This window comes from Octopus bimaculoides, chromosome 14 (genome assembly GCF_046866305.1).
Source record: "Octopus bimaculoides isolate indiv1 chromosome 14, ASM4686630v1, whole genome shotgun sequence".
Classification (NCBI taxonomy): domain Eukaryota; kingdom Metazoa; phylum Mollusca; class Cephalopoda; order Octopoda; family Octopodidae; genus Octopus; species Octopus bimaculoides.
The window spans coordinates 48558916-48667363 of record NC_142941.1 but is presented as its reverse complement, the minus strand read 5'-3'; the positions used below and the strand labels follow the sequence as shown (position 1 = coordinate 48667363).

Sequence of the window (108448 nt, the reverse complement as noted above, 5' to 3'; positions counted from 1 at the left end):
ACTCCCTATATCTTTCTTTTCTGCTCCTCTCTCTCTCTCTCTCTCTCTCTCTCTCTCATTCTAGATCCTGTTCTACTCTTCCCCATTTCTTTTCCTATTTTTCTCCTCTTCTCTCCATCTTCCCCTCTCTCACTCTCGATCCCTCTGTCTTTTCCTGGTTTTCCTATCTTTCTTCCCTCTTTATTTCTTACTCTTTCACTCGCTTTCTCTTTTCCCTTCCTTCCTAGATTTCCTTATATCTTCTCTCTTTCTCTCATTTTCAGTGCCGATCCCGCAGCCTTCACCCATTTTCCTTCTCTTTCTCACATTTTCACTCTATCTTCTTGTCCCTTTCTCTCTCTCTCCTATATAACCTTCTTTACCTCTAACTCTCTCCCTTCCTCCTCTCTCACATTTACTTTCGATCCCACTATGTCTTCCCCATTTTTCTTTACGTCCTCGCTCAATCCTCTTTTACTTTGTTTTCCACTCTGTCACTATGTCTATCTCAATCTCCTTCATCTTTCTCTCTCTCTCTCTCTCTATTTTGATCCTACTGTTTTCTTCGCTTTCTCTCTCTTTCCTTTCTCGGTCTTCTCTTATCTCTCTCTCTCTATTATTTCCTACCTTTCTCCCCTCTCTTTCCCCTCATTCCCTCCTGCTACTTAAAACGTTTCACTATTTCTCTTCTACTTGGGTTTCGTTTTCTCTATTTCACCTTACTCTCTCTCTCTCTCTCTCCCTCTCTCTCTTTCTCTTTCCAGTTCTATTCCTGTCTCCGTTCCTTCTCGACCTCGTTATGTCCCACCTCCCAGGTTCCACTTCTTCCGTGTCTCTGTTCCTTCTCGACCTCATTCTCTCGCTTTCTCCTCTCTCCCTCTCTCTATTCCATCCGTTACTTCTCTTATTCATCCTCTTTCTTCCACATTTCTAATTCTCGCTATCAATCCTTCTCCCTTACCTATTTATTTCTTTACTTCCTCCATCTTTTGCCCAGTTTCTTGCATCTCGCTCCTCTTTTATTTTCCTATCACCTCCACAGCCTTCTTAATCTCTCCCTCTCCATCCTACCAGCTTCTTCCCACAACCCTTCACCTCTCTCTCCCTCTCTCTCGATCCCTCAGTCTTTCTACCTTCAATCGTTCCTTCTTCACTCCCTCCACTCACTACTCCCCCCACCTCTACCTTACTCCCTCTCTATTTTCCCCTCCCTCCCTGCTGCAATCTTCCTCTTCCTACTCCTACCTTCTATTACTCTCTATACTTCGCTACCTCCACGCAGGAACCTTCCTCATTTTCATACCCTTTACATTACACAATTCACACCCCACCCTCACACACACATATATATTATATTATATATGTTATACAGTTATACAAACACACTCACACTCACAGAAATAGGGAGAACCCTCTCTCTCTCCCTCCCTCCCTCCCTCCCTCCCTACACCTTTCACACGTTCTCCCTCTGCATTCCTTTTAGTCGTTCCTTCTCTCTCTCTCACTCACCCTCCATAACCTTCACTCACATCTTCAATCTGCATCTTCTTATTTCTATCTATAACCTTTACTCAATCCTTTAGTTTTTTTTTCTCTCTAGTCCCGTCGTTCTCTCTCTCAGCCTTTCGTTTCTCCTACTCTTCTTCTCCTCTTTCTCTCTCATTTACCTTATACACATCCTTACTCTCTCTCTCTCTCTCTGCACCTCCTCTTTTATCCTTCTCTACCACTCTCTTTTTCTCCACTGCTCTTTCATTATCTTTTCTTCCCTCTTTTCTTCTCCCTTTCCTATTCCATCCTACTTTATCGAGCAACAACTTGTTCCTCTCCACATTCAAATTTGTTCTCTTTAAGTCTTCCTATCACTTCCATCTCTGTTTTCTTCTCTCATTCACTCACTCCTTCTCACCTTAACTCTTTTCTCCTACCATAATATTCTCTCTCTCTCTCTCTCTTTCACTATATTTTATCACAATTTCTCTCGACTACCACTTTTACCCCTTATGTATTATCTTCTCTCACTCTTATCTCTCCTTCTCATCTCTTTCTCTCTCTCTCTCTCTCTGCTGTTTTTCTACCTTATCTCTTTATTTCCTCTCCCCACGCACTATTTCAAGTCCTAGCTATCTTCGTCTACCTTCTCTTTCTCTATAAACCCTTCTTTCTTTCTCGCTCTCTCTCTCTCTTTCTTCCCTCACACTAACCAACAACAACCACGTCACAGTTCCCCCCTCTTCGTTTCTCTCTCTCACTTTCTTAATCTATCTAAAAGATTGCCCCACTTTCTATTCTGCCCTCTTTAAGGTTATCTTTTATGTTGCAGTCACTTCACTCCGTCTCTCACGAAATTATTCCCTTTCTACACTTCATCCACCTCTCTCTCTCCTTTCTCTTTTCTCTCTCTCTCTTCTCTTTCTCTCTCAATCCATCGCTCTCTATGCTTATACGTATGTCCTAGTCACGTTTCCTCCCCTCTTTACTCCACTTACAAGTAGCATTCTCTTTTTCAAGCACTTCTCTCTTCGCTGGCGTCCCTCCATTTTCCAGTGTGTATACAATATACACTTGCTTCATGTATGTTTAGAGGTATGAACGCCCAAAATATACATAAGTACTTATATATATAGGTACACATATCCACACACGCATATATATACATGCCTTTTGTCGACTTTGTTTCCTCATAACTTTAAAACAAATGGATGCTTTCTGTTGAAATTTTCTACTCAGTTGGTGTAGATTCCGAATATATTGGAATTTAATGCAAAAAAGAAAAATTAATGGGCGCTCACACATACATACTGACATGCACCACACACATACACTCAGACACACACATACACACATATATACCAAATGCCACTTGAAATTTTGGTAAAATGTGATGTGTGACAATATGTATGTGTACGCGCCCATTATTTTTCTTCCTTTTTTTGACATTAAATTGCGATATAATTGGAATCTACACCACATGAAAGGTATTCGTAGAAAATTTCATTAAAAATATCCATTTTCCTGAAAGTTATGAGGAAACAAAGCCGATAGGAGTCCACGTGTAGGTGCCCCTATATATATATATTTCGTGTTTTGCTTAAAACAATGCACGGTACCAGAATTTTCGACTCAAGCCAAATACAAAAAAAAAAAAAACTACTCCGAATCTTGTTAGAGAATCCGCATAAATGAAGTCAGGACAGGCTATTTTGTACTTATATGAAGTCGTATACTTTGTAATAATGACGTCAAACCAAATAATATTTTTATAAAATTTAATACGTACGTTTCAGATTTTGCGTAATATATAATAGAAAGTACATCCCCTTACGCAAGATTTTCTTCAGTTAATATATTACAAAATATGACGGAAATAGTTCTATGTGTGTGTGTGTGTGCAATTAGGCTAGTAAAGTCGGTTACTAAGAGGATGTATTTCCTATTATGTACTGTGTAAGATCTGAAGCGTGCGCATTAAATGCTTTCAAATTATAAAAAGGCGACGAGCTGGCATTATCGTGTGCGCGCCGGACAAAACGCTTAGAGGCATTTTGTCCGTCTTTACGTTCTGAGATCAAATTCTGCTGAAGTTGACTTCAGTCGATAAAAATAAGAACCAGTCAATTACTGGGATCGATGGAATCAACTTCCCCTCCTCTCAAAAGCTGCTGACTTTGTGTCGTGTATATGTATGTATGTATGTATGTATGTATGTGTGTGTTTGTGTATGTGTGTGTGTGTGTGTGTGTGGTGCATGTGTTTGTGTGTGTGTACTGTGTCAGGTCGCTCTTGAGTGCTCCTGGTAACATGTAATCCAGTACAACCTGTTGCATGGTCGGGTCGTCGGCTTGTTTAGTAAGGGAGGGTTGGACACCCTGCAGAATGAAAAATAAGACCACGGGGGAACTCATGAGCAGTCAACAAATGATCCTGGACAAGATCTGAAACTGCATCTGATGACAATGGGCTTTGTTTTGAGGAAAGTGGAGCTACCTTTTAATTTGTCATTGCTCCCAGGTCCGCCTTGGTCCGGAGCGGTAGCACCTGTTAAGACTAGGAGAAGGACAACTCCGGGTCCTAAATGTCGTATCACCAGCGGCATTTCCTCCCAGCAGCAGTCTAAGACGGTTTCTGGAAATTCGAAATTCCTGGTGTTGATTTTTCTTCTCGAGAAATAAAAGTTCCACTGGGCCTGAGGTTCCAATGCAGTTTCTTCAATGTCGAATACTTCGTTCTAAGGTAAAAAAAAATAAAAAAAAACCCTTCAGCTATCATTTCCTTCAGCTGCTCAGGATATTTAGTAACAGCCATTGTGTCGGTACTAATGGCTTCACCAATCATTTTTACGTTGCACAAATTCAAGCGCTTCTTAAACCTTTCAAACTAACCTTTATTGGTTAGAAAAGATTTTGCATTAGAAGTTTCACCCTTCTTTTTTTTCTGCAAACCACCCTACAAACTTTAGGCCTTGTTTTAAAATTACCATCGTGCTTACCAGTGCAATACGTCCAGTCTGATTCTTCATCCGCAAACTCAAGAACCGTTTCATTTTATGCATCACTGTTTTTTTCTTTAAACAAATAACGTCAGCGCAGTTGACGGTGTAATTCCTCGAGCATTTGACTTCATTTTCTTTCTATTGTCACATATTTCTCCACCGTAGACGTTACAAGTTTTAATGTTTTGGCAATGAGACTAATTTTCTTTCTCTTCTGCTTCATGTCCTTAAGTTTAAAATCCAGTGCCATCCATTTACGCTCATCCATTCGACTTGATGCCTTATCTCCGGACATCCTGAATTGCAGGTAAATCCAACTGCAATGGCGATCAACAATTATCCACAACAAATTTGTAGTAAAAACAAATGACACCGGAAAAGAACTGTTTTTGTAATAGAAAAAGACTGTTGTCCTATTTCTAAGAAAGTTAGAATGTATGTGAGAAGATAAAAGGGAGGAAGCATTGAGGTAGAAGGAATTACTGTATGATTACCGTTAGTTGAAGGCATCGGGCTGGTTAGATGGGTCTTAGATAGTATGAAGCTTAGCTGCGTGCTGTCCCACAATAAAACTATGGTTTAATTAACATTTATTTTTACAGGAGTATATCACAATATTTACATAATTATAGAGTGACTTGCCAAAGGTGTATTGTGGTGTGCTACAAGCAAATGTAGAAATAGAAAAGAACGGCTTCGTGTGTGATGAAGTGAAGATATTGTGTTCGTTGTACGTGCTTGGAGAAGTGTATTGTAGACAAAGAGTTTATTTTGAACACAGGTCTAGCACGGACCAAGAATCCTGTGTTCGTCTATCTTCTCAAGCATCTGCGCTGATACGGGCGCGCTTTCGCTTTAATAACCTCCATTTAGAACATTCGATAATATGAAGTGATCTCCCTGCAAGCTGATTGGTTACTATTCGGGGCACGTCGCCATATGTAAGTGTGGTCTGACCTTAGTTACTAAAGCTGTAATTCTTTGGTTTTCGGCTTCGCTACAAAGGATATGGGCACTTCACACCTTGCTTCTCTGAGTTGATCCACAAAACCTCACAACTCTACTAACACACGCGCGTGCACGTGTATACACCGTTGTGTTGACATAAAACATACGTGGCTACAGACATAGTTATCATGCTGGTACTATTATTATCATTGCTAGTCGGTTATTCAAAATTTCGTTGACCAAGACTTTGTGAGTGAACTTGTCAGGCGGAAACTTTGCAGAAGACCGCTGGATACACACTATGTCCGCGTATTAAAATTTGTTATGTATTCTGTGACTTTCAATAGCTATGCCAGGTTTTAACAAATGTATATCATGTGCATCCATTTAGTTTTTCTTTCTTACTGTGATATGATCCAGGAAAATCAGTTCCAGAAGTTATCATTTTTTTAGTCTTTCAATCCGTCGTTTGAAAGAGCGAAATAACGAGTGTGGTGGAAAGCTAAATGTCAAAATATTCACTGAAAACTGTCAAATATTTTTTGTTGAAATTATCCACATCTGTTTTGTCACAAGTTGTTCGAGTTATGTCAATGTAAATCTCATAATATGTTGCCTTTATATATAATATAAACTAGATATACTTATCCTGGAAATTTAACGATGTATTTCATGTATTATTATATGAGCGTGTTTAAAAAAAAACAAGTAAATGGTATCTTATGATTTTCACATTTTCTCGAGTAACAAAAGAAGTAAAACCTATACAATTATATAACTTTTTCTTCTTTCTTTTTCTATATTTTTCTTCATTTTCTACTAATTCCAGTTTGTCAGACACTTGAAATTACTGTTCTGGAAACTGGAAAAAATATTTCTTTAAGACTTTGGTGGTGGTGGTGGTGGTGGGGTGGGGATTAAGGGTTCCACTGTTACTTTTAGCCCATCTACTGGCTCTGATGATAATTTTACAAGAAAAAGAAAAATATTTCTATCCCCACTCCTTTAGTAGAGTCCCAATCAGTCTCCATCTCCATAAGGTACCTCTTCATCTGCCGTGACCATGTGGCTGACCAACACCAGCCGCCAACCCAGCCGGATTCCTCAGTGAATAGTCCAACTCGGAAAATCGAGCAACATGGCCGAACAGTAGGATAAGACTAAAATTTTTCATTCCATGCTTTTGGTCATTATACAAGTTGAGTTTTTATTTCTATAAATTATATATATATCATAAATGATCGTTTTTGTAGTGGTTGTATTCAGGGCCGGCCCTAGGGTTGCTGGTAAGCTGAACTTTGGTGTGTCGTGGAAATTTCCTTCTCTTTGTCACGCCCTCCTAGCACATGTCGCCCCGGGCGACTGCCCGAGTTGCCGGTGCCTTGAGCCGGCCCTGGTTGTATTTATTGGGACCCCGGTGCATTGCTTTGCCATGGGACTTATAAGACTACTAAGACAAGTGTGCAGGAATCGTTATTTTTTATTACTAATGAATGTCTTATTTTCAGCGATGCTGCCTTAATAAGTCAATGATGCCGTTGAAAAATAAAATGAAATCTATGATAATAACCTACTTTTATGCACGAACTTTTTAGTTTCGCTCACTCGGGGTAACCACGTTATTTTGGTACCATTCCCCATTATTGTTGTTTTTTTTTTATTGATATTTCACTTATATGTATCTAAAGCGAAAGGTTGCCCCAGTTTTTTCGATGTATTAGAATTTGTTGTTGATTTTTAAAAAAAATATTTTAAATAGTTTGTCATTTTTATTTTCGTGTTGTTGATTAAAAGGAAATATAAATTAGTCCAATGTTGTTGTTTACCATACCATTTCCATTTATACAAAATATTTCACTGATGTCAGTGATTTACTACCTGTCACAATTCTGTAACTTTAGCTCTGTTTCGCCGATTCTTATCTTTCAGCTATCTGTCAAACATTACTTGATATTTCACCGAATGAGTCGAAAAAAATCTTAAGGATCGTCTCTAACAAAAACACATCTTAATTACAATCCCAAATACCGGCTTCTCTCACGAAACGATTCGAGAGGTAACATTTGCAGACGCCATTTTGATTTTAAAAAGTGAAAGTAGAATTGTAAGCTCAAATATCGTCATAAGATCGTTCGAAGTTTAGAGAAATCCATGAAATTCATAATTCCTTTTAAAATTATTATTTTTCTTAAGCGTTTGTGGTGATTCTTCGTTTTCTGGGCGGCCCCAAGAAAGTGAACCATATTTTGAAGAGAAGTAATTTAATGGAAACGAAATCCTTAATCTATAATGCTTGGTTTACTGTTAATCGCTAGAACTCTTTTCTTTTAGCATTTGATTGACTTTGGCTTCAGGCTTCTTTATCTGACCCAGACGTAGGAGTAACACGTTTACATGCAAGCTGCCCGGCTTTGTATGCCTCTGGCTGGATTGAACAAAGTGAGTCAATATGGCGGTTATCATTTACTGTCTTCTTTTATTTTTGAGATTATATTCTCCTACAAAATATTCAGTATGCCGTGGAGAATTAAGCGGTCTGGTGCTCAGAAGAGGAAAATTTCTAATGAAAGAAGTGAAAAAAAAAACAAAAAAACCCAACAAAACAAAACGAAAACGCTACCGTGTTGGCGAAAATACATCGTCTGACAGAAACAAAATCTCAAAAGCTAATGAAGAATCAGTAACAGATGCCCCATCTGAGGAGCTAGCGGCATTTCCAGGTGAAACATCTGCAGAAAATTGGAGGAACGTATCAACTGAAAATATTCAAGATGAAGAATCGCCACATCTTACCGACATGGATAGTGATTCTCTATCATGGAATCTAGACCCAGTCATGTAGTTTTCTAACCGTGTTCTTTCGGTCAGAATTGCTACATGTCGATATATATATGCTTCCGACTCCATCTCAGAATTGACGCTGCTATTAATCAGGTGAATGCAAACTGGATGGCCATTGTTATTTTAAAAATTCAATGGTTTATACTATTCATGTCTGTCTAAATTAGTAACCATTATTAAAAGTAATTTTGAAGGAAGTGCCTAAAGAAGATACCGATCGACTTCAGTTCTTGTCTGGAACTTATTTTGTGAACCTCGAAAGGATGAAAAACTAAGTTTCCCCTCAGCAGGGTTTGAACTCAGAATATAGAGCTTCAACATATAACGCAAGGCATTTTTTTCTCACACTCTACCGATTCTGTCAATCTATCAGCCAATTTTCGTCTTTTAAAAATAAAAGAAAAGAAATATTCTGTGTTTTACCTCAATAATTTCTATCGCTTTACTTGATGAGGTCGTTTGACTTGTTAGAAATAACAGGCAAATCTCCTTTAAATCATAGAAAGCTGCTCCTACGTGGTCGCCCGACCATCTACAAATACACACTAACTCTCCCAAAATTCTTTAAAAAGAGGATATATTGGACAATGTATTCCTAGCTACCCTTAAAAAGACAGGATGATCCAGAGTGGAATGTCTTTCACCATAAGTCTATTTGATCAGAGTTAACCTGGGGCTAAACACACACACACAAACACCTAAAAGAACACACTCGATCGCACCAATGGCCTCTACATCATACAGCAACTTCCAAATGAGATAAAAATATAACTCGATTTGCCTTGCACACTCACTCAACAAAGCGAAGTTGTAGCCAAGAGAATCGGGAATAAAATTATCGAAACCGACCAAGATTTATCTTCTTTCTGTTAACGAGAGTTACCGGCCTTGAGTTGGATTTACCTCGTTATTTCGTGAAAGCACGTGCACGCAGGTATGTGCATGCATGCATACATACATACATACATACATACATAAACGCACATATACATACGTTACATACATACATAGACACACACACATACATACGTTACATAAATACATAGATACACAGATACATACACACATACATACGTAGACACACACACACACACACACATACATGCAAACAAACAAACAAAAGAGACAGTGAAGTCGTTGAAGCTACAAGATGCAATCGAAAATGTGGATTCAGTCCTATTTCTGTGGAAGACATTAAAACATGGGCTCAGCAGCTGCTGAAAAATGTCAAGGTACAACCTCCCTATGCAATACGATGCTGTTGCAAAAACAATATACAATGCTATCCCCTCACCCCACCTCCAAAGGATTGTACTGGGATAAATATAGAGATCCCCCCCCCCCTCTGCTATTATTGAATACTTACACAAACATCAACACAACAAGTTTTGGTGGAACATTCCCATCAAAACTTCTAGCAAGTGCAAACGTAAGAGATCGTTGTTTGGGCCGGACAAGTAACAGGTATGTATAGTCATAGAGGTCAGCTATTTGTATACCCGCTTTTGGTCTGGCCACAAACGTAATGAAGACGAAGATTCTTGCACGGGGATCGCCCAGTCAACCTCCCTCTGACACCAGTGACACAAGACTACGTGTACTATATATATACATGATGTTTAGCTTTTCCTTTAGCTATTTGATATATTTCTTTGCTGTCCCCTATACCTGAAGTGTTTCTAAACAGGTCTCTTAGTTCTTTTTAAACCTGAAAAACTAGTTTTAAATTTGAACTCTCAGTGAACAAAATGGAAGTGCAATTATTCTGCACAATTGACAGCATAAAAGAATTAAGAAAGCATTTGAATTGGGTGATTCGTGATATTATTATCGAAAGTAGTTGCTTGTTAGAAGATTTTTAATTTTTGTCTGCAAATTACAATTCCATCTGCTCCACATGCTTTGTTATTGGCATGTGGAATTAAACATCCCTGTATTTCCAAAGATTTTTTTTTTCTATTCTGTGTACATCAGTAGAGTTCTTCCTTCAAAGTTGATAATTGTCCTCATTTATAATTTATCAATTATTTTCTCCTTAACTATTTAAAGCCCCATGGCTTTTTAGATTTCTTGCAATTCCACAAATCCAAATAACAAAACGCTGTTTACCCTTTTGTCCATTTATATGACATTTGGGAACAATTGCTTCCCCCTGCTTCAATTGAAAACAAATTTCACTCAAATAAATGCTATAAAGATAATTTTGTTCACTTAAGAATATAATTTTTTTTAAAGTTGTCTATTTTATGCATAACAGTGTGAATCAGAACTAAAATCTGAATACCACAAATGCCTCAGTTAAATGAAAATGCAAACACATTCTCTCTGGACGGCTGATGTGCATAGAGGAGAGGAGAGAGACTTCTTCATGGGTTGTTAACCACTCCTCGCAAGATGGAACTAGTTTCTTTCCCCTGTCAATAGGATACATAGACCATTGAGCAGTTGTAAATTAAACTAGTACATTTGTGGATAGCCTAATTTGCATATTTGTACGTTTTGCAGTTCATCGTTAATTAAACAATATTTGTCTATGCACAACACAGTGAAAATCTAGAAATAAATTTAAATATCATAGAACTTTACAGTGAGTTAAATAAGAATGTAAATACATACTTTCTACAGTATTAATTTTTTGGTACAAAGGAATAGTATAGTGTGATTACAGAATTATTTAACCCATAATGAGGTTTTATAATATTTATTTCAATTCTTCTGAATCAGTGTTGCATAATATGGACATTGTTTAATTAATGTCAAGCTGTGACAAAGCACAAATATGGAAATTAGGCTATCCACAACTGTACTAACTTAATTTATGACTGCTTACTATAGAGGCTGACCTATGCTATTGACTGGAGAAAGAAACTGTGTCTTCTTTGAGGAGCAGTCAACAAACCACGAAATGGTCAGTCAGAATACTCTCTCTCTCTTCTTTTTTTTTTTCTGCACATCAGTAGTGTAGTATACATTTACACTTTTATTAGATCTACAGTGAAGCCTCATAATATTTCAATTAATTTTTATCTCTTATACTTTGTTTTTCATAAAAATGAATGCAAGCCACAAATACTGAACTAAAACAAAAAAAGATTAGAATATGAATACAAACAACAAAGAAGGAATTAAAATCTTTATATACTAAAATTGTACACCAAAGTTTTATGAAATATCAAATGTTAAATGTCTTTTAGATTTGTCAACAGAAGAAATCTCCCTGGCAACTAATAAAATAAAATTTTATATAAGATGGATACAATTCAAAGAAGTGAAGTGATTGGTTGCTCTTGCATGAGTTATGAGGCTGCTACAATAGTTTATTAATGAAGAGATATTTTGCAATTAGGGTTTAACGAGTTCTGACCAAAATTCATTATATATGCTTTTACCAGGAGTGTCTTAACAAGTGCATTTTTGATGGGCAATAACTGACCAAACTGTTTGGGATTTCATCAAATTGAATCCCTTTTACAGAAGTTCGGCCTTTCCTGATCTGTTGAATCTTTGGGTTTTAATATTTGGAGGTAAACTTATATTTCTGTTGTTTGCTTCTGGCATTCAGCTCCAATTACTAAACATGGCATCTCGAGACTGTTACACTGCAATATCGAACCCCTCATACTCTGACTGACAATAGTCTCTCTTCGTTTCCACGATGAGTACTCAGTAACCCAATCAACTGAGTTACTGAATACTCATTGATGTGCAAGTGGCTGAGTACTCCACAGACATGTACTCTCATCACAATTGTCAATTGGATCATTACATTACACACACAATCCCACCTCATTTGTTTCCAGTTTCCATTCAAAAAGCTACAGTTGTGGCACAAGTCATTGCCCAGGATTGCCAAGTAGAGAGCTTGAACTGGATATCTCATGATTTGCAAAGCAAACTTCTTAATCATTTAGCCATCCAGTATTACAAGACCATGGGGACAGGCAATTCCTAGATTAGACTGAAACAAGTATTTCAGAGATTCCAGTGACTATCCTGTCCACAGCTGTTTGACAATATTGCATCTTATTAGAAATTTAAAGATCTTCCAAATTGTTCTTTTCAACTGGGAATATTTGTTGTTTAATGGCAACGACATCACCATTGTAACAGCACCGAGTTTTCAACACGAGTTGAAGCAAGAGCCTCCTATAAGAGACAGCCTCCTTCTCCTATTTAGATAATCAAATAGGAAGCACATAAAATTCTTGCAACATCAAAGCAAACCAGGGCTCAAGAAGTACCAACAGCTCAACTGTCCACAGGTGAGGTTAAACGAGTGCAAAGTTATGGGACTACAAAGTAGGTGTGATGGCAAGAGGATTTGCAATAATTAAGTGAAGCTGATTAACGAGGATCACTTGGAGAATAATAATGATAATGATGGTTTCAGATTTTGCTACAAGGGCAGCAATTTTGGGGAAGGGGATGAGTCAATTACATCGACCCCAGTGGTTCACTGGTACTTAATTTATCAACCCTGAAAGAATGAAAGGTAAAGTCGACCCCGTTGGAATTTGAACTCAGAACATGCAGATGGACAAAACACCATTAAGCATTTCGCCCAGCGTGCTATAATAATAATAATAATAATAATAATAATTCTTTCTGGCACAAGGCTTGAAATTTTGTGTGGGGAGGGAGGGGAAGAGTCGATTACATTGACCCCAGGACTTTACTGGCTCTTATTTTATCAATCCCAAAAGATGAAAGGCTAAGTCAACCTCGACAGAATTTTAACTCAGAGAATACAGTAACGGATGAAATGCCTCTAAGCATTTTGCCAAGTGTGCTAATGATTCTGCCAGCTCTCAGCCTTCCAAATAATAATAATAATAATAATCTGGCTTACAAAAATATGCAAATTTGAACATTTTAAGAAGAAGATTAAAAAGAAAAAGTATGCACAAAAGTAAAATATTTTATTCCCTTTTACTTCATTAATGAAAAAGAAAAACCTTGTATTCTTGGTGAGACGATCGCCTCCCTCATCAAAAACTGAAAAACTGTGAATCTCCAAAATGTGCAACAATAGTTTTGAATGCATGAATGGATGAGGAAATCACTGGCCAAACCTCTCTACACAGGAGGATGTGTAGGAAAAACATCACAGGAAATGGAATCAAATGTTTCTGACAGCTGAACAAAGATACATTTGTAATTGCATTAAAATAACAAACTACATTAAGTTATATTGACAGGAAGGACAAATTGTTCTGAATAATATTTCAACTGATATGTAAATCACAAATTTAGTTTACTGCTACCACTCTCTCTCACTACTAATAAACAATGGATGATACTGATTTCCTCCAAATGCTTTCATTATGTACCTTCCCTGTCCATCTTTCACTTGTAAAATTAATAATTTAATCCATTGAAATTAGACTCAATATTCCTCACTGCATTGAACTGATGAAATCCAACTAGATTGAAATAGCATTTATAAATGAATGCTAAGAACTTTATGATTAAAAGAAAAATGAAAGGAAAGGCAATTTAATCAAATAACTATATTTTCATCGTTTCATTTTACTAAGCAAACCTATTTCTGTTCTCAGCTTGCTTCAGTTACATTTCCATCCTCAGTGTTTGGTGAGAATAAAGTCTGTAATGTATCAGATAGTTGGGGCTCCACTAAAGGTAAATCTTAGCCCCTCAAAGCAGATGCGAAACAGAATGAATACATTGTTATCAAAATGTATGGTTCAAATGGAAAGTATAACTACAGTTTGGTAAAAGGGACTGATAGGATAAGTACCAGGTTTAAAAGGAAAAAAAAAATACTGGGGTTGAGTCATTTGACAAAAATTCTTCAAGGCAGTGCCCCAGCATGGCCACAGTCCAATGACTGAAACAAGTAAAAAGGTAAAAGAGAAGTTGCTGACATACCTGGATTATATTTGAGGCTAATTCATAATAAATACCTGGATTATATTTGAGGCTAATTCATGATAAATTCCTCTGCAAATCACATCACGAGGCTCTTCTATCTCTTTGGTTTTTGAGAGTTGTAATAATCTTTAAATTCTCATTTATTTTTAAATGTATATCACTGCTTTATATGCTAACAATTTCTGACCCTTTTCACACCTTTGTCCATCATACAAAACCAGTTCGCTATTCCCTATTTTTTGTTTCACAAAAATGGAAATTTAACCGCAAACAATCTTGGGTTTATAATCCCCAAGCGTCTTATAACGGAATTTATATGATTTCAATTTAGTTGGATATCATCAGTTTCAGTGAAGAGAGACCACACACCTCTCTTGGTTAAATCATTTATTTGGAACTGATCAAATGTATCTAGAGCCAACAACAAATGCGTTTTGCAAGCCTACACCACCAGATGAGCAGTTTGTCTATTTACTAATCTAAGATAACAAACTCTAACTACTCTGCTATGTGCTTCATGGTAGGTCATATTTCTTGCACACATCCAAACACACTTATTAACAGATCAATCTAGCCGGTCACATGTGAAATTTGAAAAACTTTCATAAAAACTATCAAAGTACATTTAATAATTGTGAGTAGATTGTCAAATGTTAGTAATACGATTGCTTTTGAGAACCGTCCTTAGAATGGGTGAATTGTTACATTAAAATCTTTCAATATGTTGATGCTTTTAGGAAAGAAGAACGGCCAGAACAGATTTGAAGGGCTGCAGGAAATGACTGTATAAGAATTATTCAGCAAAGAAGTTTGGCATGGGAAACGGTAAGGGTAAAGAGAGAAAAGAAATGCTAGTTCAGAAGAACAGAAAGAGGAAAATAGTTGTAAGCCTGGGTAAATGTCCATTTTTGAAGTGTGGTCACAGAACCGCCCTCAATATGTGGACAGTACCCTTGAGTGGGTAATTTTTTAGTTTTGTCAAGTGTCAGTCAATGACCAGGGCCGAAGTATTTCCTGATCCCATATAGGAATCCCAATCTTCAAAATATAATTTTGACAAATGCTATAAATGGAGAGAAACCAAGAGAGATCCTCTCTGAAGGCTTAAAATCTGCAGCATTTGAGGACTTTTGCTGGGTTACTGAGGACAAGAACGTGCTTCTTTGATATGTTTAGTGATTGCTGCTCAGTGTCAGTCAAGAAGGAATACAGCTGCAGGCATGACAGAGTCGAAGCTTATGTACATTAGCAGCTATTTTGAAATAACAACAGAAAAGAGTTTGCAATAGGGAAGGTCTGCGAGGATGATAAAGAGATCATACTCTGGGGTATGTCGTGTAACACAGCAAGGGAGATCAATAATAAAAAGCCAGATGTTGTTGTCAAGGACGACTAGGAAACGAGGTAACCGAAGTATCCTTTCCAAGAGTTGATAAAATATCTCTCAAAGAAATTAACCAAATATAAAGACCTGAAAACAGAGAAATGTGGAGAGTGGAAACAAACAATCCTATGATAGGTGTTTTAGGAATGATTAAAAAAACAAGCAGACAAATACATAAACCCAAATGCCAGGACTTGTGTACGCATAAAGTAGATATATTGTATCAGAAACTGTAAAGTCAAAATACAAATCTGTGCTTTGCAATGCAGAGAAAACAAATAATAAAAGGTGACAAACCCAGCAATGATTATTTTTCTTAACAGGGGAGGCACAAAGGGGAATATTTCATGTATTATGTAAACCCTATCACTTCATTAGTATTTTATTCTGTTGACACAAAAAGTGTGAAAGGCAAATCTTGATGCTGGCAGGATCTGAACTCACAATGTAAAGGTTAACAGCTAAATAACATAAAACATTCCTTTCTGCCATTCTCCCAATTCTGAAATCCATGGCTTTCAAGACTGAATAATATTCGTTACTAACCTAGATGCAAGGCCACATTTTGTATGTGAGTGAGAAAACATTGGCGGTGAAGCTGGGCAACTAAATACAATTGTGCATGGCAGTTTCTCAAGAACTCTTTTACCAATTCTACACCATCCTCAAAACAATAAAAAATAAAACAGGCAATTGAAATTTCAGAAAAACCCTTTCGAAAACATATTTGAAAGGTATGTGAAAAGAAAAGAAAATATATTTTAGCGAGAGGAGAGGTGGTTTTCAGGTGAATGTAACTTCATGTTCTTAACATCATTTCACCTATACGTTAACACAAATGCATGTGTGTATATATCTATACACACACACACACACACACACATACAAATGTGCATTTGTGTCTGCATATTTAGTTCCATATACTAGGTACATGTATGTCCATGTGAGTGAGTCTTATACACCCTCCTAAACACAGTGTGTTTAAGCAGTGAGTAGCCAGGCATTTGATGGTTCTGCAGACAAGTGTAGTACATGCCTACATCCAGACCCTTCTCTTTCAGCCACATTGGATTTGCTCGATTCCAGGATTCCACAGTTCCCTCTCCCCCTTCCCCCTCAAAACTTGTCTCTGTCATTGGTGCTATGGAAGTTTGATGCCTGTAACAACAGTTATGGAAGTGGTCTTGCAGTGTGATGTCAGCAGTAAGGTTTGGTCATGTATCAGCAGCAATACCAAAGGCCCTATGGAATCAGGAGTGGTATTGGAGTGCAGTGACAGCAGTATGTATTATCAGGAGTGGTATTGGAGTGTGGTGTGTCGGCAGCAGTGGCAAGGTGCTTTTCTGTCTGCAGCGATTATTGTTTAACCCCAGTTTCTAGATGCTGGTCAATGGAGTGTCAGAACAGGGGTCGCTGTTATTGCTATGGCAATGCTGTACTGTAGTATGTCTAGATACAATGGTGGTGGTGGCTGCTTCAACACTGCATAGTTTGTGGTTTTGGCAAAGTGGCTGCTTCGCTGCAGTGTGACAGGACAGGTATTGCAGACCTACGCTCAAGTGATAACATCTATGCCTCACCTGTTGAACAATGTTCGTTATTGTTTAGCAACAAGTCCTTCCTCATTCAGCAGACCAATAATTTAAAGACATTCCAACTGTGACTATCTAGTTTATATATCTATCTATCGAAGACCATATTCTTGAGTGTGACTTGTGGGATATTTCGCTGCTCTTTCTAGCAGGCTGAGCAACCTTGTTGGCTGACGTGTGTCAAGTGAAATGGTAAATGATAAACAATGATGAAATTTCATCTTCCTTTTTACTATTTTCTCATGCATTTTACCATTCTATCATAGACTGGAGCAATTTCCTCTTCTTGTCACTGACCAAGTTCTGTGTAATGGAACCAGTTTCATGTCCATCCACTCTAAACACCGCACAAAGAACAAGTGACCGCTTGACCATGGAAATTGCTTTGTTGTCTTTTACTCTATTAAAATGAGCTTTAAATTGTTTGTTTAGAGATTCGCCAAAGAGTAAGGGGTGTATAGAGAGAGAGCAGAGGTGAGTGTGTATACAAGGAGAGACACAACAGATTGGGATGGGTGTATAGCAAGATCACAGGCTAGGATTTTCTTTCTCAATTGCCAGGGACTGACCACCCACCCATACACACCACCCACATGAAAATAGAAGTGATGGTTAAGGGATTATTAGGAAAGTGACATTTGAATGGGTTGGTGTTTAAATCTACTCTAGTATAAACAGATTTATTCCTCAATGGTTAGATCCAGTTATGAAATGATATCCATCACCATCACATCGATGCACACAATACAACCATCCTCTCAACAACACAACCCCAAACCTTACATCATCATTTAGTTTTTAAAAATACATTTTATACTTTTATTATCATTTTATTTATTTCTTTTATACAATTTGCCATAAAAAAAAACAACACACACACAGAGACTTGTAGCCAGGCACACAACACACACACACACAGACTTGTAGCCAGGCACACAACACACACACACACAGACTTGTAGCCAGGCACACAACACACACATACATGCAGTGAGACATAAAGACCTACAGCTTAGTCTCATACATCTCTTTCAACTTCCAAATGAAATGCTTGTGCAGTTCTCTCTCTCTCTCTCTCTCTCTCACACACACAGATAATCCTCAGTCACAAACATCCAGAGACACAGTATTCAACTGAGATGGAAGAAGAGAGAGTAAAAAAAAAACAATAACCAACAAAAAACAATGTTTTCAATAGAATTTCTTGGCTTGTGCTTCCTTGCTTTGCCTGGAATTAGAAAAAAAAACAGAAGAATATGATAAACAGATAAGAACACACACACATATCACCACCTCCATCACTACCACCACCATCATCATGCATGCATACACACACACACACACACACACACACACACACACGATGGATCTTGTTCAGTCATTTATCTTGTCTTGAACTCTCCACTCCCTGGATTTTAGGTGAGTCCTCAATAAACATAATTCTCAAGGGGAATCAGCAAGGCCCAGCGATGAGGGACAATCTAACTCATGGGCTTCCATGTAATTTCTATCGATCCAATTTCACTCACAAAAATTTGGATCAACTTGAGGCCAAGGTAGAAGATACTTGTCCATGGTTCCAGTCAGTGGGATTGAACTGGAGAACATCATGATCACAAAGCAAACACACATAATCACACCACCTTAGTTCTTCAAAAGGCCAACACGAGTAAAAACAAACAAACAATAATTTAAAGCTCATAAAGTTACCTGAGGGTTTTAAATGAGATTGATGAATAGTTAAATACTCACTTGTACATGGCATAGATGAAAAGAGCAGCAATCTGTACAGATAAACCAATGAAAAACACTTTCGGAGATATGCAGTTGATGTTAGGGCATGATGTGGTTGATCCCTGAAAAAATAACACCACAAATAGAGAAAAATGGGGCCAGTGAGACAGATGGAATAGTTAAAGTAATATTAGGAGAATCTGCTAGGCATGTGTATAGACTACACAGTATAGAGACATTTGGTAAATAAACCATAGTAGAGTGACACCTGTTCTATGCCCAGACCAGTCATTGGGTGAGCTTTAAGGATTCTTTATATTTAGGTAACAATATTATTGTATCAAAGCAATTTTAAGGTTTTGGTAGTTAATGAGACAACAGAGCAGTGAGACGTTCTTGGTGTCAATATGATAATATTCCCACAGAACAAACTGTAAAATGGTTGGCAAACAAACAGAGACGATACAGAGTAAAGGAGAGCTTTTACTCTTGCCAAGGGCATGTCAACCTCCCTAACACTAGTTCAATGATAAAATGCATTTAGTTCACACTGTTAAGGGCTTGATGTTAAGAAGGGCATCAAACCATAGAAACTATATGAAAGGTAGAACATGTGAATGAGATGGGAGATGTTACGGAACCTGTTTGAGAGGATAAGAACTCCGAAGAAGAAATGCTTGGACTGTGCCAACAACCCAGTCAACCCATGTCAGTTTGGAAAACAAATGTAAAATAAAGATGTTACAAAATTGATATTTAAATCAATTCATATATATAAATGTCATCCTTGTCATTTTCACATCCACTTTCCATGTTATCATAGTCTTTGACAGGAACCAGTTGGATAGAGGAATACAACTGGCTTGAGTGTCTCTGTTTTAGCATGGTTTCTTTGGCTAAATGCCCTTCCTAGTGCCAACCATTTTACAGTGTACTGGGTGCTTTTCTAGGAGAAACCAAGGAGGGAGACTCGGTTGTTAATTTGAATATATTTGTTAATTATCCTTATTTCTTAATAACAAACAACATATTGGACAATGTAATCCCTGGTAAAGACAGGGTGGCCAGAACTGGAATAACCTGGTCATAGGTTTGCTTGATTGGAGTTAAGCAACAACCTATACATAAAGGTGTGGTTCATTGACCAATATTTTAGACTGTTATTTACGTAACCCTCTGGTAAAACCCTAAAATCCCAAATCCCATAACAGAACCAACCCTTAAACATTCTCAACCCACAAGGAGCAACTCCTGTAAGGGTCAGTCGAATGGATTCCCTACCTGAGATGTGTTTAAGATGTTCGCTGTGTCAGTGCGCACTTGTTTGATGGTGTCTTTCACTTCATGTAGCGCCATTTGCAATTGTATGTTAGACGCAGATCCACCACTTGGTGCATCACCGCCACTAGTTGCACCAACACCGGCAAAATGGTCAGCTTTCTCTTTGATTAAACCAATCAGTTGCCTGTAGAATAGAATTAGAAACAGACGAAGATATATTCACATGCAGCAGCCAACACAGATGCTCAACAACACACACCATCATCATCATCATTTATATGTTTGTGATCGTGTGTGTATGTGTAGAGGGAGGGGATTAAGGCAACCATTGGTTTATTTTTTAAATTATCTCTACAGATATTCTATAGAATTTAGAGCCAGCACTGCAAGTTAAGGTACTTTGTATACGAATACATCAATGTAAACAATGTGATTGAAGATAGAACAAAATAGGCAATAGGTGTATATGTATATTTGAAAAGTTCTAGCTCCTTCTTTGGCACTACATCTGACCTGTTAACCATCCACAAACACACAGTCTTGTGTAACTGGCATGTAAAAAGCACCCTTTGAATATTGGGTGATATGCTGTACCTGAGAAGAGCTGTCAAGCCTAACTGAAGCCAGTGCCGTCTGACTGGCACCACTGGCTGCTTTCATTCCACCACTGGCACACAAGTCATCTACCTCTGCCTCCTCCTCCTCTCATGAACAATGCTGTGTCTAATACCAACAAGCACTGCACCAAGCACTATGCATTGTCCTTCATTATCAGCAAACTCCTTTAAGCCTGAGCAGGACACACCAGACCACTTGTAATCACTCCAAATATAATGGCTCGTGAACACTGAGACGTCTGATAGAGAATGCAAGGCAGCACATCTTTAACATAGCTAAGATTGGATTTGGGGAGGCACATCTTTCCTACAATCATTGATTTACACCAGTCCAAGAGCCATATTAACAGAATCAATCTGATGCTGTTGCTGGTGGGCCTGCAAAGGCTATGGGCTTGGACTGCTTCATTCAGTTCCTAATTATTTCATCAAGAAAGAAAAAAAAAAGTAATTCAATAACTGAACTCTTGTTACCTTATGTCTTTCATCTGTGCTCGGAAATCATTTTGATTGTTAATCACCATATCAACTTCATGTCTCCTAATTGTGTCCACTGGAACTCCTGTGCCCTAAAATAATGGTAAAACATGAATAGACAATAATACATTAGTCTGTTTCCTATCAGAAGAAATATATTGTTTATTCATTCCACCGCAAAACAAAGAGATATCTACTGTTTCTATTTTCCATTTCTCTTTCAAGGGAAAAAGACATTTCATGGAACATTTTCAATTTAACTTATAGCAACAATAACAAAAGCAACAATATTAGTCACTGACTTTGTTCAGTAATACATGAGTATACATCATATATAAATATATATATATATATATATATATATATATATATATATATATATATATATAAATTATAAATATCATTACAATACAATAGTATTATTTTCCAGTTAAATAAAGCCCCATAAAGGTAAAATAATAAAAAGAAATTAGTGGTACAACAAGGCAGCAATGTTTGCTGGAAATAGCAGTTGATAACCATAAGCAATATAAGAAGAGAGGGAGTTAGTTACCTGTGCATGCTGCATTGGTGGCTGTCCTGCCACAGGTGCCTGGATGGATGTGACTTTTGACAGAATCAACTCCTGGCGTCCAGATAACTCGTCCAGCCTCTTGTTCAACTCTCGGAGTGTTGCATATATGTTATTTTGACCTTCAAAGATCTGTTTCAGTTCCCTCTCACCTTGACTCTCAAACTGTAAATGAATCATAAGTACAATGACACCAATCTTTATAGCATGATAGCCACTACATCACACCTATACAACTCATATCTACCATTACTACACAAGGTAACATGACTCAAAAGTGCACCATCGCACTGCGATCAACCTCAGAAATATAGAAATGGGAGCGGTCACCCAGACATTAAACCCCTATCATTGTGTGAAGGATGGGTGCGGGAGGTATTGGACGTGAATATTGCATTTGGTTGTTCAACCAGCCATGTACACAATATATAGGTCATCCGTTTAATTAGGATGTCCAGAGTTACACATCAACCAGCACATGCCACTACTTCCATGACCACCACCACATCACCATACTCACCCATTTATCCACATCAATGTCATATTTGTCCTTTGCCTTGTCTGGATTTTCTTTTTTAAAACTGAAACAAGAAAAGAGAGAGAGAGATGTAAATTTATGGCAGCGTGTGGGGTGGATGTTATGTTGCATGGGGTGGATGCTGTCGCGTGGGGTGCATGTTATGTTGCGTGGGGCGGATGCTGTGTTGTGTGGGGTGGATGTTGAATGGATTGGACAGGGGGAAAAAAGACCAGGTAGTCATGGATGGAATGTTTTAGGTCAACTAAATAAATGAAGACCTTGGGCTTAACATCGGATACACACAAAACAGAGTCTCTAACCCAGTGTTTCTCAATCCTTTTTTTTGATCCATGGACCCCTTTCATTCCCATTTTACTCTCAAGGACCCTCATAATCATTCAATGTTTAAAAATTACTCTTATTATATTATTAGGAATTGTATAAAAGAAAATTGTTGAAATATCACCATTTTTTTAATTGTAAGCTTTAATAACAAAACATTATGTGGACCCTAGTCAAGAACCACTCATCAAATCAATTGCTTGAGGTGGTAGAAATAGCAACTAAATATCCTTCAAGTGACATCCTGTTATCTTCAGGAAAGATACAGTGAATAATGTACGTCAGTTCAATGAAGGTTGCTCTACCTCAGAGGGAGCTTTTACATGCTTTACTTGACTTGCTAAAGACAGCAGTATATTCCTTAAAATCACACCCACTGCTCTGAAACAGGAATGACACATTAAGCACTATAGTCAAAGTAGTCAAAGTTATCGGAATGGAGTATCTTTGATCAGAGTTTGGCTCAATGAAGGCTGAGCTGGTGCTTGACCAACAACACCAGCAGCACATCTGCAGTCTTACTACTGCCCTCAACAATACTCACTCTTCTTTGGCCTGTTCAAGTTTCTTGTAATACTCTTTGAATTCTTCATCAAGTTTCTTTTTCTCGTCTTCTGACACTTTTGTGCCTGTGTCCAGCTGAAACAAGATAAAATGACAGCCAAATACTCATTGAGTTGAGAAGAAAAACTAAGGAAACTTACAAATAGCAAAAATACAAACCTAAATTAAGTGCACAGATACATCACGGGTTAAAAATATATCATAAAAAATTTATGATTTACTATTATAGAATTCTAAATCTACTGTTGAAATCAGTTACAAGATTATTTTTGAGAGACTTTTACTTGTTTCAGTCATTTTGACTGCAGCCATACTGGAGCATCACTTCCAGTCAAACAAATCGACCCCAGGACTTATTCTTTGTAAGCCTGGTACTTATTCTATCATTCTCTTTGGCTGAACCGTTAAGTTACAGGGACATAAACACACCAACATTGGTTGTCAAGTGATGGTAGGGGGACAAACACAGACACACAAATGTAAAAGGTTTAGATTAGAACGAAAAAGGGTGTCACATACCTGGTCAGCTGGAGCATGCATGGAATGAGTCAAGAACGCCATTACATCGTGGTCATCTGAAGAAATTATTAAATAGAAGACCTTCGTTAATGACAATAGATGTCATTGAATGGACTACACACACACACAACATTTATATTACGTTATGCACATTAATACAGACTAAAATATGTATTCATATATACATACACACCTAAGTAAAATACATAACACAGAACTGACAGACATGCACACTAAACTGAACGCACACGCACTCACACACACAACATTACATCTACAAACGAATGGTGCACACAGAACCACATGCCAAACCAGATATACAAACCTCCACACAAATACAGATTTAGACAAGAAGACACACACAACACACAACCGGATATATCATTTAAACACACAAAAACTAAGCACAACACAAACACAGTTAAGATAGCAGAGTAAACTGTAACCTCACCTGCCAATCCGCCTGTTGCAGCCGTCACCCCAAAGAATCCGTTCTTGGGAAGGTGGATGCCCTCTGCACGCAGACACAGTTCATATTCATTTTGGTTACTGGACATCCCATTGTGAATAAACACCTGTAGTTAATGAAACACAATAAATAATGAATTTATTGACATTAGAAGAAGACCAAATAGGGCAAAGGAGGGCGTGGGGTCCCTACCAGGTAGAGACATTAGATAACAACAGGTATCTGCTGACAGCTGTGTAAATTTTATATCACTGGGTATCAGTGGCAACAAACACTTACAACATGAGAGTGGACCCATCCCAAAATTCTACTTGTTCTATGTTCAACCAAGCACGATGTGGCCTCTTACACCTACCCTGCAATGTCGTAATAAAAACAATCATATAATCAAAATCCTGACGAGATAATGTATGATTAATTTAAAACAATGAGAATAATCTGAATACCAAAGGGTTAAACAGAAGGAACTACTGTTTGCTATCATGTCCTGTATACCTAGTATTATAAGATAACATACCACAACAATAAACCACAGATCTGAATTAAGTATATACTTGCATCAATCTCACATACAAATGACATGAAACTGGTTATCTGGTGTTTATACGTGCATATACTTCTTTATGCATTATCATCATCGTTTAACGTCCGTTTCCTATTTGGTTGAGGATGCATTTTCCTGTGTGTAGGTCTTCTTAGTACAAGCAACGTGTATATGCACATACGTGTGTGTGTGTATGTGTGCGCGTGTGGCAAATTCTTATTTAACTTGACTTTCTTGCCATCAAGGCTTACCTCCCTTGAACAAGATAGTTAACAGGTATTCCTTCCCTTGAGTCGCGCCGTCTGCTTTGGTAATGCAAGTCTTATTCCCCTTGGCAAAGGCTAATCGGATTTTCCTCACACAAGTCCTCAGTTCCCAGACCCTTGTGCATACACATCAAAAACTTAAGTACACACACACGCACAAGGCTAAATGCAGACAAACATACACACACACACACGCCAAACAGACACACATAACCATAAACACATATATTGGTCCTCGTACATACACTACTTCACTAGCATCTGTGAAATACTTACTGTGAGGGAGTTTTTATAATATTCCACTCTGGCCTTTAGCGGAAAAGGTTTGTTGCGGAAATCTCTAAGACATCCACCCAGTTGTTGGTCGTGTCCATCACTGCAGGGAGAGAGAGAGAGAAAGAGAGAGAGAGTTGTTAATCAACCTACATCACTGCTATAGGTTATGATGATGATGATCAACACTTTGGAAATATTGCAGAGAAAAAAAGAATTATGAAACTCATCAATTCCATCAGTCATGATAATTATTGATGCCTATCCAATTATTACTCATGAAGATAAAGAGGTGGAGAGCATGGTTGGTGCCCAGAAGGGGTTAGGGGGAGGAGAAGATAAAGCTCCCATGCCGGTGGCACGTAAAAAGCACCAACCGATCGTGGCCGATGCCAGTACCTCCTGACTGGCTCCTGTGCTGGTGGCACGTAAAAAGCACCCACTACACTCTCAGAGTGGTTGGCGTTAGGAAGGGCATCCAGCTGTAGAAACATTGCCAGATCAGATGGAACCTGGTGCAGCTGCTGGCTCTCCAGACCTCAGTCAAATCGTCCAACCCATGCCAGCATGGAAAACGGACGTTAAACGATGATGATGATGATAATTTGATCACTAATCTAGCAAGAATGGAGAAGTTGCTGAGAGAATATATTCAGACCAAAACAATTCTCTGGACACTTGTACACTTTGCAAAATGGTTGGCAATAGGAAAGGTATCTTACCATAGAAACATTCCAATAATAGAATGCGAGACGTGCTTCCTGAGCTATCTCCAAGAGCAATAACTGAATATGAATGGATTTAGTCTGTGGTGATACCCAATCCAAGCCAGTAGAGGAAAGTGAAAGTAAAAACAATGTAAAGATCACACACACACAAAAAGAGAATAAGTTGAGACTTACTTCATGTGGCCATACTCCCTCGTACCATTGTTTAGCATTACAAGAATGTAGGGATTATTTCGCTGATGAAAAAAGACAAAAAAGAGAAAGTGGAAATAAGCAGACAGTAATTAAAAAGTTCAATAAAACCTGCACTCTCCTCCTCCTACAAAAGACAAAAGAAGGATTATTTCTAGAATCTTCAATGATTTATATTTAATGCATTCAAGAGAGAAATTTGAAAATATGGAATTGCAAGTGTTTTAAACATTTTGGGTGTAGAAAATAAATATTTTTAAATCTCACAATGAGAGATATTCAGCAACAGTAGTTTGGAGTAAAGATTATTTACCAACATAACATGGCAGTCCTGGTTTAGGACAAATGTTGCTGTAATTTAGCCCCAGGGGACATCATCTCCAGCTGGCTATACGACACGTTATATTTTCGAACAAGGGAATCAAAACTCTGCAAAAATCCGGTACTCACAGGAGGTTTGTGCAGGGCAACCAGCTGAAGGCCAACAGTTTGACAGAAAGTGATACGATGGTGGACCAGTGTTGTAGATAGGATTGGAGAAAATAATGGACAAGCAGGAGCAACATGAAAGCAGAAGTAAACTGAAGGACTGATGATTATATGGTGGTGGTGTGTATGTGATACAGTGGTTGGGCATCCAGACACCAAAAATCATGATGGAAAAGAAATGTGTTTTCTGCATGAAGCCTTTGGATCAACCACAGCTTTATGAGAGAAATTTGGTAGACAGAAACAGTGGTGAATGCCATCAGGCAAATTGTTTCCCTTCCTGACTGGTAGAGTCATCACCTGGCATTGTAGGACTCAAGAAGAGTCACTTTGCAACAAGGATTTGAGCTAGGTCACCAGTCTGATGAGAACTTGCTTCCTTTCACAGTCTTGGAGGCCCCGGAAAAGGTCACGGTACCAGTTTATTCCTCTGATCAAATCAAAATAATAATAATAATAATAATAATAATAATAATAATAATAATAGTTTTGTAGAATAATGAAGTTAGAGGGAATTCCTAGTAAAAAGACATTTCCCTAATTCCAAAAGAAAACAATCTAACATGAACTGTAAAACTTACCTGCCCATCATTGTCAAATGAGTCAAAGAAAAGCCCCATTCCATTCCATTTGTCCATATTACCAAAAACAGGACCTTCGATTGCTTTATCCAGCGTGTACCAGATGGCCTGACAGTTAGAAGACAGAATGGTATTAGTTGTGTGCATGTGTGCGTGTGCACGTGTGTGTGTGTGTGCATGTGTGTGTGTGTGTGTGCTTGCGTGTGTGTGTGTGCGCTCTGGTGCTGCAATGCATTATAATTAAGCAGATAAGAAAGAAACTTCTTCCTGGACAGGTGTGATTCCCTCTGCACAGGTAATGCAGAATATGATGATCTGATAAGAAACACAACCAAATATAATTGATGGATTTGAACTGACACCTTGAGCAAGTAAAGCAACATCTTAATAACTGTAATGCGAGGTAGAAATAGTGATGTAAAACAAATAATGAAAAGAGAGAGAGAGAGAGAGAATAAGAGAGACGTATAAATAGAGAGAAGAACATAGAAAGGGATAACAATAGAAAAGGATTTACCAAGCCATCAGCTCCGACCCTTCCACGGCCTGTGACCCGGAAGGTCACTTCAATGACCCAATTGTCATGTGGGACAGGATTTTTGGTCCACACCCAACCTGCAACAGACATTGTACAACATTTTATATGTCACTTCAGCCTCATTAGTGTGTGCATGTTCATGCATATGATGGTGCACATGGAGTGTGTGTGTGTGTGTGTGTGTGTGTGCACATAAATATACAGAAGATGTAGCTGCTACTTTGTAGGTGCTGCAGAGAGTATGCGTGTGTGTGTGCGTGTGTGTTACATTGTGTGTCAATGTGTGCTTGTGTAGATACCTAACGGTTTACATGTAGTATGTATGCGTGTTCCATTGTCATGTGTAACTTTATGTATATGTATATGTATGTGCCAGAGCACTGCCTAATATATATGTGTAGGTGTCACACAGTGTACAAGTCAGTGTCAATGAATGTGTGTGTGCGTACAGATGTCATGGTACAGATGCGTACAGATGTCATGGTATGTGTAAGGGACTGCAGTATACATCTGTGTATTTAAGGGCTGACTTGTGTGTGTGTGTGTGTGTGTGTGCGTGCGTGCAGTAAGGAATAGAAACAAACAAGATCAGTTCGAACCTTTTTTACTTTTCAAAGATGTCGTCAGTCGAATATTTTCATCACCTGCGATGGCATCTGGAAAATAAGAGATTGTGGTTGATGATGACAACGTTGGTGATGACAATCAATCAATCAATCGTCCTATCTCTCAAGTTATCTGGACATGCACATATTTATTATATAACCATCATCATCATCATTTAGCATCCATATCTCATACTGGCATAGATTGGATGGGTTGACACAATCTGACAAACCTAATGTCTACAGCTAGATGCCCTCCCTAATGCCAATCCTTTTGCAGAGCATATTGTGTGCTTTTCTCATGACTAATGGAATCACTGAGTAAATCACAAGACAAAACCCCTTGAGAGGGTGAGAGTGCAATATTATGGGAGGTAGGTTTGTGCCAGGTAGAGAGAGGTTAAATTAGGGAAAAGAGATGGGCACCTCAGCCAGGAAGAGAGAAAAGGATAACAGAGATTGGATATCAGGTTATATCCTCAAGGTACAAGAAGGTGAATAGCGAGAGAATAGGGGTAGAGAATTGAGGATGGCTAATTGGGTAGATATGTTTGCAAGGGTGTGAAAGGAGTGACAGATATGAGAGCATTGAAGGGTGAACATGGATAGAAGTGTGGGTAATGGTGAGTCTCAGTTTGGGGGAATGTAAGGAAAATAAGAGTGGGGCAGAGACATGCTGGGGCACCACCTTGAAGAATTTTAGTCAAACAGGTCAACCCCAGTACCTTTTTTTTTTAGTTCTCTTTTGATGAACCACTAAGTTATGGAGATGTAAACACACCAAAACCAGTTGTCAAACAGTGGTGGGGGACAAACACAAACACACACGATGAATTTCTTTCAGTTTCTGTCTACCAAATTCACCCACAAGGCTTTAATTAGTTCAAAACTATAGCAGAAGACACTTGCCCAAGTTGCCACACAGTAGGACTGAACCCAGAACCATGTGGTTGGGAAGCAAGTATCTTACCACGCAGCCATGCCTGCACCTATAGATGTCAACGGACAACAAAGTTGTGAAGTCAGGTTGACGAACCTGGTAGAGGAGATTCCTCCCACCTGTATGGAAGATCCTGTCATAGGTGATGGGCATGGCCTTCCCTCTGGACTAAAAGATAAAAACTAACATACATAGGCAGAAAGAAAGTGAAGAGAAGGGATAATGGACAGATAGATGGGGGTATAGACATGTAACTGTGTAGACAGCAAGATAAATAAGCATGGAGACAGGTATATAGGCAGGTGGATAGGTCGGTAGACATATATCTCATCCCCCTTCCCTCTCTTTGCCCCAACTTTTTACCTACAAGTATGAACCTTAGAAATTTAAACAGAATATGAACTCAACCCTCCTCATCAATCTGGAATGACCAGCAACCACCCACCCCACACACACACACACACAGGTATCTCTGAACATTAAGGGATTTGAGGAGAGTGATTCAGAAATAAAAAAAACTGACTCAGATCATGACAACCTGTCCAACCCACACCAGCTTGGAAAGTGGAGGGAGAGGAGGGAGGGAGAGAGGAGAGGAGAGAGTAGAAGACCTCACCACATTTGTACCCAACCACATATAGCCATCTCCTCCCTCTCCCTCTCTATTTCTTAATGTGATACTCCCTTCCAAGTCTGCTTGGTTGTTTGTTGAGCTGTCTACCAGAATGTGTGTGTGAGCGTGTTTGACTATCCATCCATCTACTTTACTATATAAATATATCTTTTATCTTTTTTTTCTTTTATTCTTTTACTTGCTTCAATCTTCAGGCTGTGGTCATGCTGGGGTACTGCCTTCAAGAATTTCTTGTCACATGAATCAACCCCAGCACTTGTTTTCTCTTTTAAGCCTGATACTTATTCTATCAGTCACTTTGGCAAACTGCTAAGTTACAGGGACATAAACACAGACACACAAATGGCAGGCTTCTTTCGGTTTCCGTCTACCAAATCCATTCACTAGGCTTTGGTCAGTCTGAGGGTATAGTAGAAGACACTTGCCTAAGGTGTCACGCAGTGAGGCTGAACCAGGAACCTTGTGGTTGGGAAGCAAGCTTCTTGCCACACAGCCACGCCTGCAGTTATGTACATGTGTGTGTGTGTGTGTGTGTTACTGGCCAGTTTCTTTCGTATTTCTTAGTCTTAATCCCACTTACTACAACAAATAACACTATTTGTTGTAACAAATTCGATGTGCATACACACACACACACATACACACACACACACACATACACACACACACACACAGCCATTTATGGGTGGGGGCGATGGTGTGACACCCATGCCTTGTTCAAAACAGTAAAGATATAGCTAAAAGAATCCAAATTATTAGATGTGCACATCATCCAATTCCTATTCCCTCCCTCTCTGTAACCACCTGGCTATCTACCTGGCTGTAGCTACCTATGTCCCTGTATCTTGGCGAATGTGTTTATATTAGTCTGTCACTTCAAACGGGTAACAGCAGGGCAAACCAACAACTCACTGACTGACCTTGCTTATAGTAACAGCAACAAACACCATATCAGAAGAATGCAGTTTGTCCTTGGGGAAGACAAAGCGAGGGGGGGGGGAAGGGAAGAAAGCTGAAGAGTCAGATCAGGGAGCTATAAATAACGAGGATCTGGCAAAGTGACAGCTCCCTCTTTATAAAAGCTGTCAGGTTTTGGAAGTCAAACTCAGCTGATACTTATTTAAGAGGTTTATAATAAAGATGATTTCTTTTTTTCTTTTTCTCAACCATTCACTGATTTACTTGTAACTGTTTATTCACATCATAAACCTGAAGTCTATTGAATAATACGATTACACATACAGAGAAATATGTGATGGTTATTGTTGGTGGTTAGAGCCCCAGGTCAACACTAATACAGTGAACCTATGATCAAAACTTTACACTAGTAACCAAATGTCGACCCATCTTTATGCAAATAGGAGACAGAAAACTTCAATATCCAGTATTTTATTTTGAACAAGCAAGGTATGATGTGAGATTCTGCTTCCATTTTTGTAAGCAAAAATTCATCTGAAACAAAGGAAGTAAAAGCCATGAAAAATGGGAACATAGAGAACATCAATAGAGAAAAGTTGAAAGCAGTGTCACCCATGGGAAAATGCTAAGATTTTACACATGCATGTGCACCCACCCACCCACACACATACAAACACACACACACCCTCAAACACATTATTTCCGACAACCAAATTTTACTTACAATGATTTTGTTGACCCAAGGTTACAGGTCAACAAAACAATTGTTTTTGAGAAAAACTTCCAGCTCAACACGGACAGAATGAAGGCCCAAAATATTTTCCAAAGAAATCTGAAACTGGTAGTTTCTGCTTCCATCCTGAATATTTTACTATTTTCTGAATTACTAATGCACCAATTTATAGACTGCTCTATATTGTTTTCAATTCTCAACCTACGATCACTTGATTCGTAGATAATATACCAAAAAGCCCTTGACTAGATTTGTGATATGTAAATATATAAAATCTGAACACTTTACACAGTTATAAAAATGAAACAGATCTAACAGCATGGATCAATACAACCTGAACTGCTGAACAGGAGAAATCCTGACAACCATCAAATGAGCTTAAAACATCAGAAAATTACTAAAGAAGATAACGAACCACATTAAACAGATGAGAAGAAAGGCTTGCTTCCATGATTTTCTACAACAGGTTTACTGCTACTGACCATTGTGACAGGAGATCAAAAAAACTTCCAACATGAAAGAAAGACCTTAGAGACTGCATGATGCCTGTGTATAAATAACTATGCTACATGGCAGTGAAACATGGGCTGTGATTGCAGGGGACATGCAACGGCTTGAAAGAAATGAAGGTGGCATGCTCTGCTGGATGTACAATGTCAGTGTGCGTGTATGACAAAGTGTAAATGTTTTAAGAGAAAAATTGGTTGTAGTGTTTGAGCAATCCACAGACATTTGGATTGTTAATGGTAATTCTTAGGCAGACTCAATGTGACATGGTGGCTTGGGTGGTTGATGACCTTGCTCAAGGAGATCATAATTGAAAAGCAAACTTCTGAACCATTTCACCATGCTTCTGCCCATGATCACCACCACATAAAAAGTAACATTCACACACAACACTTAACACACAACCGACAATAATTCACACACACGCACACACACATATTCACAAAGAAAGAAATAATATATTCCACGCACTTAACATAAACAATGGAAAATAACAAAAAGCTTAGATATCATGTGTGTGTGTGTATGAATCATTTTTAATGCTGAAATTTGAAGGAGATAATAGCTGTTGGATGGTTGCCTTTAAATTTTATTTCATCAAAGGCTGGTGGTGGGATATCTCCAAAATATCTTCAAAAGAAGCCCATCATGTTTGTCCCCCCACTGTTACTTCACAACCATTGTTGGTGTGTTCACATTGCCGCAACTTAGCAGTTCGGCATATGGAACTGATAGAATAAATACCAGACTTAAAAATATTAAAAAAAGAGGTAAAGGGGCTGATTTATTCAGCTAAAAATTCTTTAAGGCAGTGCCCCAGCATGGCCACAGTCCAATGACTGAAACAGGTAAAAGCTAAAAGATAAATGGTATGGAGAGAGAGGGGGGGAGAGAGAGAGAGGGGGGGAGAGAGAGAGAGAGAGAGAGAGAGAGAGAGAGAAGGAGATTGATGGATGTGTGTGTGTGTGTGTGTGAATCAGTGAAGGCCATATTCTGAACGAAATGAAGTTGAAGATCACAGCCATAGAGCTGTTGAACCAGTGACAGCCATAGAGTGAAGAACACGTCAGCACAGGCAGCAGGCTTGGAGGTGGAGGCGGTGGTGGTGGAGTGGCACAGGTGGTGGTAATTGTAATGCTGGTGGTAATAATCAGAGTGGTGGTGGTGGTGGTAGGGGGGAAGTTGCATGGAGAGAAGAACAGGCAGAAGAGGAAAAGAATAGCCAGGAGAGAGAAGAGAGGGGGTACTCATAATACAATAACTAGAAGAGGATCCAGACTTGAAGAATTTGCTGGGAAAAGACACCCTTCAAACCCATACTAGCATGGAAAGAGTGAATGAATGAATATCCATTGCATGCCATTCCAGGCCATGGAAACTGTAGGCAAACGACGACACGCATTACAATAGAAGCAAGCAAAACCAAGCTTATTGAGAGCAAGGTACCTTTTGCAAAGTCACCTGATGAGACACATTTGCACTGAAGGATGAGCCACCACCAGTTGTACAGCATTTCATTCACAAGAGGGACCGATACAAGATGGGCGGAAACAATCTTTGTCATTAATAAAGAATCTTGTGAATGCCATTTTCTATTTCTCTCATTTGTCACGTGTGTGTGTGTGTGTGTGTGTGTGTATCAGGTATGTGCTCTCAGTAATTACTCAGGGTAGGCAGCTGGTGACCTTTATATAGTAAAACACACAGAAAATAAGCGAAACACAGGCGCGTGACTGAGTTGAAGGCAGATTTACTTCTGCCTTGATAGCACACACAGAAAACGGTGTTGTAGGAGTGTATGCAGCATGTGTACTACAGCAGTTCAATGCATAGTTTAAATACTGAGATTGAAAAGCAGGGGCAAATTATACCTGCCTAATCTACAAAACAATAAAATATGTTGTATTTTATGCATAGTATTCAGATTAACCTTCATAATTTTATTGAATTAGGTGCATATCTTGCCATAAAAAGAAAATGTTGCTATTAATCTATTTTATTCAAGGATCATTGTTTAACGTCCATTTTCAATGCTGGCATGGGTTGGATGGTTTCACAGGAGCAGGCCAAACCAGGGAGCTGTGCAGATTCCAAACGGTCTGTTTTGGCATGGTTTCTACAGCTGGATGCCCATCCTAATGCCAACCACTTTACAGAGTGTGTTGGGTGCTTTTCATGTATGCGTGCATTTATGCAGCACTGGCAAAGGACAAACTCGTGTGTAGGGATGATGATTTACTTGGCTTAAACAGGAATTTGGAAAGTTTCTTTGGTATTATTTATTCATCATTCTACATGTTTCATTTGTTTATAGACATTACAAAGTTGTAGATGTTGGTTAAACATGTCAGATATTAGAAATTCTTCAGACAGAGAATAAAATAATACAAAATTTGCATTTGGCTGAAGCATTTTTATATAGTTAGTTATTAATCAGGTGGAATATAGGGAGTTGAGAAAGAGAATAAAAAAACAAATCTAGTTGTATAGAAAGGAGAGAGACAGAGATTGGGGTAGTAAGCATGTATATGCATATGCACATATATCAATGTACATACATACACCTCATACACACACACAGACATACCCAAACACATACATATGCACACACATGATATATATATATATATATATATATATATATATATATATACATACATACACACACATACAGACAGACAGACAGTTATATTCCCATTTACATACATATGCAATCAAACACGCACACATTATCACATGCTTAGATAGACACAAAATTTTAGATGCAGATTATGATAATGCTACATATAGTTTTAAACATACATATGTACATATATAAAGACAATCTATCTATCCATCTATGTGTGTGTGTGTGTGTGTGTGTGTGTGTGTGTGTGTGTGTGTGTGTGTGTGTGTGTTTATGTAAAAAAATAAAAGAATTTTGGAGATGCACTTGCATAGCAAGTGACCTGATCTGAGATCGTGTGCTGGAACGAAAACAATTGCAGCGTGGAAGGTGTTTATAAGCCATTTAAAATAACACACAAAATCCGTTAGATTCACTTCAACATTTAAATTTAATTTGTCTTTATTGGGGTAAAACAGACAGATACATAGGATTCAACATGAATGCTGTTCTACACTTTATATAAACTGGTTTCTTCTCACATAATTTAAACAAAAACAGTAGTTATACATCTGTACAGACAGACATTCATACACATACATATACATACACATATACACATGCGGTTCAACAAGCTTAACAAGTAGTAGACCACTCACTCAAGTGAGTGAAGATATTAATAAAAACCACACAACACCATGTGAAATTCCTCGGCCCAGAGTTTCCTGGCTGGAATATTAAATTTCTTTCATCATTTCTCAAGCTGATAATGTCAACATGGTGGGTTAACAACTACATATGAGTTAAGTGAGGATTCAATGAGAATACCTGGTGGTGGTGGTGGTGGGGTGGGGGGGAGACAGATTGATTAAAGGGAGATAATTCACTGAACAGCAAACCAAGCCAAGCTCTTATGATGGTAAGAATTTTGTAAGCCATTGAGAAGCTCAAAAGAAAAACAGTGAGAAGATAGAAGTCGAGATATAGAAGGGTTATCAGTGTTTAGATGTTTGTGCATTCAGACGGTGTATAAACAGTTAGGTGAGGTCAATGGACATATCGCTACATACATGATGGTATGGGGGGAATGTATTTACTGATTAGAGATCAAAAGAATCACAGCCAATTAATGGGTTAAACCTTGTGTGGACATGATGAGAAAATTTCGCTCTTAGGGTTTATACAGTCCCTGGAGGTTCACAGATTCTTCAAAAGATAAAGTTTTTCAAGTGATATCCTGTATGCTCACTTGACAAACTTAATCTTTTGAAGAACCTGTTTCCAGGGAAGCTTGTACGCAGGCATGTGTAGTTAGGAGGTTTGCTTCCCAACTAAATGATTTCATGTTCAGTCTCACTGTGTGGCACTTTGGACAAGTGTCTTCTGCTAGAGCCCCAGGCTGACAAAAACCTTGTGAGTGGATTTGACAGACAGAAGCTGAAAGAAGCCTGATGCATATACATGTGTGTGTGTGTGTGTGTGTGTGTGTATGGCATTCATCAACCTGGAGAAGGCTTTCAACAGAGTACCCCTGGAGGAATCTAAGGGAAGTTAGGAGTAGTGGAAAGGCTTGTTGGAGGCATACAAGCCATGTACAAGAGTGGTGTCAGTAGTGTGAGTTAGCAGCCATCAGGAGAACAATGAATTTGGTGTACAAATAGGAGTGCACCAGGGCTCAGTATTGAATCCCTTCCTATTTATCACAATCCTTCAGGCCATTAAAAGAATTTGGGACTGGCCACCCTTGGGAACTACTACATGCTGATGACCTTGCTCTTATAGCAAAATCTGTAGCAGAATTAGAAAAGAAATTACAGGTGTGGAGGCAAAATCTGGAGTGAAAGGACCTTAAAGTTAACCTAGTAAAAACTGAAGTTGTGAGCAAGAAATGGATAAAACTCTTTTCACTAGGTAAGTGGCCCTGCTTAGTAGGTAGAAAAAGTATTGGAAGGAATTCCATATGGGGTACCCAGTGCCAGCCATGGACTCATATGAGGTGCAGTGAAGTCATAGGAAGGTTAACAGAGAAAATAGTCTTTGTATGTAGTAGATGCACAGGAGTGACCAATACTAAGGACACACAGGAATTAAGACTCTCTCAAATGCCCAGGAGGTTCCCTAGAGTTAGTAGACAGTTTCTGTTACCTAGGCAACCTAATCAGGAGTGGAGGAGAAAGTCTGAAAGCATAGTTGAAACGAAAGGCTTCTCTTCAGAAAGAAAAACAGATTGTATGCTGCTTGTGTGTGAATGGTTGTACTCCTTGGTCGTGAGAGATGGGTTTTGAATGCAGATAACAAGAGAGGAATGAAGCTCATATGCTCCAATGGATATGCAACATCAGTGAACCTGTACAACAACATGCAAATGTGTTGCATACACTCAAGAGGCATTAAAAGCATCATATTAGATTGAGGAAAAGAACATAGTCCAAGTATTTAACAGATTAACTTCTTAAGTACTTGATTTAATTTTCTCTCTATTGTCACATATTGTTCTCACTTTGGCAATTAGCAGATATTTTCTCCCGGAAGCCTTTTTAAAACACCAAGATTAATATTTACATAACCCCTTTAAGGCTCCTTTTCACACTGCTGCCTTTTAGCCCTGCTTGATTACTTGTTTCCAGACATCTTGAATCAGAGGTAAATTCAACAGCAGTGGCAATCAACACAACAAATATGGAGTAGAATCAAATAACAGCAGGAAAGAACTGTTTTCTGACAGCAAAAGATTGTTACCTTGTCCTTGTAGTTGTAAGAATGGATACAAGAGGATGTAAGCCTGAAGGGGTGGAGAAGTACAATATGATTACAGCTATTGAAGTGTAATCAGGTTCATAAGATCTACACCCTTTGCATCTCTGACTTGAGCCATAAAATTTTCACACTCTTCTCTCTCTCACACACACACTGTTGTACTGACATAAAAGCTATGTAGCTACAGACAATACTACCATGCTAAAACCATTCACAAATGTTGGTGAGGTTGGTAATTGTAGTGTTGTTGATTGTATTGGTTTTCATGTAAGTGACAGTGAAGATCATATTACTTTTGTTCATTGTATTGTTGTTGCTGTTTGGTGTCAGGTTAATCCTTACTAACCCAAGATCAAAGACATTTCATGCAACTTTTAAAATACAATAGGAAACTACATTATCTTGTGTTTCTGGGTTTTTTTATATTTTACACAGAGTTGTTTATCTTGTTTGAAATATTGTTGCCAGTCATGAAGAAGTTAGCAGGTTGGTATTGATGATAGGCAGTGGTAGTGATAGGGAAGGTCAATAAGTTGATATTCATTGAGACTCAAGAGACTACACACACACACACACACACACACACTATGATTATAGTTTTACAATTTGTTAAAATTTATCCAATTTTCCATAAGGGCAAAATTACAGAATGTATCCTGAAATTACAATACCTGTAAGTGCAATATCCCATAAGTTGAGGTAGCAATAATGCATACATAAATACTTACAGGCTTTCATTGATTTAGAGACAGTTTTTGATGGATGCCATGCTCAGTAAAGAAACTAGGTTTGGATGAATGGCTTGTGAGAGCTGTACAAGCTACATACAAGGATGTAGTGATTGAAGAGAGATTCAGCAATGATTTCAGTGAGGAATTCAATATTAAGGTAAGAGTCCGTTAAGGTTCAGCCCTCAGTTGCCTCTAGGGAGTTACTACCACAGCTGACGACAAAGGTCTTTTCTTTTAGAACGAAGGACAGATTGTATGATGCTTGTATTAGAACTGCAATGCTGCATGGTGTTAAGATATAGACTTTGAATGCAGAAGACTTGAGAAGACTGGAAAGAAATGAAGCAAACAAGCGCTGTTGGATGCACAATACAGGTGTGCATGAATGGTGTATTATAAATGTGCTGAGAGAAAAACTGGGCAGAAGAGGAATCAGATGTTGTGAGCAAGGAAGAAGGCTGTGCTGGTGTGGGTGTTTGACGTGCATGGATAAGGATAGCTGTATAATGAAGATCCAATCACTAAAAGTAAATGGAACTTGAAAAAGTGGGAGACCCAGGAAGACAAGGGATGAGATGGTCAAGACTAATCTCAGGATGACAAAGGGTCAGGATGACTGACAATATGAGGTTCTTGAGAAAACTCATCCACATCAGCAAAACTGAGCTTCTGTAGAGCTAAGAGAGGGAGGGGGAGAGAGGTGATGGAGGGAGGGGGAGGGAGAGAGAGAGTATGTGTGTGCGCGCGCGTGCACTTACAACTAGGCCCTCCACCCAATTCCCTTCCTTCTTAAGACACACCACCCATCACCTCCCCAACTGCAGTTCCTCCTCCTATCTTTTGCTTGTTTCAGTCATTGGACAGTGGCCATGCTGGGGCACTGTCTTCAAAAATTTTAATCAAACAAATTGACCTCAATACTTATTCTACTAGTCTCTTTTACCAAGCTGCTAAGCTAGAGAGATGTAAACACACCAACTGGTTGTCAAGTGGTGGTGAGGAACAAACACAAGAACACACATGTATGTCTATCTACATACAATGGGCTTCTTTCAGTTTCCATCGATCATATCCACCCAGAGAGCTTTGGTTGGCCCCAAGGCTATGGTAGGAAACACTTGTCCAAAGTGCCACGCAATGAGACTGAACCCAGAACCATGTGGTTGGGCAGCAAACTTCTTGGCCACTTTTCTTATGACCCAAAACCACTTCTGATCCCCACCCATACTTTCATTAAGCACCCACCCACCGTCCTACCAAATTACCTCTCCTCCAGCCCCACCACACATCCCACCTTCTTCACGCTGCACCTGCCCCTCTCTTCCCATCCATCCCTGCACCCTACCCAACAGCTCTTTTCCATCCCCTTATTTACTGTATCATCATTTCTATTCTACTGCCCCCCCCACACTATTAGACAACCGCCACCCCACCCACTCACTTCTGGCACCTCTGCTTTTCTTATCCCTTCAACGTTCACCCTGACATCTCATCACCGATTTCTAGTTTCCACACCATCTTTTCTTCTAACATCTGAGTAGTCATGTAGCTTTTATTCAGCAAGAAACCTGTTCTGCGTTGGCCCCTTTTTCTCTCATACTCCCCCCCACTCTCAACTCTTTATGCTCCTGACATAAAGTCCCCACCTCTACTTGAGGTTTTGTAGCCTTGCAAGCTGTATGATGACCTTACTACCTCACTAGTGTTGGCGGCACGAGAAAAACCACTTATATAACACACTGTAGATGGGTTGGCATTCGGAAGGGTTGGTATCCGGCCTTAGAAATCATGCCACACATACTGGAGCACGATGCACATACGCGCGCGCGCACACACACACATCTACAAGAAGCCATATGTTCGATTCAGAACGAAATTGCCCATTTTCATTGTTGTAGATGTTCCAGAGATTAAGTGTTACTATTTAAACTCGCCGACCAATCACATGTTTACACACAGGCGTCTGGCTGGCCAACCTGTCATGAACCTTTTCAAGAACGATATTTAACAAGTTCCTACTGGTGTACACGCCATAAACTATAGATTAAGTGAGTAGCATCTCACGGCCTTGTTTCTTCCTAAATTTCGAAAAACATACTTTCAATATAATTTTAGAGAGATACGTTTCTGATAGTGTACGTTACTGTTCTGTTGATAGCATTAAAAAAATTTGGGTGTGGAGTTTCAAATCCTTCCCATTCCGATATTGTGTCAGAAAAATGTTTTGTTTTGTTTTTTTAAACATTTCATTATTTAAGCGTATATATTGGGTAAGACTAACGTTTCAAACATAGGAATCTAAGAAAGAAAGGGGGAAAATTTTATGGAAATCGGTGATGGCAAACCCATGGGTAACAGAGAGAGAGAGAGAGAGAGAGAGAGAGAGAGAGAGAGAGAGAGAGAGAGAGATAGAGAGAGAGAGAGGAAATGATCGGTAATTCTTCACCTCACAAAAAATTATGTAAATCTTATCAATGTAATCGTAAGGTGGACAGCCTTAGTAAACGTATGTGTGGAAGAAACGGGAATGGGCTGAAAACATTTATACGCTTAGCATACGGCGATGAATAACGGTGTTTTTCAATAAGTATCGGTATCTTGTTACGGACTGGTAGAGTTTCGGGTTGGTGAGTATGCGTGGGTGGGTGTGTGCACGCATAAATAGATATAGCTGGCTATTAATATATTATAAGGAGTCTAGTTCATACGCAAGACACACACATACACACAAACATACATCGCCATACATACATTATACACACACACAGACGTGTGTTTGTGTGTGTGTGTGTGTGTGAGATAGAGATAGAGAGAAAGAGAGAGAGAGAGAGAGAGAGAGAGAGAGAGAGAGAGAAAGAGAGAGAGATGTCAGTATAATAGCTGGTATGTGTCACCGTGAGAATGTGGTAGCGGTGAACGGACAACAGGACAAGACAAAATTAGATCTACACGTGTACAACAGAGACAGGCTACAAAGAAGCATCTGCATGACCAGCACCAATCAGCCTCCATATGGTCATTCGAATTGCTAGAAATAGCAATAAAATTTTTCTCAGATTAATTTCGCCGTAATAGAAATATGCACATTAGCTATAGAAGAGATGATCACATGTGGAAAGCCTTTTATCGAAGGTCTGCTCGATCAGGGGTGACCAGGGGCTAAATTACAAAACGAGTCTCGACCTCACCACTTCCACTAAGCAAAGAATTAGCTACAATCGATTACCGCCCCCCACCCCACCACCAGTGATACACCCCTGCAGTAACACCACCACCATACGGGGGACGCAATCGGGAATCGAAGCTCAACGGTAACCTCACAAAACGTAGACCCCACAACCATCAGAGTAGAATTTGATCAGTCTGTTATTGTCGATCATTCCTCAGAAATGATGTAGTGCCATGTTCTTTAAATCACAGCTTCATCTAATTATAGAGTAAATATCACAAGTGAACTTAATTATAGATTTATTATAAGACTGCATACACCTATATATATATATATATATATATATATATATATATATATAACCGATTTCATTCGGGTCTACTCGGGCCATATTTTAAAGATGAGGAATTTTGCCCTAGAGGCCACACCTTTCAATTGAGCAAACTCAAAGATGCCATGCAAACTCCCCACCACTTTTAACATAGGTGTGTAAATTTTCAGGTCAATCCAACCACATTTACTAACACCTTTGCCTGCACAACTGCTTGTGGGACAACGTCTGCCCTTTTCCCAAATATATAGTAGATTTATATATATATATATATATATATATATATATATATATATATATATATATATATATATATATATATATATGTATGTATATAGTAGATTTATATGTATATATATATGTATGTATGTATATAGTAGATTTATATGTATATATATATAAAATAGTACTTTATAAGTAATCTACCCAATGAAGTGACGGCACACAGCTGTTGCTGGATCGTATGTAATTATAGAATAATTTTATTTAAGAATGAAACCTTGGCAACTTACAGCTGTTGTCATTGCACACAAACAAATGTTGTAATTTATAATTAAAACCTGTTTATTCCATCATCTTCTTGTCTAAATTTTTATATAAATTCTATGCACTAATGGAGTGTCATATGTTTATCCAGCTCAAGAACATCCCTGCTGTATGATGGCATATGGTAGCCAATAACAGTATAGGAGCTTTGAAGTGCACATTGAGGTTATTACCCAGATAATATTGTGTGTGTGTGTAAAACAAATATAGGTACATCAAATACCATACAGCATAAATTCATGGTTTATTAAAAGTGTCTCTGCTTCTAGGGAATGTCATAATTACCAAATGGCAGGTATATGAGCGTATACGTATACAATTATGTGCTTTTCCTACAGCATTAGAGCATTTTAGCTCTTATTTCTAGCAATGTAGGAATCCTGACAATTATATTTTTCCTTTATGGTAACACATTGCACATGGCTGTTTATACTAATTTTGATACCAGAAAAATGCAGTGTCTACAGAGACATGGATTTACCGATGAGAAGATAGACTGAGGTTGGTAAATCAAACTAACTGGAGTTTTCTATACACTCACAGAGGTTGGCCGGCATTAATAACCAGTAAAAGCGACTACAGTATCCACTTGGATTCTATATATCCTTACCAACCATAATCTGGAAACACACCCACACACACCTGTCAAGCCATGCCAGCATGGAAAGTGAATGTTCAATGATGATGATCCATTCACTTTCCATGCTGGCATGGGTTGGATGGCTTGACAGGAGCTGGCCAGGCCAGAGAACTCCACCAAGCTCCTTTGGTATGGTTTGGTACAACAGGATGCTCTTCATAAGTGCAAACCACTTTAGAGAGTGTGCTGTATGTCCTTTATGCAGCGCCAGCACCAGTGAGGTCACCAAGTACCTTGCAAGTGAAGAGCCACTTCAAGGAGTGGGGATTAGTGTTGCAAGACATGGATTTGTGCCAGGTGACGAGCAGCAGGTGTTGTAGTAGAGGAGGTACAGAGCTACGAGAGGAAGGGAAGGAGAGAGAAGATGGTGAAGATGTATTGGGGAATACTTTCAAGTTAGAGGGTGTGAAGGGGTAGAGAGGATTGGACAGGGTGAGTGGGAGATGGAGGAGAGGTGAATGCAGTTTTGTGGACACATGGAGGGAGGGGGGTACCGTTTTAACATCTACTTATCCATTCTGGCCTTGGTCCAATGAATATATACCGTGGAAGGATTATTCCTGCCACCAATCCCACCTGTAGGCAAGGAATGTAATAATCACTCAGCCAATTAAATCAACCAGGAAATGAACAACTTTTCATAAGGGTTTGCAAGCAAACAACTTTGCCAAGAAGTCATTGATTATTACAAATCAGTGAACAAGAGGGAAATACACAAAACACACAAGAAGATATACAAAAACGATTACAATACAAGAAGAAATCATGCTAGAATTAACCTCGCCTGTGCTAGTGCCACTTGAAAAGCACTGAGTCCACTCTTCAGAGTGGTTGGTGTTAGGAAGGGCATCCAGGTGTAAAATCCCAGCCAAAACAGACTCAGTAGCCTAGGGTAGTTTTTCTACCTGGCCGGCTCCTGTCAACTGTCCTACCCATGCATGGGTAGGATAGTTGACATCAATGATGGTGATGATGAAGAAGGAATGAACAGGCTTTAATCCAAATCACAACAATTGTTTCTGTGCAACAGCTGTTAGTTGCTGAATGTTTCACATTCATACATATTATTTTATAAATATAATCCAGGAATAGCTATGTACTTGCACATCACCTGGCGAGTGATATACCATATAGCAATCAGAATAAAAAGTAAAGATAAGGTTGTTACATAACTTTGTTTGAGATTCCAATTGTGTCAGATGACTAGAGGATCTGTCCCCACGAAACAGCCCTCAACCATTCTTCCTACACCCTAAAGTTATCATGATAAATTTTGAGAGTTTTCAACAAACATATACACTGTCGGAGGTGCTGTTGTTACTTAGTATAGGAGTTACAAACAACAAGAATTTTCCATCCAAATGATTCAGTAAATGGAGATTGTAGATGAAAGACATATCAATGTGATTTAGTTAAATTTGCCAAAACCACAGCCGCTGATAGATCCAGGTGTCATCAAGTTTAAAAGCAAGCTAGGACAGTGAAAAGAGAGAAATGAGAATTGCTACAATATCCCCACTATTCTAATCATTGGAAAGGAAGAAAGCATATAAGTTAAAACAGAGGAAATTTGAAAGTAACTAAATAAAGAGCAGAGTGGGGGGGGGGGGAGATTTCTACTGGGCATATGATAAATGCATATAGAAATTATGAATTAAATACCCACCTCTATAATCCATTCAAGAAATATTAGGTTTACTACATTTAAATTAAATTAAATAGCCATCATCATTTAACATCTATTTTCCAAATTAGCATGGGTTGGACAGCTTGACAGGAGCTGCACCAGGTTCCATTGTCTGTTTTGGCACAATTTCTACAACTGGATGCCCTTCCTAATGCCAACCACTTTACAGAAAATAATGGGTACTTTTTATGTGGCATCAACACCAGTACTTTTCATGAGGAACTAGTACCAGTGTCACCTTACTGGAACATGTGCCGGTCGTTGGCAGTGTCACCGGACTGGCTCCCGTGCAGGTGGCACGTAAAAACACCTTTGAGCGTGGTCGTTGCCAGTACCGCCTGACTAGCCCTCATGCCGGTGGCACATAAAAGCACCCACTACACTCTCAGAGTGGTTGGTGTTAGATTAGATTGGAGCCTGGTGCAGCCTTCTGGATTGCCAGTCCTCAGTCAAACCGTTCAACCCATGCCAGCATGGAAAGCAGACATTAAACGATGATGAGGATATATAGATTAGAGACAGATATTCTCTGTATAGAGTCCATTTTGTAGTGCTCAAGAGATTCGAACTTGAGCAGGTAAAGGAATAAATGTAAGGTCAAGCAAGTTAGGAAGTCAATATACAAAACATTAAATACATTTAATACAAAAAATGTACAACATATGTATGCATTTAAGAAAAAGTTCAACTTCCAGAATATAAATGATATCATTTATATTCTGGAAGTCAGACTTTGCTGATATGCATACGTATGTACATTGTTTTGTATTAAGTGTATTTAATATTTTTTGTATATCGACTTGCCTCACTTGCTTGTCTTTACAGTTGTTCCTATAGATATGAGAACAAAATGATTAAAAAATCCAGGTAAATATCAATAAAGCACTCAGTTTTAAATGAATTTGGTTAACAAGAACATTTCACCTTCCTTGCCATGCATACTTTCTAACTTGTACCAATTGAATAAGAAAGAAATACATACATACGTATGTATGTACAGAAATATATTTTTATCAGTTATGTGTTCCAGTCTTTTAGATTGCAGCCATGTTGGGGAACTGCCTTGAAGAATTTTAGTGGAACGAATCGACCTTGAGAGCTTATTCTTACTTTTAAGCCTGGCACTTACACTATCAGCATCTCTTGCCAAACCACTAAGCTATAGGAATGTAAACACACCAACACCGGTTGTCAAGCAATGATGGAGAACAAACACAGACACACATATATGGTGGGCTTCTTTCAGTTTCCATCTACCAAATAAACTCAGAAGGCTTTGGTTGGCCCAAGGTTATTATAGAAAATACTTGCCCAAGGTGCCACAGAGTGGGACTGAACCCAGAATCATATAGTTAAGAAACAAACTTCTTACCACACAGGCACCTGTGCCCCTAGATGTTTTGCAAACAAGTTGCACATGCAAGTGCTACCAGTCAAGAACTCCACATACCGGAACCCAGTAAGTGTATGGGGTCATCAGGAGAGAATGTGTGTGTGCCATTTCGGGGCCTACATCTTGATGGCATCAATGCGCACCCCCCCCCCCCCCACTCACTGATATGAGGTCCTGCTTGCTAGATCAACTGGTTATTAAAAACAAAGCTCAATATTTCTCTAGCCATCGCTCATCGTCTCTTTTTAACCAAATCCAGTGGCTAGCCTTTTCCACTGTATTTTAGATATCGGTCATGGTGGTATTTACTTCACGATCAGTTAGGCCTAACAATAACAGCAGTCGTCTCACACTGTGTCCTACAGATCCTCTACATCCGACTTTGATTGGAAAATGCTCAGCTTTCCAGCTACATGGTTATGAAACTTGAGCTGTTACAGAAATGAAAGTAGCATCCTCCACTGGATGTGAAATGTCAGTTTGCATGTTCACCAAAGTACAAATGTACTGAAAGGGAAAAATGGGCAAAAGAAGCATCAGATGTGCAAGAGGGAAGATTGCATTAGTAGGGTCAGTGATGTATATGAATGAAGAAGACAGCTGTATGAAGAAGTACTGGTCACTAAGAAGCCTGTGGAGAAAGCGAGACTGAAGAAGACACAGGATGAAGTGGGGGAAACTGACCTCAAGATATTAAGTCTCTTGTGCTGGTGCCACAAAAAAAAAAAAAAAAGCACCCAGCACACTCCGTGAAGTGGTTGGCATCAGGAAGGGCATACAGTTGAAGAAATGGAGCCAAAACAGACATTAGAGCTTAGAGCAGCCCCTTCGCTTGTCTGTTTGTGTCAAACCATCCAACCCACACCAGCATGGAAAAAGGGATGATAGATGACAGAGGACCCAAGATATGTGGTGCACTGCAATACTCAAGAAGACCTGCCCACCACAACAGAATTGGGATCCTAAAACCAGACTGTCACATGAAAAGCATTGGTGTGGGTGCTGGCACCATGTGAAAAGTACTCAGTACACTCTGTGAAGTGGTTAGCATTAGGAAGGGCATCCAGCCATAGAAACCCTGTCAAAACAGACTATTGGAACCCAAGCAGTACAGCATTTTGTTTCCAAATTTCTGGCAGAGTGAATTGCATCATGGTGCTGTTTTTTCTCACAGACAGTGCCCAACTGACCCTACCATACTGTGTAGTTGACAAAATCAAAAACAAACAATGTGCATGCGTGAAATTAAGAATATAAAATGGCAACAATTTACCCATTGCACCAGTATTTATACACACACACATACATCATCATATATATATATATATAGATATTCATTTATTCTTTTACTTGTTTCAATCATTTGACTGTGGCCATGCTGGAGCACCGCATTTAGTCGAACAAATCGACCCCAGGACTTATTCTTTGTAAGCCTAGTACTTATTCTATTGGTCCCTTTTGCTGAACCGTTAAGTTACGGGGACATAAACAAACCAACACCAGTTGTCAAGTGATGGTGGGGGACGAACACAGACACACAAATACATACATTTATATATGTGTGTGTGTGTGTGTGTGTGTGTGTGTGTGTGTGTATATATATATATATAAATTAACAGAATGAGATAAAAATCCAAGGCTGTGAAAGATTTCAGAACATTTATAAAGAGAAGGTCTTACAGCTGTTTCTGGAATGTTTTATATATCCCTTCATTGGAGTCAGTGCGAGAAAATGTGTGTGTGTGTGTGTGTGTGTACATCTACAGATGTAAAGCTTGAACACATCACTAGTGTTGTATCCTGGACTTACAAGATGCTTTGGGTCTGAAAACAAACACCCTCATCCAGGCAACCCAACCTAAGTTGACAAAGCCTAGGCCTGTGTGTCCAAATAGCATTTTACTGGCCCTATTGGTCACCTCCTTTCACCCCAGCCCATCTAGACATTTCCTCAGCAGCCTCTACACTTTGCTTGATTGCTCTTCTGCTTGCTCATATAATGCCTTAAGTCCCATAAGCCTTACTCACAGTGTAACCTGCAAACTCTCAACTACCAGCCTCCATTGCCAAACACCTCATTCCCGACCATCACAAAAGCCTAGCATTACATTCTCTAAATGTCTTGCATCTTCTCAAGGCCACACTTAATTCCAACAGGATTAGCTGTCCTGTTGATTTGGAAACCAAGATATCTGGTTTCACCAAAGTCTTGATGATGTCTACTGGAAATTCCAGATCAACTTATACAAGCCAGTCCAGTGCTGTGCAAAGTAATTTCTTGGGGTTGTTCTTGGGGCTATGCATAAACACACACACACACACATGGGGGCAGGCATGGCTGTGTAGTAAGAAGTTCATGTCCCAACCACAAGGTTCTAGGTTCAATCCCACTGTATGGCACCTTGGGCAAGTGTCTTCTACTTTGGACCAACAAAAGCCTCTTGAGTGGATTGATAGAAGGAAACTGAAAGAATCCTGTTGTGTGTGTGTGTGTGTATATATAAATTTTTGAAATTGTCTCAGCTTTAAAGCTGTGGTCATGCTGGGGCACCACTGTTGTGTATCTTTGTGTATGTGTTTGTCTGCTGCCACCATTTGACAGCTGGTGGTGGTATGTTTATGCCCCTGTAACTTAGCAGTTCGGCAAAAGAGACAGACAGAATAAGAAATAACAAGTACTAGGGTTGATTCCTCATTCAGCAATGGCCGCAGTGCAATGACTGAAAGATACATACCAGGCATTGGTTGTGTGGTTGAGATACTTGCTTTATAATGACATGGTTTTGGATTCGATTCCACTGCACGGTACCCTGGGGAAATGGCCTCGGCCCCAGGCCAATCAAGGTCTTGTGAGTGAATTTCGTAGATGGAAACTGTGCGAAAGCCTATTCTCTCTCTTTATATATATATATATATATATATATACGTGTGTGTGTGTGTGTGTGTGTGTGTGTGTGTGTACGTGTGTGTACGTCTTTGTGTCTATGTTTGTTACCCATACTGATAGTTTGTTTACGTCCCTGTAACTTGGTGGTTTGGCAAAAGAGATTGATAGATGAAGTACCAGACTTTAAAAAACAAAAAAAAAACATAAGCACTGGATCAATTTGTTCGGACTAAAACCAACCAAAGCAGGATCCCAGCGTCGCCACAGTTTTATGACTGAAACAAGGAAAGGAATAAAAGATACATACATACAGATACACGCACATGCACTATATATATATATATATACACACACACACACACACACACAGACATAACACACACGCATATCGATAATGGAGAGAGAGAGAGAGAGAGAGAGAGAAATGGATGGACAGATAGATATGAAAACAAATAAAACTCGCAAAGGAGGTGCGGTCCATGACCTTTACCTCCGTCGATAGATGAATATATATATATATATATATATATATATATATATATATGAGAGGGGGGAAGTAGAGAGAGAGAGACAGAGATGCTGTCCAGAGTAACATGCTAACGGAGAAAGTTAAATACTGTCCTATTTAAGAGACACCTGAAATTAATACAAACATATGTTTATGTTAGAGAGTGCAATGGACGAAACTCTCGGTGCTCGAGTTACAATGGCCAGTTTCTGCCGATGGAAAATAATAATAATAAGGTGTATAAACACATGTATTGAGTTCTATCCCACACTTTATTAGCATGTGTGTATGTTTGGTATTCTTCTGAGAGTCCGAAATACTCTTAGTATGCGATAAACTGTAATGTCTTAGGAATCAATATGCTACGGAAATCGTAGGTTTAAAAAAATCAGTGGGAAAAAAAACTGCTACATCGGGCTTTGATTGGAAACATTCGATCACACACATAGGCAGGAGTGTTTCAAATCACGGCTCGGCGGATTAGAGGAAAATACAAATTTGAAAAGTCTGTTCCTTTGGTGCGAAAAGAAAAAGAAGGTAATTTAGGTAAATAAACGGTTAATTACTATATATATATATATATATTACACACACACACACACACATTAGATAGATAGATAGATATAACAGAGCGTAAAGGATGAGGTACATTATGATAAACAAATGAGAGAAACCTCTTCTTTTCCATGATATTGACACATGCACATTGTAAATGGATCTCTGTCTGTATCAACGATGAGCATTCTAATTATTAAGGTGATGCACAGGCAGACAGTATGAAACTATGTAGCAAGGACGGATTTTTGCGTTACAGGAATAATCCGATGAACAGGCTTCCTCACAGTTTCCGTCCACCCAATTTTATCAAGGCTTGGGTCAACTTGAGGATATGGTCACCAAGTGGGATGGGAAATGATGACAAGTGATTGCAAAAAGAACTTCCTCACCACTTGGTCTGATTCACACACACACACACACACACACACATATATATACACACACATATAAACATATATACACACACACACACACAGACAGAGGTGAAATGCAATTCTTACCTCCGCCGTATTCCCAGAACGGTATACTTTTGTCCTTTTGTATGAGATGTGGTCCTTTAAAACTGAGTTTATATTCGAACCTGAGGCGAGGAACGGACGCAGAAACCATTGGAGCGGTGGAGGAGAGGACAAGGATGAGCGTTAAGGAAGTGAGGACTATTAGAGTATGGAGTGTGTGTCGACACGAACACATTGCTGTTACTGTGATGGGTGATGGTGCCGTGTTTCTGTTGAACATCTTCGGTGTTTGGCAGCAGCAGCAGGTGGACGACGAGGACGAGGACGAAGACGGCAATGTGGCTTGAAATGGTTCACTGTGTTGTCGGGGAAATGGTGTGGATTTGCTGACATCTGGCGGACACCGGCAGAGTTAACGGTGGTTTCTGTCAATCGATACAATAGGGGGAGGGAAAGACACAACATACACACACCCACTCATATATATACATACGCATACAAATACACATACGCACAAATACGTATACGCACACACTGACGCATACATACACGTACGTGCACACACACGCTTGCGCGCGCGCCCTCATGCCTAAGGGGAGATAATTGCTAGATATTCGACATTAGACGCTGCGACAAACAACAAAATCCTTCGTTCGTCGACGACAAATGTTTTAAATTTTCTTTATAAATTCAGAAAATAATGTATCATGACAAATTTTTATGGGAAATGGGAAAAAAATTGTTTGCATCTTGTCCACTAAACGGTTTTACTGTATAGAGGGGACGTAACTCTATATACCGTTTTCTCACCCTCTTTCTTCCCTCTCTGTCTCTTTCTTTCTCTCTCTCTCTCTCTCACCGTGTGTAGGTGTGTATGTAACGGTGTGTGTGTACGTGCATGTTTGTATAATCATGTATATGTGTATACGCATATATACATGTATAGAAACACATACGTATTGAAATAGAGTCTGAAATTATTTACTGCGCCAAATCCGTAATTTCTTTAAAACTTTACGCATCGTAGATTACGAATCTCAAAATCCCCAAAACAAAAATAAAAACATTTGTTTTCGAAGAGGATGAGGTGATGATCGGAATTTTAACCCCTCCTTTCAATAAATCCAGAGTTATGACGTTTTCGAATATATATATATATATATATATTAATTTATGTTACGCATAATTTTGAAGAAACATATTTTCAGATGTTTTAAATCAAAAAGAAAGCCAGACCTGAAAAATTACAAATGTTGCCCACGTCCGCCTTTTTATTTATACGTTGACATCTACGATGCTTAAAATATGCTGATCCGAAATTCTGGTTTTTGGGCGGACTAGATTATTTCTGATTTTTTTTTTTTTTTTTCAATAGAAACTTCCCACAGATTACTTTATAGAAGATAACAAACGTTAATCGAATAAAGATTCCAAGCGTGAAGTAAAGTTAAATATATTTCTGAAGGTGACAAAAAGTTCAAAGTTTGTAAAATCTTGTTTTTCTAACTATTCGGATTTTGAAAAGTCTGTTTTGGAGAAACTTCCAAGTTATTGTCACCTTTTAAAATTCACACGCGCGCACGCGCGTGTGTGTGAATTTTAAAAGGTGGCGATAGCTTGGAAGTTATATCTCATTCAGAGGTTTTAAAACTAGCAGTTTTGCTTCTATATATCATCATTATCATTATTATTTAACTGTTTTCCATACTGCCATGGGATGATTATTTGATAAGAGTTGACAAGCTAGAGAGCTGCACCAATTGTCTGTTTTGGCAATGTTTCTACAGCTGAATGCCCTTCCTAATGCCAACCACTTTACAAAGTATATTGAGTGCTTTTAATATGGCACCGGCTCTAATAAGGTCACTAAGTAACTTACAAGAGAAAATCTCTGAGCTGAAGAGAATAGCAGTATTGAGGGGTGTGGCTTTATGTTAGGTGATGAAAAGTTAAAATGTGACACAGGAATAGAAGCAGGTGTCTTGCCATGGGGGGGGGGGGGCAGATGGCTTCCCCAGTTGGAAAAGCGGCAGGGAAGAGAGACAGACAGACATGAGATAGTGGTGAAGATGTGTTAAGTTACGAGATGAATGTAAGTGTATTAGTCTTGTAGACTTATTACGCATCCAGTGAAGTGTGCTTGCTTAATTTCTCCACAGCCTTCCCACACTATGCCACATGTTCAGTGCTGTGCCCATATTTCACTACCATGAAACACTATAATGCATACACAATTATTTTTACAGACCCTCTTTGACTTGTTGGAAGAAACCCTTTGATGTCAATTGAAATAATAATTCTCCAAACATTTTCACCTCATCCATCCTCTGTCTATTGTACTTTCACAACATCCATCTCCATCACTGACGAGGTTACTCAGGTAGCAGAAATATTTTAATTAATAAAAGCTTTCACAACAAACAACACCTCAACATCTGTCAATATGTTTCACTACTATTGTATAAAATTGTATCTTTACATTCACACCTGCATAAACCTATTATTTCTGAATCAATCCCCACTTGTTTACACTTACACCTGTGCATATATACACAGCTGTCCTCACCTTTTACAAAATACCTGCATCTGTTCACTTGTATACACATCCACATAGTGGCTTCTGTGTGTGTGTGTGTTTGTACTTAGATACCACCAGCATAGTCAATCTGTCACAGTTCTTCAAGCCTCCGTCTGTCTGGATTTCACACATTTAAGATATAACTGGAATTTACAGAGCCATGTCTTCTGGAGCCAACCCTCTTCCTGTATCCATGTCATTGTAGTCTTTATATGCAGAATGGCTGCCTGGTGCAAAATGGGAATTTTGTATTTAACAAATGATTGTGTAATATGCAAACACACACACATAATTCCATTTAATAGTCGTTATTAGATTGACTTGATAAGCACTAGTTTAGTAGTAGTATGGAGGCATGCATTGTAACGGCATGTTGCTGCATCCACTATTTCTTGGTGATTCCCTGCTATTCCTGGTAAATGATGCCTCCATACCACACAGGTGACAACACTCCAACCCATGGGTCTGTTTTGGGTGGTGGTTGCTACAGAGAGTTTTATGAGGTCAGAGTGAAAACCCTACTTCAATCCCTTTTAGTTGCCCTTTATGACATGCTGAAGAAATGCTGGGTCTAGCTTTTGACTCACCAGTCCCAACAAAGCATTTGAGCAACACAAAAAATGAAGTGTTTTACTCAGCAATGCAACACGTCACCCAGTCCAGGAATTGAACCCACAATCTGATGATCATGAGTGTAACACCCAAACCACTAGACCACATACTATTGCTATTAATGCTCATTTATTCCTTTTTAATTCAATTTTATGTATTGAAGTGAACTTTAGGTTCCAATTATTTCTGTTCATAATTGATTACATGAGCTTGACACTTTACACTGGGTTTGGAAAGACATAAGTATTGTCTTACACATTTTGGAATCTATTTTGTCCACGCATGCATATTTGTGGTTTTTTACAATATGACTAAGATTTCTCAAGTAGTGTTTCAAAATATATCTTTTTGGTGTTGAAACTGCAATGATTTCCAAAAGAATGGCTGATGATGGGATGTTTATACTTATTTAGGAAATATTGGTCGTTTTTGTGATGTAATTGTCAGTGGGTTCTGGATTTTGTTTCTTCTTTTCTGTAATTTTATGTCCTTCAGCATTCATCCAATGCCTGTTATGGGTATAGGTCTAGTTTTAATTGTTTTTGTCATTTATTTAGTTTTCTGTTTAAGGTTTGCAATAACACTCTCTGAAAGAACACGTTTCAGTGGCTGGAAACATGTTGGCCTTTGTAAAACATTTGAAAAAGAAACTTAGCTGTTTCTTGCAGTAAAATACAAATGAAAGCAAAATTTATTCATGGGTCCTTAAAATACTACTGTATTACTACTTTACTACTTTGCTAGCATGGACTCCCACAAAATCCCAGGGGTCATATATACTCCAGTTGAGAACCACAGCTCAGAGCTATCAAATTATGAATATAAAATAAAGATTCTTAGCACAATTTATTCGGAATAAAATCATATTCAGTGAGATGCAGTTCACATTAATGCTAGGCTGGGGTCTAACTGACAATTGTTTCCTGGTGAGACAGAAAAGCTTTGAGATTGGATTGGAAAAATCTTTTTTCTCTGCTAAGCATTTGTTCATCTGGGGAAGGAATTTTTATTGTTTGGTGGTCTTTAAGAAAACAAGAAGATGAATGGCTTGTAAGAATAGTGCAACCCATGCAGAGTGAGGTGGTCAGTAGCAGCTGTTGATCTTTTTTCTTTCCATCATCAAAATATTACAAAACATTCAAGACATCGTCCTTTAGAAACCCATCAACTCACCTGTGTTATAGCCAAATGAACCCATTTCCCCCGCTAGAAATGGCAGCCAAATATTTCTCAAATCATACCCTACAAGATGGAAGGTCATATTAGATAATGTAATTTCAAGATGTGCTACATCTAAAACTAATTCATGACTAGAAAGTTCAAATTTGATAAGCTTGCTGGATCAGGGCTGACCTAGGGTTAAACAATATGGGAATTAGTAGTCATACAGGGAAGAAAAACTGAAAGGAAATAAACCCTTAAAAACCTCATTCTCCTGACACTCAGGTCCAAGCAGGAGCCCAGCTGCCAGGACAGAGAGAGGGGCAACAGTGTCTACAATTAGGGTTACTGTTGCTAGTCCAAGATCAGTCCTAATCCAAGCAGGTCTATGATCAAAGATGCTCCAGATTATCTTTGATTCAGGCATAGTGTATCTTGGACTGCATTATTCAATAAGTTCCTCCTTTTCATGATGGCAGGATTGTAACTTAAGATATATATGGCTGTTGTTTCTAGCAGAGGCTACCTTGTTATCATGGAACTCTGGAAATTGTTGCTGCTGCTGTTTAGCCTGAGTCAGCTATCAATGGGAAGATGTAGGATTAAAGGCAATCCAAAGATGACCATCTCATTTATTTTGTTTTGTTTGTTTATTTAGAATAACATTGGCCAATGTGTCCTTCAATTTCTAAGTGGTAAAGAACTGGTTTTTAATTCAAACAGTTTTTCTACAAACCATCACCTGTTCATAACATCGTTTTCCTTTCTGAAAATGAATTTTAAAAAGAAAAAAAAAAAAAAAAAGGTAGTGTTTGGCTGTTTTTTAATTAAAATCTTTAGTTCTCTCTCCTTATTTTTCAGTCTTTTTTTTTTTGGTCAGAATGGTTTTTCTTTTGTATTCTTCAGTCATTCAAAAGAAAGTCATCAACCAGACAGACACCATCACAGATTATCTCTAATCCATGACTGTAGATAATGTAGGATGATAATGTGATTGCTAAAGTTGTGAAACCCCGTTTCATTCCAACCACAACAATTTGCTCCTCCTCCTCCAAAGTCAAGTTACGAAACCTGTCTCAACCAACAACAACACAAACATTTACACAATCTCAGTCTCACCCTCACTACTAGTTGCTGTAAGCTAACCCTAACCCTAACCCTAACCCCTTGCTAATTCTAGGCCATTTTACTTGTGACACCCATCTGCTTCTTCTATCATTTCCAATCAATTATATTCCCCTCACCTTCAAATTACACTTCAGCATTTCAAAGACCCATTTCCCCTCTACACTTCCTGTCCCTTTCTCTTTCTATTCATCTAAACATCAAAATACTGGGCCTTGAAATAAAATAATAGAATAAAGGATTTTTCTAGCCATTCTGTGGTCAACACAAACATGAAATAAAAAATAGTTGAATAGGGAGACAGATCAGAATCTCTTATTCAAAAAACCGAGGATGTTGGGCCTCGCAGGGAAACATTAGGTTTTCTTTCAACTCCTCTCCAGTGAAACCCACACACCTAACAAATGACAATTTTGAGTGATGGCAGAGCCAGTACAATTTGGGGCTTTGATTCAGAGCTTTGCACTGTAACAAAATTCAAACCTTGCAGTGGTTCGATTTTTGTGTGGAAGGAGGGGTGGGGGAATAGTTCGGTCATACTGTTATTGATGAGGTTGCTCTGATCAGTGCACCCCGGGCACAGACATTCGTAAGTGGATGAAAGTTTTAATCCTCCTGATTGAGGAATGTTGTCCTGGATTTAGGATTTGAATAAGTTTGCTGCTTTTAAAGATAGTAGGGAGCAGCTATGCTGAATTGTTTTGGCCCCTATTTAAAAGCTAGCATCAGGAAGTTTGCTATTAAGCAAGTCAAGACACTACAAAGAAACTTCCTGTCTCATGTGGTCCTAACATTTTAAAGAGAGCAGGGAACTTGACTGCTACATTGACCAGGTCAAGACATTACAAAGAAACTCCCTCTTCACTTGTAAGTTGCCTCAAGTTTAAAGATGGCAAAGAGCAGAAGTCTGTGGCACAGGAAAAAGTATTGAGTACCTTGTCATTTTGAAGATTGGACAATGCATGGCATTTGTGTATGGTGGGCGGCAGTCTGATTAGAAAGACTAACCAAAAGGGGCCACAGTTATTACACTAACAACGAGTGCAGTGAGCAGACAAATAAGGGCAGAATGAAGGACAGCAACAAAAACTGCAGGAACATGTCCTCAACGAGGGCATGGGGGGGGGGGGGGGGTTGACATCTTTCACTTTATATGCAGTTTTAAAAAATACAACTAAAAGTGGAACATACATGATGGGGAGGTGGTGGTGATGGCATCAGTGTGGCAGGGGTGTGTTATAGTGTGGTGGTGGTGGTGGTGGTATGTGAAAGTAATTTCGTGGTAGGAGTGGTAAGAGTGTATATGAGGTAAGTGGTGGTGCTGTGGTCTGGCGTAGCAACATAATGGTGGTGGAGCTGGTGTCAGTCTACATGTAGGGAGTCTACTCGATTCAGTCCCCAGATTATCTCTCCCCATCATTAAACCCCTATTTTCCAAGTTCTTAGCTCCAAACCCTTATAACCATCCCCAACCACCACTACCACCACCACCATGGAAATAACCCCTGAACCACTGCTGCTCATCCCTACACCATTCCACCTAACCTCTCTCTCTCTCTCTCTCTCTCTCTCTCTCTCACGCACTCCTTCCTTCTCTCCCATACATGGAATCAGTCATCTTTATCAGGATGTGGGCAAGTGAAACATTTTGCGAGACAGGTAAACACGCAGTTTGTGAGGCAGTGGTAAAGTTGATACAAGCTTCATGTAGTCCTGTGAGGAATTATTTGCACACAGAGTCTGTTGGATGACCTTACGGCACAAGTTGCAGAGGGAGTGCGGTGACCGTATGCTGGTGGTGTACCACTCAAAGAACGCTTCGTCACCCTTGTCAGACAGCAGCTCAGGTGGGATGCCGGGACCTTTCCATTTCAGCCAGTCAACAAGATTGAGCATGTCACAGCCAGCACAATACAACACCTTGATGCACGGCACTTGGTATTTCAGGTCTTCCTTGTAGAGGCCGGTGCTCAATGAGCTGACACACACATAGAGCGGGGTGTGGCCCCGTTTATCAGTCATGTTTACATCACTGTGCGCGGTCAGTAGGATACTTATCATGTCCTTTAACTTCCAGTGGGCAGCCACATTCAGTGGGGACTTGCCAGAATTGTCACATCTGCAATATACAAACAGGGAGGTTAATAAGAGAGAGAGAGAGAAATACATAGATCAGAGTGTAGTTCACAGAGTAACGAGTTCGTATAGACATGTATGCAGGAGAATATTAATAGAGAAAGACAGAACAATTTCAACAGGAAGAGAGGTTTGTGTGTTGTGGGTGTGTGTGTATATATATATATATATATATATATAAATCCCGAAAAACGAAGAACAAACACAAAAAAAAAAAATAATGCGAGGATGTGGCACATGTAAAGTATTAGCAGACGCTCAGGGAAGAATAGAAAGATGGTTTTACATTTCGAGCAAAGCTCTTCTTTGAAAACAGGAGACAGAAGAAAGTTCAATAGAAAAGGAAGAGTTATAATGCAAGCTGTGTCATCGTGAAGTATATCTGCATAATTCTCAGTCTGATGAATTAGTGATAGGAGACGTCTGACATGTTTTCCTACATGTGTACCTATTTAATTCTTATTGTTAATGAAACATGTGTAATACAGAATAAATAACACCAAAAATCCTCCAGTTTTCTGTTTTATATATATATATATATATACATAGAGAGAGAGAGAGTGAGAGGTAGGAAGAGAAACAGAGAGATAATGTTGACCATGAAAGTCAAGTACTCACTTATCAAGAGAGGCACCGGCAGTGAGTAGCTTCTGTACAGTAGCAAAGCTGGAATGCACAATAGCATTCTGTACACAGATATAGAGGGGTGTCTGTCCATCTTTATCAGCACGATTAATATCAGCACCAGCCTGAACTAGGATATCTACCAAGTGAGGACGACCATGATAGGCTGCCTTGTAGAGAGGTGTACAGTCATTACGGTCTGCTAGATTCACATTGGCACCAGCATTTAGAAGGATCTGGAACGGAATGGTAATTTGAAGTTAGTGTTGGTGGCACAGGTGGTAGTGTTGTGTTGGTGGTAGCAGTGTGGTGGTGGTGGTATGGATACCATTTCAGCAGTGACTATATTGGGTCATGGTTGTTTGTTTAAGGATGGAGACAAACAAAGAGCAATTTAGGGAGAGATAAAAGAAAGTGTTTACTTAAGCTTTTGTGTGTGTGTGTGTGTGATGTGTTACACAACTATTGGACATCATCAACCAAATCTAGCTCCCCTATAACCAATAATATCAGATAACAGTAACAGAACCAACAAACACACACACTGAAGAGAAAGCTCTTAGAAGTTACAAACAGCCTCCCCCCACCACCACATAAAAGACGACCCAGTAAGAACAAAACAAGACATATTATTTCTTCCACTCAATCCCATAGACACAAAACTAGCCCCATCATTAGGGTATGTGTACCTTGAGCACTGTTCTGGGGTACACACACCACCAAGAACACAAAAGAGCAATAACTATGACATCATGGCTAAATCTACCTTGTCCACTCTCACAGGTAACATCACCAATTCTCCTGCTAACAAGGGACTACAATATAGTCAACTTGTTGGCAGGAGTTCACTCAGCTTGTTAACAACAAATAGCAGCCAAATCTCCCTCAAATCATAACCTACCATCTTAAATAAAAAAAAAAGAACACATTGGATAATAGTCTTATGTAATCTTAAATAAATGATGAGGAGGTCATGGCTGGATTATCTTCTATAAGTCTGCCAGATCAAGGCTGACGGGGGCTACTCAACAACATTCAGCCGACATCATCATCATCATCATCCTCAACAACAACAGCATTATTAATACTCACCATAGTAATATCAACATGATTCAATGAGACAGCAGCCAAAAGAGGTGTGGTGCTGTCCTTCACACTGGGAACTGTAGGATTGCTCCAAGGGTAGTTTATGTCTGCACCTTCCAGAATAAGGTTGCGCACAGTCTCCCGTTCATTGCCCATCACAGCAAGGTGCAGCCGGCGCTCACGCTGTGGCATTCCAAGTACTGCTGCTTCGTTCTTACTCCACTTTGAGTTCCCCATGGCCTGCAGCAGAGAGAGACACAGAGAGAGAGATGGTAGCATGATAAGAGGGACATGGAATACAGAGTATATATATATCTGTGTGTACAAAAACAAGTGCGTGTGTGTGTGCTCTCCATGTTGTTATACATTGGACAGGTTATGCTGGTTTCAACCAGAATTACCTATTCAGAGTTACTCCCCCTCTTAGACGGCTTGGGGCAATGCTTCTCAAACTATCTGATGTGGCGTACCGGCAGTTTTTTTTCTCCCCCAATGTGCCAGGGACCGGTAATATTTCTTAGTAATATTAATTTATACCGGAAACAATATATATAATGGATATAATAAAAGTTGATAATTTTTTAAATCTTATATTTATTTTGTAAACAAATAATACAATATTACATAAGCATTTTATAATGTTTCTTTCTTTTCTGGAAACTCGCCATGCTGGAGCACCACATTAAAGGGTTTCAGTTGAAGAAATCAACCCCAGGACTTATTTTTTAAAAAGCCTGGTATTTATTCTATTGGTCTCTTTTGCTAAACTGCTAAGTTATGGAGACATAAACACACTAGCATCGGTTGTCAAGCGATGGTGGGGGGGGGGGGGAACAAACACAGACACATAAATATATATCTATACATATATATACATACACAAACACACACACATATAGTCAATTCAAACAAGAACAAGCAAGAAAAACAACAACAACGCAAGGACGTGGAACAAGTACTGTGTTATTCGATGCTCAGGAAAGGAAAGAAAAGAAAGAGAATTGCATGTTTTGAGCGGAGCTCCTCATCAGAAATATAGAAAAAGTCTACACACACACACACAGAACAGGCTTCTTTCAGTTTCCACCTACCAAATCCACTCACAAGGCTTTGGTCAGCCTGAAGCTGTAGTAGAAATCACTTGCCCAAGGTGGCATGCAGTGGGACTGAACCCGGAATCATGTGGTTGGAAAGCAAGCTTCTTACCACACTCATATCTATATGTGTGTATGTGTGTGTGATTGTTTGTCAGATTTGATGATGACCTTGGAACTACTGGAAGAAATTTGACAACAGAATAGAAGAAAGAAAGAAAGAAAGTAATAAGGAGAAGAAGAAGATGTTGTAATTAGCATCTCATACAGCAGCGTTTCTCAACCAGGATTCCCCGAAACCCTAGAGTTCTGCAAAAGGTTCCTAAGGGTTCCGCAAGAAAGAGTGAGATAAGCTAATGATAATTTCATGATCGTAATATTACTTTACATGCACAAAATATCATTGGTTATTGTAATATAGACATCTGAGTGGTTGGCGTTAGGAAGGGCATCCAGCTGTAGAAACTCTGCCAAATCAGACTGGAGCCTGGTGTTGCCATCCGGTTTCACCAGTCCTCAGTCAAATCGTCCAACCCATGCTAGCATGGAAAGCGGACGTTAAACGATGATGATGATGATGATGATGACATCATCCTCTCTAACCCATTATGTTATCAAAAAAATATAACCACACACACAGACATATGATATGATATTTACCTCATGAACTATGATGAAAAAAGGTATGAGAAAGATATGGTGTATAATTTATTTTGTACAGGGGTTCTTTGAGACATGGAATTTATTTTAAAGGGTTACACAAGGGTAAAAAGGTCAAGAAACACTGCACAAGAGTACTGCAGATGGTCAACCACTGGTCTAAAATATATGCTTTGTAAAAGAGAAAAATCATTCCTTTGGGTGCAGTTGTGACAATGATATTGATAGAGGTGGCCATGGAAGCTCATTGTTGATTGCAATACCAAGTATTTGTTTGAGAGATTTCAATGTGGGTTGGTCATTTGGAGCAGTTGAAGGGAACATGGCTTACAATAAGTTTTCTAATGAAATGAAACAAGAGCTCTTGATGAGATGAGGAATATTAAAAAAGGCCAGAGAAGAATAGCTTTCTATGGGTGTCAGTGGAGGAAAGATAAAATGTATTGGACGGGAGTGCTTTGCCATTAATCAGTAGGTATTTGGAAATGTATTTACAGTAATGTACTAAACAAAGGGTCAAGGATACACACACGCACATACATAGATGGTTACATATACATACAGACATTTCCTACCTTCAAAAAGTGAAACAACAGTTTGTGACACTCCAAAAGACAGTCAAATTGTTTGTGATGTTTAACTTGCTTAGAATTGCCCATTGCTGCAGTTATTATCTATCCAAGACACAGTGAGGCCTTATTGAGGTGTGTGTAGTCCTAAATGAGTGAAGGTACAGTGTGACTTCACTGAGACAGATGATGTCCCAGCTGAGTAAAGCAGAACAGGGACTGACAACACTTGAGTGTGTCACAGTTTCTAAAGAAATAAACTGAGAGAGAGAGAGAGAGAGAGAGAGAGAGAGAGAGAGAGAAAGAGAGAGAGAGAGAGAGAGAGAGAGAGAGAGAGAGAGAGAGAGAGATTAGACTATGAGTAGGACAGGGTCAGGTGAGGAAAAATTTCATTAATCCTAACCTTCAACCAATGATGGTGCAGAGATTAATAAGGTTCATTTGGGGGCTGGATTATAATCAAGTTATAATACTCAGATACACACACACATCTCTCTCTTTCTTTCTCACTATACACACACACACACCTAATCATAAACAGATTTATATATATATATATATATATATATATATATATATATATATATTAATATATATATATAACACTCTCCTTTGAAAATATATTTACACCTTTTTATCTACAGCAGGAAATTTTCTCCACAACAAAACACAATGGATGGCTTTCTTATGAATTCGAATATGCCTCAAGCATATTTGAAATGGTAACAGGTTTATATTAATAACTAAGTACATCAATATGTATGAGGTGGGTGAGCTGAGAAGTTTCTGGCTTTAAGGGTATGATGAAAGGCCTGGTTGGAGACCCAAACCTTCCAAGTTCTTTCACAGGGCTTAGAAAAACTGGATTGCTGCAATAAATGAGTGAATCTGAGGGGAGGGGAATATGTTGAATAAAATCATAATTAACTGATCTTCCTGTTTTTCTTTTATCCAAATCTACCTCATACTTATTAACACAAAAGAAATAAGTTTTTTTTTAACACATGTAGAATTATAAAGAGAAGAAAAAACGCTTAAAATGCGCTTGGAGACTCTAAAAAAAACCATTTATTAACAAATACTTAACTGATTCCACAATTTCATGGCTTTCAAAAAGATGAAGCCAACTGGAGCAATGACATGTCTGTCTCCATGACGACTGGAGTCTGAAAATTTGCTCCTTTTTTTTTCAGAGATTATTACTCAAATTGCCATCAGTTAAAATAAAATTTGGCTGGTAATTGTTAGCTTTTTCATAATAGGTGGTGGTGTCTTCTAGAAAGAACATGGTGCTTTTGTAGTACTCAATACATCAATAACGACAACATCATATCTCTTAACTGCTTCTTTGATGATGTCATTATTTTTGTGTTCATGGAAAAGACTCCAAGAAATAAATTAAATACTACTTGGAAGATACTACGCAATAAGGTTAACTGATAACGGATGGGTCAAAGCAATAGACATTAAAGAACTAAGAAGGACAAAAATAATTCAAATAAAACAAATATTCTATTCTACAGTACCATACACAAGCATTCCACCCCACTCCCACCACACACAAGCATTCCACCCCAACACACAAACACACGAAATATGGTAACATACAATATTATTCATCAAAACATTCCAGTATTGAAGCAAAACTGAAGAATGGAAAAAAAAACCCCCAAAACACTTGAAATATACAAAATATGAAACCCCAACAAGGCAGAAATGCATCCAGCATTTGAACTTGCCACTGCAGGGGAAGGTTTTCATCTCCCTTCAATATATTATCTCCAAATGAATACAGCAATAAAGTTGCTTTTCTTTTTGCAATGTATTTACATTAAGTATGATACATATGTGGCTATTTTAATCTAATACAATGGATATAATGGACATTGTATAGATATATATTTAAATACAGAAACACATGTACATACATATAATACATGTGTGTATGTGTTGAAAATATCAAAGATATGTGATAAAACTGTAGAGTTAGTAAAACTGCTTCAAACAGCAGCTGGATAAAGAAGATTAGTAAAACAGTGAAAAAGCAGGACAATATGATGATTATCAGGGGTTAAAGATGAGAAACAGAGCAAGGAAAATAGTTCAGTGTGTGTGTGTGTGTGTGTGTATTACTTGGTTTCTTTATCTTTTATAGGATTACCTATATCCTATGATGTGAGATGCAGATGAGAGAAAAGAAAAGGATCCAGACCAAATTTTGAGTCATTTTCTATCACACACACACACACAATGACAGTAATAATCTGGTTTCTTTTCATTAAACTTTGCCTGCGTCTTGCAGTGTAGACTTAGTAATGATAGGTAATCTTGTAAAACATAAAAACAGCAACTAACACATACACACACATTCATAGGTGTATACATACACTATATATGTGTGTGTGTGTGTGTGTGTGTGTGTGTGTGTGTCTCATCAATATCATTGTTTTTATGTCCATTTTTCCACGCTTGTATGGGTTGGACAGAGTTTGTTGTGGCAGATTTTCTACGGCCAGATGCCCTTCCTGTTGCTAACCCCCACCAATTTTCAAGCACAGCAGTATTTCCCAAAGACCAGACATGTTCCTGCAGAATATTGGCAATGAATGCCAATGTTTGTATGACAGTGACAATCATTTACAACTGTTACATGATATCAAAACAAGAAGATACCCTCTTTCTCTCACACCCACACACATAATGGGCTTCCCTTAGTTTCCATCCACTAAACTCACTCAGAAAGGTTTGGTCAGCCTGAGGCCAGAAGATACTTACTCAAGGTGCCACACAATATCTCCCTTCCAGCTTCTCCCACTCATCCTTTTATAATGTGGGATAGCCATGGATCTCCTCTGTAGCAAGACACATGTATTTGTTCCCCTAGCATATTCTAGCCTTCAACACCTAGCATAACCTGCCAAACCCTTCTAAATATACTCCCACTTAGTCAAGGGGAGGGCTGTCCCCTTTTCTTTTCCTTTCTTCACTTTTTCTTGCAAGTTACTTGGCGACCTCACTGGCAACACTGTCACAAAAATAGCAGCCTACACACTACAAAGAGGTTGGTGTTAGGAAGGACATCCCAAAGCTAAAATTAGGGCCTCCCACTGCTCTGCAACTTGTTGGATCCTTTCAAGCCAACTAACCCATATCAGCTTGGAAAACAGATGTTAATTGATATGTGTGTGTATATGCACACATACATTGAAGTATATATACAAATATTTATCCACACACAGACACCCACACACTGAAATATAAATGTCATCCCTCTGATGGTAACAGTTATTACAAGGGAGGTAATCATCTTGCCTTTGTGTGAAGCAGGATTAGAAAGTTGTAATGAAAGTTAAGGTATTGCAAGGAAAAAATGACACAGAATTTAAGGCGGTGCTTCAGCATGGCCACAGTCAAATGACTGAAACAAGTAAAAGAGTAAAAGACTTAATGCAATATATATATATATATATATATATATATATATATATATATATTGCATTAAGTAAACAAAAAAACTTTAATATGTAAATTCTGTGTCCTTTTTTATACATATACTATACACACACACACACATATATATACATATATATATATATGTATAGTTTACTGTACTGTTTAAGGTAGGGTCAACAAAAGCAAAGAACTTCATCCAGTGAGGGATAAATATCATTTAAATATCATGAAATGATACATACATCTATCTCATTCTCTCCCCTCCCTCCCTCCTTCCCTCTCTCTCTCTCCATATATACATATGTATAAATGCTAATCCTGTTTTGAACTGTGATGAGATAATTACTGCCCACGTAATAGCTGTAACAAAGAGAGGGATCACATGCTTGAAAATTTTCAGTTGTGATTTGGGAAAACCACTTGAAACTGTTTCTGACGGTCAAGGCTTTTGTATTTGTGAATAGATAAAGTCTGTTCTACTGTACACAAGGGAACATCACTACAAAATAACAACTTGAGACTTGTGTTGTCTACGCTTTAAAGAAAACATTAGAAAGAACGTGTGATGTTGTTTGTAGCTAAAACTAAAAGTATTGCCTGAGACATTCTCACAAGGGAAACTGTTATTACTCTGCATTTTAACACCAACAACTTCCTCTCTGTTCTTTCAATTCCTAATCTTCTGACATTCTTTAAAATAAACAGATGGAAAATTTCATGAATTTCCTTCAAACTAATTATTTCCATCTGAAATAAAATGTCTCTTTTTATAAAACGTTTCAGATTATATTAAGCTGAAGATTTCTAAAAAGAATGAAATAGTGCTCTACATGATTACCAACGACTTCTAAGAACATTTTACTAAGTCAAGAATAAATGTCTATGTGAATTCTATGTACCTTTTCCTTATAATTGCTTAATTTCGACTTCAAATTTCTAATCTTCTTTTATACTGAAATAAAATGATTATCTCTCTTGTAAAAACTGTAACTGTTAGAAGGCTAACACGTGTGTGTGTGTGTGTGTGTGTGTGTATGTGTGTGTATACTAGTAGCTTGGAAGATAAAACCCCTCAACTGAGCAGTATTAAGGGGTGCAGCCTTATGCTAAGTGATAGGAGGTTAAAGTATGACAGAGACAGATATCTTGCTGTAGGGGAGCTACATGGGTAACCATGTTGGAAAAGAGAAAGAGAAGGATGGTGAGGATGTGTGAAGGTGTATCCTTAAGCTCAGGAATGTGAGAAGTGACAGAGAGGATTGGACAGGGGGAGTGGGTAGGGAAGTAGGCTCATGGGAGTGTGAATGAAGATTGGGAGATGTGTGTGTGTGTGTGCACGCACGCATGTACTCTCTCTCACACACACACACACACACATATGTATGCATGTATGTATAGAGTGGATGTGTATATTAGACTTATGGTTGCTGCCACCACACATGTAGTTTATGTTTGCTTTATCAATGAATTGGGGCTACAAACCAGCCCCACATTAGCAGCAGCAGCACCACTACATTGCCACACTCCAACTTCACCACCACCACCACCACCACCACCACAATCACATGCTGCCCTACCAATAGGCAAGCCTTCACCTGGTTATTTGACCTTGTAGAAATAACAGTTGAAAACTCTTTCGAACCACATGTTACCATTTTCAAAAAAGGGGACCATTTGTATAGGATAAGCAGGACAACCTGGAACTTTTTGGGGTCTTTTTTTTTTCAGTGTTAACGAAAAGTGTAAAAGAAAATTTACGCTCATAACAAGAACAAGAACAACAATAATGAATATTAATAATAATTGAAGAATATTCACTTTGGAAATTGTCCATGTGTAGATGCTCCTCAATTGTGAGACACACCGGCAGACAGGGGTCAGAGGACAGCATTTAGAGATGGGGAAACCACACCACATTTTAGTCAAATCCATCACGGTTGCCTCTGTGCTCACTGTTTTCAATGACTTCTGCTGACATGTGTGCGTGTAAGAGAGAGAGAGAGAGAGAGAAAGGGAGAGCAAGAGAGAAAGAGGGAGAAGAGAGAGAGACAGAGAGAGAGAGAGAGAGAGAGAGGTGTGCAAAGTTTGTTGCTGCTGCTGCAGTTGTTGTTGTAGTGTTTACTGCAGCAGAATGTATTAATACATTTAGCTAGGATTACAGAACGATGGCAATAAAGGTGGTGGAGATATAGGTTGGCTGGAAGTAAACACTATTACTACTACTACCACCACCACCACTACTATTTAATAACAATAAAAAAAAAATCAATGATTAAGAACATTAGCAGTAACAGCATTGATACTAACTGCAACATCAACAACATCCTTCCTACCCCCCAATCCCTCCCTCCCACCAGCAAGTGAATGAATCTGTTTGCAGTTTCATTGATCTGCTAGAAATATCAGCCAAATTTACATCAAATAATATCCAAAACTATAAAAAAAAACATCAAAGGACAGCAACGTCTGAATAAAAAATGAGCTGGAACACAGCAGCAGGAACATCGTTGATAATAGGGCTGATGCAACTGGGCTAATCTGCAGTTAAATAACACCAACAACAACAGCAACAGCACAACAACAACAGCAAAAACAGTACAATAACAACAACACTAATGCAAAGAGAATCAGAGCATTAGCGGCACCAATGACAAAAGCAAACAGAAGACAACAACGCTAAGACTTACATACAACACTGCTACATAAGGGGATATATGAAAAAAAGCTGAATAACAGACATACTTCTTAAAGGAGCAATCCTAACTCCCTACATTTGGCCAACAGAAAGAAACAATAATACAAACAATATGTTTGGTCCTTCCTGTAGTATGCCAGTCCTACCTGGGCCCTTAATCTCTCCATTATAAACCACAATAAAATACAAAGGACACAAGACAGTGCATGATGCTTCAACTCACAGGTTGTACACAGATCAGCTCCATAAACCACATCCAAAACACAACAAAAATATGTAAAATGAAAGACAAATTGGACATGAAACGAACACTGCTGTCATAACAAACTTCCCCCTCTCCAGTTCCTGTCACTACATTAAGAAAAAAAAAACACTTCTAAATTTCCAGATATATTCAAATGCCAGACACATTTAATAGCCTAAAGCATGACTACAACACCATCCTACAAACATTATCTCTCTCCCTCTATCTCTTAGTCAACCCTGACAAAGATAGACACAGAAATAATTGTAATAACTGTAATCTCAGTGATCCCTAAAACTGCCCAAAACAAGGGGCACAGGAAGAGCAGTTGTTGCCTTTTGACTGAATCTGTTTTGCCTGTCAACACAGTGGGCACCACTTCCAGAATTGGCAGGAATACAGAAAGTAGACAGATAAAAAGGGGAGAGTGTAGCATGTCCAAAGTGTCTTACTGTACCTCGTATAATTCCTCATTGCATGGCAAAGAGTCTGGTTGGGTCCTTGGCCTGACTCAGATATGCTATAACTCAGAATATAGATCTGTGGGTCATAGCTTGTTGTTTGGCCAACTACTTAGATGCCACAGGACAACACAACACCACCAACAACACCACCATCACCTCCACCATAAACCAACAAGAGAGACTATGTGTGCTTACTGAAACTAGGAGGTACAGCATCCAAACTACACACACTCATCTAAAGAACAAAAGAAACATTGAATAATGCAAGGATTATCAAAGTTGGAGTATCAGTGATGATGGGTCTTCTACTGGATCAGGACTGACTCAGGGTTAAACAACAATAATAAATATCAATATATTCAATCAATTTGCTAGAGATAACAGCCAAGTTGCCCTTAAACCAAGCCCAACCATCTTCGAAACAGACACACTAGATGATGAGGGTCTTGGGTTCACAACACATTGGAAAAATGTGGGATGGGCATGGTTGGAAGGTTTTTGATTAAATGATCAAGGCTAGCCTACAGCCAAAAAGGATTCCAACACCACAAGCAAATCCCAGTTATATGTACAACTTTCAACTTAATGTGACTCGGTGTTTTTTCTTCCATCCTGTCTCTCCATATTAAACTTGCACCACGAATTGTGGTCCGTCCACTCTGCTACAAAGAAGTGGTGTGAGGGAGGTTGGCATGTTCATACTGGCACAATAGCTGCAGTGCTGCCATCTGATGACTATTAAAAGCTAGACACAGCTACATTCGTACACATTCACACCATTACACTCAACCAGTTAACTGTTATATAGATACTCTCTCTCTCTCTCTCTCTCTTTCTCGCGCAGACACACACACACACACATACTAAACTGTACTTACTCTTGTGGTGATAAACATTGGCATACATACACATTCATGTCTGTGTTAGTGTGTGTGTGTGTGTGTGTGTCTATACACACAATCAGAGATACAAACACACCTGCACACTTCAATTGTTTATATACTTAATGCACTAACAAAGACACATGCATATATATATATATATATATATATATACCTTTCTAATAGAACACACACACACACACACACACACAAAGTGAAATGGTATCAGACAATCCAGGCATTTACTTCAGGTACCATTTTTGTGAACGGCAGTTATTTGGATTTGTAGGAAAGAGAAATTCATCAACAGAAAATCTGGAAGGTTATCTTCAGTCACGGAGTATAAATATATATATATATATATATATATATATATATATACATACATAATATATATATATATATATATATATATATATATATATATATATATATATACATACATAATATATATATATATATATATATATATATATATATATATATACATACATAATATATATATATACATATATATATATATATATATATATATATATACATACATAATATATATATATATATATATATATATATATATATATATATATACATACATAATATATATATATACATATATATATATATATATATATATATATATATATATACATACATAATATATATATATATATATATATATATATATATATATATATATATATATACATACATAATATATATATATATATATATATATATATATATATATATATATATATATATATATATATATATATAATATACATATACATATATATACAAACATATATATATATATATATATATATATATATATATATATATAATATACATATACATACATATATATACATACATATATCATCATCATCATCATCATCGTTTAACGTCCGCTTTCCATGCTAGCATGGGTTGGACGATTTGACTGAGGACTGGTGAAACCGGATGGCAACACCATATATATATATATATATATATATATACATACAAATATATATATATATATATACATCAAACTAGACAAAGGTTATGAGAGTTATAAAAAAAGTTATTGCAAAACTGGTTAGGACCAGGATTAGCCTGATGTACAGCTTGGCTCTGTCTCCTGAAAAGACATTACTAATGTATTTGTTGTGAGACAAATACGTGGTTAGGAATAAGCCTCTACACTTAGCATTTTTGATCTGGAGAATGCCTATAAGTGGGCATAGCTCACGGATGACTTTAGTGCACAGTTTGGGGTACATGAGGGATCACTTCTCAGCATCCTTCTATTTATTATAGTTCTCACTACCATAACAAAGGGCCTTATTCTTAACTCATTCTCTCACTGACCCTCGGACACCATCTTCCCCTTCCCTTCTTATTACTCCCTTCCATTTTGTCCTTCCTTCGTCCACCATTTTACTCAGGTAGCACTGTGTCATCTCTTACTCAAGCTGCCTACTCTCTTCCTTAACTTTTCTTAATAAACCTCACATGCTACATTTCCCTTTCCCTCCTGTTACCCCCATTTCTAATACAGTTAGTCCCCTAATGCCCTCTCACAAAAATAAACCTGTGTAACTCCTGATAAAAACTATCTTGTATCCTAATGAACAGTCCAATCAATTTTGGTATGGAAGACAGACTGACCACCAAAGCTCCCTATCCTATCACCACTTTATCTTTCCCATTTCCTTGTTAATTTCTGCCATGACTCTTCTCCTTCCCCTCTTTTATGGCTCTTGCCTCAAAAGATGTACCGAGAGTGATAAAAATCAAGCATCCAGCCAACATCCTGGTGTTTGGAGGGATCACTAGTGATGGCGATGTTATGCCTCCATTCATGTTCCCACACAGAACACGGAGGTCTACATCAAATGCCTGGGGGAGGTAATGCTGCCCTAGGTCAAGAGGGTGGAAGACCCTATGTCTGGCAACAGGACTCTCCACCATGCCACACAAGCAGGAGAACCCAGTCATGGCTGTCCAACAATTTCTGTGACCACATAACCCCTGATACCGAACTCTCCAGACTGCAACCTCCTTGGTGATTATGTGTGGGGCACAGTTGAGCGAGAGACCAGCAAAACTCCTTGTAACACCAAAGATGAACTGAAGGCAAGGATTATGGCAGCATTCACCAACTTAAACAAGGAGACTATCCAGAAGAGTTGCAGAAGATTCCAAAGTTGTCTGGAGGCTGTGGTTGGAACCAATGGCGATTTTATTGAATAAATTTACTCTTTAGTCTTTCAAGATATTTTTATGTAATTTTGGTAAATATGTCTGTTAAAATGAGATGTCAGAGTTATTTTCATTTTTGCATAATTTAGACGACAGTTTATTCACCGCAGCCTGTATATATGTAACACTTAAATAATTACCGGATGTATAAAATGAAGGAAGCCAATAACTGTTACAGATCATCATCATCATCATCATCATCATCATTTAATGTCCACTTTCCCATACTTTCCTGTGTCAGATGGAATTTGCTGAGGCAGATTTTCTACAGCCAGTTGTCCTCCTTGTTTCCAAACAAGGTGAATGTTGGTCATGTATACCCCCAAGATCAGACATGTTGTCAGGGACAATTGGAAATGGAAGACACTGCTCACATGATGCTGGCATACATTTACAAGTATCACATGGAGTCAAGGCAAAAAGACAGTGTAACACACACACACATACAAATATATGACAAGCTTCTTTCAGTTTCCATCTACCAAATCCATTCACAAGGCTTTAGTTAGCCTAGGACTATAGTAGAAGACACTTGCCCAAGGTGCTATGCAGAAGGACTGAACCTAAGGCCATGTGGTTGGGAAGCAAACTTCTTACCACACAGCCACGCCAGTGCCTGTGTGTGGTTGAATCTTTTGTCAGTGCCTTATCAATTCTGACATCAGCTGCCCCCTGATGGTCACAACAATCTACAATACACAGCTTTCTAGTTGACTCATTTCTATTAATAAGGACTTACCTGGAGGTCGTAGTTCAGCAGAAATTCGGAAGATGTCATCATAGGGGTGAGAGTCGTGTCAGTGCCCCGGGGTTCAGGGTTTCCACTATGGTCCTGAGCATCTTCTTTTAAATCAGGGGACTGGACGCAGCTCATCATCTTCATCTGTTGGATGACAGAACATAGGTGAGATAGGGGACAGCAACACACATTTGTGTACACATACACACACACACACATATATGCACATACATACAGAAATATGAGAAGTAACAGATGAGATGTGTTCAGAACCAACACACGTGTGTACAAATGTGAGTAGCCACATATACATACACCTGTATACATATAAACCCATTCTGATGAGACACAGCAAACTATAAACAGTCAAAGGTTACCCATCAAACGATGGAACACCTGTCATGTTTACAGGAGACATGGGTTCAAGTCGCACAGGCAGCCTTCAACTTTTCCTATCTAAAGGGGATTTTTAACCCCCTATTTACATGCTATTATTTATAGCTTCATCTGCTTCAAAATTCGTCATTCTGGAAAAGAATTATCTGTGATATTCCCATGTCTGCAGCATCCACTCCATCCTCTCCTTTGCAATTCCTTCCCTACCATCGCTGGCCTTCACTCCATCACCTCCACCTCCTCAACCAACACCAACAACTCCACCCCCACCTCTATTGATGCTGCTCCCTCCACCAACCTCACCAAACACTGGACATTCCCCCACTGACCATTGCTATGTCATCATCATCACCACCAGCTATACTTTCTCAGCCTCCAGCATTTTAACACCCTATACATCTCCACTTCTCTATGTCCCTGGGAGGATGGAAGGAAGCAATGACTTCCACAGTCACTTCGGGGTTAATCCCTCTTGTATTATGCCAAGCTAATGATAGTCAGGCAGCTTGAAATGCTTTTATCATTCCATCAGGGGGTGCTGTGAAGTGACTTGGTATTTTGACACTTGTCGCTTAATGTGGGAGTTTTTTCTCCATGGCAAACTGCAGTGAAAATGGCTTTTTTACATGCCAAACATTTTTGAACCGATTTAAATGTTTAATATGTACACACACACACACACTTATTTATTTATAATGATTTCAAATTTTGGCACAAGGCCAGCAAGTTAGGGGAGGGGGTAAGTCAATTACATCAATCCCAGTATTCAACTGGTACATATTTTATTGATCCTGAAAGGATGAAAGGCGAAGTCAACCTTGGCAGAATTTGAACTTAGAACATGAAGATGTGTGAAATGCCGCTAAGCATTTCGCCTGATGTGCTAATGATTCTGTCAGCTTGCTGCCTTTCGCATCAGTTCATCATCATCAACATGTAACATCTGTTTTCCATACTGGCATGGGTTGGAATGGTTTGACAGGAGCTGACAAGGCCAGGAACCACACCAGGTTCCACTATCTGTTCTGTCATGATTTCTACAGCTGGATGCCTTTCATAACACCAACCACTCTACAGAGTGTACTGGGTGCTTTTTATGTGGAACCATTACCAATACATTTTATGTGGCGCCAGCACCAGTGCTTTTCATTGATAAATTTGTCATATAAAAGTGAGTATAAATATTATGAAACAGAAAGCAAGGAGAAAAAAAGGTCCATGAGAGTTCTTCACAGATAGGTAGATGTCCAGAGATTTCATACATTAATATCACAGATAAAGGGGAAGAAGAGAATCCAAAGTCATCCTTTACAGCTGTTTCTGAGAGTTGGTGATCAATAAGTGTAGTCGTGGATATTGTGTGCATATATACATGTACTAAACTGGTACATGTACTAAAATGTAAATGGAATAACACAAATTTAAGTTATAATTGTAGTGTCACCAATGCCATCATCAGAAGGAATAAATTTGGCTGTTGAAGATAATATCTATAAACAGAAAGCCTTATTGTGACAGAGGGAAAGAGAGTGGGGATAGAAAGTGGGGGTAGGCAACAAGAAAGGTTTAAAAGTAAGAGCATAATCAAAATAACATTAGAGGTGGGTGTGGGGACAAGAAAAAAGAGAGAGAACAAAGAATGCATAAAGTAGAGGGATGGAGAAGTAGCTACATCATCAGTTAACATTCACTTTCCATGCTGGCATGGGTTAGACCAAGAGGAACAAATTCTGTGAACAATTCCTTTCACATAAATGAAAGAAATCAGCATCGTCTTGACATTGGACTTCCCTTGACACACATTTTGGGAGGTCATGGTGACATTGAATGCTTCCACTGACTTGATCACTGCTTTGTTTCTGGGTCGTAGCCATAGCAACCAGCTTTCCTCACCTGGGATGACCTTCAAAAAAAGGTCTGGATCAACTTCCAGTTCACGACATGCATTCAGTTGTGATTGCTTTTGATCTTCTGTGAAACAAGTGAGGCACCAATTTTGTTGCAACTCGTTTCATTCGCAATTCCTCGCTCAAAATTCGTTGGCAGCAGCTCCAGGACACATCAGTCATATCAACAAGTTCGTCAATTGTTTAGCAAAGGTCCTCCACAATCAGTTCGTGAATTTTCATGATGTTTTCATCCATTTGGAAGGTTGACAGTTGCCCTCAACAAGGTCTTCAAGGGCCAAGTGACCATTCCTAAAGCGTCCTTGTAAGCTGTTTGAAGCCTGACAGTTGTTTCAGCCACTGTTTTCCCCAGTGAAAATCAAAAATTTCATGGAAGCACACTGCTCCTTCATCTCAGCCATCTCAAAAATCGACAAACAAGGGAGAAGCACTGCAAAACAAAGACACACCACGTAGCAGTATGACCTCCCTATATGATGCCGGTCAGCAGACTAATGCCTGAGGGTCACATCAAATGGCTTCTAGTAGAGTAAGTCTGAATTGGCTTGTCCCACAGAGAACACTTCTGGTTACTTCTGGGTACCCCCTTCTATACACACACACATACACAATAGTGAAATGCAGGACGATGTCAAAAGAACACACAAAGGATGTGGATACACCCACCCCTCATCAGTTATTGACCAATCACATTTTCAACACCTGTGCATATATACACATAAACACACATATGCATATATCTTTATACACACATACATATATAAACATACATATACACACATATCTAAACACATACATATACAATTAGATAAGATACAAATAGTATTTCATTAGCATAATCAATATAAATATTACACCACAAGTTTCATTAGAACAATGGATTAAATTAGATTTAAGAAAAATATGAACCTACTTGAATTATTGTAGAAAACAGATGTTAAAGTGAAGTGGTAGGGATTTGTTTGAGGAGAAGTGATTCAGGTTCTGTTGGCCAAAGAAGATGGAGTACTGAAGCCAAAGACCTGTGGATCTGAGGAAACACTAAAACTTGTACAACAGAAAGGGAAGTAGTGAGCCACAGTTTTGAATCTGAGGGAACTCAGCTCATATAAAGGAATTTTCCAATTTGTAAAAGAATCTTGATAGCAAACCAAATGCCACAGACAAGAAAAGAAAACGAAGCAGAACTCTGTGGTCAGTGAAGTTTAAACGATTGAAGAGAAGAATTGCTTGACCAGAAGTATGTTGTCCAGTGAGTTGAGAATGACCAAAGGTGTATTTTTCCAGGCAACAGAGAATTTCAGAAGTCTTTTTTACGTCCGGGGAGCATAGAAAAGTATGTTGTCTTGGCAACTGAGAATGACAAGAAGCTGAAGGAATTTGTTTACCTGGCTGCTAACTTTGAAATTGTTTACAGCATGTGACCTGCAACAACATTTCATAACTGATAATCTTTTTGATTAAAACACATTTTTGGATAATCCAGCTTATTAAGTTTAAGCTTCACTGCTGAGATTAGACAAAAATAAGAAACTTGAACCTCACAGATTCTGTTTCAGGTAAGATATTATGAAGCACGACACCTTAGATTGGTGTTTGGTGCCACTGGATTTCTTTCTGCAACCTTTTTGCTTTTTAGGTAGAGGGGCCTTTGCTTCTTGGTGGTCATATATCTCCGTAGAAAATATTCCTGTGAATCTTTTCCACACCATTGGGAAACAGGTGGTTGGGGGATACTTTCTGACATTTTCCCCCTTTGTTCTTATCTGTAATGTGTGTCCCTTCTCCCTTAACAGAACCAATAAGGAACAAGTCACTGTTGTAAGCATTAGTCCAACATCTCTGCTAACGTGTCTTGGCCACTCATCATGTTCTTATACCAAAATCCTTTTACTTCATCTGGGCCAATATACCATCCAATTAAGTCATTTCTTGATCTGTTTCAAGAGAAGGGCGGAGGGGGGTAATAATCCTGCTCAACTTTTCTCTCTCTCTCTCTACCATATTTGTCTCTTTCTCTTTTTCTTTAATCCATTATGCTTTCTTCTTTTGAGCTTCTCTATTTTTATTATGGTCTGTTATTACTGTTACACCTTTTCGCATCACAAGTTTCTTTTCTCAACCGTATTTTCTTGTTTTGGTTTATAGTTTAGCTGCTTTCTGGTAAGTACAGGGGTGGACTGAAAAGTTCATAGGCTGACTATGAAGGAGTGATGCTAGAGCTGTGAAATCTTGCATGAATTAATTTCAACTCTTCTTATTAATAACTGTATTGTTTCTTTCCAGCTAAACTGACAGCTGACTGCTTAAAGAAGACTTCAAAAGTAACTAATAATGACTTCACTTGAAAATAGATAAAATTTGGTGTCATGGTGTTATCAAGTACCTCTCAGAAAAAAGGGCTTAGCTCCCAAGGACATTCATGCTGACATTGAGAGGTAATAGAGGTCCACCAGAGTGAAATAATAATCCTTATCATCATCTGTGTTTCCATGCTGGCATGTGCTGGATGGTTTGACAGGGGCTGGCTAGGTAGAAGAGTGCACCAGATTTCACTGTCTGTTTTGGCAGAGCTTTTACAGCTGGATGCCCTTCCTAACGCCAACCACTCAGCTGAGTGCTTTTTACGTGGCACCATCATCATCATCATCGTCGTTTAACGTCTGCTTTCCATGCTAGCATGGGTTGGACGATTTGACTGAGGCCTGGTGAAACCAGAAGGCTACACCAGGCTCCAATCTGATTTGGCAGAGTTTCTACAGCTGGATGCCCTTCCTAACGCCAACCACTCCGAGAGTGTAGTGGGTGCTTTTACGTGCCACCGGCACGAAGGCCAGTCAGGCGGTACTGGCAATGGCCACGCTCAAAATGGTGCATTTTATGTGCCACCTGCACAGGAGCCAGTCCAGCGGCACTGGCAACGATCTCGCTCGAATGTCTTTACACATGCCCATAGGTAAAAATCTGTTGAGCACCACTGACTCAGATGCAGGCTTTCTAGAACATTACCAAATCACTACATTTACTAAAACACTAAAGAAGGCTTGTTTATTATTTCTAAAAAACCAGAGAAATCGAGACTGCTTCAATAAATATATTGCACTGTTTAGTAGCATTTTTCAACAGCCTGATTTCAAATTTTGCCATGGTTAACTTTGTCTTACATCTCTCATGGAATCAAAAAAAAAAAAACCCTGAAAACCCTGCCATGTACAAGGGTTGATTTCATTGACTACGTTGTTCCTATTATGACTTTGTTGCCTTCTACGAATGTTTCTTCTTCAACAGTGTTGTTGTAGTTGTTGTCACTGTAGTGAGTGCGCTACAGCCAACTGCTGACGATTTAGGATTAACACAGATTTGAAACCTTCATGGCTTAGATGTAAATAGATAAATCTCAATATTACTTACACTGTTATTAGATTGGGAAATGGATTTTGTTGTTGTTGTTGTTGTGGTGGTGGCAGTAGTAGGGATGGTGAGTGACAGTGTTACAAAACGAGACAGAAACATCTGCCTCAGCCCGCACCTCACTCCTGCTCTTTCACCTCTAAACATTTCCACTCCTTCCTCGTCTACCTCACTTTATTCTCTCTCTCTAATAATCTCTATCAACTTCACGTCACTTCCTTCTCTGCACTGTCACTTTCTATCTATCTATATGTCTTGCTCACTCTCTCTCTCTCATTACTTACCTAATGACAAAGGAGTGTATTTATTTCATTCTTTCTCAATTACCCTCACATTAACAACACACACACACACGTGATCATCATCATCACCTCTTCATGCTGGGATGGGTTGGGTAATTCAAGAACAGCCAACAAATCCAAGGACTGCATTGTGACCCAAGCTTGTCATAGCATGGCTTCCATGGCTCAATGCCTTTCCTAATGCCAACCGTTTTACATAGTCTATTGGGTGCTTTCTCATACCCACCCACCTCCATGGTTAAGGAGTTTGTGCTACATATTCAGGAAGGTCGGTAATTTGTGCTTCCAATTCTGCCTTGAAACCCGGAATAGACCCATTGTGTAGTCGACAAAATCAAAAACAACGCACATGCGCAAAATTAAGAATATGAACTGGCGACAATCTACTCATCGTACCTTCTATGTATGTATTATAGCATCTAATATCAGAGACCTAGGAGTAATTGTTGATAACAATCTCAGCTGGAGTGCCCACGTCAACAGTAAGGTCGATATAACTCGTAGGATGAGCTCCTGGATTTTAAGAACCTCCCCGTCCAGAGAACAAGGTGTCATCAGTCTTCTTGTCTCCTCTTTTCTACGGCCACACCTCGAATACTGCTGCCCCTTGTGGTCTCCACATACAAAATAAAAGAGCTCGAAAATTGAATCACCCCAGAGATCAGACACTAAAAGAATGGCGATCTTTCGATACGAGTCCGAAATATCGGCCTTTTCCGTAAAAAGTGTCTTCGGCGATCTTTACCAAAGATCGGCCGGACTCGTATGGAAAGATCGCCTAGTTCACATATTTAAGTTATATATAGGGTCAGAATAATGAAAGCTTAGAATCCCGAATCTCAAAAAAAAAAAAAAAAAAAATCGTGAGAGATATTGATTTAGTTTTAAAAGGGAGTTTATTTGAGAAGCATAAAAACATTTTTTATGCTACGTTAGATTAAGAAAAGACAAGCGAAATGGTAAGCATATTCACTTACAAACAAAGCTTATAATAAAAGCGTATTGCAAGAACACAGTTTTAAAAACAACAGCGAAAACAAAGAGTTTGTCGATCAAACATTGTCGGTCTTTCAAATCTTCCGTTCCTCAATATTTTCCCTTTTCCCGCCATCTTACATTACAAACATTAAAAGGGACGAATTGTATTGTTTGGGACTCTGCAGTGAAGAGTGAAGGTGAAGGGAGATAAGCAGATGTATGATAATTGCTCGGTTATGTTTTTGGTGAAAGTATTATATTATTAAATGTTTTCGTTTTCCAGACTTTATTCTTAATAAAGAAGTTTCATGTAGCTCTTCCCTTAGCTGACTTGTCTTTAGATGGTTTAGCATGATTTTGAGATATTCATCATTTAATCCCAGTTATACTAATATACAAGGCATGACAATGGAAGTTATTTGAGAAGAAATTAAACGACCATTGGTTGCTGTTTAGCCCACGTTCAGTTCTAATACACACAGACCTATGATGAAAGGTATTCCAGCCGTGGCCATCATGTCTTCTTAGAGTTGCGATTAGGTCCCCATTATCCAATGTGTTCTTTTGTAAACAATACGGAGTAATTTCAGGTAAATTAATTTTAACCAGGTCAGGCGACCACATAGAGGTTTCCCTGTTGGTGGAGGATTTCAAGTGCCTGCAATAGCAATCATAAGCTAATATAGCAGTTGGTAACTGCTATATTAGCTTATTGCATGGAGTTCACAACCTCCAATGAGTGTGGCCAGAAGAGAGCGATGACAATTCCTTTGAAGTCCCGAGAACCAGTGCTTTGGCCTGAATTTCAAATAAATTGTTACTCTTATACCCATCTTTCCAAAAAGCGATCACTGTTTCATGGAGAAAGGAAAAAGCGATGAATTGGGTGGGTGTCTCCTTCTGTGAAAGAATTTTTTGTCCAGAAAATGTAGTTTTTTTTTTTTACATTTCTGCCTCTCCATAATTCCGTACCCTTTTCCTGGTAAATTCATTATATTGTATCCTTCTTACGAAACGGGTGTTGAAGTAAAACAGAATATCTCACTGTTATGTTCAACAGATGATGACTGGTGTTTCACCTATGCTAGGTGATCAGCCAACCTACCTGACAACTGTGGTGTAATTTAGATATCGTAGAAATAGTTTTCAGAAACACATTGAATCCACGGCTTGCGTTCACGAAATTTCACACATTACATTTTTCATCTTCAAGTCCACAATCATTCATTGCATCCCACAATTAGTGTAAACATAAACTAGTGCACACATGTTAACAAGTTCACTTATCAACCATGTGTTTCAGGTTTAATCACGTTGCACAGCACTTTGAGTAAGTGTCTTTCACTGCAAGTGAAATTTAATGATTGAAATGTGTGTAAGGGGGTGTTGATGGGTTTATTCCCGTTCTTGGGTGGCAGATTAAATCAGTTGTCCGGTTTAACACCGCCATATGACACTTAGGTGTCTTTATTCAAGTTCATTCTGCTGTATGCGTTAAGGTTAGATCCCTAATCCGGGGATAATACGCCCAGTGTTCCACTAATTTCGGAAAAAGTCATGTAGACTACACCTCCTCCTACGATTGAATCATTAAAAAGGAAGTTAACATAACCTAATAAGTATCATTAATTTTAGATGGAGACCTCATAGACTCACTTCCTATATTCTTTGTTGAATGGAGACTGGCTCGAGTTGAATTCAGTTGTTAAATTAACAAACAAAATATTCGAGTCCTTTTACTGATATCATGTACTGACTGTAAGCTTAATTCTTCTAACACACGAGAACACTGGCTGGCGAGGGTGACACCTATGAGACCCCTCGACCTCCTAGAAACTGCAGCCGAATCTCCTTACCACCTTAAAAAAGAAGGATCTTTAGGATGGCCGCGAAAAACACGTAGAAGGAAAAGGTGAGATGTGGATAAAAATTTCATCTGGGATGATCTGATACGAAACAATTGTGGAATCACCAAAATTCCAATAAGACACCAGGGGTGGGGTTGAGGATGTAATATATTTCATTATAAGGGAATTCGATGGACGATCGATCCATTCATCTTCAAATGCACGTGTTTAAATCGTCCCGTACGATATCTGACAGCAACATCCTATCCAACCAGGACCTTCCAGGCATAGACAGAAACCTTCCAAACTGGACTTTTGAAATCGACCACAAATAATCCTTCGGGACGTTTAGGAAGGAGACGAATCCTTACAAGAGTCTTCGCAGTGCGTGTGTCTACAGGATTTTAAAAATTTACGAAATCATTGCCAGTAATTTTTTAAAAACAAGAGATTACAATAACGCACGCGTCACACACACACACACACACATATATATATACATAAATATGAGTTGAGCGTGCATTAAATACAAACACATGTGTGAGTGTGTGTGTTTGTATATATATATATATATATATATATATATATATATATATATATATATATACACGTCAACAGCTATATAAACAAAATCTCTTTTTCCCTATATATATATATGTATATATATATATATATATATATATATATATATATATATATATATATATATATATATATATATATATATGCTCGTAATACACATAGAGGGGAGGGCCGAAACATAATAAGGCTATAAAAATACAGATATATGTATAAATATATTTGTGTCTGTGTGTATATATATATATATGTACATATGTGTGTGTGTGTGTGTGTGTGTTATGTACTTTTACCTTTGTAAAGAATTTGATGTTCCACAGCTTAGACTTCCATTGTGTGTCGACGTAAAGAATCCAAACACAAGAAATATCATTTCCTCCAACGAAGATGATCAAAAACAAAACATTCAAAAAAATAATATTGAAAAATTTACAAATCCTAAATTAGAAGAATTGTAAAGAGTTGTAGAAATGTGGCTTTTAAAGCAAATTGGTGGAAAGGTCGCCAGAGAGAGAGGAAGCCAAGTGTTGTTGCCTTTTACATGTTTAGTAAACACCAAGACATCGGATGGGAGGGGAGACAACTCGATCGTAACCGAGTCCTTGAAGAGTAAAGAAACTCTTTTATTTTAGTAATGAGGTGGGAATTAGGCTGCGACCATGCTGGGGCATCGCCTGGCACAATTTTGGTCGAACAAATCGATCTCGATTCGTTTTCTTTTTATGCCTGGTATTTATTTTACCGAACCGCTTGTTTAGGGGAGACGTAAACACGCCAACACCGGTTGACAAGCCGTGGACTCACATACACGCGCAGACACACTCACACACATGTACCAAATCCACTGACAAGGCTTTAGTCGACCCGAGGATATGGTAGAAGAAACTAGCTCAAGGTGCCACGCAGTGGGACTGAACCCAGAACCATGTGTTTGAGAAGCAAACATCTTACTACATAGCCACACCTGCGCCTGTATTTATGTGTGTGTGTGTGTGTGTGTGTGTGTGTGTGTGTGTGTGTTATTAATAATAATCTGCATAATTTAAGGGTTGAGACATTCGTGTATTGGAATTTATCACAGTTTGGTAACACACACACACACGCACGCACGCACACACGCACGCACGCACGCACACACACACGCACACACACACACACACACACACACACAAATGGTTGCACATGCAGTAGGTGCAAGCACCAGAGTTACACTAAAAGGCCACATGTTTAAGATATATACCCAAGAAGGTGCAGCCATCAGTCAGTATCGCTGGTGATGTGGCTAACCTATTTATGGTGGGATATGAAACTCAAAGAGAAATTAGCGGAGGACTCCATAACCCTAACTGTGTAGTTCTGCTGTGTGGATGATATCAACACAGGGGCAAAGTCACCCTCACAAGACAGTGTCTATGAACTAGAAGCTAGCACTAGGGAGAGCATCCAGCCCATAGCTAACTCCATCCACCAGAGTATTAAAGTAACAATAGACTACCCTAGCAAGCACCCTAACTGTAGGCTACCAGTCTCAGATAAAGAACTTTGGCTGGAAACTAAGAATAATAAGGTTCAGACCCTTCATTCCCTCTATGCTAAACCCATGTCCTCTAAATACCTTCTCCACAAGAATGCAGTTATTGCAGACAATGCCAAGTTGAATATCTTATTAGCAGACCTGATAAAAGTGATGAGAAATGTGCTGCACATGTGCGACCCAATGGAATTAGAAAGATACCTACAGCGCTTCACTCACCGCATGTAGTTCTCTGGTTACAGCCAAAGAGACAGAATCAGAATGTGGAAAAGAGCCAGGACTAAGTACAAGACCATCATAGAGAATGATACAGATGAGATCTGTCTGCTGTATGGGAGTAAATCCTGGAATAGAAAGGACCAAGAAGGCAGATGCAGCAAACTCATGGTATGACAATCAAAAATACCAGAGTGTCATGTTCGTTGATGCTACCCTGGCAGAGGAAAGCCCTACCCGAGTAGAAAGGCCAGGAACCCCCATAAAATCCCTGATTTGTAGAACATCTCCATTTGAAAGCCCCCCCCCCCTCTATGTATAGTATGTAGAATGAACCCACAGATTAACTGTAAGATTAGGAATTAATCTATAGCATATGGTGTATTGAGGATCAGTGCAGAAACAGGACAACAGCATACATTGAGGAGAAAGCACATAGCATAAGGAATTGGATAGGTGAACACTGGAGCACAAGGAGGAGAAAAGCTCATCAGTGTTCTATCAACATGCTCAATTAGAACATAGGGGCTCAGTTCATAATATAAATGTTAAGATGCTATCAACACATAGAACAGACACAATACTTAGATTACAGAGGCCACACACAGTAATTGACAACCCAAACCTCAACAGAAAACTTGAATGGAACAGTAACACCCCTTCACCATACTATGCAATATGATGACAAAAGACAGAATGAGAGAAGGCAAAAAAAGACACAGATACAAACAATATAATACATAAACCCATATACACACACACAAGACACACACATACTTAAGACGGAATGATAAAAAAAAAATAAGTAAATAAACTAATAAAAAAAATAAGACATGGGTACAAGCAGTATAGTAAGCAAACCCACATACATGCACACAAAACACAGTTTTAGTTTGCAAGAGAGTGTGTCAGAAAATTGTGACATTGCAGGAGAGAAGTGTGCTCACATGGATGATGGCTTACTTACAGTTAGTGATTTTGTAAAGAAGAAGGCTTGGAAGTACTATTATGAAAAGTTGCTAAATGCAGAGAATGCTTGGAAGAAAGAGAGCCTGTCTAATGTGGACCCAGCAGAAGGGCCAGCTATCTGAATTGACAGTAGCTTAGTAAATGAAGAAAGGGAGATGCACTACATCTATCTCTCAACCCTACCAATCCTGACAGTCATCACCTACTCTTCCTTCAAATATATATTCATCATTTATCAGCACTTCTTCATTTATTATATTCACTCTTCACACATTCTTCATCTCTAACCATCTCCCATTCTCCTCATACCTCTACCCACTCTTACTTCCTATTTTACTGTTCTCTTCAGCTTATCAAACTTTGATATAGGAACAATTTACAACCTTCTACGTCAATAAACCATTATTCCTCCTGAAAGTTGTTTTTTTTATACCTTTTACGGACAGATTGAAACTTACTAACTTCCTACAATTGGACCCTTGGATCTACCTTTGCATATTATACCACACACACACACACACACACACACACACACACACACACACATATATATATATATATATATATATATATATATATATATATATATATATACACACACAAACAAATAATGAGAGAGACACTGACAGAGAAACATTAAATAACTCCAACTGCCACAAACACATTTTTTCTCCACATATGTATAAAGAAAACACACACATACATATGCAAATAGTGTGTGTGTGAGAGAGAGAGAGAGAGAGAAGGAGAGGGAGAGGGAAAGAAGAACTGACGAACAGAGAATATAATCAGTGGAATAGTTAAAATAGAGTTATCTCCCATCACACGATGTGTCGTGGAAGTTTATTATTAATAATAAAATATTCTATAATTTCACTCATTTTCCGAAAAGATAACTTTATTCAGTTCTTCATTTGGTAACTATGAGCAATATTCCTTAGGCATTCGACAACATCCATGTTTGCGAAATTTGTAACAATCGTATATATTCTTGTCTGCATCTCTAAACTTTAAAAATTTTGGTGGTGGGTCATATCCGACTATTTTACGTAGCCCAACTGTTAATGTCCACATTGTAGGATATTACAAACTACCGTATTTTAACGTGCATAAGGAAACCCCTAATTTTGGGGTCTTAAAATTTGGAAAAATGGTTTTGTAAGGGATTATAATACTATCCGTGTATAAGAAACTCTCATTCTTTTAACCTAATTTTTGACAAAAAAAAAAGGGGTAAAAACAGTAAAATACGGTAAGTTCGTATTTTAATTGACGATGGACTGCCTGTGGATAGTTGTTTAAATTTCTTTGTGGTCAGTTGAGAACTTCGCAGAGTGAATGTAACTTAAGTGTGATGGGAAATAATGGGTTTCAAGGAATAACCTCCCTTGGATTTATTTTCCGTTCCTAAGTCTAAACCGAATCAATTCCTTGATTCTTGAGTTTGATAAAAAAAAAAAAAAGAAAAGGAAAGATAAAAGCAAAAGAAAGTTATTTGTCTACGAGACACAGCAGAAATCGATCTCTGTGCGATTTACTTTGAATTTCAAGTGTTCAGAAAAATTTCATATTACATTCTGACGAAGAACATCGAGATCAGAAAATTAGAAGAAAGTTAAAATTTACAACAGAACCAATTTATTAGCGCCAGGAAGAATCATCATCAACATCATCGTCATCGTCATCGTCATCACCATCATCATCATCATCATTCTCATCATTCTCATCATTATCATCGTTGTCATCACTATCATTACCCTCGTCATCATCATCGTCGTCATCATCATCATCGTCATCATCATCATCATCGTCATCATCATCATCATCATCATCTGACATGGGTTGAATGGTTTGACAGGGGCTGGCCAGCCGAAGAGTTGCACCAGGCTCCAGTCGAATGTTTTGGCATGGTTTTCTATGGCTGAATGCCCTTCCTAATGCCAACCACTTTACAGAGTGTATTGGGTGCTTCTTACGAGGCACCAGCACCAGTGCTTTTTATGTGGCACCATCATCACCATCGCCATCATCATTTAGCGTCCATTTACCATGCTGGCATGGGTTAGATGGTTTGACTGGAACTGGTAAGCTAATTGAGAGAAATTGAACAACCTAGAAAATTAATACTATTTGCTTCAGAACCAAGCAGAACACTGAAAGAATGGTACGGGGGATGGGGATGAGGTGGGGGTGGGGCGTGATGAGAGACAATAAATGTAAGTACAATGATACCTCACAGTACGAGGTAACCGCCCCCCCCCAAACAACCAAAAAATAATTTCTTATGGGTTTTAAAACAGAAAAGGTGTAGTTACAAGTAAAATGACAATTATGAAAAAGAGAAAGCAAAAGAAAAATATGTAAACTAGTTTTATTAACTGAATTACCTTAAAGATAGGACGATTTGTGTGCTCGTGCTATGGATTTCTGCTTGTACTTCAAGACAAAAATCCACAGGAGTGTCAGCTTGTACAGCATATTACTTGTACAATGGGGCACTCATATTGCAAGGTTCTACTGTATAAGGCGAGCAGAAGAGAAGTAAAGAGGAAAAAGGAAGAGAAGGGCTAAAGAGATGAGAAGGAAAGAAAGGAAGGAAAAGAATAACTAGAAGAGGGGGAGGCATTCGAGAGAAGGAGGGACAGAGGATGGCTGAAGGTTAGGAAGGGACAGTCATACAAACATCAGTGTTTGTAATTGGGTCACATTACACACAAAAACATCTGCCTCATCTGCTGGTCAGATCCTATCTAGATATTGTGTTTAGATTTGATATAGGTCATTTACTCTGATGGTCAACTTAAATCATTAACATTTGGTCATTTGAACCATCCCACATGGGGAGTGAATTATATTGGAAAAAAATATGAATGAAGAATCAGCAGTAATCATGTTATGATGGGAAGGAAGAGAAAGGTTTGGGAAGAGAAGACATTAAATAGAGGGGGCGGGGAGAAATGTGCGGCCGAAGGAAAAAATAAAAATAAAATAGAGTTATTTTCAAAACCAAATAAAATAAAACCAAATTGAAGGCCAAATGTAATTTTAAAAAATATATATATATATATATATATTTCCTTCCTCGGCTTTCGCCAAGTAACACACGCTACCACTTTGTCTCTCTCGGTTCCGTGCCTCATCGCGTTCATACACACATAATTTTTCTCGTCTGGCCGTAAAGCCTTCTGTTTGTTTTCCTGTCTTGTTTTTCGTCCGCCACTACATTCCTCCATGACTAGATTTAATTTGCGTATACAGATTTAATCTGCGATCCATGGGACGAGCCGTTTTAACGTTGCGTCCTGCCCGAAGCTCGTCGAAACGCCGGTGTTAAAACGTGGGTAGCTGATGAAGTAGAATGTTCTCTATGTGGCTCGTGTGTTCTCGTCTACGTTTGTTTGCAATGTCCTGTACCCAGATATGCACCTATACATACAGGTGGATGTCGGTATGCACATACCTGTACGTATATATGCATATACTCATTTACTTTTGTTTTTATATATATATATATATATATATATATATAGAGAGAGAGAGAGAGAGAGAGAGTTTAATTTCAGTTTTGAACCTATTAACTTACTTATAACCTACTTATAGAATCTTACTCTTTCAATCACTGATGCATTAAGACAACAAGCTAGTGTCTACAGGCTCACTTGATTTGCTAGAAAGAGCATCCAAATGACCTTCTAATTGTGCTCTATTATCTTAAAAACAAAGCCAAAAAGAGAAGAGAAATTGGATAATGTAATTCTAGATATGCTGTGTGAGAGAAAATATGGGATGGTCATGGCCTGAATGATCTCAGTTACAGATCTGCTTGATTAAGGTTGATGAACAGAGGTTAAATAACAAAACACATTGGCATAAATACTTGATGTGCATTTCAAACTAAGTCTTTGACATTCCTTCGATATCTCCTCCAATGTGATTCAGGTAGTTATTCAAACATGTCAACATCTGCTCTCGTTATCTGTTCTCTTATGAAAGAAACAAAGCAATGGCTGCTAACTGGTTGCACATCCAGTGGAAATAACAGCCAAGTTTTTCACTTCACAGCTTGTCTAAAGAATGGCAACATTAGATAATAAAACGATGGATTGGTCATAGGTGGAAAGCCTTTAATGATTAACTGGCTCATTTCTTCGGTTCTTTTCCCCATCTTTTTTGCTTTTTGTTTTTTTGAGGCAGGGGTATGATTTTAATCATCATTGTTTTTAAATTGGTTTTCTTTGCTGGCATGGAATGAAAAGTTTATGGGGGGTCAGTACTCCAGTTCCTGTTTCAATATGGTTTCTACAGCTGGCTGTCCTCCCTAATGCCAACTGGGTGCTTTTTTTTTTGTTGCACAAGCCCTGGTGAGGTCACCATGCAAGCATGCAAGACCGAGATCCCTTTCAACTGAGTGGGGTAAGCAGAGTGGGAGGGGACTTTATGCTAGAATATGAGAGGCTAAGGTATGAAGGAAGGGACCAGAACAGAACATGTTGCTTGCTGAAGAGCATGTATGGGGTGTAGATTATGTATGGGGTGTATATTTATTAAAATCCAATTAACATTCACCTTGGATTATCCACACTTTAATTTAATTTAATGGAATTGTAATTGTTGGTACGGAACATGCATTGAAGCCTGAAACACTTGATGTGGTACCGACAGATTCTGCTGCATTGTTTGCCTTTACGTATTGGTTCTTTGTCTTTGTAAAGTGTATCTCTGAAAGTCTTAGTGAATTAGGTTTCACCAGAAAAATAAAACAGACATATTAATGATGATGATGATGATGATGATGATGATGATGATGATGATGATGATGATGATGATGATGATAAAGCCACCACTAATGGCAGTATTTATTGCCTGGGTCTCAATGGCTGCAATTCAGTTTGTTTGAAATTGTTAGACAATATATTCATTAAATAAGACTCATAAATTAAAAAGTAATAAAACCGTTTTGATATTTTATGGAACTGAGAACTGATAAATTCAGGTTGTAAACTATCGGTTAATTTTTATCTTCTCCAAAAGTACAGAAAATACCTGTCACAGGATATGAACAGTTATTAATCACCACTTAATCACTAATACCTCATCTTTGACAGGTTATTATCAATCACCTTTACTCCTTCCATATCTCCTTCCTTTCTCGACTCAATCAATATATTTTCTTGTTTCTAGCGCCACTTCCTTATCTCTGCATCAAGCATTATACAAATAGAATTTATTGAATATGTCATCACCAACCAATTTAAACAACCCAAGTTTACGTTCTGGTCAAAACTCACCATAAGTAGTTGATTTTCAAATAAAACATGTTTTTTTTTCTTTCTTTTCTCTTCAATATTTGTTTTGTTCCGTATCAGAACAGCCATGCTGTGTGTTTATTTAACTTGTCCTGACAGCCATTTTATGTCTTGGTGACACACCCACATTATGTCTGTGTTACACCTTTTTTTTTATGGTCAATATAGTAAGAAAGGACAAAGCTGCAAAGGATTAGAATCATTCGTATGCCACCAGACAAAATACTTGACAACATTTCATCCATTTTATGTTCTGAGTTCAAATTCTGCTGAGGTTGACTTCACTTTTCATCCTTTTGGGGTCAATAATATAAGTACAGGTTGGACACTGGGGGTCAATGTAACTGACCAGTCCCCTCTCCTTTAAAATATGAAATCAATGTTTATTGCTTCCAAGCATCTGCCACATACAAAGTCTCCTTTCTTTGTTAACCTTGTGGCCCCTACAGCATTTTTTGCATCTCTATAGTTTGTGTTGGGTCAGCCGTACAGAATTTCTAACTATTCATTTTCTACGTATCAAGCAAGGCCCCCTTCTTTGATGATTGAAAATTCCTATCTGTAACTCTGAGCCCCTTTCATTCCCCTTTGATTTCCCTTCTACCCACTGAAATTTCTTTTCTAATTCTATTCTCAGATCCAGCCACAACAATAACAAGGTCTTCAGCACAAACGAGTCCTCGTGGGCACCTAACCCTTAAACCCTCTCTTACAGCATGGAGTAGTATGACGAGTGAAAGGGGACAGAGAACTAAGCCTTGATGAACTCCTACCTGCACACTAACCTCATTGCCATACTCGTCATTAGCTCTCACCTTACTCATGGCATCTTCTCTCGTCTTTACTCTTCAATTAATTAAGCTGAAACTCTTTCCATAACTCTCATTAACCAGTCTAACAGTTTGACATAGCTTTCATCCGTTACTTGTTTCACTCATTAGATTGTGGCCATGCTGGGGTACTGCCTTGAAGAATTTTAGTCAAATCAATCAAACTCAGTACTTTTTTTTTAAAGTCGGGTACATATTTTATCAGCCTCTTTTGCCAAACTGCTGAGTTATGGGGACGTAAACACACCAATGCTGATTGTCAAGCAGTGGCAGGAGAGAAACACACACACACACACACACACACACACATACACACATACATGTAAGTATGCAATGGGCTTCTTTCAGTTTTTGTCTACTAAATCCACTCACGTGGCTTCGGTCAGCCCAGGGCTGTTGAAGAAGACACTTGCCCCAGGTGCCACACAATAGGACTGAACCCAAAACCATGTGGTTGGGAAGCAAACTTCTCATCATACAACTTCACCTGCACCCATATATTTATATACATGATTATGGCTTTTCATTGTCCACTTTTCTATGTTTACAAAAGTCTGAGAGAATTCGTTGAGGCATTTCTTCTACAGCCTGATGCCATCCCAGCTAATATCTTCAATTGAATCTCCTACAAGTTAACATGGGATCTCTTGATGACAATGTAACTTCATTTGATTAAGGTATCTTTGGCCTGAAGAGTAGCTGGTGGAGAATCCCTTGTCTGGATAATTACTACTTCTGAGGTTCTGCTAGCTATGGAACATATGTGGCTTGGATTTTATCTACATCATTCCCTAATTTTAGATTTATATATATAGATACATGCATATTATCGTCATCATCATCATCATCATCGTTTAACATCTATTTTCCATGCTAGCATGGGTTTGACTGGGGACTGCCAAGCCAGGAGGCTGCACCAGGCTCCAACCTGATCTGGCAGAGTTTCTACAGCTGGATGCTCTTCCTAACGCCAACCACTCCAAGAGTGTAGTGGGTGATTTTTACATGTCACTGGCACGAGGGCCAGTCAGGCGGCACTGGCATTGGCCACAACTACAATTTCCATTTTGATTTTGATCTTGATTTGATTTTGATTTCTGATTTCACTTGGCTCAAAAGCTCTTCTCAAGTGCAGCATATCACCCAATGAGTCAAGGATACTTTTAAAATGAGCTGGTTATGTGACACTGGTATAGGCTACGGCTGTGATCTCACTTTATTTGCCAGGTCTCCTCAATCACAGCATATCTCTCCAGAGGTGTCAGTCTCTTGTCATTGCCTCTGTGAGGCCCAACATTCGAAATATATATATATATATATATATATATATATATATATAGTGGCAATATACTACACTTTATCGTGCAGTTACTGTTAATACTATATATATATGTATATGTATGTATGTATATATTTATATGTATATATGTAGCTATGACAGGCTTCTTTTAGTTTCCAGTTACCAAACCCACTCATAAGACTTGGTTGGCCTGGGGCTAAAGTCGAGGAAGTTGCTCAAGGTGCCACACTGTGGAATTGAACCTGAACCATGTGGCAGGGAAGGAAACTTTTTGACCACACAGCTATATGTATGGATATGCGTGTGTGTGTGTGTGTGTATGTGTGCGTATGTATATGTGTGTGTATATGTGTATACACACACACACACACGTATAAAACTATTTGCTTAGCAACAATTCAAGATTAAATAGTGATATAAATCCAGTTTTCTCAGGAGCCTGTGTGTCTTAGTATTGTTTTGGTAAATACAAACATTCAACAGCAGCAGCAGCAGCAGCAGCAGCAGAAAGAGCAGGGACAGTTAATCCTGATAGGTTGACATATTGATGAGGCAGACACAGGAACAGCAGCAGCAGCAATCGTTTCTAGAAGCTGGTTTACACACCTCTGTTTGTAATTGGAGCAGGTATGAGAGACGATCAAAATGGAAATGTACAATCAATTTATCATATGTACATGTGTGTGTGTGTGTGTGTGTGTGTGTGTGTGTGTGTGTGTGTGTGTGTACTAAATGATAAATCTGAAAGAAAAGCACGCTCTAAGTTATAGAGCAGAAGAGTATTTAGAAAAAGATAGTTCTGGCTGATTCAATGGGTTTCTCTGGGTTTTGTGCCTATAAAGTGCTTAGCGTTACTTATAACTTGTCAGCCCCTAATGACTGGTGTCCACTGGTCATTAGGGTCTGATGTGACATATGTAAAGCTAAGCACTTTATGGGCAACCCTATGGAATTTCATTTCTCATGACTATTTTTTCTGTGAGTTTTTTCTTAAGACTGATATGGAATTCTCTCAAACTCTAAGTTTAGCTGTTCTAACGCTGTGAACAGTACAGTTCGTTTTTGCTTAAATGTTGGTATGGCATTTTCTTGTCTTTGAAATTGTAGCTTAGCTGGGTGGAGGTGCTTGCCTCCCCATTCTAAACATAAGGACACAGGAAATGTGTCCAGGCCGACAGGAAGCGGTGCAGCTTCCTAGGTCTAACCAACAATAGTAGTATTCCCTTCAGGGGACTGTCACATTAAGTTGACAGCATACAACTACTTCATTGTATCACTACTGCATAAATCTCTCTGAGAGATTTAGAAATGTATTATTTCTAAAAAAAGGAATTTCTTTCACTGAAAATTTTTGATAAAATATTGTTTCATTGAAACAAATCTCACCTGGCTTCTTCAGCAGAATATAATTAGAATATTTTTCATGTTCAGCAGGGAATAACTTTCCTAAAAGTAGTTGTACTTTGCTATTTTTTCTTGTCAGACCAACTTTTACACTCTCCTTTGAAGATTTCTTCGTATCTACGAGGCAGAGAAGGTTGTACTTTCTTCTGGGTGGCATTTGAATTCTCCAATTGAGTTTGCTTCGCTGTCTGGCGAGCATGAACCTGAAGTTATATCAGACTTCTTCAACATTAATTCCAGCAACTGTTGGTTTTGTTGTTGTAGTTGGTGCTGATGCAGTTGCTGCTGTAACTGCTGTCACTGCTGTTGCAAAGGAACGATTGGAACTGTAATCAACAGTGAACATTGGGTGTGTATTATATGTAACTGTGTTCTGTTGTGAAAAGCAGGATACGTGAATCATATGAAGTCACATGGAAATCGTAATGCCCAGATAGGGAATGATTTTGGACACCTACCATCTCTCACGACTTGTGTCATATGTGAAAAAACTTGTAAGACAATATCTGGACTTCAAAGACATATGCTGGTTCACAAAAACATTTTTTTCAGAATCAGATTCCAAAGGGCAAAGATGTAGAAGAAACTTGAATAATATCTGTTGCTTGTGTTTTAAGCCTTGTAGTACAAAACACTTATACAAGCTGCAACGTAGTGGGAGACACCTATTAGCCATTCAAAACACACAAAAGCTTGTTAAATTCACTCAAACCTTTATTATTTGGGGGTCAAATAACAAAGGTTTGAGAGAAGTCAACAAGTTTTTGTGTGTTTTTGAATGATTGACATGAGCTGCCTTTGCTGTAAGTTTAGTTCCAAAATGTGCACTCAGATCAAATTACTTGTTTGGTAAGTCTGCTTGTCTTAAATAGAAATAACCTACCTTCAATAATCATTGCCTTTTGCAATATAATACTGCAGCAAACAAAAGCAAGCTATGTGAAGCAATGAAATAAATACAAAGATATTAAAAAAAAAACCCTACATATTTTCTTCAAGAACTTCTCATTACTCGTTATCTTAAACGATCTCAATCAAAGTGACCTTTCTGCATGTTACCTTATATCTAATAAGCTTTTCGTACCATCCTTACTGGTAAAATGAATCTTTGAACTACATACACAACATTCCTGCCATTCTAAAGATATTGATAATTTAGTGAAAAATGTTTCTTTCAGACTGGGTAACCTTTCAGCTAACGAGTACATTTTTGCTGAGTTATTCTGGGACTTTAATGAATTTCTATCAACAAATGATTTTGAAGAGAAATTATCTTTTACACTCAACACATATCGCAACAATCCTCCAAAGAAAAAGGAAAAAGAGAATAGGAGAAGGAACATTAATTGGGATTAATTCTTCTTTAAACCTAGCTGTAGTGACCTCAGCTGTAGTGACTTCAGCTGTCAAATTGTTTTTCAAATTATTCAAGAACATAAGTATTACATAATTTTTAACAGAAACACTTTTAAAACCTTGAACTCAAACCATACCTGCGTCTAACTTTTCTAAATTAAACCTGAATATCAGTTAACCTACAAGTTATTGTAATCTTGTTAATCTAAATACAGGTTTCTGAGACATTGGTCACACATGCATACACATATGTCCCCATAGGTGCCTAAAACACTCATGAACAATAGAACTCAGAGTGAATTTGATGTCAACTGGTCATGTAAAATGAAATAGGTTTGCCTAAAATTAAGTCCTGATGGCAATAAAATTGTTGGAAAAGATTATGAACAATTATTTATTGATCTAAGTATACGTGCGTGCATAAGTGTGTATGTGAAGATGTAGTGTGAGAGTATGTGTGTATATTTATTAGAGGGACAAACAATTTCTAAATAGTCTAATTAAGTTAATTAGTTCATATGGATCTGTTGCAGTTAATTTTCTACATACAAATTCATCAGTTTAATTAGTATTTCGATCAATTTAATCTACAAACTGTCAATGTGTCACAGTATGAACATACGTGTGTGTGTGTGTGAGTGTGTGTGTGTATGTGTGTGTGTGTATGTGTGTGTGTGTCTGTGTGTGTGTGTCTATAAATGTATATAAGTACATATGTATACGTATACATTATTATACATATACATCAATGCATATATGAGTCGGTGTGTGAAATAAAACCTTTCTGAATAAGAAATATAGAGAAGAATCACTAAAACATTGTACATAAGTGGAAAAACAAGTTTAGCATGAATAGATTTGCTTTTAGTTAAATAAGCAAGGTCAGCCACATTGCTGCAATTATTAGTGTCAACACTACCATCGCTTACAATTGATGTTCCCTACTTCCATGTTGGCAGTAGGAAACATCAATAGTACATATATCATATGTATATATCATATATATATATATATATATCATATATCATATATATATCATATATACTTAGATATTATGATAAGTTTTAGCCAAGAATTGGCCCAGGCCATGGCTAACATAATAGCAGCACTTTGAAAAGGAATTTAGTAATGTTTCATATTACAGTCATTCTTTGGGCACTGTAGCCCATTCCAGTAAAGTGCCAGCTATTTTCTCTTGAAGCACATCTGCTTATTTCATTATTACACTTTCTATACATCTGCAGTTGTTGTTGTATGTTAGTCAAAATAGCTATTAAAATTGAGAATTATGGAAATTTTTGCAGAGTTTTTGTATAACAAAACAGGAAAATGGAAATTGTTTGGTATAATTTATTCTCCATTACATGTGTTTCATTTTCTAACAGGAGTTACTAAGATTTACATGTTAGAAAGACTTGAAACTTATTAGCATTAAACTGCCTGTTATTCTCATCAGCCCATTTGTATATTGCATGCAGGTTATTTTGCAGTTTTCATACGTCAGGAATTAAAAATTGGTGCTAAAATCCATATTCCTTTTACAAATTTATTGAAACAAATGATACATGTTCTTTATTACATGGGAAAATGCAACGTAAGCACCAGTGGTATCAACCAGTTTCCTCAAATGGCCAGGGATGGAATGAACAACCTTCTGAAGGACATCGTCTGGGATGTTATTGAGAACCTCCTGAATCTGTGTCTCCAAGTCCTCCAGGGTGTGCGGTTTTGTCTTGTACACCTCCTCTTTTGTGTAACCACACAGGTAAAAATCACATGGAGTGAGACCTGGACTTCTTGGAAGCTAACATTAATTCTCCATATTCCGTTCTGTGATTACAGTCTTCAGCTTTAGTTCCTGCACGTAATGGGGTTTCCATGGATGAAAATTCAATTCTCTCTGCAACACTGTACGTATTGTGTGTCTTGTTGGTCCACTTTCACGATCTGCTCGAAGTGTTAATTTTTGCAGGCTGTGATGATGCATTTCCTGCACTGTTGCCACGTTCTCTGCTGATCAGGATGTGGTTGGACGATCACTTTTTCTGGCATCGTTCACAGAGCCTGTGGTCATCAGCTTTGCATGACAACTTTTTATTGTCTCCGGATGTAGTGTTGCATGCTTACCTTTCCATGCACGCCACGGTCTCTGAACCAAAACAATGGAATTCCACACTTCATAGCATGCTGCTATCTTAGATTGTTCCTGAACTGTCAAGTGACCAACCATCTGGAAAATAAGACAATAAGAAAATAAGAAATCCCCATTAGTGTTGTCTGTTTTAAAAAAATGGTTTTCTCATGACTTTAGTAATGCTAAAAATTCTTTAAGCAATTTCTAATGCCCGGTCACTTTCCACCCACCCGTATATATATATATATATATATATATATCTATAGGAATCTCAATTCACACACATATGTATAGATACATGTCTCTCCCCACCTCTCTCTCTCTCTCTATCGTATATACTGTGTGTGTGTGTGTGTGTGTGATGCATCAATATACAAACAATGTAACTGAACAAAGGATTCTTTAATTAGTCACGAGTAATTCTTTTTCCATTATTCTAAAATGAAATGACAAGAAGAACACCAGTCTATTCGAAGTGTTTCTATTATTGACATGAAACCAGTGAAACAGCTGAATTTAAATTGGTGAGAGTTGAACACGAAATAAATTCAAGGCCTTGAATATGGATATTATTTGGCATCCATTGCATAGCAGACTCTTATCTAATTTCATACTGAGATAAGGTCCTACAGCAGAGTTGATTATGTTGAATTCAGTTCAGGGTAAGGATCTCAAAACAAGTGCTCAATATCCTCTGGTTCTGTTCCCTACTCTGCACATTCCCTTCTACTGTTTGTCAGAGGTTTACAAGTGGAATGGTTTTCTAGCAGAAACTGGCCACTAGAAATGACAGCAGCTGAATCCCACAAGTAGTGCTACAGAACATCGTCCCTTTTATTAGAAGACCACCACTTCTTTGCTCTTTGTGACTGACTTTTATCTGGACTACTTACCTGGATTAGTACAAATTTGCAGTAATCCATACCCTCAAATGGGTTGGCTTTGGGCATTTTTTGCAGTTTCAATCAAAATCTTTCTCAAAACCATTTTTCCATTCATCTCCACTGGCCTCACAACCATTCAGTGTAAGTAACTACAGGACAATCCCAATTCTCACTTTAACAGCAAACTTTGGAAAAAGATTTTCAAACTTGCTCAGCAGACTTGGGTTGACTTTGGACATACATATTAAGGACATAATACAGTGAAACATTATCTTGGACTTGGTACATTCTTAAACATGGATGAAAAGTGAAACATTATATGCTTGAGAAACAAAATTTATTGATCACACTCATCATAATAAAAAGTATAATCATTTAATTCATGGTTGTCATATTCTTTGTTGTGAAACTTAATCCTAGAACAGTGGAGATGGAAGGGTGTGTCACAAATATTGTTAGTGTTCAATACATTGGCCATATTATCCAGCTGGATTTAACCCATTTGTGCCAAAATTTTTCTAGTGAATGAAATTGCCTGAAAATTCACAGATAGTATCATTTTGACCCAAATCACAACTGAAAATAAATTTCATTGAAATCCTTCAATACAGACTGCATACGCATTAAGAACATGTTTCATTCTTTGATATAGATCATACACAAATCACAATTTGTATCAAGCATTTGTTTTATACCTTTATAAATTGTCAGTTTAAACGGACGATCAACATGAATGGGTTAAGACAACCAGTCGAAGGACTCTTTAACCATGCTAGCTTTGGATAGATAGAAAGCTTGTTGCTATGGAAATGCCATGATTTTTAGAGTGTGAGTATGTCTACCATTTTGTCTCTGGTTGAAGATAAAGATTTGTGCTTGCATAAACATTAGTGTTTAGACTGAAGAGTAAATGCATGGAACAAAGAGGTGGGGACGTGTGTTGGGGCTGGTGGTTTCTAATTTTGGAGTTGGTTTTCTCATTTATGAACAAGGACCAAAGTCACTCAAATATGTGAAGCTGTCCTGTTTGATAGTAAGTCATGTCGTCTTCTTCTTCTTCTTCCTCCACAGGAGTGGGTTTGGGGGCATATCTGTGTCATTAAGAAGTCTGCTTCACAATCACATGGTTCTGAGTTCAATCCCAGGGCATGACACTTTGATATATTGTCTTTAAATTAAAACATTTTCTAGTTATTTGAGGCTTACACAGAGAGAGAGAGAGAGAGAGGGGGAGGGAGGGAGGGAGGGAGGGAGGGAGGGAGAGAGAGAGAGAGAAATTTTTTATAAATTACTTGTCTGAAATTTTTGATTTCAACTTTCAGATAAAAAACAGAAAATAAAAGGAATATTTTGAAAAGACATTCAATAGAAATATTTAATATCAAAGAAAATCTTGACTGGCTCAAACAGAGCATAAAATTTCAATTGGAAAGATCTGATTGGTTGTCTGTATCAGAGTTTTTTTTTTCATTATCTTTTATCTTATACTTGCTTCAGTCATCAGACGGTGGGCCCCTTAACCACCTGATCAGGGCTGCTATAAGAAAAACACATTCCTTTGATTGTTGTCACAGTTTAATTCAATGATGATGGGGTCAGTACGAAGATTCGGATGTCAAGGGTTAAAAAACGAATCTACTTTTACTAAAAAAATATCTAAAATGTTCAAAATTCATGTCATCAATGCCAAAAAATACCCAAATTAATAGTGGAAGTTTCAATATAACAAATACACCACCACCACCACCTCCTCCTCCTCCTCCACCACCTCCTCCTCCACTACCACCTCCTCCTCCTCCTCCTCCTCCTCCTCCTCCTCCCCACCACCACCTCCTCCTCCTCCTCCTCCACCACCACCACCTCCACCATCATGACCACCATTCTTATTGTCATCACAAATACCAATATTACCACAGCAGCTCTGCAATACAACCCCTTCCCACTCGTTTCCCAAACAGAGTTCTGTCTGCCTCCATGACCAGTATTTTCCATTATCAACTTGCATTATATTCTAACCCAACTTACATCATCCATTAACATCACATGTTCTTTTTTTTTTATGCTTTCTTTTCTCTTGTTTTAGCCATCAATGCAAGCATCACACTGACTTCAGAACCGTTTAAATAATAAAAAATATTTAAATGACGAAATTTTCCTTCATAGATGTTTCAAAAGTTGCGATAAAATAAGCAACAATTAAAATTATTTTCAATTCAAATATTTTATTAACAAGATTTTTATTTAATTTTTTAGTGGTTTTTCAAACATACTTTGTAAGATCTTGTAAGAATCAATTAATAGTTTTTGTGTAATTTAATTCTCAGAAGTAATTCTAATGGAAGTAAATTATATGACATTCCAGGAGTCAGAGGAGAAACTTAACAGATGTAAAGAGAACTTATGTGATAAAGATAATACATACACACTCACACACACACAAAAACACACACACATACATACATACATACATACATACATACATACATACATGCAGACAGACAGACAGACAGACAGACAAATAGATATACACACGCACATCTCAAAACTGGAGATAGGAAAATTTATGGCATTGTTTATTCACCATTACACACGTTTCATTTACTAATAGGAGTTAACAAAAATATACTTACAAAAGTATACATGCGATAGAATCAAATTAGCAAATGAAACATATGTAATGGTGAATAAATAACACCAAAGATTTTTCCAATCTCCTCTTTTGATATTATTCCTCTGCAGGAAATATTTCCCAGTATTTTCAACTCTTATGCATACCGCACTCAAATATAACATCTACCATTGGATTTGAGACACTGATAGAAGTAGATGTTCTTCAGAAGACAAAGCTTGAGTTTTAACTCTATCGACATATATAACTTATTTGATATGCATAAACCTCATCTGATATACCTACATAGATCTTACAGGTATACAGGGTGTTCAAAAAGTCTCTCTGCAGTGAATAGTTTTCATCCTGACTCTCCAAGAGTCAGACTTTCCAAGATGTATTTCAAAACATGTGGAGAAGAGACAACTTATGCATTGAAAATGAAGGACAACACTTTCAACACCTCTTATAGAGTTTTTAAAGTCTCGTAAAGTCTAATATATTCTTTTGTAGTCTTCTACCGTTTTATAAATATTTATTTTGCAATAAAATACTCACCATGGAGAGACTTTTTGAACAGCCTGTACATAGTCCTTATTAGCTTTACATAAAATACATAAAGGAACTTATTATATATATATATATTATATATATATATATATATATATATATATATATATATATATATATATTAGATATAATATAAAGTTTATAATGAAAAGTCCGGCATAATCTAGAAAATTCAAGAATGAAAATAGTTTTTTATTTTTTTTTTGTTCTTGGTACGATGTTCAGTAGATAACTGGCTTATGTCCATTGGAGGTGAATCAGAAAATAAGATGCAAAGTTGAGCCAGAGATGAATGAGAGCTGGCCGAAGAAAGCTAAACAAGCTGATGGAGAAGAAGCGAGAGGATGAAATGGAGATGTACAAGCTTTAACAATAACAAGGTTTAGATAAACTGAACTGGAGATGTTTGGGTATTAAACAAGCACAAAATAAATGATATTCAACTGAAAAAAAGAAAGATGTACAGGGTTATTTGGAATGTAGGAGTATCAAATGAAATGCCTTCATTTTACTCTTATAAATCCATCCACATATAGGATGCTTTATAGCAGGGGTTCTCAGCCCTTTTTTACTTCTAGACTCCTTTGATTATTATTTTACTCTGCCGGACCCTCACAGCTACTCCATGTTTAAAAAAACCCTCTTATATTTTTATTATACATTACTAAGAATTTTATAAGAAAATTGTTCAAAAATTTTGTACATTGTAGATATATAACAAATTTATTGCAGATAAATTTTAACAACAAAATCTTATATAGACCCTTAAGGGTCACGTGGACTCCAAGGGTCATGTAGACCCTGGTTGAGAACCACTGATCTACAGGATCATTTGACTAGTTGTTAATTTATTGATTTGGGAAAGATGACGTTTGCATGATTTGAACTCAGCACATAAAGACTGAGGGGGTTAATTAAACCTCATAGACATTCTTCTGATGCTCCAATGGTTTTGCTAATCTTCCACATCTTTATTAGAAGAAATATTTCATCCAGAGTTTCTTTTGAGTCAGTACAACATAACAACTCTGAAATATTATTTCATAATTATTGAATTAATATGATTATTGTTTGCATTATGTTAGTAAATGAAATTTCTTCAGATTTGTTGATTAGATTTAACGAGTTGCAATTATTCATCAGGTTTTGTAATATTTAATCAAAGGCATCAAAAAATCGTGGGCAGGATATTTATACAACAATTAAGCTTTCTTTTGATGAGGCAACAGATCACTTTTCTTTGTGGAGGAAGAGACAGATTTTATTAGATTGATTCCAAAGTATGACTGGTATTTATTCTATCAATGCAGAAGAAATATAAAACAATCTCAATGATTATCACTGCAAAGAATCAAGTTTGACCAATCTCTTGGCTCATCTATCTCCAGTCTCCTTATAGGATGACAAATAGAATTGTTCTTTTGTGTAAATTATTTTTGTTTAAAATACTTAAAATTCCTTTTTGGTTGCTGTCTTTTTCTTTACTTTTTTAAACTTTTTTTTTTTACTTCCAGATAGGAACATGCCAGTTAAACACTTTTCTCTTGAGCTCCACCAAGGAATTTTCATATTTATAACATTGCGTATGAAATCTATGAAGATTTAAAATCTTTATATTTCAAATAACCAACCCCTCTCGAATGAGGACCAACGTTCTCATCAAATATAAAGTCCCAAAGAACTTTCAACAATGATGTATGATAAGGTAAATTCTCATAAAATTCTGGGGCTATTTCGGATACTTTAGCAATTTTATTGTAAGGAATGTAGGGGAAATCGTGGTGTTCCACATGGTACCCTACATTGAATAAGACAATATTGAGAGGACCATAGTAAGAATGTGTTGCTTGATGCTTGCCAACAACTCCTTCGCTAAACAGATAATGTTCAGATATGAAATGACCAGCCAGTGGATGGAACCCTATTGCCATAAATGTTCCCAGAACAAGATATGTAATAGATTTGAAGCCAAACTGTTGATATATCACGACATCAAATAGTATTTGAATTAAGCCATTCATCATTTCCCATTCATTGAGGGGTTTCGGACTTTTATAGAAAGGACGAATTGCATGGATTATGGGATGCAGAATAAGCCAAATTATTTTTGTTATTGGTTTCCGGAACATGTAACTCTCAAAACGAGTCGGGATGTCAACATCCATGAATTCTTCACCCAAATATCTGAAAAAAAAAAAGGAAAAAAACATGAAGAAGACAATTAAGCATAGTTATCATAATGGATGCATTCTTAATTATAGTAATATTCAACAATGACAACATACTGAGCAGAGAAGATGTGGCTGTCATTGCTGTCATCACTGCCACCCCCATCATGGTGGTGCTTGTCATTATCACCATCATCATCATCCTCATCATTTAATGTCCATGTTCAGAACTGGCATCGGTTGGATGGTTTGATAGAATTCAGCTGAAGACTGCATCATGGTCCAGTGTTAACGTTTGTGTGGGTTTCTGTGGCTGGATGCCCTTCATCACACCAACCATTTGGCACCAACACTGCTCTGAGAATCAAAACCTGCTTCTGGCCAAAACAGTCTTTCATATTTTTTGGTCTGGAGAAAACAATGTTTCTCATTTCCTCTGTATTCTATCATTAGGTCTAAGAAATGTTATACACCACAAATGTTCCATGGCCAATGCATATGTTGTTGCTGTTGTTGAGTTCCAGTCAGCTCTGAGTGAGCTGTTAGGAACACGCTAGTGTTTTAGATAGATAAACAGACAGAACGACAGACAGACAGACAGACAGATAGATAGATAGACAGATAGATAGATAGATAGATAGATAGATAGATAGATAGATAGATAGATAGATAGATAGATAGATAGACACACCCTGATTTGGCCCTGATGTTAATCCCAATATATATTACATCTTCTTCTTCATGCTTTCATGGGTCAGACAGAGTTTTGTCACCAATCCTTACCAATTTCTGAGCAAGGTAATATTTTTCTGTAGCCAGACATGTCTTTCACAGAAGATGGCAAAGGAATGACACTGCTTTATGACAGTGACACTCGTTTACAAAAATCAGAAAATGTCAACACACACACACACATACACACATGTATGTATGTCTATACTATGGGCTTCCTTGAGTTTCAGTTGATCAAATCCAGTGAGACGGTTTGGTTGTCCTGAGGCTATCAGAGATTCTTGACCCAAGTGCTATTCAGTGGGACTGAACCTTGAGCCACATGCTTGGGAAGCAAACTTCTTCACCACACATCCACGCTCATCTGTGTAAAACTGTGAGTCAAGTTGCAACATCTTTTTATGTGAAAAACTCAAATCACACCATCAGTAGAAATCAATAGAATAAGTGACCGGTTGAAGTAAGTACTGGAGACGGTTTATATTCATATAATAAATCCTAAATGTGAATGAGATCGTAAGAGAAGCATGTATCTACTGTAGTCATTTCTTTTTAAGACCTTGGATCAATACTAAATAATGAACTTTCTGGAAAACATGAATAATTGTGTTAACAAGAGACTCGGACATCAGAACAGGGATAGAGTTGACTTCAATGGTGAATGGATGAATTATTATTTGAAATCAATATCTGTGGATTATTATAACTGTTTAATGGCAGAGAGAGAGAAAAAAAATGACTCTAAATAGAATAATGAACAGTGAAGAAATCAGAATATATAACAAAACTATCATCAGGAAAATTGTGATTGATTGGTTATAGAAGCCAAAGCGGTGTGGCCTCCTGCTGGTCATGTGAACTACTAAAAATAGCAGCCAAATACCCACCCTACCCACCCCCTCTCTCTCTCCCCCCCTTTACCACAGCCTACTATCTTTAAAATAAAAAACATCATATTGTATATATTTTTAGTCTGGATAGAGTATAGCAGATGGGATGGTCATGACAGTATTTCCAATGTCATATGAATATTAATTCTACACCACCCTCAACGGTTAACTCGGACAATCTAATAAAATGATTATCCTTCCCCTATTAGTAAGTTACTATTGATTTAGTAAAGGTTCAGCACACACGCAAACAGACATGTACTCACACACATACACACACACACACACGCACATGTATATACATGTATATATATATATATATATATATATATATATATATATATATATATATATATATATATATATATATGTTTGTAAATGTATATGTTTATATATATATATATATGTATATTTACATACATACAAACGTATATATAGACAGATAGATAAATTCACTTACCATAAAGAAAATAAGAGATAGTGCATGGCATGCCATTAAATAATTATTTAAAAACACACCTTTTGCGTCTGTTTTCTGTTTGTTTGTGCTTAAATATATATTATGTGTTTTTAACTTATTTATATATATATATGTGTGTGTGTGTGTGTGTATAAATAAGAAATACGCATTAAATACAGGATGTCACCAGCGAGTGATAAACACATAAACAAACGAGAGATACGTGCAGGACAAAATGCCAAGAAATACACAATAAGAACAGGACACCAGCAATGAGCAAAAAATACGTAAACACATAACGAGAGACAAGTAGGGGACAAAATACCAAAAGAAGGTAACTCCTCGTCAGTTGTCAGACTGTTTACTACTCCCTATTTCGTGCTTTTAAAAACAAGATAGGGAACTTCATAAGACAGCAGCATCCAGAAATTTTTAAAATATAAAATTTGTGGAGAGTTAGGGCTTCGAACAAAAAACAATAACAGAGTGGACGTACAGAGTAAACAATCGACGAAAACAAACATTAAGGGCCATTAGGCCAAGGCGAATTGTAATGGGTAATGCCTGGGAGAAATTTTGAAAGGATATGGAATAAATAGAAGAGAAAGAATGTTTGGAGGTGAGAGAAATGACATCCAGCTAGATGGATGTCTGGTCCGGAAAAGAGAGAGGCGAGAGAAAAATGGCGTGTGGCAGAGGCAGAGAGGAAGGAGGATAAGAGAGAGGATGAGGGAAAGAAACAGAGAGAGTGAGAAGAAGGGAGAAGGAATGAGAGATAGTAGGAAGTGGAAGAAAGACAGGGGACAGCGAAGAAGGAGGGGGTTAGGACAGAAAATAAAGAGCACTATCCAAACGTGATCGATGCCAGGCGCACCTGACTGGCTCCTGTGCTGATAGCACGTAAAAAGCACCCACTACTGGTTAGCGTTAGGAAGGGCATCCAGCTGTAGAAACACTGCCAGATCAGATTGGAGCCTGGTGCAGCCACTGGCTCTCCAGACCTCAATCAAACCATCCAATCCATGCCAGCATGGAAAACAAATGTTAAATGATGATGATGATGATGATGATGATGATGACATACATACATGTACATATATATATATACAGACGGGAAAGCCTTTGACCATTTTTCAGTTTGATTAGGGTTGATATGCAATTGAGTAACAACAAGAACACTAACAGCAACATCAAAGAGAAAGCATGGAAAGGTAACTTACCTATGGTGATCTGAATGGTATTTCTTGTATGAAAGAGCCATAGGAATCCCCAGTGGAAGGTTACAGAAGATACTCAAAACCCTATTGGCTCTTGGTCGACGATGTCCAAAAGCTAGATTATGACCAATTTCATGGATAGCACTTCCAAGGGAATGGTTAATTACTCCACCAAAGATGTAGGCTGATATAAAGATAGTAAGCCATGAAGCCTCTTTTAGATACCAACAGGCTAGAATTTGTACCAAAACCTCTGGGACAACAATGAAAGTAATTTTCGGGTTGCACCCCATCAATTTCTTTATTTCAGGATGTTTACGCAGAATCTCTTTCCGTCGTGAACAGTGTGGTTCTTCATCGTATATCCAGTCATCCTCATTTGAACTAATTTTAAAACTGAGATTGAAAAATCTTTCGAATAAATCTGAAGACATGCAAGTTTCTTTTTCAGTTCCTACAGCCATCTTTAAACCTGAGAAAATACAAAAAAAAAAAAGAAAGAACAGATGAAGATTTTATCAAATGTATTTAGAGGAGAAGAAAAAAACAGCAGCATAAAGATCAAAGTGCAAAGGGAATATATATATATATACACATACAGTGAAGGTGCGTGGCTTAGTGGTTAGGGCATTCGGCTAACGATCGTAAGGTCGTGAGTTTGATTCCCGGCGACGCGGAAGAAAAAGCACAAGAAAAAACGACAACGCGAGGACGTGGTACATGCAAAGTATTAAAAAGTGCTGAGGGAAGGAAAGAAAGGTTGTTTAACGTTTCGAGCAAAGCTTTTTTTCAGAAACCGGAGACGGAAAGTCCAAGGAAAGTCCAAGAGAAAAGGAAGACGTAAGAAAAAAATCGCCAACAATCCACATGTTGTTACATTTTGAAATATGTATATATATAACATCCTAACAAGGCCATGGGAATTCATGTACCTACCTATCTAAGTACCTACCTTAAATTCTCAAGAAAACCCGCAGAAAACCTATGGCTGATGTTTAGTTTGACAGCTAATTGTATTTAAAGGGATTTATTAACTAAAATATCTTCGTTTTTATCATTCAGAAATGGTTTCTAATTTAGGCAAAAGACCAGCACTTATGAGGGGTGGGGGTTACTCTATGACATCGAGCGCAGTACTTGACTGCTATTCTATTTTATCAACCTCAAAAAAATGAAGTGCAAAGTTGACCTCGGGGGTGACTTGAGTTCAGAACACAAGAACTTGGAAGAAATTTCACAGAGCATTTTTTCCAATGCGCCAATGGTTCTGCCAGCTTACAACGTATTTTTTTTATTTATATAATTCATTAATGAAGTGTACACACCATTTAGTTGTATATATATATATATATATATATATATATATATATATATATAGTGCTACCTGTAATTTATAATATATGGTCAGTTTCACTTATATTGTACAATGTCTCATATTTAGTCAGGTAAACGATCTGCCAGGGAGATCTGGAGATAGGGATGTATCATAGCAACTAATTACTTTGGCTGTACACGCCTTGAGGGAAATGAGAGGGGGAGGGGAGGGAGAGAGAGGAGGAGAAGAGAGGGAGAGAGAGAAAGAGAGAGGAAGAGAGAGGGAGGGAGGAAGAGGAGAAGGAGAGAGAGAGGGGAGGAGGAG

General features: G+C 38.1%; 3 protein-coding genes across 8 annotated transcripts in view; all 3 read right to left on the bottom strand.

Moving 5' to 3' along the window:
• Nucleotides 1-11379: 11379 nt before the first annotated feature.
• LOC106875548 (protein ERGIC-53) lies at nt 11380-50819 on the bottom strand. Its single transcript, XM_014923747.3, has 15 exons — nt 50483-50819; nt 28433-28489; nt 27813-27910; nt 27296-27403; nt 26208-26269; nt 25309-25408; nt 24205-24328; nt 23754-23809; nt 23215-23309; nt 22329-22389; nt 21791-21973; nt 21235-21329; nt 20144-20327; nt 18881-18984; nt 11380-18356 (listed from the first exon to the last, which is right to left on the bottom strand). The coding sequence occupies exons 1-15, from the start codon at nt 50718-50720 to the stop codon at nt 18320-18322; spliced, it is 1602 nt and encodes a 533-aa protein (XP_014779233.1). The 5' UTR covers nt 50721-50819; the 3' UTR covers nt 11380-18319.
• Nucleotides 50820-55422: 4603 nt separating this feature from the next.
• Nucleotides 55423-82793, bottom strand: LOC106875550 (uncharacterized). 5 transcript variants are annotated; one of them, XM_089362874.1, is made up of 5 exons: nt 82525-82793; nt 72812-72955; nt 59769-60002; nt 58671-58912; nt 55423-58035 (listed from the first exon to the last, which is right to left on the bottom strand). In XM_089362874.1, the coding sequence occupies exons 2-5, from the start codon at nt 72953-72955 to the stop codon at nt 57540-57542; spliced, it is 1116 nt and encodes a 371-aa protein (XP_089219000.1). In that variant the 5' UTR covers nt 82525-82793; the 3' UTR covers nt 55423-57539. The 5 variants fall into 5 exon arrangements, with proteins under 5 accessions (XP_089219000.1, XP_089218999.1, XP_014779238.1 ...); XM_089362873.1 differs by lacking the exon at nt 82525-82793 and adding an exon at nt 78526-78647; XM_014923752.3 differs by lacking the exon at nt 82525-82793 and adding an exon at nt 76028-78639.
• Nucleotides 82794-102037: 19244 nt separating this feature from the next.
• LOC106875542 (sphingolipid delta(4)-desaturase DES1) overlaps nt 102038-108448 on the bottom strand; it is a 30849-nt gene continuing 24438 nt past the window's right edge. For both annotated transcript variants that reach the window (XM_089362872.1, XM_014923739.3), the window contains 2 exons: nt 106813-107281; nt 102038-103526 (listed from right to left, as the gene is read on the bottom strand). In XM_089362872.1, the coding sequence (XP_089218998.1) occupies nt 102935-103526; nt 106813-107273 (1053 nt within the window). In that variant the 5' untranslated portion in view covers nt 107274-107281 and the 3' untranslated portion in view covers nt 102038-102934. The remainder of the gene's footprint in view (nt 103527-106812; nt 107282-108448) is intronic.

What these genes read in the sequence shown, in the direction of transcription:
- LOC106875550 (XM_089362873.1), bottom strand. Translation starts at nt 78,627, where the DNA reads ATGTTTCTGTCTCGTTTTGTAACACTGTCACTCACCATCCCTACTACT. An exon ending in TTTCCCAATCTAATAACAGT is followed by an intron (nt 72,956 to 78,525) that starts GTAAGTAATATT and finishes GTCATCCAACAG; the next exon opens with ATGAAGATGATGAGCTGCGT. An exon ending in ATCATGTTGATATTACTATG is followed by an intron (nt 58,913 to 59,768) that starts GTGAGTATTAAT and finishes ATTCCGTTCCAG; the next exon opens with ATCCTTCTAAATGCTGGTGC.
- LOC106875548 (XM_014923747.3), bottom strand. Translation starts at nt 50,720, where the DNA reads ATGTTCAACAGAAACACGGCACCATCACCCATCACAGTAACAGCAATG. An exon ending in TGCATGCTCCAGCTGACCAG is followed by an intron (nt 23,310 to 23,753) that starts GTATGTGACACC and finishes ATCTTGTTTCAG; the next exon opens with CTGGACACAGGCACAAAAGT. An exon ending in GCACAGATGAAAGACATAAG is followed by an intron (nt 20,328 to 21,234) that starts GTAACAAGAGTT and finishes TCTATTCTACAG; the next exon opens with GCAACTGATTGGTTTAATCA.